We start from the raw sequence: 144,179 nt of genomic DNA on the forward strand, positions 1-144,179 counted from the left end.
GGCAAAGCTTTCTTTTCATGAATAGTCTGGCTGTCCTTCTCTACTCCTGTCTTTTCTCTGCCTTATATGTTCTTGGATCAAGTGCAGAAGCAGTTCCTCTTTCTCCCTACTGACCAGCTACAGCCATATGCTTTCCCCACCTGGAGCCAAATTCTTCACAGACAGCTGTTCAGAGCCCTCAATCAAGTCAGCTCCTGACATGCAAGGTATTGGTTCATCCTCCCCCAAGCTGATATCTGGAGAGGTATCTGTGGAATCATCCGAGGGAGTATCACAGTTCTTCACATAAGTTCTAAAACTAGACAAAGAAAACCCAATTAAACAAATGAGTCAAGACTTCCGGGGTGGAGTCACGCCGGTGTGGAGCAGAAGAACAGGGCTCTGTTCTTTCTGCCCTATTTTCTGTGCCAGGAGGCTTGCAAAGGCAGAGCTGGGTCTAGGAGGGACCAACGACAGAGAGGAGAAGCTTGGAGGATAACAGGGAGAGGTGTGATCCCCTGTTATAGTAGGAGAAACTTCTCAAATCCGGCGCGGGAGGGACTAGCCTTTATGGCCGGATCCGGAGGCGTGACAGCTCTTTAAATGGAGAAGGAAGCGAGAAGAGGGAAACAGCTGAAAGTATCGGTGGAGTTCGAGGAGTTATTGGTGTGACTCTCAGGAAGTATGAATCTATAGCTTGGAGGGTAAGTGAGTCTCCAAGGCAGAAAAAAAACGGCACTTGAGTGGTGGGAGCGGAACCTTGAGAAAACGGAGTTAATATTCAGAGAAGGAATGGAGGAAATGTACTGACAGCTTGAGCTTGCTGGAGAATTATCACAGGCAGAAGGACAATAAGGGAGAAGAAACTGATACAACAGTAAGAACAAGGAAAAAGAGCTTTCTAAGTGTCCGGAAATCTGTGCTATCTAAGTAACCTGATACAATTATATAAAATCCTGTATAGATATTATTTACTGTATAGCTGTTCGTTTAAAACTAGAATTGGAACTTTATATAGAATACCTTAAAGATCTTTATATTTTATACTTTCTGACATATATTCTCATAGATATTTATAGATAATACCCAGTGGACATATGCGTATGTGAAAACAAACATATTGACTTATATAGTATATGTTAGTATTTTATATAGTATATTTATATATCCCAGATATTTTTTATAATGTAATCAATTTAATAATCAAGTAAAAAACATTAGGGAAAACATTTTTCGTGGAACTAAATAAAGTAATTTTAAATTTTATTTGGCTGGGGGAAAAAGCTAGGATAAAATTAAAATTACTACAGGACTCTAGAATTAAAGGAGGATTTGACATCCCAGATTGGGAGCTTTACTACCAGGCAGCAGCAGTACCATGATTTACAGCTGGGCTGGCATGCTTTTATCTGGGAGGGAAAGAATAAAGCCCATAAATATTTCCAGAGGCATCAAGTAAGAGGGGCCTTACTAGAAATATGGGTGAAAATCAAAAGAAACTTCTACACAAAAATTCTTAGAGGGATATCAACCATGGAAGCAATTATCTACCCCAATGTAATAGATTTGAATAGGATATTGACATATAAGGAGTTATTGGATGGGCAAGGAAAACTTAAAACAAATCAGGAGTTAAAATTACAGGGAATTGAATTAGGCTGGTGGCCGTATCTACAAATTCAAACGAGATACTAAAAAGATTTAGTATAATACAGATTTCAAAACGAACAAGAATTGGACAAAATAGTAACAGGAACAGAAGAAAAAATGAATACAAAAATATACAGTTGTCTCTTAAAATTCAAAATGGCGGAGAAAACCGTGAAGGAAACAATTATAATTTGGGCTGAAATCTTCAGGTGTAATATTGAATTGGAGCACTGGGAAAAATTATGGGGAAAAAATTATAAATTGACAATGTCAGCATCCTATAAGGAAAACATCTACAAAATGTTTTATAGGTGGCATTTACCCCCGGTGAGATTGGACAAAATGTTCACAAATAGATCTCCAAACTGTTGGAAATGTAACCACCAACAGGGGACCTTCTATCATATGTGGTGGACATGTCCGAAAGCCAAAGAATTCTGGACAAAAATTCAAAAATGGTTAGAATAATTAAAAGAACAAAAAATTGACATGAACCATGAGCTGTTTCTTCTAGGAATAATTTAAAAAATATTAGTAAGGATATCCAATATATAATGCTTCATATAATTACTGCTGCCAGAATCCCATTTGCCCGAAGCTGGAAGCAAAAAACCATTCCCTCAAATGCAAAAATCATTAAAAAGGTGCTAGAATGCTCAGAAATAGGCAAACTAATGATGGAACTAAGATATAGAAGGAAACATAGTACTACAAGATATAGAACAGGTGGTATAAATGGCTCAAAAAGAAATGTAAAATCAATGCATAAGGAATACGTAGCAGACACAATGAAAAAAGATGGCATATACTTAGAAAGCAATAGAGATGGAAATATTGTACATACATGTATATATTGTAAAAATGAGAAAGTATGAAACAAAGAAGAATATGCATAAGATAATAAAATGGAAAATGGAAAACTCAAAATCAGAAAAAAGAAATACCGATAACAGAAAGCTGTAAAAGTGTAATTGTGATTTTAATGTTTGGAAAATGTCAAATAAAAAACACTTAAAAAATAAACAAACGAGTCAAAAACATTATCCAGATTCAGCCTCTGTGGTCCTGAGTCTCTGGCAAGTCTAGACACCAATCCCCTGCACGGGCTTGGCCCACATCGGCCTCCAAAGGTTCTGCTGTAGGCTTCCATGCCACCAAGTGGTCCTTAGACCTTACATCCAATGGTGCCTATCCTGCTGGCCCTGACAGCTTCCAGCACAGTTGTATCAGTTGCCACGGCAGAGTCCTCCAAGCCCCCAGCCTCCAACCCAAGCATTGTACCTTCAGCCATGGTGGGAGCTCGTCAGGTTCCAAAGAGTTGGTGTTCAACTGGTAGGCTCCCAAAACCCGCAAGCAGTTGCAGTTTTTTGGGGTTTGCCAATTTCTATCACCCATCCCTTGCCCAAGTGGCCCTTCCACTAACCGACCTCTTACACATAAAACATCTCACGACAAACCCTCGACCGACAACAGCGTGTCAGCAAGCTTTTGAGGATCTGAAGTCTTTATTTGCACACAAGCAAGTACTGAAACATCCAGAACCCACTAAGCCAGTTGTGGTTCAGGCAGACACTAGTGATGTGGCGGTGGCCGCAGTCCTCTTACAAAAGAACAATGAAGGAGTTCTGCAGCTGTGTGCCTACACCTAGAGGAAGTTGTCAGGGGCTGAACGCAAATGGCCCATTTGGGAGAAGGAGAATTTGCGGTCCGGTGGGCCTTGTTGAGATGGCTGCATTTACTAGAAGGGGAAGGAATACCCTTCGAGGTCTGGACGGACCACAAGAATTTGGAGGCCCTCCAGACCCCACAAAGATTGTCACCAAAACAATTTAGATGGGCTTTGTATTTTCGATGATTCAACTTCCAATTAAAATATACCGGGGGGCAAGAACTTCTTAGCCAATGCCCTCTCCCACAAACCACAGTATCATAATAAAATGGAGGATTTAGTGCAGGCTATCATCCCGCCCCACAGCCTAGGGTGCTAACCACTCAACAGGCTGCACCGGCACCAAACTTCTATGCCCAGGGGGAGGACTTCTCCAGAGCAATCAAAGCAGCACTCCCAATGGACCAGTGGTTTCAAGAAAATCAAATATTATTAACACAGCGAGAGGGCTTTGCCTGGAAGGGGTCAAGGTTATATGTATCAAGTGGGGTACGGGTGGCACAACGTTCTCTCGGCTTGAGGAATTTGGGTTCCTCAAGACTCTACATTTAGTAAATTGCCAGTTCTGATGGCCCCACATGAGAAGGGACATAGAGGAATATGTAAGGAGTTGTGTTGTTTGCACTACCATGAAGGCCCGGCCTGGCCAGCCTCCTGGACTTTTACAGGTGGCAGATCCAATTTGGCCATGGGAACAGTTAGCCATGGACTTCATCGTAGATTTACCGGACAGCCAAGGGACAAGGTCATTTGGACGATAATAGACCTGTTCTCCAAGTAGGCTCATTTTGTAGCATGTACTGGCCTTCCCATTACCAATGTATATAGACTCCATGGCATCCCCAAAAGGATAATTTCAGACAAGGGAGTGCAATTCACTGCCTGGTTCTGGGGTAGATTCGTGGCAATGGTGGGGTCTTCACAGGAGCTTAGTACAGCCTTTCACCCCGCGACAAATGGTGCTGCGGAGAGAGCAAACGCAATGGTGGAGTGCTACTTATCTCCAGTACCAACAGACTGATTGGGCTGAACTCCTTCCCTTTGCAGAGATTGCATATAACAATGCAGTGCACAAAAGTACGGGGTTTACCCCATTTCATGTGGCTACAGGGCAGGAGTTCATCCCAATTCCGGAGTATCCTCAGGTGCACCCAGATGTTACGACCTCGCAGGAGTGGATAGCCTGGATGCAAAAGGTTTGGAAAGTGGTGAGGGATGCGTTATGTCACTCTTTTGCCACATATAAAAAGAGTGCCAATAAAAGGAGGAAGGTGCAAGGACCTTTCCATCTAGGCCAGAGGGTATACCTCTCCACCAGTGTTCCCTCTAAGGTGCACGCCTTAGGAAACACCGCGCAGCAGTTTCCAAGTGCCGCGCATGATTTTCAATGTTACACTTCCTGTTAGATGAGAGGCCACTCTCCGCTCCCGGTGCTAACTTTTGCGCTCCTGGGCTTTCTTTGCATAATGGTTGGAGTCCCTGCCGATTCTGCTCCAAGCTGCGGAACATCCAAGCTGATTTATTTCACAGAAGTTACACCTCTCCACTCTCGGGGCGGAGGCAGGGAAAGTTTTGCTCTGTGGTTGGTTGTGCAGCCAGACTTAGGCGGCGGGGAGAGAAAGCGGGCATCTTCCGCCCTCTCTTGCTTACACTTGCCGGTTCCCAGGACAATCTAGAGCTAGCAGGGAACGAGCGATGGCTGTTGGCTCCCATTCGGATTGGATTGAGCCCACCCCCTCCTGGCAGAGGCTTCACTTCACTGAAGTGGGGAAGCTAATTAACCGGCCACTTTGGGGGGTTCCAGCTGGCTTTCGGGGCACAGTGGTATGGGGCACCGGGCAGAGAAGGAGCCTCTTTTCCTGTTCCTCTTGGTGTTGGTGGGTGAATCTTGGGGAGGGAGGAGGAAAAGTGGCTGCAGAAAGGGATAATGAACTGAGGCGGAGGGGGAGATTTTAGTGGGTGTGAGATCATGCTTTTTGCAAGACGGAGGGTGACGGTCTGGAGCCCTCAATAAAGTAGTAAACAATAAACACCCCCTGTCCCCTCCCTCCTTAGCAATGAATTAAAAACATTTATCTTGAGTTTTCACATTTCAGTAAAACGGTAAAAAAAATGGGTATTTGCAACGGCTCCTTTAAGAGGTGCATGTAATTATTGTGAACTTTCCAGTTGAAAGATTTTTAGGCGAGGGGGAGGGAATGTTATCTTTTTTGTTCCTGCTGTGTTTTGGGGAATGTCTCCCCCAGTATGGAATACTCAGTTTTTGCGCACAACATGCAAAATACTAATTACTATCAATTACTTAAATGTCTTTTAAAAGCATAATCACTTACTCTATTTATTTGCCAAATGCAAATAGTTGCAAGATATACTGAGTGTCAAGAAAAATATTGAAATTAGGAGATACAAGCAACAATAATAGTTTTAGAATAATTGGTCATCCTCTGCTAAACCTAGCAGATATAAATATGAACTGTTATTCATAAATACTAGGAAAATGTCCTTTCATGAAAAAATACTTTTTCAGTTAACTCTGCCTGGCATTAGTTGGGGGAACAGAAATATTAGTTGGCCAATTCTTAAAGAGAGCACCACAAAGAACTTAAAAGATTTTTAAGAGAGCTGGGTTTTTCATTTACATTATATGTATGAACAGAATTAACACAAATTGCAGATACCAATCAAAAATAAAGAAAAAAAGGATGAAATAATGCTCATTTTTAAAAACTCAATGAAAATAAAAACAATATACCAAGAAGGTGGCATACTGGTTGTGATTTGATCTCTTCAGGGGATCCCGGGGATTCCCTATACAAGTATTTTAATATTGCAGACTTGCAGTATTATAAGTCATACTGATATTATAGAACACTTTAATTAAGCGGGTCCCTTGAATAAACATAACTTTGAGTTTCAAATAACACTGATTTCGTTGTTGTCTTAGGTGACATCTGTGAAAAAAATTCAGGTGCTCAGGCATGAAAATGTACCGCTCAAACACTATACTTTTCCGCTCACACTGAAAAAAAATTAGAGGGAACATTGCTCTCCACTAAATATCTCAGGCTACCATTGCCATATAAAAATCTTGGGCCCAAATTTCTTGGGCCTTTCCCAATTGTGCAAGTTATTAACCCAGACACAGTGCAGCTAAGACTCCCTCCTCTACTGGGGAAAACACATCCAGTCTTCCACTGCAGCCTGCTCCGATCAGTTCAGGCATCTGATATCAGAGGAGACCCGCCAGCCCCGGTTACTGTAGATGGGGAACAGCACTATGTAATGCAAGATATACTAGATACCAGGTGGCACAGGGGACGGGTACAATACCTTGTGTTATGGAAAGGTTATCCCCTGTTGGAGGCAACATGGGTTCATAGCAAGGACTGCAGGGCACCCACCTGATAGCGAGATTCCACCGCAGACATCCCACAAAACCAGGGGGAAGGGGTCCTTCGACTCCTAACTGACTGTAATTTGTAGCTCCCCAAATGCTGTCTCCGTGATGGGGGGGCTGCATGTCAGCTCCGGCCAACCCAGAAGCCTGGAGCTGCCATTCAGGTGAAAAACCTGGGCCAGCTGCCAAGAGTCACCAGGCTTAACTCCTACACAAACAGCTGAGTAAATCTACAAAACTAGTGACAACAATCCATGATTAATTGCTGGGTGGTGTTTGTTTTGGGTTACGAGGGTATGGGTGTGTGCACACACGAGGTGCAGGTTATCCTAATTACTAAATAACAATAAAAGGTGGTGGGGAGCACCGGGTGGCAGCTCTGACAATTTATTCATTGCCTTAGTAATGTTCCTTGTTCCGAAGGAAGAATACAAACTGCATTTCAAACCATTCCTGTGTTTGGCTGTTTTCATTACCCTTTGGAACCTGACATATTTACTGACAAAAATTATTTAAAACTACCTATTTCTATGTGGCAAAAATATGTAAACCAATAGGATTATCAATTTGTTTAAAGGGGAAATTAAAAGGGATAGTAATCAAGCATGAGTGTGAAAGGTTCTTTTCCGATTGTGTGGAAAATAGATCACATTTTAGGTCATATTTATCCAGAAATATCAAAGATTCAAAAGGTTTCACAAACTTTTGAATGTGTCCTTTAATATTACTGTCAGAGAGAAAAAAGAACACATAAAAATGTTGTTTTTGGTTAAAGAACTGTATGTGTGTTATTTCTATTTCGCAATGTATGTATCACTATTACTGCTACTTTTGTGTTTTTTAATTAAAAAGCAACAAAAAATAAAAAGGATAAAAATAAATTCAAAATTTAAGAACTCACATTTTTTATCAATCTTAACCTCAATAGTAGAAAGTTTTTATTAGAAATAAATACTTTATAAAATAACTGAAATACTTAAAATACAGAATTTAGAAGGAATCAAAAGTATTTGCAGCTTGATAGTGTAAAAAATAAAAATTAAACAATTCAAAAACCAGAAATGCAACAATACATCTTTTTTAAGTACTGTGATAAGTACATGGTAACTTCCTTATTTGGAATATAATCTTTTCAATACTATACAGAATTTTAATCACAAATTTAAACTTTTAAAAGTTTTCTAATACAGGTAGTCCTCGACTTACAACAGTTATCTTAGTGACCATCCAAAGATACAAAGGCACTGAAAAAAATGACACGACCATTTTTCATACTTATGACTATTGCAGCATCCTCGTGATCATGTGATTTACATTTATAAGCTTGACAACTGACTCCCATTTATGATGGTTGCAGTGTTCCAGGATCATGTGATTACCTTTTGCAACCTTGTGACAAGCAAAGTCACTGGGGAAACCAGATTCAATTAACAATCTTATTATTAATTTAACAACTGCAGTGATTCATTTAAGAAATATTGCAGGAAAAGTAAAATGGGACAAAACTCACTTAACAAATTTCTTACCTAGCAACAGAAAAGTTAGGCTCAATTGTTGAGCCTAACATTTATGTTATAAATTGAGGACTATCTGTATAGCAAATATTTTGGCATTGTATTGCAATAAATAGTAAGATATTGTGTAGTGCTCCCTCTTCTACCAATTGTATCAAACATTCAAAAGGTTTCACAAATTTTCAAGTATCACTGTGTAAATGAGTCCTTAATATATTTAAACTCAAAAACAGGCAGAGCTGGGTAGTTGGAAGAATATCAAGATCTGTCAGTAAATACCACAGAAATGTATCTAGCAGTAGTAGATACTAGTTATCTGACCAAAGTGTATATCAAAGGGAGACGAAGGCTGCACAAGTGGCAGGCTGGCATGCACATGCTGTGCACAGCTCCTCACAAGAGAAGCCTGTGGGGTGATGTTTGTGCAAGTGGAGCTGCGCATGTGAATACACGCACTGGCCCTCCTCTCATGGCCCTTCCAAATAGGCCACAACCTGATAGCGGGCTGTGGCCCAGGGCTTGGGGGACTTCCGTGCTAAAACTTGATTGATTGATTGAGTCCCTTCTCACAAAATTCCTGAATGCTTTAACAAGCCTGTTTTGTAAATCCAATGCAGGAAAATTATTCACATCACTCTCTTGGTTTGTTATGTGTATATCCATTTTAATTATTAAGACTTCATCAACTTTCTTCATATTCTTCAATGAATCCAATATTAAACTATTTTGCTTCATCAGTTAATTGAATTGATTGAAGATTGGAAACAACTCACCCAGTGTTTTCAGACTTGTCCAAAGGTCAAGCATTTAAGAACCTCCAAAGGTTCTTATATAGCTAAAAAAACAGTTAACAAGCAATTTAGGAAAATGAATAGAAAAGGGAGTGTGTGAACACTGATCCACTAGTCTTAAAGCATTGACTGTGGTTTGAGCAAGATGGCTATTTCCTTATTCCCCCAGAGCTCTAAAATGTGGGCTGTTGTCTTATACTTTTCTCATGAGCAGCAACTGTCTGTGGGTGAGGCCAAGTCTCTGCTTGTCTAGAGAAATATTATAAAGAACCAGTTTACTAGCTGGCTCTTCATTCTGCTGCAGTTATCGGCTCCACTTTTAGCTGAGCCATTTTCAGTTCACCATTTCTTAACTGGAATTTTTATGAACATTTCCCTTATTATTTCTATGACAAAACTACAGCATTTTTGCACAAAACATGGATTGAAGAATTAGTTATGAAATCAGCTAGACAACAAAAGATAACAAAAGAATTGCTATGGCTTATAGTAAATTCTATGATAATAAGAGCTTTAAGAAATACATTTCTCTAGCTCTCCCTAAATTGTTTTTTTTTCCTGGAAACGTATTTTTAACTTCATTGAAAATCATTTTTTATTATGTTGATGCATTATTATTTGCAGCCTCCATTATTTGCAGCCTCAGAGATTATTCTCACTGCTGTTTAATTGATACATAAGTTAGCATGGTGACTCTGGTTTTAAGATGTTGGGCTTATGGACTGGGGAACCAGCAGTTCAAGTTCGAGATCCAAGCACAACATAATGAAGTGAGCTGCCATCCTCACCCCAGCTTCTGTTACCTAGAAGTTTGAAAGCGTGCAAATGCAAGTAGATAAATAGGCACCATTTTAGTGGGAAGATAACAGCACTTTGTTAATCATACTGGCCACATGACCCAGAAATGTCTTTGGACAATGCTAGTTCAATGGCCTTGAAACAGAGATGAGCACTCCCTGTAGTTGGCAATGACTAGTGGACTAAAAACCATAGTGATTCCTTTTTTTAATCTAAATGATGTGCACTTTAGAAAGTCATAGATTTTATAAATGTGAAATAATTTGCAGCAAGGATGTCAATTTATAAATTATTTCATTAGAATAATTTTGCATTTTCATCTTTTCCAATTTAGTTTGTTTCCTTTTTAACATTTTTTCAAGTTATGTAAGCATTAAATATAGAAATTATATAAGAAAAAACCCATATTTTGACCATGTCATTACGAAACTAATTTTTATTAGTTTTATTATTTACTTAATAGGAAATCTGCATTTTATCTTTACATTTTTGTCTCTGTCTGTCTCTCTCTCTCACGCTGTCTCTCTCTGTCTCTGTATGTGCGTGCCTGTGTGTGTCCACATACCTACTAAATACCTACTAATGTATCACACATGCTTATTACATGAGAATATAAATAAATAATTAAATACATCCCAAACGTTATATTTTAAAAGCTTTTATAAGAAAGGCAGGTTATAAATCTAACAAATAGATGAATAAAGGTTTACCAATAAATCTTTAAAGACTGATGTACCTGTAATAGAGCAGGTAATTAATTTGTTGGACTCACAAGTACAGCACTGTAGATTTTAGCGGCACCCATAAAAATGCAAAGGAGTATGGGGCCTATAATGGCTCCTTCTAATCCTAGGTAATATGTTCCACCAGCTATTGCAAGTCCTGTCAGATAAGGATGACCTCCTCTGCAATCAAATAATAAATGAAATTACTGCAATATCATTTAAAAACCATCAGTGGAAAGCTGATTTTATATGCTAATCATCAAAAGGCACAAAAAGCAGGAAGTTAATATCTTATCGCAAGCAAAGATATTTCTCTGCAGACACAAAAACATGTCTTGTACAGAAAAGAGAAAAATAGAGTTTGAAACATGGTAAAGGGTCTACATAAGTAATGTTGAAGAAAATCATGAATATTTAAGCCATTCTCTCCAGGGATATTCTTTCCACTCCACACATTAACTATCTATGCTGTCTTTTGTTGTGTAGAAGAACTTCGTACAGTTTATAAATTTTCTATTTCCTGAAAATAACCTAATCCATAACTACTGTATGATTTTGAAAATGATCACATCTTTAAGAGTGGCATCCATGCTTATTTTCTTTTAACATTATGAATAATAAAGATGCCAGTATTAATAATATAAACAATTCATCTAGATATTTCTGGACACTGATCTGTTATAGAACTTTTTTAGCACAGTAAACAAAAAAATTAAAATATTTACCCAGATATATCCAAATAGATTGCTGTATCTACAAAGTAAGTTGGCAATAGATGACAAATGAAGAGAAGCATAGCTTTATATTCTTTTCCTTGAACAAGCCAAAGATCTAGAACTGCAGGTGTAGATGCCCAGTATGTTCCCAAAAATGGAACTACTCCAAGTATAGCAGCTAAAGCTAAAAAGAGATGAATTTGGAGTTAGAAAGGAAATGTAACATTTGCAATTAATTATTTAGGAATTTAATTCCACAAGTACTTTGTAACTTTGTATTCATACCAATACTTAAATTCAAAGGGAACTTAAATAGAATATAAGAAAGCAAGATAAAAGAGTTTATAATTAATTTGCTTATAAAACAAAATAGCAGCTAGCACATCTTGAATTTCAATGCTACTGGATCAGGAATCAAGAATTAAGACATAATAACCTGGTACATTACATGAGAAATAGTTATAATGATAGAAGTAACAAAACACTACTACTGTGTTTCCCCCAAAATAAGACAGGGTCTTATTTTCTTTTGACCTCCAAAATAAGCACTTGGTCTTATTTTCGGGGAGGTCTTATTTTTGAGGTGCAGGAGGTGGCGAGCATGGTCACCTCATGACTGCTGCTATGTTGCAATATTTTTGGGGAGGGCTTATTTTTGGGGAAGGGCTTATTTTAACACATGCGCTCAAAAGCCCGTATGGGCTTATTAACTGGAGAGGTCTTATTTTTGAGGAAACAGGGTATAAGTTGAATTAGACTATCATAATTTGTATTCAAGGCAGCACCAGAACAAGAATTGTTATGATGAAAATCTCTTGCCCATTCTTCTCCTTTGCAAATCCTTGTGCTTTTGGGTGCTTTTTCAGTTAGAGCAGTAGTCTCCAAACTACAGCCCCTGGGCTACATCATTTTTCATTTTTTTTTTCATTTCATTTCCCTTTATTTGTATGCCGCCCTTTTCCCTGGGGGGACTCAGGGCGGGTCACAGTTCAAAAAAAGGGGGGGGGAGGACAAACAATTTCCAACATACAAACAATACAACATATTAAAAAACACAACAGCCACACAAATTCGAGTGGGGTTAGAGTCTTAACCCCAGGCCAGCCGGGACAGCCAGATCTTTAGGGCGGCGCGGAAGGACTGGAGGGTGGTGAGGGTCCGAATCTCCACAGGGAGTTCGTTCCAGAGGGTCGGAGCAGCCACCGAGAAGGCTCTCCTCCGGGTAGTTGCCAGTCTACACTGGCTAGATGATGGAATTCGGAGGAGGCCTAATCTATGCGATCGTATCGGTCTAGTGGAGGTAATTGGCAGTAGGCGGTCTCTCAAGTACCCAGGTCCAATACCATGAAGGGCTTTGTAGGTGATAAGTAGCACCTTGAATCGCACCCGGAGATCAACAGGTAGCCAGTGCAGCTCGCGGAGGATAGGTGTTACATGGGTGAACCGAGGTGCACCCACGGTCGCTCGCGCGGCCGCATTCTGGACCAGCTGAAGTCGCCGAATGCTCTTCAAGGGCAGCCCCATGTAGAGCACATTGCAGTATTCCAGCCTAGAGGTCACAAGGGCATGAGTGACTGTTGTGAGGGCCTTCCGGTTCAGGTAGGGACGCAACTGGTGCACCAGGCGAACCTGGGCAAATGCCCCCCCGGTCACAGCTGACAAATGATGTTCGAAAGTCAGCTGTGGGTCCAGGAGGACTCCCAAGTTGCGAACCCTGTCTGAGGGGCGTACAATTTGACCCCCCAGCCTGAGAGATGGAACACTTGGCCAATTCGCGGGAGGGAAACACAGCAGCCACTCGGTCTTTTCTGGATTGAGAAAAGGGGAACTCAACTGCCAGCTCGGCTATCGACTCGAGGAGCGAGGGGAGGGCTGCTGCAACGCAGTTAGGAGGCAGGTACGTTAGCAGCAGACCCACTTGACCCTTGAGGTCCAACTTCACCAGCAGGGACTCACACCCGACAAGCTCTGGAGCAGGGATCCTACGAGGTGCTAGAGACTCTCGGATAACAATGGCCACACCCCCACCCCTTCTCTGAGCTCTCGGCTGATGGAGCACCTGAAAACCCTCTGGGCACATCTCTACGAGGGGGACTCCTCCCTCCGGGCCCAGCCAGGTCTCAGTAATACATGCCAGGTCTGCCCTCTCGTCTAAAATTAAGTCCCGAACGAGAGGAGCTTTATGAACTACAGACCTGGCATTTAGCGACAGCAGCCTGAGGCCAGGGTCCTGATTACTCACACCACCTGGCCTTGGAGTGGGACTCATAGGGCCGGAAGGAGGGATCTCTGTGACGTAGCGAGCCCTCCTTCCCCGGTAATGGCCTGCCCTAAAGTCCCCGCCATAATCTAATCATCAAACCCTCTGGAAGGATCCTTCCTTTCACCAGTTCATCCCATGTACTATGCTCCAATCCTTTCCAAACAGCAGAGGAAAAGAAAGCAGGGTTGTATTCACTATTACTGTTTGGAAAGGAAGGTAGGAATTTTTCTATTTCTCTAATGCTGGGGTTGTGAGCCAACTGGATGGTTGCTGGATGAGGAAGGGGAAAGCACCATCCTCTTTAATATTTGCACCAATAGGGCAGATTCTCATTAAATGTAAATTTGTAAAATTTAGGTAAATAAAATTTATTGACAAAAAGAATAGCTCTCTTTTCTCATTTGCAATTATTAATTTATTATGAATGAAGGAAAGCTTGTAAGAGTAAACCTTGGGCCTGGTGACCTATCAAGATTGTATTAATTTATTATTTCTTCAGAGCATTTGCTAATGTTTGATATTTTTCTTGTATCATTTGTCTATGGCATCATATCTTCATAGTTGTCACTTTCTCTTTTGCTGCTGTTATGAATCATAGAACATTGAGAAAAATAAAACACATTCAATTACATTTTATTCGCTCAATTATAAATGATTTCCCCCCCCTCAAATATTTGCAAAATGTCCAATGTTGTCCTAAGACTGAAAAGTTTGGGAGCTCACCCAAGTTAAAAATCCTCAAAAAATTCTGAAATACGACTCAACTCTAGAAGGGTCAGCTAGCAACTATGACAGAAATAAGATATTTCCTCCATTTTAAAAGCTGATGAAATGTTTGGTCACATTTCATATATGAGATTGGACAGCCTTTTGTCTGGAATGTTATAGAATCACCTGCTTTATCAGGATGTTGGAGTAGAAGACCTCTAAGATCCCTTCAAACTCTGTTATTCTGTAATTCTATATTTTTCCACCCAGATGGTACAAATGCTGGCATTGAGTCTAGACTTTCTTAGTTGAACTTCCCTTCTACTAGTAAGATTTATTTTATGGCAACCTTGTATCACTGAGTTATCACATTCCTTTTGACATACATATCAAGGGGATAAAGAGGTTTAATTACATTGATAGATGCTAAACTATAATTAAATTAAAAAGGAGATAATCAGAAAATGGAAGAAATTGCTAGGAAATTCTACAAAATTAGAATTGCTATTACAATCCTTTACATTTAAAATTACAATTACAATTAAGAAACCTGAAGAGAGTGGATCAAACCAACATGATGAATTAGATCTCAATAAGTTTAGAGGTGTAGAACATTTCTTAGAAAAATAAACACGTTTCTGACATAAGCACTCTTGATTCTCTCCTAGTGAGGAAGCTTGCAAGGACCTAATGCTGGTGCTGCAGGCAATGAATTCAGTGCTAACCCTTTGCTGTGCTCTTCTCTGATGTTGTCTGTCTTGGGGAGACCTGACACTTGGCAGGGATGCTCCATGCCTGAAAAAGAGGATCTTCTCCCTTAGGATTTGAATATTACACTAAAGTTCAGATAAAATGTCAAAACCTACCAAAATGGAGCATGATCTTTAGATATTAACATAAACATAAACATTCAGCGCTTTTTTGTTCTTACCTGAGGGTATGAAGACAATGTTTATACCAAAGATGGTATGAGTCAGCCAGGTATATAGGCCATAAAATCCAGCCATTTTGAGAGATGCATCAAATACCCCTCTGAAAGAATGTAAAAGCCATGTAAATTCTATGTCAGGCTGCAATATTAATGTTTACTTAGATAATAAGTAAGATAAGAGCTGTGGTGGTGCAGTGACTAGAATGCAATACTGCAGGCTACTTCTGCTAACTACCAGCTGCCAGCAGTTCGGCAGTTCTAGTCTCACTGGCTCATCATTGGCTCAGCTTTCCATCCTTCCGAGGTCGGTAAAATGAGAACCCAGATTGTTGGGGCAAATATGTTGACTCTGTAAAACCGCTTAGAAAGAGCTGTAAACCACTGGTGATGTGGTTTATGTCTAAGTGCTAGTGCTATTGCTAATAAAAAAGTACTTATCAATTTCTTCCATTTAAAAGCTATTTGCTATAAATTTGCTTAAGAATAAAAATAAACCCACTGTGAGAGAAAAAGAGTTCTTGTTAAAGAACTTTTCATGTTTTTTTTTCTTTTTGACAATGCATGCATAAATATATCCTGGAAAAGATAATAAAAAAACAGATCTGTGAATATCTAGAAACAAATAAAGTTATAACTAGTAACCAGCATAGATTTGTTAAAAACAGGTCATGCCAAACCAATCTTATTTCATTGTTTGATAAAGTGACTAAATTAGTAGACCAGCGAAATGCTGTGAACATAGTTCACAGGCTATTAAAACCAGGCTATTAAAACCTGGCTATTCCGGCAGGCCTGGGGCTGTTGACCTCTCGACTGAGGTCCAGCCCCGATTAGACTGGGTGCATGATGTGTTTCTTTTAATCCACTCTTCTGTTTGTTTTTAACCCTTCTCTTAAAATTTTATTTTCTGTAAGCTGCCCGGAGTCTTTCGGGATTGAGCGGCCTATAAATTTAATAAATCCAATCCAATCCAATAGTATATTTAAGATTTTGGTAAGGCATTCAACGAAGTAGACCACAACCTACTTCTTGGTAAGCTGGACAAATGTAGAATAGACAACATCACCACAGATTTGTAGCTGGCTGACAAACTGTACTAAAAGAGTAGTTCTTAATAGTACTACATAAACATGGAGGGAAGTAAGCAGTGGAGCACCACAAGGTTTTATCTTAGATTCAGTATTCTTCAATATCTTAATAAATGATTTAGATGAGGAATAGAAGGGGAACTCATCAAATTTGCAGGTGACACTAAGATCGCAGGAATAGCCAACTTCTCACAAGACAAGCTCAGGATCCCAAAAAATCTTAACAGACTTGAACAATGAATTTTATTGTACAACAAAATGAATTTTAATGTGGAGAAAAGCAAAATTTTACATTTAGGTAGAAAAAACCAAAGGTATGAGTACAGATTAGGTGGGACCTGGCTCAAAAACAGTAACTATGATTGGGATCTTGGAGTCCTAGTGGATGATCACTTAAACATGTGGCAGCAGTATGTGGCAGCAGCCAAAAAAAACCTAATATAATCCTTGGTTATATAAACAGAGGCATAGAATCAAAATCACGTAAAATATTAGTATCACTTTATAAATCCTTAGGAAGACCACACCTGAAATACTGCATCCAGTTTGTCACCACAATACAAAAAAGATTTTGAGACTTTGGAAAAAATGCTAAGAACTAAGATGATTAAAGGCTTGAAGACTAAAACATATGAAGAACAGTTGCAGGATTTGGGTTTGGCTAGTCTAAAGAAAAGAAGGTCTAGGGGGAACACAATAGTAGTACTCCAGTTTTTGAGAGGTTACCCTAAGAGAAGAGAGTCAATTTATTTTCCAAAGCACCAGAAAGGAGGACAAGAAACAATTGATGGAAAGTAATCAAGGAAAGAAACAACTTGGAATTAAGGAGAAACTTTCTAACAGTGAGAACAATTAATCAGTGGAAAAGCTTGCCTTCAGAAATCATGGGGGCTTTATCACTGGAGGTTTTAAGAAGAGATTGGACAGTCACTTGTCTGAAATAGTATAGGGCAGTGATGGTGAACCTTTTTCTTACGGCGTGCCAAAAATGCTCGTGTGCGTGCTATTGTGCATGCAGACGTACCAATACCAATTAAATCTTCCCCGCCCACCTGTGCGTGCGACTCCGTGCCTGCACATGACTCCTCCCCAGACTCTGGAGGCTATTCTGAAGCTTGGGAGGGTGAAAATGCCCTCCCCTGCCCCCTCCCCCCCGAATCTGGAAATGGATCATTTCTGAACTTCCAGGCTCCAGGGAAGCCTCTGGAGACTGGAGAGGGGGAAAAACAGCCCCAATGGGCCAACCACAAGTTCATTCCCGAACTTCCAGTTTGGCCATTGGGGTGGTTTTTTGTTCTCCCCAGCCTCTGGAGGCTTCCCTGAAGCCTGGGGAGGGTGAAAAAAATGAAGGTTTTAAAGGTTTTTTTTAGGAAGAGACTGGACAGTCACTGGTCTGAAATGGTATAGGGCAGTGATGGCTAACCTTTTTCTAAATGTGTGCCAAAACTGTGCATTCATGCACTATCGTGTGCCCCAACTGCGCATAAACGTGTGACCGTCCCCTGCACATGCATGCCCCCCCCAACTTTATTCCCAAACTTTCAATTGACCCATTGGGCCTGTTTTTTGCCCTCTCCAGGCTCGGGAGGCTTTCCTGAAGCTTGGAGAGGGTAAAAACGGCCTCCCCCAGCCCTCCGGAAGGCCAAAAATTAGTTGGCCGGCGCGCGCATGCTCACTAGAGCTGAGGGCTACTGTGCCAGCAAATATGGCTCCACATGCCACCTGTAGCACGAATACCATAGGTTCGCCATCACAGGTATAGGGTCTCCTGCTTGAGCAGTTGGCTGGAGTAGAAGACCTTCAAGGTCCCTTCCAGCTGTATTCTGATTGATTGATTGATCTCACTATCCTCATGAGAAATTTATATATAGGACAAGAAACCACAGTTTAGATGTAACTTGCCTCCAAATTGGTAAAGAAGTAAGATTCTCTTCCTATTTATTAGATCTATATACTGAATATGCATGAGGGGGGCTACTTTGGAAATGCTTTTAAATTGGGAATTAATAATTAGTAACCCAAATTATGCACATGAACTTGAAGCTTTAGTAATGGAAGTCACACTGAAAAAAATGGGACTAAAATTAAATATAACAAATGCATTAATGATAACACGCAGCCATTAAATATAGACTATAATGTCAGTCTAAATATAAGAAAAAATATTCTAAGAAACTTTTTAGAATTTCTTCAGACAAAATGTAAAATGCCCACCTTTAGCTAATAGGAGAACAAGAGCTTCACTCTATTTTTGGTACTAATGAAAAATGTTTTAGCATTTTTATAAATAGGTAGGAAAAATTGTTGTAAACCATGCATATAATTCCATTAACTAATGTACCTTATGGCTTCCTCCACAGATTCACTGACTATGTTTGAAGATGCATCAGACTGCAACAAAGGGATCATATTGATCACCCACTTCACTGGCTTATAATATTCATCACTGGAACTTAAAAGGTAGAATAATGTGGTCAGGAATATAATCTGTAAAACAGAAGAAAACATGACTCAAAATTCAGAGTATAATGAAAGAAAAAAAATAAAGGAAAAGCATATCTACTGTACATCCAGTAAATAAATAATTTCTAAAATAGGGTCTGAAGCTCTTTTCGCCACATTGCCTCTCTTATTTCAATGCAATCTTGGTCAGGACAGTTCAGAGAGAACAATGATAGAATATTTCTTTCGACTTTGAAAATACCATCTTTCCAACTGATGTTTAACTCTCCATTAAGATCAGAGAAGAATACCGGTAATGTGAGCATCTTAAGTTCCTAAGCTCATATTTTATTTATTTTATATATTTAAAATATTTATATTTATTTATTTATTTTCAAAAGCTATTTGACATGTTCTGTGTAATCTATGTACAACTAAAGTTCTTATGCCTGTTTATTTACAACCTTTAATTGGGCAGAAAGTTGCACCAGAGAACAAGTTTTGAACCAAAGTATCTCAACTTAAAGGAATACATCTTAAATCCAGAACCCATTGCTCCTATGGAATGAAATTTGACAAAATTGTGTCTGCTACAGCACAACTGTGCCTTCAGCCTATTCTTCTCAAAAACCCACCCTCAGAAACCCACATGGCACAAAGAAAATGGATGGGGCATATTCACACCCTCTTTTCCACCTCTCTCTGGTCCCTGCATCCAATTGACCTGAGTTTTTAAACCTTTTAAGGATGGTGACCAGTGAGGGAAGTATGAGAAAGGATGGCTGCTGGTAAGATGGCTGCTGGAGGGCACTGGCAGGCAATGTGTAAGCCCACTTCCTCTCTGGAGGGAAAGAGCCCTGGAGACATGTTGGGATGGAGAACAGGAGTGCAATTTTCCTTACCATCTGTTTACCCTTCTCCCTAGCAAAGTGGCAGGCAGTTCCTCCAGTCAGCCAGGGATAATAATGAGTGATTTCCAAATTTCCTGCCTGCTTCCTACAAGCAAAGTCAATGGGGAAATCAGGAGAAAGTCAGAAGACATTCATTCTCCCTCTGCTTTTTTGCCTCCTGTGGTCATTCCTTTGTTCCTCTCCTCCCAGAAAAATGACACACAGTTCCATGGGTCAGCTGATTTCCAATGCTCTTTGCCAGCATTCCATAAATAAACTAGGGAAGCCTGCAAGAGGTTGGAAGTTGCTCACATTGCCATTGCTATTTTTTTTGCCACCAATGGTTATTCTCTGTTAAGATAAATGAAGTATCTTTAAAAGGATGACCCAATGTGTTACAGCTTGTCTAGTCAAACACCACAATAAGGATTAGAATGAATGTCTATCTATGTAGAGAAAAAGCAGATCTTCTACTACAGATTCATAGCATTTTGAGGTAACAATATTTATATTGCAGTGGAGGATTTTACATGAGCCTCAAATATTTTTTTGTCTGAGATAAATAACATAAGTTTTTTGCTATGCACTTTTGCATTCCAAGTACAGAAAATGAATGGAATAATAAAGGAATCATATGTGCCAGTCATTCTTTCTCAACCCAATACATCTTACAGGATTGTTGTGGGAAAATAGGATGAGAAAGGTCTATTGGATATGTTTGTTGTCTTGAGTTATTTGTAAAGATAATAAAAACAAAATACAAATAAATAAATAAATTTCTCAAAAGTCTGCAATGTATGAAACTACCCTATTTTTCTCATGTCTTGTCACTAATCCATAATTTTGCAAAAGGTCACAAGAGAATTTGTGCTGGATATCCAGGTCAAAGGTGCCCCCATATTCTGTTTACTGTAAATATCATATTAAGTGCATACAAATGATGTGGTCATACTTACCAGTGAAAGAACAAAATTAAGAACTGCAGTGCTACTGTGGAAAAGGACTGTTACCAAAGTTGTAACTGTGGTAAAAAGAAGGGTAACATTATGACTCATCAGTATCCAAAGTGATTCTAAGATCTACAAAAGATGCAGAATTAGATGCATTATCATAGAGCGCAGGTCATACATTTAACTTATAAGAAAACATAATTTGATTGACTCTAAGGGGGAAAACATTCTGGAAGATCGTTATTGAAATACTTTAACTTATGGTGCAAAAAATTAGATTCAGTATCTTAAGCAATCTTTCCAATGTTATGTATATACATATCTGCATAAATTACAATATGTTTTAAATATACAGACCTAATCATTATTCATTTAAATTTAAATTTTATCCCTGTATTTATTTTAAAGAAAGCCAATATTTTTTTTCTATAGTAATTTATCTTTGTCCTCAGGTTCAAGAGTGGGATCAACTTGGTTTTGCAGAATAAAAGCAGAATACATAATTTATAATAAGGATTCTCTCCTTCTCCTGACTTACTATATATGCTCACAATCTAGACATGTAAAGGAAATAGTCTACTCTTTTTCAGCTTTGCAAAAAGTGTTATGACTTACGGTACATATTATACTAAGTATATTACTGCCATCATAATTAACCTTCCCTTTATGCTATTTCCATACTGTTTTTATTCTTTTTCATTTTTGCTGCATCTGACTCAAAGGCAGATACTAGAATTATGTGTAGCTTTCATGTAGAAGAAAGTCAGTACAGAGATAGTTTAAAAAAGAATAATGATAATGATGGAAGAAATTTAGGGTAATTGGAGGCTAGGAATTCACAGGATTCAAGAAAAACAACAACTGGAGAAAAATAAGTACAGACAGGAAAACATATACTAAAAATTATAAGAACAATAAACCAGCACCTCAAAATTTTGATGAAGAGCCAAAAATGAATTTCAAATGCAGATTTTAATGAGGCCAATTTTTGAACACAATTCTATGCCTATCTGCTTTTATTTTTGTTAAAATGAATTAATTATAAATTAGTATATCCTGTAATATTTATTATAAAACCACATACCGAAACAAATGTTTCAATATTCTCATGAATAAAAGAAGCAACATCTTGCCAATCAAGCATGTCAGTTGTCCAACTATGCTCACGATTTAAATGCTTTTTGTGATTTTTTTGTTGGCCAGAATGAGTTGTATTCTATAAAACAAAAGCAAATATTACAAAACATTTCATGTATTGAATTTCACAGAATAAAAGGAACAAGGTATAAATTTATTTTTCAAATAAAAGCAAGATTAGCCTGGATTACAGATCTCTGTAGAAATTACGGTATTTTTCACACACACACCCAAAGTGAGTGGAAAGGTCTGTGCGTCTTATAGAGCAAATATTGCAGCAAGAGGGGGATTGGTGCTGGGGAACACTGGAGTCTTCGCTGCCAAGCAGCCTATTGGCAGTTGCATCAGCCTCCCAGAATACTGTGGATGAGCTGTTCTAGGCAACAAGGATTGCTGTCACCACCTATTGCCGCCCGTTTGCTGTCGCCAATCGATGGTTCACTGCCACCCGATCGCCATTACTTGTTCGCAACAAACAGGTGGTAGCGAGTGGTGGCGGCAAACAGTGGGAAGCGAATGGGTGGCAGCGGCAAGCAGGCAGTGAGGAATAACTGGTGATCACAGCGATCCCCGCAGACTAGAACAGCTGATAGGTGGTATTCCAGCAGGTAAATCCAATCACCAATCAGCTGCTTGACAGCAAAGGCTCCAGTGTTCCTCAGTTTAGTTGGCTGGTGGTGGGCGCAATGGAGTGCTGCCTTCATGAACCATGTGCTGGGGCTGCGATAACGTGCTGAAGCTGACCAGGATGTTTTCTGCAAGGACACTAGCCAGATGAATACCGGATGAATACTGGGAAGCAGAGGCAGATTTTTTTTTCTTGTCTTCCTCCTCTAAAGCTAATGTGTGTCTTATAGTTCAGAGCATCTTATAGTGTGAAAAATACGGCATATAACACTTTATAGCATAGTGTCTCAAAATGGTCACTATTGATCCCCTGGGTGGCAAGGAGTCACTGTTATTATTGATTATTTGCTGTACTATTAAAAAAGTATTCATTGAATTATTTTCATATAATAAATGCTTGGGTAGTTGATGAACAATTTAAAAATTCATGAAGATGTTTATGGGTTGGACTTCCTACCAAGATGGCTGTTTCACAGTAAGAACGTCTTTTTTCTCTTACCAATGATCTGTTGATTTTACTGCCAAAATTGGTTTTTTAGCAGTACTGCTCCCTAGTTTTGAACGGGAGCATTTAGGAATGACCCAAGAAGCCTTTTGGACAATTGTGGATGCAGTTGGGAAAGAGGGTCCTGAAGATTCCAATTCCCTCTGGAAGAAATCAAAGTCACTGGGCATATATTTCTTTCTGTCAGCAGTTTCATTTTCCTAAGCATATCTGGACATTAACTTCCACTTTTTGAACATTGTTTCATTTTTTTTTCTGATTTAAAATTGATTAGTGGTTGAATGTTATTTCAACTCTTTGCTAGGGGTTGAATTGTTTTTTTTTCTTTTCGATATATGTTGTTCTAATAACCTCTGTCCTTTTCATATAAAAACAAGGCAGGCATTGTTGGGAGGAAAGGGATGTAAAAGTTTTTAGATTCTCACCACAAGATTTCTATCGTTTTTGAACTGGCAAAATATCTGGAGTTTATATCTATTGACTTTTTAACCTGGGATTGAAACATAAAGAAACATATAGAAAACATCTCTTTTTTGTTCTTTGGTTCCTGATCAAGTTTTATAGACTAAGAAATGGCTGAACATTGGCTGAAACTAAGGAAGAAGGGTGGAGGACCTTTCTCTTTAAATAGTTTGATAAGACAATAACGAACCTGCAAAATATGTTGGGGCATAGAATTTGGGCTTTTTTTTAAAGTTACAGGAAAAGAAAAGGGAACATGGCTCTCTTTGCCTTGTTTTGCTGGCCACGCAAACCAAGATAAAGGTGTTTTTAAAATGGCTTATTTTAACAATTTCCTAACAGAATATAAAATTATGCCTCTGTTGATAAAAGACGTTTGACAGCTATATAAAAATTTCTCAATTTCCCTGCAGTATTCTTTCACCTTAAGTATACACAAAGACTTTAATACACATATATACCCAAAGACAGGGCAAAAATATCAGAGCTTTAGTTTTATACACTATGGTCATTCTCATCCTAGATCCTAGTTTGTTCAAAGGTATTTGTAAAGAAGGCTTAGCAATTCTGCAGTAAATTGTATAGGTAAGCCAACTTTTATTAACTTTCTTCTCAATAAGCACTTAAGAAGAGGAAAAAGATTGGTGTTATTATTTTTCCTTTTTTAAAAATACATTTGTTTAGCCAAATCCAACTATCTGCCTCATCTCTAAACTAGATCCATTCCCAAAGTTGCAAACTATACCTTCCCCCACCACTATTTGAATGCTGCTGGTTGCCGCTGAAATTGTTGATGCGCTCTGGGCCTCTTGCCAGTGGGCACACGCCAGAAGCATCAATTAATTGTCCTGCAGGAGGAATTAGCTGTAAAGATCTGTGTCGCAGTTGTTGACCCACAACTATGCAGAAGTAGAAGTGGCGGAGTTGTAATGGCAGCAGTATATCATTGATGCAGGCAAATCATGGATGAAGACCTGGAATGGGTCAGTTGGGCTGGAAAAGCCATGGGCATGTTTATGCGGTTGGGATGAATTGTCCTAGACCCATGAAAGTGAGAGCAAAACAGAACTGCAAAAATGTCAGGGAAAAGGGATATTATTTCAAAGTGAAGTCATCTCTATTCAAGAAGACCTGTCTGCAAATAACTGCCAGATGCTATTTTGTTTTTTGTCATATGAGGACCACTTTAGATGATTTTAGCAATTGTCCTGATCTGTAGTGACAAGTACAATATGTACAATAAGTTCTTTAGGAACTTACTTGTAAAAAGTAACTCAGCAACTTGGTCGCACATTCTATAACTTCCAGACCAAGCAAAAAGATAGATCTACACAGAATGCATTCAAATACAAGTATTCACATGGATTTATGCATATAGTATGTGATTCCTGTTGCTACACTGCCCCCAGGAAACAGAAAGAAATAGGTATATCCTGTCACCAACATCACTTGTTATAATATACATTGTCATATGTATTGGTAACTCAATGTAAATCAATAATTGTTAGGCACTCTTCAGATGTCAAGGTAGCCCATGCATATGCTCCCTTCATTGGAAGCACCCAGGTTCCTAAGAGAATCCTGCATCTTGAGATATTTACATAATTTATCTTTATAACTATTAACAAACTATTAATAAAATATTATGCTGCAATTTCTCTTGGAGTAATATACTGCCAATGTAAAGAAGATACTTACTTTTGCAAACCAAGAATGATATAGTCTGTCCCAAAGCTCCAGAACTTGTTTTTCAATCACAGCAGTATTATGTACTTTTTCTCCTAATATTTTATCAAGCTATAAAATATATTTTAAAAGTGTCAAAATATTTGAAAAGGAACATATTCATTGACCAATTATGTATTTTATATTTATTAAATATCCATTAAACTATTATGGATTAAAAAATGCTCATCCTATTTATTCATTCACTTGCTAGAAATATTGGAAATTTTGAAAAACTATATACATGCACACACACACACACACACACACACACACACACATGCATGCGCGGGCGGACACACACACACACACACACACACGGAAAGTAACAGAATTTAGATTATCAAATCCAGAACTACATTATGTTATTTCAGAACCAACTGTTGTTGTTTTGCTCAGTTAATACTGCTTAATAATGTACATTCTCCAAATATGCTTGTACAAGTCTTTTATTGGACTTAGAAGGTAAACAAATTGTTAAAATTTTATCTCATAATGATATTAGGAGGGATTAAAAAGCTTATTTAACATTTATCAATTATAGTTTAATAACAACTGCAAGTTTATGTTTTTAATTGAGATAATTTGAAATATCTATTTTTACATACTTTTTATAGTTTTATTTTTCAGACTGCTTTGAAATTTGATGAATAACAGCACAAAATGTATTTTTCATTAATATGTAGTTAAAGACAAACTATTTGCAAACAATATCAATATTAAATATAAATCAAAGGTTATTTCTGCAGTCATGAATCTTTTTGAAAAGAAAGTAAGAAATAGCAGAACATTAATCTCCAAAGAGGAATCTTATCATTACCTTATGTGTTATCCATTCTCGCCCATACTGATAAACATTATTAGCAGCTGAATTCAAAGCCTCCTGAATGACTTGAGCTTCAGGAAGCCAACTAATTAAGAAATACAAATTTAAAAAATGCATTTTAATTGCAAATATTCTAATTGCATGTATACTGTTTCAATAAATAAATGAAGATAGACAACTTGGTACTTTTAATAGGAATGATGTTTAAATGTAGTTTATCATGCCAAATAGCATACATTCAGATTTATAAGTTTTTCTGAAAGTTCAGCACATTGAACAGTAGCTATTGAAATGTCACTACAAAAAAATCCTTGATCTTGCTATTTATCTGAAATATATTCATTTACAAATATTTTCCAACAATGGCAGAATTATGTGGATTAAAGGAAAATACCAAATTTCCATAGGGATTTCTCAGGAATAGAGCCTATCTTTGTAAATATAATTTTTATTGAAAACATTTTAACAAGATAATACAAATGTTAAAAAATAAAATAATAGTAAATATCTAAGAAAATTAGAAAAAGAAATGAAAAAGGATTATAAAGAGCTTCTGATCTTTTTAACAGCAGTTATACATGCATTTATATTTTACCCTCTCTAAGTTTACATCATAATTTCCCTCTTTCTATAAGCTACTTTTCTAATATACAAACTCATAAATCATAAGCATATTTTTTCTTTTTTATAATAATTGTATTAAACATTACTATTGGGAAAAATAAAAACTAATACAAACTCTAAAATATAAAAAGAAAAATATAGAAGTGCAAAAAAAGAAAAAGAAAGAAGAAAAATATATTAAAAAGTAACTTCCCCCTTTATAACTTATCACCATTTCTTATGCTCTCTCTTCTTTCCATTTTTCTAAAAGCCTTATTATTCATTCCTAGTCAGCAAAAGTCTATTATGGGCTACCAAAATAACAATATATCTATTTTAATCTTCATCGAATAAGACAACTCTTTCTTTATAATACCTTGGGTTTTAATTCCTTCAAACAATGTCCAACGTTACTAGATTTCTTCCATTTTTTTGTCTCTTCTCTGTGCATTTTCAAACATTGAACAAATCTCTTTTGTAAATTCAATTTAAAAAGTTATCTAAATCACTCTTCTAGTTTGATATTTCTATGTCATTTTTAAATATTAAAACATCAATTAGGTTCATCTGTATATCCAGTGTATCATTTTATAAGGTTGAAATTGATATAAATATGCATTTAAACATGACAAGTTACAGGAATTATCATTCTGGTAAGTTACAAGAATGATAATTACAAGTTACAATAGTCATGAACACTACATATAGTAGTGTTTCAATATTTCAGGGGCTGCCACAAAGAAGAGGGGTTAACCTATTTTCCAAGGCACAGAAGGCAAGACATGAAACAATAGATGGAAACTAATCAAGAAGAGATCTGAAATTCATGTTTCTATGCAATATTGTTCTTTACAGCACTGGACTTTTCTTTTACCACCAGACATATCACCAGCTGACCATTCTTTCATGGGGTCCAGTACTGGCAGGTCTTTTTACACACATAATAACATCTGCAATATTCCGGCTGGGTGGAAGATGGCAATAGTTGTCCCCAGATACAAAAAAGGGAATAAAAAGGATCCTAGAATTATAGGGTGATCAGTCTGATTGACATTGTATATGTTAAGTTTTGACTAGAATTGAAACCTGGGTATAAAAATATCATATCCTCATAGAAAAACAAGATTTAAGATGAAGCCAATCTATCATCAATAACTGCTCTATTGTAAACCATCTAATTGCCAAATTTATCTATAAGAGACACATGTCCCTTGGCAAATTGCCAGTGGAGGGGCAGCTGAAGATGAATACCTGCGGTGGGTCGGCTGAAGTGGGGGAGTCAGAGTGACATGGCCATGGCCATGTGTTATGGCCAATTATCCTAGACTCTGCTAGCTTTGCTGGCATTTTCTCTTTTGGAAAAAGAGGTGAATTCTGGAGGAGAAAATGCCATTTCCTTTCCTACCACTAGCACAGGTTTGTCAGTTTCTTCATCCAAAAGCTCAATGGCTCATGAGCTTTTCCACTTCTATCATATTTGAGTAATATTTTATTATATGTCTTCAGTTTTGGCAATATACTCTCAAAATGTTTTTATATCTCTCTCTTTGAAATTCACTCTGTTTAAAATTCAATACAATATAATAGCAGAGTTGGAAGGGACCTTGGAGGTCTTTTAGTCCAACCTCCTGCCTAGGCAGAAAACCCTATACCGTTTCAGACAAATGGCTATCCAACATCTTCTTAAAGACTCCCAGTGTTGGGGCATTCACAACTTCTGGAGGCAAGCTGTTCAACTGATTAATTTTTCTGTCAGGAAATTTCTCCTCAGTTCTAAGTTGCTTCTCTCCTTGATTAGTTTCCACCCATTGCTTCTTGTTCTACCCTCAGGTGCCTTGGAAAATAGTTTGACTCCCTCTTCTTTGTGGCAACCCCTGAGATATTGGAACACTGCTATCATGTCTCCCCTAGTCCTTCTTCCTATTAAACTAGACATACCCAGTTCCTCCAACCATTCTTCATATGTTTTAGTCTCCAGTCCCCTAATCATCTTTGCTCTTCTCTGCACTCTTTCTAGAGTCTCCACATCTTTTCTACATCGTGATGATCAAAACTGGATGCAGTATTCCAAGTGTGGCCTTATCAAGGCATTATAAAGTGGTATTAACACTTCACGTGATCTTGATTCTATCCCTCTGTTTATGCAGGCTAGAACTGTGTTGGCTTTTTTGGCAGCTGCTGCACACTGCTGGCTCAAATTTAAATGGTTGTCCACTAGGACTCCAAGATCTCTTTCACAGTTACTACAGTTGAGCAAAGTACCACCTATACTGTATCTGTGCATTTCGTTTTTGTTGCCTAAATGTAGAACCTTACTCTTTTCACCATTGAATTTCATTTTATTCATTCATTCCTTTAAAAAAATTTAATTCAAGATTTTTTGTTTTATTTATTGGGACAAGTGTTCCACTTTCTAAACAATACTTTTATGTCCTTAATATCTTCCTTTACAATGTTAATACACCATGTTGGCCAGACTATGAAGTCATTTTCAATAATTTCAGGAATATATTGTGTTTACTCTTTACTATTACGACCTGTTGATAAAGCAACAGCTTTATGGAGGGAGTGCGACCTTTAATCATCACTTTAAGTTTCTTTTTACCAGTCTTTTCAACTTTGTGACTTAATATGTAGATTATTGCATCTCTAAATGTTGAATTTTATTGTATTATGGTCACTATTCCAAATCAAATTAACTACATACATTTCTCTCAATAAGTCCTGAATACTCCCTTGTTAGATCAATCATCAATTGCTCCAGTGTAGTGTAATTTATACTGTTTAAGAATTTTAGTTCTCTGTCATGGAAAATTTTAGAGTAGATGATATTCATCTTTAAGTACTTAGAAAAAAATGTTAAATCACTATTGATTTGTCTTTCCGAGGTGGCGCAGTGCAGTACTGCAGGCCACTTCAGCTGGCTGTTATCTGCAATTCAGTGGTTCTAATCTCACCGGCTCAACGTTGAGCCGGTCAGCCTTCCATCCTTCTGAGGTGGGTGAAATGAGGACCCAGACTGTGGGGACGATATGCTGACTCTGTAAACTGCTTAGAGAGGGCTGAAAGCCCTATGAAGCGGTATATAAGTCTAACTGCTACTGCTAACTGCTATTGCTATTTCCAGAATACTTTTATTCAATTTTGGATTGGTTAACTTTGTAATTGACTCTGGAAATAATATAAATGCTTTGATTTCAGTAAAACATTTGAAATAGCAATAATATTCTGATTAAGAAACCAATTAAGAATGGATTAATTATATTTAAGTAGAGGCTGGACCAGAATATTTTGAAAGACACCTCTTGGCTGAGAGCATCTCATTTGTTTCAGTTATTGCCTTTGTTAAATAATATTGTTTGTCCACATGCATCCTGAGTAATTGTGACAGACAGTTCTAGAAAAATATTGACTCAATATAAGGCAAAGATGAAATATGTTTGAGAACAATAAAAAATAGGAACTGAAAATATTGCAATGCTTAAATAAAATGAACAGTACAACTACAGTTAGAAATAGAGTATTTTCTATTAGTTCATTTCTATTGTACCCTTATATCTGGAGAAGGTTAAAATGTTTACTATAAAACAATTCAAATTTCCCAAAAATTAAATCACTTTAAAAAGTACAAAAAATGAACTAAAGTGATTTATATTGTCCAAATTATATGTAGCTGATTTGTATGCATCTCAAATTTGATACTGCAGAGGTGTCGAAGTACAGGAAAGGACAGTCAAAATGATAAAAAGTCTGAAACAATGTGGCTGTGAGAAAAGGTAGGACTTTTCAGTTCAGAAAATGAAATATAAAAATATGCAGCAAAACAGATTTAAGGAGAAAAAACTGGCTTGATCCATGTCTGAGTGCTGACATCAGGTCTGTTGGCATTTTCTTAACAAAATATTTGATTTAAGGAAGAGCAAACAGGCACCGTGTTCATGTTTAAGGTGTCCTGCAAATAAACCATACTACACATGGCGCAAAAAAGTGGATAAAATGCTGGAAAATGGTTTCTTCCAGTAAAGTATTTTCTTGATTTGAGTGCTAGATATACAGTATAAATAGAAAAATGCTATTGTAAAAATATCAGCTTGAAAGTATCCTATTGGCATATCACTGACTATGAGAACAGAATTCTTGATCAGATAGAATAATTATCTGACCTGAAATAATCCTTCTGTTTTAGGATTCAAGGAAGAATTCAAATAATTTAATTTATAGAAACTGAATTTCTTAACTTGACATGGTAAGATCATAACTTGATGTTGAGGCAGTATCAAAAGCTTCCAGAGTGATTTGGGAGTATTGGTGAGTTTTTACATATATTTCTCAATCCAGCCATATTCTTCTCATTAAAGCCAATATCTTATTAGTTTAAAATGTTTTCAAAATTCAACAATAGGTCAAAAATAAATTACATTTCTCATATTTTCCATCATAATGTAATATTTTCCATCAAAATATCAAAATGAAGAGAATATTCATATCCTATCGGTTATGGCATTACTTACTTGGCCCATTCTGGGTGTTTGGCTACTGTTTCATTAATCAACCTGCTTGTTACTTCAATCATATGTACACTTTCCTGATGAACCTAATGCAATACAGAGGGAAGAAAAAAATGAATGTATCACACCATTGAATATATACCTTACATTTCTTCTGTGATTAAGATTGATAGTTTAGTGTAACCCTTAGAAATGTGCCCACCAGCCAAGATCCCAGGAAATGAAAGAGAGATGGTTGCTATCATCTGTGAGTTGTTACAAGCTTTCAAGGACTCTGCTCTGCAGATAACTGGTATTCTAGATTAAGATAATAGTTGGAATTGCTGCTTGTATATCATTCTCTCCATTGCCCACTCCCTTGCAATCACTTCTGCATGCCACCACCACAGCCAATGGTGGGCATCTAAACATCCTAAATCCATGGGAGTGGTCTTGGAAATTCTGGTTAGGCTGTTTACTCTCAGCTTGTTTGGCAGTTCCTTGTTAAAATATTGTTTACTTCTTGATTGCTGCTCTGATGTTAATCTTGGAGTTAATCTATGCTCATCTGGGTGTCAATTATTAATGGCAGGATATGTTAGTCTTTTTGTTCCCCTCTTAGCTTATTGATTGCCTCTTTTGTCTAGTTTGTAGTATAGATATTACATCTTTAACTCTTTAATTTTGCAACATATGGAGAGACTTCATTATATGTTAACCAGACTTGAATGGGAAACTAGGTATCCTCGACTAAACCATGTCCATCAGCACTAGGGAATTTCTAAAAGCCTAATACTCTGATAAATTATCTATCAATAGACATAATAAAATTTAAAAGACATAATAAAAATTAAAGTGTTTTCATTTTTATAGACTGTACATATTTTAAATTTGTTTTCTTATAAGAAAATTATCTACAACCACAACCATATATGATGGTATATCTTTATTCCTTCCTTATTTCAAAGAAAAAAAGGAAAGAAAAATACATTTTATGCTTTGTCAATATTCACCTATCTATCTTTACATAAAAGAGAATGTTAATATAATGGATACATTGCAGGTGTCTCACAAATTTAAATAAATCACAATTTGAATAATCATCCTGATATATGAATAACCTGGTAGGAATGAGGTTCTTTTCCTACTTTGTGCATATCGCAGCTTTTTTTGCTGGAAAAACAAACTTATCTAATCTGAGGGAAACTAAAATAACTTGCTTTTCTTTTTCAACCATTGTTTAGTGTGGTTATTAGAATATACATTAATTATATCAATTTTGAAAAGAAATAAAACACTGACCATTAGTGAAATATGCAGATTAGAATGAATAAAGTTTCAGAAAAAATATTGTATTGTTTAATAGGGCACATACCTGTACTGTAAGGAGCAGCGCAAGCAACAGGGTGCCTATTACTAGCACAAATATAATGAATATGCTAATGATTTTATCTAGGATTTTTTCCAACCACACGATCAGCTGTGAAAAACAAGAAAATGTAATAAACTTCTTTCTAAAGTTCCCGCAAAGTGTTTCCAAAACTCTATGAATAGCTTCTCCAACCTTACAGAAATGATTTCAGGTAGTGAAAGATAGTAGATGAATATTGCTTCTGTCTCTTTCCTATTTAAGAATGCTTCATTCTTAATAACTCAAAATCCCAATTATTAACTATAATAAGACTCTCAAAACAACACTGGAAAAGTTGTGCTACTTACAATCTGAAACCCCACCAGTTTTTTTATTATTTTTAATAGAAAAATGTTATGACAAAGTGCAGGGTGCTTATTTCTTAAAAACTATTTGAACTAGAGCAATTTCACAAATAATTTTAAATACCTTGCTATCTAATATGAGAATAATTCTTCCAAGCCCCTTAACTGGTTGTGGTACAAGAACTTCTTGACGTTGTCTCACAAATTCTTGCAGAACATGCCAGTAGCTACTGCAGTAAGTCAGTGAGAATTGTACTACTCCAAAGTGGACCAACAGTTTTTTTAAAACCCACACTGCAAACATAAAAAAAGGAATGAAGTACTTTTCATACATAATACCTATACTTTTTGCTCATAAAGTTATTTTGTTTCAATAAGAATTAATAGCAATATAAATAGCACATACATACTGCCCAAAACACAGCACCCTCTTGGTGGTTTACAATGTCAATGTAATATGGGTCTTCTTTTTACTGATCTCAGAAAACGGGAATGCTGAATCAACCTTGAGCCCCATCAGGACAGAGCTCCAGGCTGTGGGCATGCATTCTACATTCTAACTACCACGGTAGGGCTATATTCACTTTAATTAAGCTCATATTCAAACTTTTCTGCCTGAATCAACAGCCCACAAAATATTTTTTGCCCTCCCCAGGCTCCAGAGGCTTTTGGATTATCAGTTAATGTTAAACATGTTAATTTTTTTTATATACATATGAAAACCACATCACTGGAATTTAGAATTAAAATAACACTATTGCAGACACTACTTCATATACAAGTTTTGCTTCAGAAGTTTCAAGATTGGATGTTTATTTTTTTCTTTTAAGCATACAAAACATTAAGAAGCATGATAAGTTATCAGTAAGCAAACATCTCAAAGTATGCAAAATGTGATTATTTTAAGACAACCTAGGACAGTGATGATGAACCTTTTTTGGCTTGCGTGCCATAAGCAAGGGGAGCGCAGGGGGGTCATGTGCAGGCGTGCTGCATCCATAATGCAATGTGTATGCACGCATGACAGGCGCAACCCATTTTTTGCATGATTTTTCGCTCTCCCCAGGCTCCAGAAGCTTTAAAGGAGCCTGGGGAGGGCGAAAACATCCTCCCCCTCCCCCCGGAGGCCCTCCAGAGGCTTCAGGAGCCTCCCTAAAGCCTCCAGAGTGCAAAAAACCAGCTCTATGGGCAAACCAGAAGTTCAGGAACAGACTTCTGGTTTACTCATAGGACCAATTTCAGCCCTCTGGAGTCTTCAGGGGCCTTCTGGAGGCTTCCCTGAAGGCTCTGGAGGACAAAAAATGATCCTTCGAGCAAACCGGAAGTCCGTTCCTGAACCTCCTGTTTGCCTGTAGGGCTGGGGTTTTTTGTGCTCCGCAGCCTTCAGGGAAGATCCTGAAGCCTCCGGAGGGCCTCTAGAGGGGGATGTTTTCGCCTTCTCCAGGCTCCAATAAAGCCTCTGGAGCCTGGGGAGGGCGAAAAATGGCTTTAAAAAAGGCTAAACTCAGTTGGCACTCCTCACGTGCCCTGATAAATGGCTCCACATAACATCTGTGGCCCGTGTGCCATAGGTTTGCCATCCCGGACCTCGGAGCAAAATACAGTAAGAGGTTTGTCCTTCAAACAGTGGTTTATCTACAAGGAATATATACATACACATACTACACAGACAGACAATCAATCATCAACTATAGCACGGAAGCACACAAGGACAGAGATATACGTCCCAACAAGGCCTCTCTAATAATAGTCTCTTAAAGTGGTAAAGAGTCAAATAACCCTGCTAACTCAATACTATCATTGCATCAGCATTATAATATTATAGCAGCTGCTCAGCTATTAAATCATCATTAACCTGACAAAACATGTGAGAAAGGTGCTTATGAATAATAAGCTGAAAATGGTTGCATGAACAGAAATCTGATTTCCAGATCATGAGTTGTAAGAGGTTCTAGATCAGTGATGGCGAACCTATGACACGCGTGTCAGTGCTGACACGCGTAGCCATTTGGGGTGACACGCACAGGATTTCATGCGATTCATCCTCGGCTCCTGCACGGCCGCCGAGGATGAAAGAATCTGTGCTGGAGGAATGGGGGGGGCGGGACGTGTGATCTCCCCCGCCCACACTCACTTACTGTATCGCCGCCGCCCCTTTCTGAGCGAGGGGCTGCTGGTAAGGCGTGCGTGCCGTGCGCACACACGTCATCAGCGCGGCGAGGGAGGACCCGCAGGAGAGGAGCGCGGGAACAGTGCGCGCCTCTCTCCAGTCAGGCCGGCACAGAGAGTCTACTACTGGGACTGTCGGTTATGACCGCACCACAGCAGGGAACAGCGGAGTGCCAACGGGAACTGTGAGCGCCATTAGCAGCAACTATTGGAGTGCCATGGACTTGTAATTGCCCACAATAACTGAGATAAGTGAGGGGGAGGTTGTGTTAGCTTGTTAGGCTAGTTAACCCCTAATTGGCTATCTATAATTTTATCTTCTGTCACTGGCCCACTGATGGAGCACCCAAAAAATAAAAAACAAAGGTTAAGTAAAGGGAGTGGTAGTGGCAGTGGCCGACCCTTTCAAGAGACATGGAGCGAGATGTATGGCATTATAGAAAAAAATGGCAGATCATTTTGCGTTCTATGTACTGAAACGGTAGTAAGCAGAACGTGGAATATAAATAGACATTTTGAAACTAATCATTCCCAGCTCTTGGAAAAAAGTGAGGATGAAAGGAGGGAATACATTTCCAGGAAGCTACACCTTTATAAGAGCCAATCTAACTCCATCCTTAAATTTATGAAAGGCTCTACAAATTTAAACTCTGCAAGTTTGAGCATTGCTCACTCCATAGCTCAGCATGCAAAAGCACTTAACAAAGAAGTTACTAATCAGGTATGTTAAATAATTTGTTTTTGGTTTATTAAATACAATTATATATTGCAATTATACATTTTTGTAGTTTAAACTATAAATTGCGCAAAATTATGTTTTTGTCGAAGTGACACACAATGCGAGTTATGCTCGATTTTTTGCCGATTTTTGACACACCACGCCAAAAAGGTTGCCCATCACTGTTCTAGATAGACAACACTTGGAAGTATTGGTAATCCACCAATACTTGACAACCTTAATGGGCATTATAATTGCCATCACTGTGCAACATCACATGATAGCCTTGTTTAATGACATTAATGATATTTCCACCACAACTCTGGGCTAGTCTTATCAGCTCCAAGGCTCAGTAAGTGTTGGGACTGCCTCTAATTGGTTTTTTAATTTTGTAATTTTAATAGATTTGTATGCCGCCCAATCCCGAAAGACTCCGGGCGGCTTACATAAAAGCAATTAAAAGATTAAAAAGATTAAAAACACCAAAACAATACAGTTTAAAATAGAAAAACACAACATGCACTCAGTTATAATGGGGCTGAAGTTCAGTCAAGCTCAACAGCCCCAGGCCTGCCGAAACAGCCAGGTCTTAACAGACTTACGGAAGGCCAGGAAAGTGGGGAGGGTCCAGATCTCGGGGGGTAGCTCGTTCCAAAGGCCGGGGCAGCAACAAAGAAGGCTCTCCCCCGGGAAGCCGCCAGACGGCATTGTGTGGCTGACGGTACCCGGAGAAGGCCCATCCTGTGCGATCTTATTGGACGCTGGGAGGTATGTTGCAGGAGGCGGTCACGGAAATATCCAGGTCCTAGGCCATGTAGGGCTTTATAGGTAATAACCAGCACTTTGAAGCATGTCTGGAGACCGATGGGAAGCCAGTGCAGCTCACGGAGGATAGGTGTAACATGGATGTACCTAGGTACACCCAGTATCGCTCGCACGGCTGCATTCTAGACCAATTGTAGTCTCCGAATACTCTTCAGGGGCAGCCCCATGTGGTTCTTATCTCCACCATTTCTCTGCTCGATTGCCTTCTCTGTATTTCCTGGCTCTCGGGTCATTTGCTACATCCCAGGAAGCAGCCCATCTCAACCCAGTCCCATCTGCACTCTCCCTCATTTTTCTGCATTCTGGGACTCTTTGCTGCGCCTCATCTGATCTTGCCATCTTCTTGCTCCAGCTGCTGCTGTGACATGCCTAGGTGGCTGCTGGAACAACCAGCCTGGGACTGAGCTTTGTGCTGTGTTGTGGCTCTGGGATTGCAAAAAATCACAGTGCAAAGGCCAGCACCAGTCTGGCCCAGCAATCCAAAGGGACTTGTTGGCACACAGTGACTCTGGGGCTCAAGAACTCCTGAGCCAAAGCAAAGCACGAAGATCAGCCCCAGCCTGGTCCAGCAGGACAATGCAAAGTCATAGCTGCCCCAACAAAGTCTTTATCATAATCACCCTCACCACCCTACATGCCAATGTCCCAATTGTCTTTAACTGTATTCTTGATTCCATTGCTAATATTTGTCAGACTGGCCCTTCATGAGGAACGCTGGTCACATGAGGCCATCTTCCCGAGTCTTGCAAGAAAATGTCAACCTGAAGAAGAAAAACTACGGCTGCCTCCTCCCAAAAGGTGAAGCAAGAAATGCTCCATGAGCAGCAGGAGCAAAAAGATTCTGAAGATGGTGCCACAGTGCTGTGTGTCTAGAGGCCAAAAGGGTAAGGGGGGGACATAGGCAGGTGGTGGCAGTTGAAATGCTCCTGCAGATCAGCTAATGGATTGCCAAGTGTCTAAACTTGATCATGTGACTGTGGGTGTGTTGCAACAGCGATAACTCTGGACACCAGTCATAAGTGCCTTTGCTGAGCACCTCAATAACTCTGAATCATTGCTGAACAAATGGTCATAAGTTCAAGACTACCTATTAGCTTTTTAAAAAGAAACCTGGAGCAGATTTACAAGGGAGCTTTCAGAATAAGAAATATGAAAACCAAACAGGGTGAGGATTTGTGGAAACTAGACAAATATAATTTGCAAAAAAGAAAATTGAGTGGAAATATGACAGTGGTTTGCAAATATCTAAAAAGCTGTTAAGTTCACAGAGACAGATGTATGCCTTTGAACACTGAACTTTGGTCTTAGAACCAAAGAGGTAAGGCAACCCAGATTTAATCATAACTGGTGAATATAATGAGGAGTAAATATTATTGAACTCCTAGGAAATAGAAAGCTACATTTAGTATCTAAGGTAAATTACCAGCTGAGTTGAAATTTTGCTATAAAAGGGTTATAAAAGGATAAAAAAGGTATGAGAAGGATTTGTACCATTAAGAGCAATATTTTGGTAATTGTTTCTATGCCAATGCTAGAAGTCTTTGAATCAAGATGGGTTACTAGTTGGTTTAAATGAAAATGAAGGTGTAGCAGATATTGATAAAAGCTTGGTGGAAGTGGCAGAATTAGTGTAATAACGGGCAACAAACTTTATAGAAAGGACAAGCAGGGAAGGTATTAGTCTTTAGAACAAAGAGAGTAAGGGAGGTTGTAATTTCATTTAGTAACTCTCTACATACAACATACTAGGTTCTGGTTACAATGTGATAAATAACACATCTAATTAAATTAATTAGCTATACTATTAATTATGCTTATAATAAATCAGAATAAGTAAAAATAGGATTTAGACTGAGCTTTTTTTCCCATTCCCATCCCTGCACTTTTCAAGAATTTAGCGTGGATCCAGATAACCGTATTGCCTCATTTTTTAAGGGTTTTGGAATTTATCTGAAAATATCATCTGAAGTATTGAAAATATCATCTGAAATATCATGCTGGAAGTATTTTGTAACTGTCTCCATACCAGTTGACACTGTAGGCATCATAGTATCTAGACAGAGAAAACATCTTATATGTTAATGCTCATTAAATATAGGATTATCTATTAAGCAAGTCAGGGCAGTATGTTTCTGCAAATTGGACTCCCTAATTGGCTCTGACTAGATTTTATGATTGTTTATTTTTTCTATTGCCATAATATATTCACAGTCCTTCAAAACTGCGCTGAGTTCTAAAGATAAATAAATATGCACAAAGTTGGATTGGAGTCACAATCTCAAAGACAGTATTTAGTTACCTGCCCAATCAAAATGTAAATCATAATATAAAAAATGAATAACCTGCAAAAGGCAAAGGGAGCAATTGAATTATCCAGAAATTAAACCAAATCTGGACTATCACAATGCTCCATACGAGCAGAACAAAGTATATGTCACTGGCTTTCTTCTTTTTAGGAAATGCTGCAATCTCAGGTCTCCGTCTGCTCTTCTCATTGGCTGATGCTGATAAGGGAACAATTTCTAGAAAAAAAATAATGACAACAATAAATATTTATTATTGGATTAGCAGGCTTAATTTAAAGAAGTTAAGCATATCACTGAATATAAAACTCTTCTATTGTTATAACAGAGAACAAGCTTAGTTATAGATAGTACTCAACTTATGACCAAATTAGACTGGAACATGATGTAATCATTAGTGGAGTCGTGCCCAATTTTGTGATCCTTTTTGCGGGGTCATTAAAGGAATCACACAATCATTAAGCAAATCTGGCTTTCCCATTGACTTTGCATATTGGAAGTCCCCTGGGAAAATCACAAATGGTGATCATATAATCTGAACCTGCCAGTTGCCAAGTGTTTTATTTTTTAGTCTCATGACCACAGCAATACTACAATGATCATAAGAATGAGGACCAGTTGTAAGCCCCTTTTTTCAACTTTGAATGGTCATAAATCAAGGACTACTTGTAGTAATTAAGGCAACAGAGTGGAAACCAGAAGGCAATGATTTCTAGTCCATATTACACACAAACTCAAGTTTGTATATAAAACAAGCCAAGGTTTGTATTGGGCAGAAAGACCAACTTCTGCCCTAGGAAGCAGGCAACGATAAGCTACTTGTGAAAACTTGCCAAGAAAACTGCTGGGGGAGACAGGAGTTTCTTTTCTTAGATCTTGTGTGAGGTAAAAGTTTTTCTAGTCATTTCACTCATATATATCAAAGACTGGGAAGAGGAAGAGTCATGAAATTCAGCAAGAAAATGTTTCCCTGAAAACAAGACCTATCCCGAAAATAAGTCCTAGCATGTTTTTACACCTTTGCCTAATATAAGCCCTATCCCCAAAATAAGCCTTACTTAAGACCCCAGCCATCCATCCCTTCTGGTTGTTGTAGTGCCACGGTCAAAAGGTGAGGATTGCCAAAAACTGCCAAAAAGACAGTTAAGAATCAATGTGAGGATTGTTTTCAACATTATTTAATACCTACAATGTCATAGTGAGAAATAGGCAGCTTTTTAGATATTGTTTTTGAATGCAGATAAGGCCTTTGACAACCTAAATTGGGTTTTTATGTTTAAAGTTTTTGGAAGATATGGATTTTGGGGAGAAATTTAGTCAAAGGATCAAAGCAGTTTATATGTCACAGCAATTAAAGATTATTATTAATGGAGATTTAACCAAACCAATTCAAAAGGGTACAAGGCAAGGATGCCCCTTACGTTCCCTGTTGTTTATATTGGTTTTGGAAGTTTTAAATAGGGATATTAGGCAAGATGATATTATTATTATTACAAAGCACTGCATGGCCAATTTCTGGAAAAAATAAAAGATAAAGTGGACAGTGAACAAACTTGGTTATGGTTAACAACAGGTACATTAAAGAAAGAAACAGAGTCACTAATCCTGGCTGCGCAAGAACAAGCTATCCGCACAAATGCCATTAAGGCCAAAATCGAAAAATCCTCTGATGATGCCAAATGCAGACTTTGCAAAGAAGCTGATGAAACTGTTGATCACATACTCAGCTGCTGTAAAAAAATCGCGCAGTGATTATAAATTGCGGCACAATTCAGTAGCACAAATAATCCATTGGAATTTGTGCAAAAATTATAATATTAAAACAGCAACAAACTGGTGGGAGCATCAGCCTGAAAAGTCACCGAAAATCAGATGGTCAAGATCTTGTGGGATTTCCGTATACAAACCGACAAAATACTGGTGCATAATACACCAGACATCACACTGGTTGAGAAAAATAAGGTCACAATCATAGACATCGCAATACCAGGTGATAGCAGGGTCGCCGAGAAGGAACATGAAAAAATCGCAAGATACCAGGACTTAAAAATCGAAATTCAACGACTATGGCACAAACCAGCAGTGATAATTCCAGTGGTAATTGGCACACTGGGTGCTATTCCAAAAGCACTGGAATTACATTTAAAACAGTTAAAAATTGACAAAATCACCATCAGTCAAATGCAAAAAGCCGCACTGCTTGGATCTGCACGCATATTACGAAAATACGTTACGACGTCCTAGGCCCCTGGGTGGGGCCCGACTAGTAACCAATGCCAAATCCGGCGAAACAACTGGCCGCTGTGATACAATTGTACAATAATAATAATAATAATAATGATGATGATGATGATGATGATGATGATGATGATGATGATGATGAATAAATATAAAAAAGAAAGTTTATAAATTGAAAGCATTTGTTGATCATTTAGTTATACTTTTGCAAGACATGAAAACTAATATAGAATATTTGATCAATGAGTTTAGAGGTTTAGCAGGCTTTAAAATGAATAAACAGAAGACAACAGAATATGTTAAGAATATGCCCTCTCAGGATTATGCAATATTGACTAAAAAGTCAGATTCTTCAGCCACTGAAGAGAAATATAAAAACCCAGACAATTTCCAGTGCTTTGTGTCTATTGAATCTTGGTCAATCTGATTATTGGTAGTTCAAAAAGATAAACAACTCTGCAACAAGTTGCCTCAACAGTCTCATGTGAAGTCTCTAAACCATGGGTGTCAAACTCAAGGCTCATGAGCCAGATCCGGCCTGCAGGATCAGGATAGCAAAGGACCAGCCCATGGTGCCTTGGGCAGCCAAAACAGGGCACAGGGGACCATGGCTCATTTTGGCCAGCAGAGTGCTGCAGGAGACGTCCATCCTATCTCCCTCCCCCACCCCAGCCAGTCCGCAGAAGAGAAGTATGACGCTGTTCCAGCTCTCAAAGAAATCCAGTTTGACACCCCTGCTCTAAGCTAAAGTGAGAATTATAGTGAGAAGGAGTAAGTGATTAAGTTACTGTTGCCTAATTGTAATGAGAATGACAGATATAAAAATGAGCAGGCAACTAATAATTTTTTGTAGATTAAGGCCAGACAAATTCCGAATTGAACAGTGTTCTGTAATCTACACTATACATTTCAGATTTTTAAACATTTTTAATGCTACTTTAATTTTTCTTAAGGCTTCGTCATTAGGGTTGATTTAAAAAGTGAATAAAATCCCTTCTGAAGCATATATATCTCCTAAATTAGTTTAATTTCAGCAACTATTTTAAATCCACCAACTTTTAGACTAAGAAAGAAAAATGTAGAAATCAAATTGCACAAGTCAATATAAGCAAATCTTACAAGGTAATTAATTAAAATATTTGAATATTTTTACAGAGTCATTGGAATAAAAGTCACCTGAAGTTTGTAATGGATGGTCTTCATTACTTGATTCATAACATGAATCTGAGATTACCGTCGTGACCGCAGATGCTGCAATGGAAATTACTTGACCAAGAACTTGTGCCTCTGGAATTAAATAAATATAACAAATGAAAAGGAAACATATGACACATTTTAATTTTATTTTAATATTTAATATTTACATTTCTTTACAGTAAATTTATAATCCAAATAATATAAAAATATTTATACGAAAAATTCAATAGTAGAATGGAGGTAGTCCTTGACTTACAACAGTTCATTTAGTGACTGCTCAAAGTTACAACAGCACGGAAAAAGTGACTTATGACCATTTCATGTGATCACCTTTTGCAACCTTCTGACAAGCAAAAACAATGGGGAAGCCAGATTCACTTAACAACTATGTTACCAAATTATCAACTACAATTATTCACTTAACAACTGGGGCCACAATCATCATAAAATGGGGCAAAAAATGTTTGTGTTAACAACAGAAATGTTGGGCTCAATTGTGGTCATAAGTCATTACATCACTCTGAAATGAGATTTTCTCTGAGATCTCAGAGCTCCCATTTCTAGTGTTTCAAGGGGCTTTGAAGATCTAGCTCTTCACCCAAGCTTTTTGCAAAGATGAGTGAAGGCTCCTTTGTATACATGGCTGTTTAGTGGTACCTTGGTACTCATCATTAATTGTGCAACAAGTACTTAAAATGACAAGTACCAAATAAAACGCCTGGCCCTTAGCCAGTTTTAGCCAGTAAGGACTTCCTGTCTGTCCCTTTTCTTATGTCAGTGACTTTCCCATCATGGTTGACTTCTCTTGATTACCCTTTGCAACCATTCCCCGCTTCCTTTTGCAGAGACCTTCCTGGCTTAAGCAATTTCCTCTCCATTCTACATGGCAATCCCTCTTTTCCAATAGCAGTTAGTAGCAGTTTGTTTCACCAAACAAACAAGTACCAGGACAATATTTTTTCATCAAAATGCGTTGTCAAATTCGATGAGTTTTGAAGCAGCTGAATACCAAGGCACACTGTATTTATTTTGTTCCCCATCAGTTATCATTTCTTCCATTTTCATTGTTTATTTCTAATAAACAATTTTTGTTCTATTCTATTTTTTCTAGTTTTTATTTTTTTAAAATCTGTAATCATCTAGAATCTTTAGGAATTTGGCATCACATAAATATAAGTAGGCTCACTATAGATAATAATTCTATTCCATTCTTTAAAAAAGTAATTATTTTTTACCTGCAGGCTCTTTTCCATTTGGTTGCTCATGAAATAAACCTACTGTCATTAAGACAATTATAAGTATAACAATTGGAATTCTCCAAGATCCTGCCGCAGAAGCTGGAAAAAAGGATGTAACTTTGAATTCAGCCACATTTTTTAGGTAGATATTGTCAATGATTATGATAATAATACTGTTAGCCAAGATATACACTAATAAAAATCACATAGGATGTTAACAACAATTTATGATAAAGCATTTTCCTGTGCTTTGAATTAATTTTGATACAATATGATATGCTATATTCAAAATTAATACAAAATGTAGGAAAATGCTACCTAACTTTCTATTTACTGCCAGTTTGGTCTTGTGGCCGAGGCACTAAGCTTGAAATTGGGAGATGGTGAGTCTTATAGGCACAAAGCCTGACGGATAACCTTGAATCAGTCACTTTATCTCAGCCCTAGAAAAGAATCAATATTAAAACACCTCTGAAAAACCTTGTCAAGAAAACTGCAGAAACTTTCCCAGGAAGGTGCTAGGAGTCAAAACTCTGACTAGATCGCAGGTACTGATTTCACAGTATATCACCCTCTTAAAACTGCAAAATTAGGGCCTAGTATTTCAGTCTTGCTCTCTCCACATACATCAAGTTTACCTAACTCCCAGGCAGCATACAAAGTTAAAGTTTAGCCTTGAGATTGAAAAAAGTTTATAAGGATATATATGTACAAGAAAGAAATATAATAATTATGTTCCCATATTACAATAGACCATTATTTGAATAAGCATCTGATTCATATATAATGCTGAGCCATAAATTATAGTTTCTAAACCCAATGGATAAAATGACATATAATGCTAGATCAAAAGTAAAAAATTATCTTAGCATGATATATGAACCCATATATTAAGCTTTAAAAATAATGAGGACTTTCAGATTTTAGAAATTACATTACAATTCTTACAATTACAATTCATATCTTCCTTTCATGCCAAAAATATATTGAAACATGTTAGATAATAATCATCTACTAGGGTTAGCATACAGCTAACTTTCCCATCTAACTTTCTAGTTTCTAAAATCTACAGAAAAAACTCATACTATGTGATGTATTCACTCACCCAAATGAAATAGCAGCACAATCCAGAGGGGAACTGAGATTGCTCTCAAGTAACGCTCCGTGCTCTGGTTCCATCTGAATAACACAGTCAACAGATAGCCTGCTATCAAGGTCCATATCTGAATATTTAAAAAGGAGGTGGAATTTGAGTATAAATCTCTAACAGAGTGTTACATTAAGTTCAATTTACCAGGACTGTGCACTAGAAACCCATAAACTGAATTCAGTCGGTGTATTCCTAGGAGTTATATAACTGTTTGATCTTTATATCTTTCCCTGGAAAAGAAAATGTTTTTTTCCATTTTAAATGACAGTTATTAATTAAATAAGTTTACGTGATTACAGTCTTGCTTTTGCAGTTTCTGAAGTATATGTTCAGTATTTAACATTTATAAATCATAAAGATTGAAAGAAAGAAATGCGAGGAGGAATTGGTAAAATTGGGGATGTACAATCATAGAATCATAGGCTAGAAAGGATCTTAGAGGTTTTCTAGTCAAACCCTCTGCCTAGGGCAGGAGACCTTATTCCATCCCAAACAAGTGGTTATTCAACCTCTTCTTGACCTCCCATGATGGTGTACCCACAACTGTCCCATTGATTAATTGTTCTCACTGTCAGGAAATTTCTCCTTAGTTCCAGGTTGGGTCTTCTTCTGATAAGCTTCCATCTGTTGCTTTTTGTCCTGCCTTCTGGTGCTTTTGGACAATACTGACTCTCACTCTTCCCCATGACAGCCTTCCAAGTATTGGAAGATGGCTATCATATCAATCCATAATCGAAAGATGTGAATTTTTGTATCTCCATAGAGTAAAGAATAAATATTGTAAAAATAAATATCTATCAACAATTTGTGTTTGAACAATAAGCAAATAGAAATGCTGTATATGTATATATACACTTTTGCTACCATCTCTCAACCCACATCTCCAATCTGTAACAGAATATGTTTATTTCAATCAGATTAGAGTTGGAAGGGACCTTGGGGATCTTCTAATCCAACTCCTGCTCAAACTTGACTGGATACAAGACAAGCTTTGGTACCAAAACAGCTTGCATACATTTTTCTAGTTCAAGGTCTACTACAATCCCAGAAATCTGTAAGAATGAAGTCTATTACTACAATATTCCTAAACACTGAATATCTAGTTTGAAAATATATTGTTATGAAAAGAGGGTGCATTAAAATTACATTAAAGAAAATATTAGAATTAGTAGTTAAAATAATAAATTAGAAACAGTATTGTTGCACATTTATATTTGATATCATGTTTTCAATCAAAAAGACCTATTGTAAATCCAGCTTTTAAAATCTTTTTAAAAAGAGCAACCTAAAATTTTTCTCTAACCAATTTCATTCCTTCTATGATCTGTTTCTTGCTTAATTTATTACATTTATAACAAGAAATTATTTAAATAAATCTCAATAATTATTTTCAACTTTCCTACAGAACTGCCGTGCAGCTCTCATTATTTTCAAGAAGCACTGTCATTTTAATGCCTTTCAGTTCAGTGATTCTGAAGTTGAGCAGATTAGGGGTAGCCTTAGCACAAATTGCACTCTGAGACAATTCAAGGTTTGAGGCTACTGGTTGAACTCATTAGTTCAAAAAACTTCACGCCTGCGTCCAACCTACGTATTTTCTCCGGAATTTACTCGTAATGCTAACTCACGTGCCCTGGACTTAACCAACAGGCTGGGCCAGGCGTGGTGGTTGGCTAATGTGCAACTCGCTGTAGTGAACAAATCCACCCGTGCCACCACTTCCAAGAGATTGAGTATAACTTACCCAACGGCTACTGAAATAGTCTAATCCTCGGCAAATGAAGCTGGCGGAATACTCAACAGCGACCTGGACCCCCGAGGAAGTACTGACGCAGTAGAGTCCATACAAAAACGGACACCCTGCACTCAGAAGGAGAAGAAGGCGACGGCGCCGCACGATCTCATTGCCCAAGGTTTCGGCGGCCTCATTAGCAAAAGACAGCGGCAATAGGAAAGTAGCCAAAAATATTGGTGTGTTGGAATGGCGGAGGCGACGCAGCCAGCGACGCCCAAATGCCGTGAGGGAATTCTTGAACGGGTGCAAAAAGGTGCCGCACAGGACAGCCCACAGAAGTGGGCGCAGAAATGCCTCGAGGATGAAATAAATGAGTACCCCCACCCCACAGCACAGCCCCACCAGAACCAGAGCCCCGGTGTTGTAGAAGGCCTGGCGCAGCGGTTTCTCCAGGCGTGGCAATTGCAGAGGAGGAGGAGGAGGCGGTGGATAACGCTGAGGATCTGGGTCCAGTTCAGGTTCTGATAGCGAACTTGAAGAACCATCACGCTTGTATTTAGCCATATCGTTCAGCCAAGGCGTTAATATTACTGCTGTTTCCTACATCTCCCCATACCCACTTAAAGAAAAACCACCGCGCCAATCGCAGAAAAGCAATGGTACCGCACTGAATCCTGGGGGATGGAGTTCCCTGTGACATCCAGTAGGCATTAATGTTCTGGGAACGCGGGAACGCTTGAACATTTGGCTCGAACATACAGAGCCTGAAATGTGGTAGTTACTACCTGTCATGTATTGTACGTTTTTCATATGCCTGCTTTATTTTTAAAAAAGCTAACGGCAGCATTATTTTTCTTTTTCTGCTGAAGGTTGACATAATTGTGATCATTTTTGTGGATATTTTATCCAATTGATTAAGCAGTTTTGTGCCATGAAATTTTATTTCATTTGATATTATTTGTTGTTATCATTTTTATCATTATCGTAAGTTGTTATTCAGGACATCCAGAGGCAAATATAAAATATGACGTGGTATATTCTTTTAATGTTGGTAATTTTCAACTAATGCATAGAAACTCAGAATCAGAATAGAGCTGAAAGGGACCTCAGAAATCCAGCCTTCTGCTCAAGCAGAAGATCCTATACCATTTCAAATAGGTGGTTGTCCAGTCTCTTCTTTAAAAGCTTCCAATGATCCCAAACCCTCTGCATGTCCATTTTTGCAAAGGGAGCAGAGTTTCGGTAGACAAAAAATTCTGTATTCAGTGTATAAGGTGCACCCAGATTTTCACTCTCTCTTGGGTGAAAAAGATACATCTTATACTCTGAAAAATACAGTACTTTACAAGCTGGCAGCAGAGCTGCTTTTCAAGTCAGAAGCAACCCCACCCCTACTTACCCACTGGTCCTGGATCATATGGTTGCACTGGCGAGATCACCACTCAGTCAGCTGGTCCTCCCTAGCACCCTTCAACCTTACCTTCAGCAACAGTGGTATGATCAGAAGTGCAGCTCAACCAGTGAAATAACTAACCAGAAGTGTAACTAGAGTGGATGCTCACTGGCAGATAAGGCCAACAGTGAGGGGCAGGGTGAGGAGTGGGACTGAATCCCACCACTCTGGGCTGGATACTTTGCATTGGCAAGGTGTAGTTTGAGAATCGGTGTCTAAAACCCTTATGGCTTGTGACTGAGCTACTTAAGAGGCCATCTCTCAGACATTTCTACCTGTCCAATTGGATCCAGCAGAAAGAAAGCTAAAACTCCCTAGTTTTTCCCAGAGTACATCTGTAGTTATGCCAATAGTTGATTTCGTCTGGCAAGATTTTGTCTGTAGGTGAATAAATATAAAGGAAGCTAGTCTTAAGTAACATCCTGTGCTATTCTTGGTTCTCGGGCCTACCATTTTATGAAGTACATCACCTTAGAGTTACTTATAGAAATAGTGAACTATAGAATTCAAATATACAAATAACAATCCATATTCATGTGTGTAGGGAGGACAAATATGCACATTTAATAAACAACACACATTTCTTTTATAACAATAGTCAACTTTTGTAGAACACAATTTTCCTTTATTGTATGGCAGGTTTCCAGGTTTAACAATTTCCAAATTAATAAGTATGTTTTTTATTTCTTTTTCTTAAGCACAATGCCCTTGAGAGCAAGCCATATGTGTGAAATACACTGGGCAATATAATGAAAAATACTAGCTAATCAAAGACATTTATCTTATTTTTGCACAGGTACATCTCAATTACTGAGATTAATGAATCTCAAAAAATGGTTTCACTGTTTATATTTTCACTTCTCAAAATATTTTTATAGCAAATATGGTAATTGATTCTAGATAATGAAAATGTTTAAATATACATTTTACATGTATATTAATGAAACACATAAAGGATATAATTTAAATTTATGGTTAATGTCACAAAATAAATAGAAAACAAAATAAAAATTAAACAGTTTTATTGTAGATTTGGGCATTTCAACCCCTTGTCCTATTTTAGCGTTGCTATGACCATGCTCATATGATTAAATTACATCAAAATTTTGATAATAATATAATCCTCTTGTTTTGAAAAAAACTTGTACTGTTTTCCTCTGATGGAATCTTCCCCCCCCATTTTGCACACACAGATATTAACAATGTTTAGACATGGTTAATATTTGTGTGTGCAAAATGGGGGGAAAAGATTCCATCAGAGAAAAACAATTATTAACAATGTCTAAAATCCTAATTAATAGGGACATGGTAGCTCAGTCGCTAAGACATTGAACTTGTCGATCAGAAAGATTGGTGGTTCGAATCCCTAGTGCCGCATAACAGAGTGAGCTCCCACTACTTGTCCCAGCTTCTGCTAACCTAGCAGTTCGAAAGCATGTAAAAATGCAAGTAGAAAAATAGGAACCAAGTTTGATGGGAAAGTAATAGCGTTCTGTGTGCCTTCGGCGTTTAGTCATGCCAGCCACATGACCATGGACACATCTTCTGACAGTGTTGACTCTTCGGCTGTGAAACGGAGATGAGCACCGCCCCTTAGAGTCACGACTATAACGTATGTGTGAGGGGAACCTTTACTTAAAATCCTAATTGTTACTTCACATGTGCTAATTTGGGTTGTATTAAACATGACCAACAAGCAATGTACAATTCATACTAAATCAAATGCTGCATTATTTGAATTCATACTACCAACCACCTGTGATTAGTCTTCTCCCATCCCAATTCATAGGTTGTCCTGAAGGTATTTACAAAGAATTAATAACCACACTACAGCAACTTTTTTTGATTCTTAAAAATAAAATAAACAAAATGAGTACCTTCAACAGATGTCACCATCATTTACATGAATTCGGGTATTTGATCTTTAAGAAGCCAAACCAATTAGAAGAATATTTAACACTGGACACAATGTTAAACATACCAATTTGCTCTCTTTGAATTTTTGAAAGTATTTGATAAAATAGGATAGAAATTTTAGAGTCATTTCTATAATTAACCAACTACTAAACCGTACTCGAGTTCTTAAATGCTTTGGATCTGAAGGCAAAATGTGCTTCACCAATATGCATGCAATACAAATGAATAACTTGTCAGGTTCTTAAGTTAACTATGTAATCATGGAAAAATCATGTTTGATTTAAGGAGTTTCAAATAGTATTTTTGTCTAGACACTTTGAAGCACCTTCCTCCCTTTGATCCAAAGAACTACTGGGTTGTATGCAATTTTTTTTCAAATAAATGAAAAGATCCATTTTTTTTCTACTCTGTTTAATCCCAGAGATATTACATATAACACATTAGAAGATGATTTCAGAATATTAAATAAAACGCATAAACATGACAGATGAAAATCCAAACAGCAATATAATTCTGATTTGGCACTTTAAAGTGCATTATGCATTAGCAAAGCTGGACATTTCTTTTGATAGGTTTAAGGTTTGTTATCGTTCAAGAAATACAAAGGTACATTCAGGAAATTAGTAATTTTATATATAATTACTAGATAGAAATGGCATCAGTTGAAGGAACTTAATTATGGCCCTTTGCTATGCAAGATCAAAATATAACATATATTTATTTATATAAATGGCTTGCTTTGTTTCCCCCACCAAGATTTATAGAAAGACGGTAGCTCCGACCATGCTTTAAGCCAAAAACACCAGCTTGAAGATGGCGAGTGAGACCTGACCGAAATGTTGCCAAGACAATCTCAATCTTACACGGGAAAAGATCTGAATACAACAAGACCAGAATACCTACACTTGTGAAAATCTATGAATGTGTGTGTGTGTGTGTGTGTGTGTGTGTGTGTGTGTGTGCGTGTCATGGCACCTTATTATTGTTTGATAGAATATTGACCATTCTTAAGATCCTAATTCCTGTTTTAAACACACCAAATTCCTTTGTAGATCACAGAGTGTTCAATGTCTGGAATGCGCTACTCTACTCTGGTTTCATCCCCAAACCCCCATAACTTTAACCTTAGACTGTCTACTGTTGACCTCACCCCATTCCTAAGAGGTCTGTAAGTGCATCAACATGCCTACCTTCCCTGTCCCACTGTCCCCATTTATTCGTATCCATTTCCTGTATTCATAATCATGTTTATACTGGTATCTGTTATCTTACACATGCTTGACAAAATGAATTAAATTTAAATTAAATTAAATTAATGGTGAACGTTTGCAGTGAAACCAGGAGCCAGCAAACAGATAGTGCTTCAAGATTCTTTTTTGGATAAAGGGGAGGAGACTATAAAACAAAGGTCTCTGGCAGATTTTAAATTCTAGGAGCCAATGAAAAGTCACTTTGCCCAAGCTGCAGCTTGGAGCCTTCAAGTAGACCCTTTCTTAATTATTTCTGGAAATAGCTTATTTAATTGCTTTTTGGATATTGAGAACCTTCAGAATGGCGCGTTTCATTCCACTGAAAATTTAGAAAAGCATTTAAAATTTATTCTGAAATAAACAGCAAAAAGAATAATTAGATCATTGATTTTGAAAAGTTATAAACACCCAAAAGGCTAGATGGATCAGAAATAAAAAATTAAAAGTAATTATAAGAATTCTTCCCATGGGTTGTTTAAAATTATGTTAAAACATATGAAGATTGTAAAGGCAAGGCTAAGAAATATTCATGTAGGAAAATGTGGAAAATGTAGAAAAACATACTATGAGGAGACTTGAAGGATGGACACTAGAAGCAACCAGAAAGAACTAAAGATATAATTAAGGGGCAAGAGACCCAGTAATACAGAATGGAGAAAGTGTGTTAACTTTGGAAGAATTCAGGATTATTTGGCAGCAGTGTACTGAGAAATTTATCTTAAGATCTACTATAAACATAAGTTTAAAAGAGGAGATGGAAGAGGATACAACTGAGAATCTGAATTGTGGTTATGGATTTAAAAAGACAAGATACAAGAAAGGTAATACAAATGAAACCAGCTAATTTCACAATAACTAAACAGACACACATAATAAATTAGATGAGTGACTTGGATAACTTACTTCCTTTGGATTAAAAAAAGATATATACTCATTAATTACTATCAAATATGCACAAAACTGTGTTTGGCTGTTTCTCATGGAATATAGACAAGTGTACTTCAATATCACTTTTAGCGTCCCATTTCTGTGCCTGCTATTCCCTTCCATGGAATCATGGTTTCAATCTCAAATATGTCTTCCTCTGCTGTTCATTTGGTTGCATTGCATTGATTTCAGTGATGTCCAATTATCTTGACTACCAATAAGTACATAGCCATAGCCATGTAGATACTCAAGTAATAATTAGGAAGTGTTTTGCAACAAAAAAGGTCATCCTTTGCAGCTGAAGCTTGGTTATGACAGTAAGATCTGATGCTAATACAGTAGTTCGGCTGAAGTCTTGCAAAGGGTGGAGTAGAAGAGCAGAAGAGGGGTGGCGACGCGCAAGAATCTATCAGGCTTAAGAACTGCCGCCATGGCCGCATTTGCAGCAATCTTGTCGTGGCTGCACTGGTGCAGCTTGTGGATGCTGCTTGTGGCCGCTTCCGCTGCTTCCTCTTGGGCCATCGCTGCGGACGAGAGCACCGGCAGGGAGACAAGATCTATACAAGGCCGCGAAACAGATGCAAAAGGGAATCAGCCCGATGAGAAGCATCAACCTCACGATTCCTCATATGGCACTTTCGCCAGCGAGTTTTACGATACGCGCTTCCTCTCCGACGAGGGTGAGAACCTATCCAAATTGCTCAGAGATCTAGAAGCACTTCAGAGGGAAGGCATAAGGGGAAAATTGAGTTATCTAATTTTACTGGACTCAACGTGTTACGTCTCTATTGCTGTTGAAAAGGGAATTGTGGCATTATCAGGTACCGGCTGCAGTGGGGGAAGGGCAGTCCGTATCATGATCAAAATTCTGACTTGCCTTTTGGAAATCCTTGACTGTTTTGGGGAGGGATGAGATAAAACGGGATAAATATGTTCGATTCAGCATGTAAGGGTATAATATATGGTAGCGAAGTTTCCTCCATTTGAGATAAATTGGTTTCCCGGAGCGAAGCAAAGAAAACGATTTTCTGACAATTTACCGTTTCCTCTACCCCATTCCTTTCCCCAGACTCTCAATTTCTAGTGGCTACCATGGAAACAGAGGCTGTTGGAATGCAGGCATGTTGTTATCCTAAGAATATTCTCTGATCTGAAAATCCAGGGTTGGTTAATAGAACCATCTTGTCAGAATAGCATACATCCTCTTAAAAATTTTAAAATATGAGATATATGCAGAGTATAAGTTATAAGCATTAGGTGAAACTAATCATATAGAGTGCCTGCTTTCTGTGCCTGCTTCAGTATGGTTCTGAAGAATTTAAGTTTGCTTGCTCTAAATAAAGGGAAAGCCAGTATGTTCAAATTATTGTAGTGTACATAGGGTGAATGGGGAGATTGTTCAATTCTTTTTGACCAATTAGATCTGGAATTCTTCTGTATTCATAAACTTAAGTCCAAAAGGGAAGTGATAAAATTGGGCCACCTTGCCAAATAGGAAAAACTTTTGCTATTTATTAGTTAAATCTGAGTAGACTCTAGCAGAGTGTGGCATAAGCATCAGTACAGCTAGTCCTTGTCTTGCCATCATAATTGAGCCTAAAATTTCTGTTGATAAGTGAGACATTAAGTGAATGTTGCCTCATAACTTTTCTTGCCACGATTATTATGTGAATCCCTGCAGTTGTTAAAATTAGTAACAAGGTTGTTAAGTGAATTTGGCTTCCCCGTTGACTTTGCTGGTCAGAATGTTATAAAAGGTGATCACATGACTCCAGGACATTGCTATCATTATAAATATGAGTATGAATCATTTGCCAAGAATCTGAATTTTGATCATGGGAATGCTGTGACGGTCATAAGTGTGAAAAACGGTCCTAAGCAATTTTTCAGTGCCATTATAACTTAGAATTGTCATTAAATAAACTGATGTAAGTCGAGGACTATGTGTATTCTGGCTCACAAGGTCTAAATTAAAGATTCTAGCTTGCATAGGATAAATATGAATATACTTGGGGTAAAACCTGGCTTCAGAATAACTTTTTTCATCCTGGCCCATATGTATTCTGAGGGCCACACAGATGCACTTTGAAATACTTGCAAAGTGATTTTTGTAGTACTATTGCACTTAAAACACGAGTTTTCTCTTATTTAAAATTTGATTTTTCAAATTTATTACTAATAATTTATCATAAGCCTTAATCTTCAGGAAAAGCCTCTTTTAGAGACTAGGACTGCCAGGAAAGCATTTGATACATTGTAGATAAAAGTTTCATGTTTGGCTATTCTCAATTCTCCAAGAACAAAGTAAATGACCATGCCCAACCTTGAAAAGCACTGAAAATATATCCTGATACCCAATCTGATGTTTTTTCCTTTGCAAAGACCCATGTATTTTACTTTTGTTCAGGATACAATATTCTTTTCTATTAATAAAAATGTAATATAATAGATATAACAGAGATATCTATTATGAATTAGTTCTGCAGGGTCATCCCTAAAGTTCCTTAGCTTTTCCTGAGTGATTCTTTTTCTAAAAGTTTTCATAAGATACAAAGTGATTTTCTTTAAAAATTATATAACATACAAGGTGATTTCATTCTGATCAATAGTAAAAAGCTGGTTGAACATGTAGAAGTAGTTGGAACCTTTGGCAGAAGCAATCATGTAATCTTGAATTTCAAGATACAACAGAAATTGACACTCTAGCATAGTCGTACGTGCATTTTTTAGAAGAGCCAGTTTCAACAACTATTGTTGGATTCCACAGACAAAAATTCCAGGGCAGAAAATTTAAACTTTTCAAAAAAAGGAAAACCCCACTTTGGTACCGTATCAGATTTTTTCCAATCCTCTGGTATTTTCCCTGTGCTATGTAGCTTTGTAATATTACATTCAGTGTCTCCAATATTACACCTGCCAGCTCCCTCAAAACCCTAGGATGTAAGCTATCTGGCCCAGCTGATTTGTATTCATCCAAGGTGAAGAGGTATTTTCTTACTAAATCCTTGTCCATTTTGCGTGTTTGTACCACCACCACCCCAAATACTTCACTTGGAAGTACCATTGGATTCTTCTCTTCATATTGACAAAGAACCTTTATAGAATATGGTTATTCAGCAGATGAAAATCATCTTGGAATAGGATCATTTATCTCACATTATTCAGTTTTATCAGGAATGTGGCTACAGTCAACTTTATCAAATGCCTTACTGAAATCTAAGTATATCCATAACATTCTTTTGATCTAGTAATCTAGTCATTTTGTAACAATGCAAAAGAAAACAATTTGCCTGCCACAATTTATTTTTAACAAATTCTTACTGGCTTCTAGTAATTACCATGTTCTGGCCAACAAATTGGATGGGTGGGTGGGTGGGTAGATAGATGGATGGATGAAAATCCAAATGCCTAGTGATCTTTTCTAGGATTTTTCTAGGTATTAATGAAAAGCTGATTGTTCTAGGTCAATTCCCCCCCATTTTTAAAGATAGTTAAAGTGTTAGCTTTTCTCCAATTTTCTGGAACTTCTCTGGCACTCAAGGAGTTTTTGAAGATTACAATCAGTGATTCTGAGATTGTATTTCAGTTTAATACACACGGATGTAATCTGGTCCTGGTGACTTGAAATCATTCAAAGCTACCCTCACCTATTTCCTTGCTTACTTCAAATGTAAAATAGGAATTAAGCTGTTCAGCCTTTACTCCCTGTTGTCCATAATCATCTCACCATCTTTCTTTAACTAATTGACCAACTGTTTTCTTGATTCTTCTCCAATTCTACAAATATCAAAAGAATCATTTTTTCAGTTTTTCGATATTCATTGCAAGGTTCAGATTATTCTGAACCAAAACTTTACTCACTTTATCGTTACAGGTTTGACCTATTCTCAAATGCTGTTGTTCTGCTATATGCTGTTCTTTCCATTTTTAACAATTGTCCCTTTTGTTTTTCAGTCTATTTTTTTTATGCAATCACACTGGTTTCATGAGATAGCCCCCATTTTTCTTCCTTTTTGGTACTATGTGTGTTTGGATGTTAATTATATCATTTTTCAGAATTTCCTCAATATTTTTCTGTTGCAAGGTTTTAATCTATGGAAACTTTTGTAGCTTTCTCTTAGCTCCCTTGAAATCTAGGACACAAATCTGATTGTCTTAACCTCTTCTGGCCAGTACTGTGTGGATTCAATTATCATTCTCTCCCAAGGTCACTTCAAGTTGTACTCCATCAACTATTTCTTCCTTATAGTCCATTAAATTCAATATAATTTAGCCCTTAATTCAACAGTGCCCAACCCCCAGGCCATGGCCCATTCAGAATCAGGCCACTCAAGCATTGTGTGAGCATGTATGTGCAGCTCCACTTGTGCAAGCTGCATGCATGCATGCCACTCACACGGAACTATACCCTCTCTACATACCCCCACCACTGGTCCACCAAGCCTTAATACATTGCTCCACTTTTGGATGATGAAATTTTCTGCAAGATATGCTAAAAGCCAACTGCCATCCCCCAGCCCCTATAAAGCTTGATTTCATTTTATGTCAGAATAGTTGAAATCCACCATTATCTTTAATATTTGTAATACAGAGATGAAATAGAGGTCAGATTCTACATTTTTGCTTTTGTATGAGCTACCAGCAATGCAATATGGCTGAGTTTGCATAAAACAGCACCATTTTTTTCATATTACTTGTTTCTGATCTGTGGTTATGTTTTTCCTGATACTATTCCCGCATTGTTGATGCCACAAGTAAGAACATCAGGCAGCATACAACATCTGATGTTCTGACTAATGTACAATACTTATACATTTTTATTTGTTATGTGTATTTCTGATTTCGGTTCTTTAATTGGTTTTTTTCTCCCTTAAAAACCATACTCTATATTAGCCTTGCTGCAAATATAGAAGCCATTCTTTCTGAAATTTGGTTAGACCTCTTTTGTGAATATATGCTGTTAATTCTCCAGATTTATGTCATCAATCTGATGTCATCAATAACTTACAGTACCTCTTTTCCAATTTTGTGCTAAATTTATTATCCTCATGACTATGAGCATGTATTTTAGTAAATTGTGATTTTTTAAAAAAATGTTTTTGAACAGGGATCCCCAACGTGTGGGCGTGGTCCACTGGTGGGCCTTGGGCGGGGGGAGTTGCAACTGGACCATGGGAACAGCCAACAAGCGGACAGTCACTTGTGCAAGCAGTGGGTGAGTGCACACACTCTCCATTTAAGTGAGTGGCAGGCTTGCGCAAATTGAGTTCCATGCACATGCACACACTTGCCGCTCATGTGGCAACCATCCCCTCTTCCCCTGTGCCAGTTGGCAAAGCCAGAAACATTGGGGAACTCTGTTTTAGAATTATTCCTGGTAAGAAGAATGGTTTTATTTTGAATTTGATTTCTAAAATTTTCTGAATAGTATTTTATATTTCTTTTCAGTATATCTGATTCTTTTACATCCACTACAAATGGTTAAATCATTCTCTTTCCTGGCATTTATAACTATTGAAATATGATTTGCCTATTGTGGCAATTATTGGTGAAGTCATACTATCTATAAAATATTTTTACACCAGTTTTCTCTTAAATTGTAACTTGGATTACATTCTATAGATTTATTCTATAATTTTCCAATTGAAATTTTGTGACTATTTCTTTACATTTTACCATCTATTCTATCATTGCTTTTTAAAATTTGTTATATTTGCTTGCATATTTGAGTTTGTCAAATATTTTTTGGTTGAAGCTGTCCCTCATTTTTGAGGTAAGGTTTCATTCTTCCAGCATTTGTAAATGCATCAACTATGGCATCTTCTGGACTTCACAAATTAATTCTTCCTGTGTCTTTAGTCATGTGATTGCCAAGTAAATCTGTGGGAAAGCTGAGGGGACAGGTGGCAAGTAACTTAGGAAAGTCTCTCTCACCTGTGCACTTACTTCCACTATATCCCTGCACAGTCCCTTTATTTATATTATTCTGTTTGCCTGCCATCTTGCTGCAATAAGTTTATGTGTGTGTGTGTATGTATGTAAGGTGTGTGTGTGTGTGTGTGTATGTGAGAGGGGAGGAGGGAAGGAGATGGAGAGAGAATAAAAATACAGGTTATGATTAAAAGATGGGACAGGAGGGAGCAGAATATACGGAGTGGGGGTGGGTGGGATTTATAATCACATTGCTTAGTGATGGAAATCCCAGTCCCAATTGCCATTGTAGTTCAAGGAGTATCTTGAATGTATTTAATTTTAATTTCTTACTATAGTAATATTTACATAAAAAGTCATTTTTGTAAAAAAAAAAAAATCTAGAATCTGAATTGGTACTTTTGAAAGTAGTTTTTAATACATTTGTCTTAATAATTACAATTTGTCCTAATCAAGAAAATGTTACATTTTTATTAATTGTCTTGATATATTTCTTAACTATTGTCTGTAAAATGCAAGCTCAGATATTTTACAGAATCTTTTTTAAAGCTTTTATTGAAATTTATTATACTATACAATGCAATGAAAATCAAGATTAAAATGACGGGGGAATGTAGGGTAAAGGGGGAAGAGGGGAAAAAGCATTAATTTCTGCCTATTTCCAAAATAACAGGGTAATATGGGCCACTATTACACTGTATTAAGTATATCTTCAGCCTCAACATTTTTCCTTACCTTTAGTTGTTGCAATCCATTTCTATAACACCATAACTATTAACTCTTCAAATTAAAATTTATATTCCATTTTTTTCTATTTGGAGCATAAAAAACAAATGATTTCCTAATAAAAGAGGACTAAGTACACCACTTTGTTTGCAATGATCTTGATATCTCAGTCAAATCAATTTTTCCCATTGTGACATATGGAACTTTTATTATACTTACCTATTAGATTTTCTGCAGTATCATCTATAATGACAAAATTCATAGCATTCTTTCAAGTTCTTTGACCAACTTTAAAGAAACTCTAAACGTATCTTTAAAACCATCTTTTTTGCAGTTACAACTAATTCTAGTATATCATTTAAAAAAGAAGGAATTTTTTTCTCATATTATAGTTCATTGTTAATTTTCCATTATTCAAATGTAATGGAAAACAAAAACTCAATCTTCTTTCTTTCCCTCTTCCTCTTAAACATAAATATTTTTAATCAATTTTGATAATATTTATACACTTTAAGACTAACTTATTTATCCATTTTCAAACCCACTTTTTAAAGTACAACACGATGAGTTAAATGTTTCTTTTAATTTTATAAATATTGAACCAATAAGATACCGGATACCAATTAATCTTTTGAATTTTAGTCACTCTCTCCAGCATGTGCTCATGAAATCTTTCTTCTTCAGAATGTCTATTGCATGAACATAAACTATTTTTCTCAATAGATTCTCAGATAAAGACTTTCAAATAGATATACCAGCATTGTCCATTTCAATTTTGAAGTAGAACACCAAAACATGTTCTCTTGTGGCTCGTAGTCTTAGTTGCAATTTTCTTTCAGCTGCACAGGGAGAGTTGTAATTAAACCATCTTCATAGTACATACTGTTACTGTCAGATCTATATTGATCTATATTGAAAAAACAATTGAGTCTCTTATGATATCAAATTCTTGTGTAATAACCTCAGTGATTTGATAACTTTCTACCCTTGATAGCATTTCTGGCTTATCAATATTTCTTCTAATTACTAGAGTATTTTATTCCTCTTTTGTAACATATTTAGAGTATAGGATGTCTGTAAAATGAATTATTTTGTCGAAGTATTCCTCCAAGATGTTTTAAGTTCTTTTGGCATTATTTGTCTCTGGTTTGATTATCACTAGTCTTTGGCTCCCTCTTGTGGAGGGAGCAATATATAGTATATCTGCAACAATATACTGTATGTAACACCACCAAACACCACATCTACCTTTCCCAAATTTTTGAGGACTTGATAGGTAGACAAAATGCCAAATGCAGCAAACCATAAGAGTTATAATAGGGATAATCCAAATTATATATATATATATGTTATATTTGTGCTGATAAATAAATCAAGGGAGACTAGTATAGATCTATTTCAAGCTATTTAGCTCTCATCAGCTAGCCAGTAAAAAATATTGGGTTTCTGTCTGGATGGTCTCTTGTGACGTGCCGAAGGACAGAGAATGGAAGTAGTGATCTTCCTTCCATATTTGGGCATACCAGGGGTTGTGAGATATATATATATATATATATATATATATATATATATATATATATATATATATATATATATATATATATATATATATATATATATATATACACATACACATACACATACACATACATACATACATATATACACATACACACACACACACACACACACATATATATATCACAAGAACAAGCTTGTTAAAGGAAGGATAAGAATTTTAAAAATGAAATGAAATAATTTGTATGAACAGCAGAAATGGTAAAAAAAAAAAAAAGCAAAGAAGATCAAGAATTGGTCAGCACCTGGTGAAGATGAATTGCATAGATTTTGGTTGAAATACCTGATTAGTGTATTCTACACCAAATATTTGCCAAACAGTTTAACAACATACTGCAAGAAGGTGAAATTGAGGAATGGCTAACATCTGGCAAAGTCTACCTGATCATGAAAGATAGCAAAGCAGATAGCACCAGGCATCTACTGGCCAATTACCTGATTACCAACAGTTTTTCTGCTGAAAAATGGGCTACAGGACGCATGCCTGTTGGCTGAGCAATTAGGGGCACCAGCTGTAGAGTTACTGGAAATAGCAATAGCACTTAGACCTACCATATTTTTGCACTATAAGATGCAATCCCCCCTCCCCAATGTGGGTAGAAATGGTGCGAATATTGCAGTGGGGTGGGAGATTGGAATGTTATTAGAACAAGCCAAAAAAAAAAAAAAAGCTAATGGCAGGTAATGCTGAATAGCCAATTTCCTTGTGTAAAGGGTCTCTTGCTAATAACCTGTCAAGATTGATATATGATTCATCCTGCTCTAGTTTGAAAGCTATGTCAAACACCTTCTGTGGGTCTGTAGCTCTAATTCTTAATAGTCCTGTTGTATAAAAAGCACGTTGGTATAGAAAATTCTTAATTCTGGCTTTCCAAAAAAAGATAATCTGACCGAGAAGAATGTGGTAGTCAGAAAATTGATGGAAAAATTATGTATAAGCAGAAATAGAGCAGGAAAGCCTTAGATTTGAGGGGAATATGAAATGGCTTATTAGTTGTGTGCAAACAGACACTGACTATATTTCATAAACATTTTAAGCAGAGGATTGGATGATGACTTAAAAGTCTTTTCCAATTATCATTCTATGTTTTTTTCATGTAGATTCTGAAGGAAATGAGAACACTTTTTATTTTAACATCTGACACTTTGCAGGGTGATTGCTGATCCCAGTAAGAAACAAAATGTGGGATACAAATTTGATGAATATATAAAATGCATATAAATTAACATTTAGTATAAAATGAAAATGCATTGTATTAAATAATTAATATTTTAATTCTGATTCTTAAAGGTTATCCTTTTCCTACTGCTCCTCCAGTAGATCCATTTGCAAAAATTCGAGCAGATGATTGTGGAAAAACAAAAGGATGCTTTAGGTCAGTATGATACAATGAAAATGTGTTAATTGTTTCTCTTTTAAGTAAAACCAATCTGACCTATGAACAAGGTCACTCTATAAATTGTTTCAATGAATATATCCTATTAGCAATACTTTATTGTAATTCTGAGTCTATGTGAAGTTTCCCAGTTGTGAAGTTCCTTTGTTTAGACAACTGAAATGTAGAGTTCTGCATAGATTTAAAAAAAACCTAAGAACAGAACACCTTTGCACTGTGTTTTGATACCATAAACCTTGAAATTTTGAATGTTTTTCCATAGGAAATCATAGGAACAAGATGCTTGCTACCTTGATGTATGTTCTAAATTCACAAAGATTGAGTAAATGTTTTAAAAATCTACATAAAAATAAACATTTTTGGTAACTTATCTATTTACAGAACTATAGCACTTAGCTCAGCAAAGAAGCAACAGCAGTGGGTTCATTTCAGTAGAACTACAAAATATCGGCAATGGTGGTTTGTTAAAGCTCTTCCCTGTTTCCATTTAGCAAACTGACTGTAAAGTTCAACCAACAAATAAAGTAACATTGTATTTGAACTGACAATCTGAAAACTCACCATCATAGGAATAGTATCTATAAAGCTCATGCACAGTTTATATTTTGACTTGTATAACCCGGCTTAAAAAGAATATTGCATCCATTTTGGTCACCATGATACAAAAAAGATGTTGAGACTCTAAAAAGAGTGAAGAGAAGGACAACAAAGATTATTAGGGGACTGAGCATATGATGATTGGTTGTAGGAACTGGATATACCTAATCTAACAAAGAGAAGGATTAACAGTGACATGATAGTAATATTCCAATATTTTGAGCGATTGTCACAGAGAAGAGGGGGTTATTCTCCAAAGCACCTGAGCACAAGACAAGAGGTAACTGATGGAAAATTATCAAAAAGAGATCCAACCTAGAATTAAGCAAAATTTCCTGACAAGAAGAACAATTAATCAGCTTGCCTCCAGAAACAGTGGGTGCTTCATCACTGGAGGTTAAAAAATATATCAAACAACCATTTGTCCAGAATGGTGTGGGGTTTTCTTTCTGCTTGGGCAGGGACTTGGACTAGAAGATCCTCAATTTTTTTCTTTTAAATTCTGTTATTCTGTATTCATCCGAAGACCTGGAGAATTCAGAGTTCCTGATAATTTATAATTTTAAAACAATGTCAATGAAGTAGAGATGGAACTGTTTCATGGATAAATGTATGGCTTAAAAATTAGAAAGGCACATATGAAATACAGAAAAACAACATGGAATAAAACTCCTGCTTTTGGCCCCATCTTGGAACTATGAATCTCTTTTATTATTCTCTGTTTTATTAAAACTATGCTCCTAATATATACAGGAACTTTAAATAGTCCTTGACCATTTAAGAGATTACATCAGGCAGTACGAGGCTATATAAACACGAGATATGTATAATATAAATCACATGGTATATACATATGTTATGCCAAATGGAGCTCACAAAAGGAAACTAATGACTGAGGAAACTATGGAGAAAAGTTTTCATAAAACAGTTTATCCTAATGGTATGCTTCAATACATTAATACATAGCTAATATTTCTGCCTGGAACCCTAACAATTACTTCACCTTGGAACTTCAGGCACCAACATCTGCTAGACTCCAACAACTGTGGGACAGTGGGATATGCCTCATGCAGGTAAGGAAGGGAATGGGTGGAAATATATGGTAATATGTAAGTGCTATGTTTACATTTTCATTTTCTTATTGTTGTGATCATTTTTGTCTAATACTCTTTTATTTCCTAATAATGTTCTCCATGCATTGGGGAGGAACTAACTTCTACAGGCAGGAAAACCCTAGTTGGAAAAACAAGTGGGTCTACATAATCTACTACACAATCTACTACACAATCTACTGCAAGCCAATATTCCTGAACATATTTCTTGGATCACAGGCTGAATGCGCACAGTGGAATCTATAGTTGTGGCACAGTATTTTACTACAGTCTTCAAGGAAGAAAGAGTATGTATATTGACAAGTACAATACTATTCTCCTTACTCTATAAAATAAAATCTTTCACTTTCCGACAAGCATTTGTGCAATTAAATTCCTGTTATTGCCTCTAGTTTGATACCTTATCAATATTTCCTTTTCTTTTCCAGGTGCCATTTTGCACAAGATTGATTCCATATCACATTCCATCAAGAATAGAAAAATGACCAGAAACTGTGACCAGGATGCTTCCAGCTATTTTTATTATTATTAATTATTTTGTTAAACTATTTGCTCCAGGGAAATTTGGGTACTTTGAAAACCTCATCACATTTATCCTGTAGTTAAACTATTTATACCATAGAACTTATGCTACAGAAGAAACATTGTGCTCTTTGTCAACCTGGTCATCCAGATTTAGTGAAATAACTGATTGATAAGTCAATTTGTGCCTTTCTGTTTCAGAATGTTTGCCATTTTGGATGCTGATCTCCAGAGACTCATGCTACTTTATTTATTGTGCTCAATAGAGTTTTGAATACTTCCAAATTGGAGCTTGATTCATCTGGACATAGGAAGGGTTTAGAAGGCAGAAATGGTTTGGGTTTACGGGGCTTTTGTGGGGGGATCAGTGTTGACTTCTGGAGATTGGTGGAGAGGTTCCTGTTTTTTTGGCATGATTTCAAAAGTGGCTTTCCCTTGACTGCTTCTTGGGATTAGAGAATGTCTGCCTCAAGATCATTCAGCTGGCTTCAGGCCTAATGTGGATTAGAATTAATCTTCTCCTGGTTTCTAGCCTATGTGTTAATTAACACATCAAGTTGGGTCTTTCAAAAGGTCAGGAATTCACTCTGTGTATAATTATAGTGGCTGCTATTGGTATATATGAAATAGTTTGATGAGGATGGATAGAAGGATCCTTGCTAAGATTCTGTAGGTATGATGGATTAACAAAAAAAGTTTTCTGTTGGTTTGTTATCTTTTCCATGTGAAAAGGCTAGAATAAATGGGTGGATGTTCCTTCTGAAAGGCTCAAATATGAATAGATTTGTGTTATTCCTATTTTACATAAAATAATCTTGCTGAGTTAAGCTAAATCCTACAGCCAGGTCTGATGGTTAAAATACCAGGCTAGGAAGTGAGAGATTATGAGTTCTAGTTTTGCCATAGACGTGAAAGACAGCTGGGGTGGCCATAGGCCAGTCATTCTTTCTCAGTCCAATTACCTCAAAGGTTTGTTGTGAGGAAAATAGGAGGAAGAAGATACATTTTCCACATTATTTGTGAGGTAGAATACAAACATATTAAAAAATAAAAAATTTAGATTAGCATTTTATTTCTCCCAGTGTACAACTAGATGTATCTGCAATGCTTTCAAACAGGAGACAGAGACATCACTTGACACTACTGTTCCTCCTCAGTTAGTTTTTGGGGTCAATGTTGTCAACGTACATTTATATTTATTAATTTTATTGGCCTCTCATTTTACCACAGGTTAACTCTGGGTGGCTTACATTATTAAAAAAATAAAGTTATACAAATTCTATACATAATACAAACAAACTCAACCCTACCTAAAAATGGAGAGGGAGTGAATAGGATGAACAGGAGGGGCAGTGAGATCTGTTATTAATCTGTCAACCATCTTCAATGTTAAGACCCCACCCCCACCCCCATTTGAACCTCAAGCCAACTGGTAGAGCCAGATCTTAAACTCTTGCGAAAGGACAGGAAGGTTAGAGCCAATCTCAACCGGGGGGGGGGATGTTCAAAGGGCAGGGGCAATGGCCGCAAAGGCTGTTCTGGACCCCACCTACTGGAATACCCTAGCCTAGCTAATAGGGCCCACAGCATGACTCCTCTGCCAGCATGGGTGGAGTGGCCAATCCCATTGGGATAAACAGACCCTCAAATAATTTGAAACCATGTCAAGAAGGGTTCACCGACAAAAGGGCGACCGACAAAACCGCGGTGACAAAACCACGAGTTCTAAATCGCGCTGACGAATGAGCGCTGAAGCGCGCCGACAACAGCGTGCCAACAGAAGCACGCTCTAAACCTAACCCTGACCCTCACCCTGACCCTAACCCTTACCTTAACATAAATCGCACTTCTGTCAGCAAGCTGTTGTCGGCGCGCTGTTATCGGCGCGTTGATGTTGCGGTTTTAGCGCCACAGTTTTGTCAGCACGCTTTTGTTGGGTCACGGTCAAGAAGGCCTTTAAAGAAGATTACCAACATCTTGAATAGCACCCAGAAGCAAACTGGCAGCCAGTGCAGTTCGTGCAGCAGTGGTATCACATGGGTCATTCTTGGCACTCCAAAAACTCTGCATTAGCTGTAACTTCTGAATGCTCTTCAAGAGTAGCCCCATTTAGAACATGTTTCAATAATCCAAATGCAAGATGACTAGGGCTGGCATTAACTGAAAATGCCAGGTTTACAATTTATAGAACTTAGAAGTAGGCACATTTGCATGAAACCTAAAGTGCTTTATTACAGCTGAAAGTTATAGACCGCACAATTTTTGTACAGATGTCAGTGGTGAAATCTAAAAAAAATTCCTATCGGTTCTGTAGGCATGACTTGGTGGGGGATCATGTGATTGGGTGGGCATGGCTATGTAGTCATGTGACTGGGGGAGTCAAAAGAGAGAAACTCACTTTAGCAATTTCCTGCTGGAGGAGGGGTTGGACTAGATGAGCTTCAGGTCCCTTCTAGCTGTAGATTGCTGTGCTCTTTCAAGGTATCCTCTGAAGCTACGTCTAATACCAGGTTTGTGGTCCTCCCTCTCTCTCCTTTTTCCCTCCCTCCCTTTTTTTCTTTCTTTTTTTCTTTCGCAGCACCACCCCCCCCATTTTTGGCCTAGCAGGCCTCATGAAAGCCTCCTGGCAGCAAAAATGGACCCCAAATACTAAAAGGAAGTTTTTTAAAAGTTCCTACCATCGTGCAGCACAGCTGATTGTCGGAAGTTTTTTTTAATTTTGATAAGCATTTTTTGACTACTGGTTTGAGTGAACGGTGGCATTTTTTACTACTGGTTTGAGTGAATCGGCTCGAACTGATAGCATTTCACCACCGGATAACATCGTCATACGTGAATGACTCTTTATTATGGACCATGACAAAATAATTACAAATACAAATGTGTGTCAAAAGTAGACAACCAAATAACATGTTCATTACATATATAACATTATATCTCATAACAGAAGATAGCAATAGAAGTGAGAGACATGGATGTGTAAAATAGCATGCTATCTAGTTGCTGTTGCAAATGTCACATTTATTTAACATTAACTTAACATTGGTCAAACCTGTGAGTCAATGTTTGTATAAATGATGTTGACATGCCACAAATGTTGCAATGCTGAAAATAATAGCGTCATATCTGCCAAAAATAAGGCAGTATAAAATTTATCTGTGATATTGATTAAAAAGAGGGCAACAAAGACAAAGTAGATGTCACAACAGAATGTCACATAAGACACAACATACTTTTCTGACTTCTCTTACTCCACCCCCTTCCAGGTGGACAAAATCTTCCATATACAAACATACCTACCGCTTATTCAGTGACCATACAATGTTGCAACAGGGTTGGCCAGTACTTATGACTGGTCTTCAAAGTTCCAGCCATTGCAATACTCCTATGGTCACATGATGATGATTCAGATGTTTGGCAACTGGCTCGCACTTGCAATAGTTGCAGCATTCGATGGTCACATGATTGTAATTTGCAACCTTCCCTTGGCCTTCTTGCACTTTCCCAGTCCCATCCTCATTTTCTCTCAGTTTAGTCTTCTTATACTGATCTGCAACCTCCTTCCCTCACCCTTCCTGTGCTTGCACTAACCCACATCCTCCTTCTTTTGATCTCCCTGTGTTTGCACAGCACTGCAGAACCCCTCCCCGCAACTCACATACTGTCTGCCAGGCCTCCAAGGGCCTTCCTTAGCCTCCTTTCCTGGAACTCCCACTGCTTCTCACTTAAATCATGTCTCTTGAAGTTACGCCAGCAACTAGATCTGCCTGGATTGCTGTCGCTAAGCAATGCAACGGCATGACATCATGCTTTATGACTGCATCATTTACCAATTGCAATCCCAGTCCCAATTGCTGTTGTTATCTAAGGAGAATACGGCAAATGTGAATGCTCTGTATTAGGTCATAGTTGTAAGTTTTCTCAGGTAATTGATGGGCTTGAAAAGATTGTGAAACTTTTCCTCAGTTAATATTAAGAATGAACTCAAACACAATTGTTATTCATTCATATTACTCAAAGTAAAAAAAAAATTGGGGAAAACCATAATACTTAATTTTCTCTTTTAAAAACCTGTGGAAAACAAATGTTAACTTTTCTGTTAAAGCAGAAAATAGGTGGCCAATACTGTTGCAGAAGCCTCCACCCACAAATCCAACAACCAAAAATTTATTTTTTTAAAAAAAGGCTAGCTCTTACCTCAGTATTAATTATATTTCTTTTCTTGTATTGTGTTGCTTTAGGCTTACATTACATTACACACTAGGGCTATGTACAAAACAGAAAATGTGCTTTGAAGCTGAAACAAACCATTGATTCTAGGAAGTTCTCTTGAAACATTTTAGATGTAGATCAGCAAAAATTTCAGATGAAACAAAATTTGAAGATGCTTTAGGGCAATGATAGTAGCAATTATGTCAGCATTCATCAACACCCAATTAATCTTGAAAACACACTCTATTCCTATGTGATTTTTGAAGACTGCAGAGGCCATATGAGAATAGAGTGTGTGGCCTCCAGACCCCCTGAAGCTGTCCATGAGATCATGTTCTTGCCTAGCCTTCAGAATCTCTAAAAAATGTGTGAGCACAGGTATGTCTTCACACAATTTTTGGAGGCTCCAGAAGCCGCATGAGAATGGGATGCATTCTTGTATGATCTCTAAAGCCTCCAAAAATTGCACAGCAGCAGGGAGGCTGCAGAGGCTGGAAAAGAGCATTCCTCAAAGCTGCTTCAAGAACAAAGACCTTGTACAATCTGGAGCTGTATATAAGGGTCTCTTAATAGAAAAAGAAAACAGCATGAAGGTAAGTGGTGCTTCTGTTTAGATACATAAAAGTCTTTTTAGTATATAAAAACTAAAATTCAAATTTCCAAACAAGATACGGGGACTAAAACGTACAAATATTTTCCTTGACTAAAAAATATATTTTGAGGTAAGGTTGAATGTGCAAAATGAAATGGAACCCTTGCATGTAAAGTATCAGCCCATTTTAAACTCGATAAGTGATCAGTTTGGTTGAAGATTTGATCAATTCAGACATTTATAACTGACTATTAAAATAATCCAAAAATCCAGATGTAGTCATATAGAACTCTCTGACAAACTGAGAGAAAAAAGGACAAGTGTAAACAATGGAAAGAGAAATATATAACTAAGGCAGAATACCAGCATAACAAAAAAAAAGGTTTCTTTTAATGTGTGAGGAACAAGAAGAAAGTCAGGGAAATGATTGGTCAACTAATGGGAGAAGGTAGTAAGGAGATGACAGGCAGCAGAAAGAAAGTGAACTGTTTAATTCCTTCTTTGTACCTGTCTTCATGCAAAAAGGAAAAAAATAGTCCAATTTATCAAAAAAGCAATTCTGTGGGGAAACAGAACAGTTATGCAGGTCAAAATAGGCAAGGAATTGGTAAGAAAACACCTATCCATTCTAGACAGATCAACTCTCCAGGACCAGATGGTTTATACTCCATGATTCAGAAAGACCAGGCAGATGTGATTTCAGAACCACTTAACAAAATCTTTCAGAGCTCCTGGAGCACAGAAGAGCTACCGGAAGACTGGAAAAGAGCTGACATGGTTTCAATCTTCAAAAAGGTGGATCCAAGAAACTACAGACCAAACAACCTGACTGACATCAATACCTGGGAAAATCCTAAAGCAATAATCAAGCAGCAGATTCATGAGCACCTAAAAACGAAGAAGGCAATTACTAGAAGACAGCATGGGTTTGCTAAAAACAAACCTTATTGCATTCTTTGACAAACTGCCTAGTGAATCAGGGAAATGATGTGGATATAATATATCTGGATTTTAGTAAGTCATTTGACAAAGTAAATCACAGCCTACTTCTTGGTAAGGTAGAATAATGTCTAGACAGTACCACCATCAGATAGATTTACAGTTGCCTAACCAGGTACATCCAGCATGTAGTCTTCAATGGAGCTGCATCTACATAGAGGAAAGCATACATTGGGATACCTTAGGTTTCTGTCGTGGGCCACTGCTCTTCAACTTCTTCATAAAGGAGATGAGGGAATAAAAGGGGAACTCATCAAATTTGACATAAAGTTAGGGGAGAATTGCAAACACTTTGGAAGACAGATTCAAGATTCAGAAGGATCTTGACAAACTTGACCTTATCCAATAAGATGAAGTTCAGTGATAAGAAAAGGTTTTACACATAGTGTAAGGTTCTGCATTTAGGTGGGGAAAAACAAATACATAGGTATAGAATAGGCAGTACCTGGCTTAACGATAGTAACAGTGGGGTCTAGGTGTCTTGGCCCACCATTTAAGTATGAACCAGCAGTATGCTGCATCTACCCAAAAAAAAAAAAAAAGCCAATGCACTCCGAAGACTGCATTAAGAGAGGGCTAACATTAAGATCACGAGAAGTGATTGTACCACTTTATATTTGAGCATTGGGTCCTATCCAACAAATTGCAATTCAGTGATGAGAAAAGGTTTTAAAGTTGTACTAGAAGGTCCGTTCCAGCCCTATGATTCTATGATTGTTCAATTGTCAAATATGTATACAAAGTACTGACAAATGCTGAGTTCAATCATCTCAACTCATAGTCTAGTAGAAAGAAAAAAAGGCAAGGCTGCCTGTAACAGTACGGTTCTCAGCAATGGGAGACTTTTTCAAAACATTCAAAGCAAAGAAATATACTTTGATATCTACTGTTGCCCAAATTTCCAGAAAAAAGAGAAGATGAAAATGAAATATATTCCAACCTGCAGTATTCCATGAAAGTATTTGGTACAGTGCTTTGAGTTGCCTATTGTAATGTCAAGATGAGGAATCAGAAATTGATACTCCCCTAATGAAACAATAAAGTTGTTTCAAACAAATTAACACATGCTTAAGGACTCATTGCCTTAAATACATCACGAGTCATCAAATTCATCAACATGGAAAATAGTTGTCTTATGTGTTCTAGCACCAGGCTTTAAATTAATGGTTTATTAGATAATCTATTGGGAGTTGCATTTTGTGTGTGTGTGTGTGTATAAGGAGAAAAATATCCTGACATCTCATGAAACCATAATTAGGGTTCACAGCAAGGAGCAAAGAAAAGGCTCTGGAAAAATCAGGATTGGGTCATTATGATTAAGTAATTTCCTTATTGTTATTTGGTGTGCAACCCTTAAAGTTTTCAAGGATTGCATATCAAGTAACAGCAATAAGGATTCAGCCTTCGGAGTATTTTTGTGTAACAACTTCAAAATGATATTTTAGCAAGTCAATATTTTTACTTAGTGCTGCTAGTTAAAAAGGCACTGTTCATAATGTAAATGAAGTGAGTCTCTGGGGTCTTCCAAATGATATTTGAGAAGTAATCATTACCTTTATTGGAACAACTGACAAGAATGTAGAAACAGAAGACAATTTGTTGTATAGGGTTTTAGTTTTATAGCTCTGATTCCAGCACAAATTGTGATTCCAACACCATATTCAAATAGAATTTAATATGCCCACTATGCTTTATGTTTTCTTATCAGAGTTTGTAGAAATCATATAGACTGAGCACATTTTGTCACATTTTTATTTTCTTCACATACTTTGGGATGGGGATTCATTCATAAGCTAATAAATCAAGAACTGGTACTGAATGTAAATTAGGAAAAATAAAAAACCTAAAAACTATAACAATTCAATAAACCCTTAAATAAATGGGGAGAAAGTTAGCAGTACACTAACCTTGAAATAACTGACAATGTAATATTGTTTAGCTGCAAATACAGATATAGTTCAAGAGGAAGGTTCTTTGAATTGTTTCCATTTCCTTTATCACATGTAGATACGGTAAACCTGGATGCACTGCAGATACATGTGACTATTTTCTCAGTTACCGCAGAATAGGAGCTGACATAGAATTTGAACTGAGTGCTGAAGCTGATGGCTGGGTAGCTGTAGGATTTTCCTCAGATAAAAAAATGGTAAGAATGTTTTATTTGCTGAAATAATTACTGCTTTTTCTGGAGAAAAATATTTAAATTATTATTTGAATAAAAATAACGACAACATGTAGCAATTTGATACATGTAGCATTTTGCACGATTCTAATGATGGGGCAGAATGACAGAAATGTGATAACCAATTAAGGATAATAAACAATTTTAAGTAAATATTTTTCCTTTTACCTCCGTCCCAAAAAACAACCCATCCCCTCTCTCCAATGGTGGTTCTAGCAGCATAGAGATCAATTCTATCATTCCCCAAGTCTCTGGTAGTCTCTGTGCTTGTTGGTATCACCATCCAATTCCAAGTCAGCTCTTCAATCCTATCCCCCACCAGCCTTTTTATTCATTGTCTTACAGCCGTATGGCCATTGTGGTCCTTGCCATTTTAAACCTCTATTTTCCTGACCAAAATAGGACCATGTTTTGCTGCTTCACTATATTTTGCCAGCATTTTGGCTTGTTTCAGCATCGCATGTCTTCAAATTTCACCCTTAGAAAATGTTTTGGTGTTGCTGCCTCTGTTGATACAAATGCAAAAGTAAATGCCACTGGCTTGGCTCAGCATCTCTGACCTCTGAATTACAGGTGGAAGACTCAGCATGCCCTTGCTTTTCCTTTCTCCTTTCCCCCAGCTCTGGGCCTCAGCTCCATGATTCCAGCCCCAGCTCCAATCTCTAGCTGGTGGCCAGCCCTTGCCAAGCTTTCTTACTCGTTTTGGTGTCATCCAGCATCAGGCTACAGTTTCAGCCACCAGCCTCACCATCGGGCAGATAAACAAAGTGGATAGAGGCAAGGGATAAAGATAAAGGGGTAGGAATGGAATATGGAGTGCAGTGAATCAATAGGGGTCCTTCTCCCTCCCTCCCTCCTTCCCTCCACCCCTTCCTAAATGAGACTAATAAACTTTATCCATAAGGAGAGTATGATCAGTAATGTTTTGGTCAATGTTTAACAACCATATCTGCTGGCTCCATATCCATCCATACACTTGCTTCCATAGAGCTGATCAGTGCACTAAGTGTTTTTGTTTAGCTCTGTTCTCAGCTGGCTCACAAAACTACAGAAAATTTAATAACTATCTCTTGTTAGCCAGTATAAGCCTGTTCCAGCCCCCTTCCCTTCCATAAAATGTTGCGCCTTTATCCCACTAGTTGAGGAAATAAATTGTGCCTATGAATAGCAATTTGATTTGTTCTTATACTGTATACATCGTTAGATTCATGAAACTCAGAAAAAACAGGGCTTGACATTCCAGAAAAAAGAAGAAAAAGGTGGGTGAAAAATGCTAATTATCATATGTTCTCAAAGTTACAGCCGTTGCAGTAACCCATATTATATGATCAAAATTCAGGCAGCTTATCCCCATTTTCAATCACAACATGCACTTTAATTTCTCTCACCTGCCTATCTCCTCCCATCTCTGCCCTTCTGGCTGCCCTGCATCCTGCTGCCACCTATCCCTGCCATCTACGCTTTGCTATCTTCTTGCTCCTGCCAATCAGGTATATCCAACTAAGGCAGCTGTTGACCCTTTGTGAAGCCTTTGCAAAACTTTCACGACGTTGACCCTCAAGTCTTTTGGCACTCCACTGCCAACACCATCTTTTCTGCTATTCCCCATTGCTCTCAACTGAACTTTGCCATCGCCTTTCACCCTTGAAAGGACCAACAGCTGCCTTGCCCAGATGCACCCCAGCAGTAGCATGAGGAACAAGACAGTCAGGATCAGCTGTGGGCAGCAGAGGGAGGCAGTGCCACAAGGCAGCTGAAAGGCAGAGATGGGAGAGAAAGTAGGTAGGTTGGAGGACTTGTATGAAGGCCAGGAGAAGCACGATATTCTCTCAGACCATCATAATATCTCAGCATTGACCCTTATCTCATTCACCATAAAGATCACTTTATGCCAAGATTATCTATCTTCATATTTCATTGAAATTTTTACTTCATTTTTCAATTTAGGGTGGAGACGATGTTATGGCCTGTGTTCATGATGATAATGGAAGAGTCAGAATACATCACTTCTACAATGTTGGTCAATGGGCAAAAGAGATCCAAAGAAACCCTGCCAGAGATGAAGAAGGTGTTTTTGAAAATAACCGTGTCACATGTCGATTTAAGCGCCCAGTGAAGGTTCCCAGAGATGAAACTATCGTAGATCTCCATCTAAGTTGGTACTATTTATTTGCTTGGGGCCCAGCAATTCAGGGTAAGTTCATTTTTTGTTTGTTTGATTATCCTCCGCCTAGAAAAAATAAATGTGGTCTTTAAACGTCAACAATAATTGATAGCAATAGCACTTAGACTTATATACCACTTCACAGTGCTTTTACAGCCTTCTCTAAGTGGTTTACAGAGCCAGCATATTGTCTCCAACAATCTGGCTCCTCATTTTACCAACCTCAGAAGGATAAAAGGCTGTGTCAACCTTGAGCCACTCAGAATCAAACTCCTGGAGCGAGCTGGGAGCTAGCCTTCAGTACTGCATCCTCACCACTGCACCACCATGGCTGTTTTTATTTGATGGTCATTCAAACCAATCAATTGATTCTTAGTTTACTGTATTATTCTAAAACTCACAGTGGAGATTAAATTAAACTATATGGGGGACTTGCATGGTTAAAGTTTGGCATGATTACCATATTTTTGGAGTATAAGATGCCCTTTTTCCCTCAAAAAAGAGACTGAAAATCTGGGTGCGTCTTATACACTGAATATAGCATTTTCTGCCTCCCGAAACTCTGCTCCTTCACCAAAATGGCCGTGCATAGCTTTTAGAAGACTTTCATAGAGCTCCTGGGGCCTGGGAGGGCAGAAATGAGTGAAAAACAGCTCATTTTTTGTGCCCGCCAGCCCCCAGCAGCACTCTAAAGACTCCTAAGGGCTATTCGTGCCCTTTTTTAAAAATGGGCCCGTTTCTGGGAGGTTTGCAGAGTGCAAAAACTTTTTTAAAAAATTTTCCTCTTCAAAACCTTGCTGCGTCTTATACTCCCAAAAATATGGGTATATATGTGTTATATCTTATGAGAGGGAAACACCTGAATAAGGTTGCTGGTATATAGTCATAGTAAAACAATCAAAAAAATCTGATCTAAGGCTGGATATACAAGTTGTGCCAAGCTAAAGTGTAACTTTCTTGCTTTTGGCATATAATTGTCTTATAATATCATACTGTGCTATGCTATGCTATGCTGTGCTGTGCTGTGCTGTGCTGTGCTGTGCTGTGCTGTGCTGTGCTGTGCTGTGCTATGCTATGCTACAGTAATGGTATCCTCTTTTCTTCACTACCGGTTCAGTAGTGGGAGTGCACAGGAAATTCAGTACTCCAAGTAGTACAGTTTAGTTTTGTGGAACTTGCACTTAGACAACTTGGCATAGATTTGTGCTATGCATAGTTTTCCATGGATTGTCCTTATCAGCTTAACATGCTCGTCCATGGTCTTGGTGTAAATCAGAATGCTATTCAGGTAAACTAGGATGCCTTTTATAAGTGCTCATGTAGCGCTTCATTAATTAGTTGCATGAACATGGGAGAGTTCCCTGTAAGCCAAGTGGGAAGACTTAAAATTGGAAGTATCCCAGCAGGCAGTTGAAAGTGGTTCTCCATTCATCCTCCTCCCTGATGCGAATTCTATAATAGTTTGGGGAAGATTTTCCTTTTGCCAAATAGTTCAACATGTCTTTCATCAATGACAAGGGACACACTTTTCCCATGTAAATCGCATTAAGCCTCTGGTAATCCATGCACATTCTAGGAGACTCATCTTCCACATTTCAACACCACCCATCTCATTTAACAGACTTTGAGAGGCTTACAATTTAAAAGTGAGAAAAAAGATTTTAGTTTTCTTTGTCTTGTCAATATCAGACCCATGATAAGCCAATTGCATGATACCACTGGTCAGTCATTTACCCCCCAAAAAATGTATATTTTAGATAAATTCAAAGCAGTGAAAAGATGATATTCTTTCACTAAGGAATAATTCAAATGACTAAGTACTTTGCTTTGTCAGTCAGTGAGTCCATGTTTTGAAGTCTATCTCTTTTAGGCAATTATATTTTCCCATCATTTATGTATTAAATTTATTTATGTATTAAATTTATTTATGTATTAAATTAAATTCCTATTTCACTATCGTGACTTTGGGCAGTTTAATATAATATGATATACAGAAAAATGGTTAGTTCCTGAATTGTTATTGTGTGTATTCATACTACCCTGCTGTTCCCTGCATGATAACTATATAGGTAGTCCTCAACTTATGACCACTTGTTAGTGACCATTCAAAGTTACCACATCACCAAAAATGCGATTTATGACCATTTTTCACATCTATGACTATTGCAGCATTCCCATGGTCTCATGATCAAACTTCAGACATTTGTCAATTGGCATGTATTTATAACAGCTGCAACTTTCTGATAAGCAAAGTCAATGGGGGAAGCCAGATTCACTTAACAAATGTGTTACTAACTTAATAATCACAATGATTCACTGTGATAAGAAAGGTTGTAAAATGGGCAAGCCTCACAACAACTATCTTGCTTAGTAACAGAATTTTGGGCTCAATTATGGTTGTAAATTGACAACTACCTGTATTGCCATATTGATTTTAATGAAAAACCAAGGCAGTTTAAGTGGACACAGGTATTTAGCAGATAGAAGGTGGAGTTCCAATCACTTAAGTGTTCAACAAGATAATAAGTGCAGATGCAATTTCCCTGCTCAGTGCATACATGATCAATTTACATGCATAAATGAAAAAAACCACAATTTCAACTAAGTAGTCGTAGTTAACAGCTTCTACTATTTTTTCTTTTAAAAAAATACATTTTTAGAATTATGAAATTCAAAAGAAAAATGGCCTACATTGGATAGCTAAATATAAACAAGACTTAAATACATTCTCAGAAAACATTCTCCCCTTCCCTTCCATTTACTTCCTTAACCACTAACCACAACTTAAGATACTTAAATTTTACATTATATATTAAAGATTATTGTTAGTATCAATTTAAATCCTTTCATTCATTATTCTTATTAGTTCCATAACTTTGTTCCTAAAAACATATTACAAATATTCTAAATTTGCTGTGCAATACAATATATAGTTTACTACTTAATGGCTGAGAAACTTAAATACTCTGAAAAAGGCGGATAGAAGAAGGGTGGATCCCTTTGAATTGTGATGCTGGAGAGTATTATGCATTCCATGAACTGCAAAAATAACAAATTAATTCTAGACCATGGGTGTCAAAGTGGTGGCCCATGCCCAGATGCATCACACTTAGGCCACAGCCAACTTGGCTCCGCAAAAGCAAAAATTGTCACAATGTTATGTGATGTCGCATGATGCGATCGACTTTGACACTTGTGTTCTAGACCAGTGACCCCCAATTTTCTGGCTCTACGGACCAGCGGCGGGGGTAGCAGAGGGCCAGAGGGGATGGTTTCGCGCAAGTGTTTGCCACTTGTGCACTTATGCGTTGTGCACTTGCGGGCTCACCCCTCACTTGCATGGACTGCTACTAGGTCACAGAGTGGAGGTTGGACACCCCTGTCTAGGAATAGGAATAGGAATAAGTTTATTTATAGGCCGCCCTTTTCCCTAAGGGGACTCAGGGCGGCTAACAACTTATAGGGAGGGGATACAAACAGTGACATATAACATAACACATAGTTAAAAAGTAAACAACATTCATTCAACATTCGGGTGGGGGTGGATCAAATCTTTACCCCCAGGCCTGGCGGGATAGCCAGCTCTTGAGGGCTACGCGGAAGGTCTGAAGGGTGGTGAGGGTACGAATCTCCACGGGAGGATCGTTCCAGAGGGTCGGAGCTGCCACTGTCACCCAAAAAATGTCACCCAAAATTTCACTTGAAGTCAAGATCACCGAACAGAGGCTGTCATATTTTGGTCACATCATGGGAGCCGACTCATTCAAAAAGTCAATCATACTGGGAGTAATCAAGGGAAAAAAAGAGAAGAGTCTGCCCTAGTACCCACTGGCTGAACACTATAAAGGATGACACTGGGATGACCATGGCAGATCTAAAGGAGGCAAGGTGAGACTAAGGGGCATGGAGAGTACTGATCCATAGAGTAGCTGGGGGTTGGGGGATGACTGAATGGCTGATAAGGACAACAATATATAGTAAAGATAGGAACCATTCTTGCTTAAATTTGGCTAGATTTATATTATGGATCTGTCAATCTTTTCATTGCTGCATATTCAATTTTAGTATCCCAATATTGTATTGTCAGCAAAGTTCCTCCTTTCCAATGTTGTGCCAAATTTATTTTTGCAGCTGTTAGCATATCTTTTAATAAATTGTGATATTTTTCATTTATACTTCCTTGAATTATACCTATTTGTAGTTCCAGTTCAAAATTTCTTTTTTTATGATTTTCTTAATATTTTGAAGAATTTCTTTCTAACTCAAAGGGTTTTTTTCTCTCTATATATAAAATAACTACATGTGGTAAAAAGTTTCCTTCTTTTTTATGGCATTTCCAATATTTATTGTTAATATGATTTCTCTTGTATTTTCTTTTGTTTAACCTATTTTAGGTTCTATAACTCGGCATGATATAGATTCTCCACCGGTTTCGGAGCATGTGGTCAGTATTTACAAGTATGAAGATATTTTTATGCCTTCAGCTGCCTATCAGACTTTTTCTTCTCCTTTTTGTTTGTTACTTATTGTTGCCTTGACATTCTATTTATTGATGGGAACTCCATGACATTGTGTATAGTATTATGACAGATTGAAATTATTTGTCAGACAGTGTTGTTTAAAATTCTACTCTTTTCTATTGGAGTTTATATTAGAGAACAATTTAATCATTCAGATGGTGACCAATAAACCTGAGCCATAAATTTGTGCCAAATAATTCCAAAATTTGTAAATCAATATAGCAAGTGTTTGTACCTTACTGGATACTTCTGATATGTATTTAGCCTATATTTCCAAATATATTTCTGGAAATATATACTAAATATATATTAGAAGTATTGCAAACACAAGCTGTATTGATTTTCAAATCTTGAAATTATTTTATGTTGTTTAATTGATGTTACTTAGACATTTATGAATGTGTAAGTAGCACATAGAATAAACAACATAAAACAAAGTAGGGTCGCCTGTAATATAATACATTTGCTGTTTGAAAAAACTACAGTATGATAATGTCATATTATGAAAAATATATACAATTAAATTTTCTAATGTTTAATTAGCTTTCATCCAAGGAAATATAAATAAGATGTTGGTGAAATTAGATATCATATGTTATGTTATAAGTTAGATTTTTGCTTTGAAAGCCATAGTGACTGCATTATATTTTACTTTTCCAGGTAAAATAATATTTAGGCTTAAATCAAGAAGCTTTTTAGTCAATGTTCTGTTTGCTGATGTTTAAGAAATAAACAATGACTTATATTTTGGTAGCTGAACTGAATGGTGTATGTACTTGCTCTGATCTGCATCTGATATAAGGATCGACTGGTATTGCCTACTGTTGGCGTCTGAGCTCTTAGTTGCTTGAGGGACTTCCTTTGGAGCTCTTGGGAAGGGAACTAGCAAACTTTCCTGGTTTCTGCTTTGAAATGTGCTGGGCATTTAGTTGATTTACAAATTCTACATTTTATTGCTATGTCGAATGCTTTAGTTTTCATCAGGCAAAATCAGGCAAAATCTAGCTATGTACCTAAGGGACTCACAGTTCTGATCTCTTCTTCTTTGCTTCTCTGCTGGTGACAGAGGTCTTGGTTGCTCCAATTTTTAGGGGCTTTCCCCCATTAGATTCCATAGAAGTAATTAGAGGGGGCACTGAGGAAGAAAGACTATAACTTTGTTTCCCCTTACCATTTTCCCTCTGCCTCAATTCTTTATTCTGTCTATAAAGTGTTGATACAACTCTTCAAGCTGTTTGAGGTGTTTTGCTTCACCAGCTCATCTTTCAAATCTTTTTCCAGTTTTCTCTGAACTGATCAATTAAAATTAATTTGTTCCATCCTATATCACCAGCAAAAATATGAATTATTACCTTCAAGATGTTTGAGGTGTTTTGCTTCACCAGCTCATTTTTCATATCTTTGTCCAGTTTTCTCTGAAATGATCAATTTAAGTTAATTTGTTCCATCCTATATCACCAGCAAAAATATGAATTATAGCATTCCCCCCCAACAAGATTAATGGCCTCTCTGTCTTTTCTTATGTAACATATATATGAAGCTACTGGGCATCTGATGGTTTGTGGTAAGGTATTATCCATATCCTGATGATATTTAGATTTATATCTCCATCCCAGGTTGAATGATATGGTCCTCCAGTATCTGCAGAGTGTGGGACCCAAATGAGATGCAACTAGGCTTCAGCTCAACACAGCAAGGCTGAGTGACATTGAGTGTATGGACTTCCTGGTATGGGGGTTTTCCATTTTTGGTTTCAGGTTTTGGGGTTGTGCCTCAGACAGGCCCAATACAATGTAGGGGGGTTCTCCTGCACTTGCAGTTCCCTCTTGAAGACTTGATGACAGAAGGGTCTTTGCAACTTCTGATTGTGCAAAGGTTGAGCTCATTCTTGTACCAGGAGATCTCACTCATGGTTGCTTATGTCCTTATCTGGACTACTGTCCAGTCTATTGGAATTTATATTAGAGGACAATTGTTCAGATTGTGAATAATAAATCTGAGCCATAAATAAGTGCCAAATAATTATATAATTAGTATGCAGTAGCAAGACACTCTAATGAGTCTTTCCTTAAAGAGCATGTAGCAACAACAGGTGCAGAATGAGAAAGCATGGTAATGGGATGTTATTTGGCATATATAACATCACAATATTTTGAGTTGCATTGGCTACCAGAGAGCTTCTGGGTGCAATTCTTATATAAGAATATAAGAAAAAAAAAACTATACCTCTACAGAAATGCAACAAAACAATGATGAAAACCTTTTTTCATGAATTTGGATTAATATAAAAAGCGGGGAAAGGGGGAAAAAGAATGACATTGCCCAACAAAATAGAGGAAATAAATGAACTTTTTTTTGCTAATCATTTAGCTTAGGTATATATAGAAAGCACGCCACAATAATAATGGGGGACACTCTGGCGGACAGAAAGTGCTCTAGCTGGACAGACGTGGGAGATGTGGGCTCTTAAGAGTCTCACATGAACCCTGTCTGACAAACCATCTCCGAAGATTCTTTTGAATCTGAACCCCCACTGGAGGCAGGGGCGAGAAAGGGTAGTGTCTCATCAGACCCCGAGAGAAGCAACAACTCTCTTGTGGGTTAGAGATTTGCCTATGAATCAGAGTCGGGGCGGCAGCCTTCATGGCTGACAAGATGCTGGTCTTTTTGTCAAAATAAGTTTTGGAACAGGTGGAGACTGGGAGAGATAAAAGATTTGGTAAGAGAATTTATCTAACCCACAACTATAAATTAAAACTGGAAAAGGCAAAGAAATTTTGAGAACATAAAAAATACTGATGGCCAGATCAGGACTTTTTTTTCCTTAAAAGAAAAGCAATAAGGGAAGGTGGAGGGTTGTAATACCAGCCCCCCCCGAAGTTCTTTGTCTGCGCTTTCAAACAGAAGAACACAAAGCAGAACAGCTACAAACCCATATAATTATAAACGGTAAATTTGGTTTTGGATCTTAAACAGAAATCAATATTTTTACTTCATTTGAATTCCTTCCCTCTAAAATAATCAAGAAAAAAAACACTTCTTCTTCTAAATCCACTCAAAATAAACTCTAATTTGGATATCAAATAGAAACCAAATATTTTGATCTTTTTTTTTCTTCTGATAACGGATAACCTAACCTTAAATGTGTGAGAAGTTTCAACTAATCAACTACCATAAATCAGAAGTTACAAGAGCAGGAGGCAAAAGAGACACGTACCCAAATCTAGTTCTTTATAAGTTTGTTCTAATTGATATGTTTTAAGTAGCTGTGGCTGATCGGAGACGGAAGGTGACAGCGGGAAGAATTATTACAGAGATAAGAACTGGAAAATGCTAAGGTTTTTTTCCTTCTCTCTTTTTTTTCTTCCCTCCTTCTTCTTTTTATTCTACTGCAAAGATTAAGATGACCCCGGCTTCACTTCCAATCCCACAGTAGCTAAAACTTAAGGTGAACCAGAGCCTCAAAATAAGACTTTGTATAACTAACTGCAATCTTGGAACTGGATATTAAGGACTAAATTGGCTGCCATCGTTCTCCCCTACAGCAGTAGAAGTGGACAAATTTAAGGTGGACCAGAACTTCGAACTGTATAGCTAATTCTAACTTTGGAACTGGACATCATGGAAAGCTGGGAATTTGAAGAATTATGTGAAATTATTAAAAATATGCCTAAATCATTAAAATTAAGCATAAATAGAATTTTGAACCCAGAGAAGCAGATATCTAAAAAAGAATTCAAAGAAGAAGGGGGGCAAGATAATGAAGGAGTAGAAACTGAGGGAAACAAAAGGCAGACAAAAGAGGTTGAGGCTGTTGGTGGCATAAGGGAAATTAAAGGGGGAGACTTCACCCTAACAAACAGAAATAAAAAACAACAACATCCTTTTGGTGGTGGCCTAGGGAAAGTTGGGGAGAGTGGATGTGCCAAAGCAAAGAGAAGGGAGAGGGCAGGAGCAGAGAAGTGGGACAAAAGACTTTCTAGGAAAAAGTTAGATAACCAGGATTTTTTATCTGGGAGAATATAAAACTAAGATAAGGGTTTTATTTCTAAATATGACAACAAAATGGAGTTGTTAATTGATTGAATGTAATAATGGAAAGATAATTAAGCAAAGGTTGAAATATATGGAATGTGGATAAATATGAAACTGACATGGGAAGGTTGTAAAGCCAGAGGTTTGCCATTCACTTTTATACATGATAATTAAACTGAGTGGCAAATTGACTGGAAACAACAACAGAAGGACAATTAAGCATGGGTTAAAATATATGAAACATGGGTACACATAGAACTTTTTAAGATGATGAAATAAAGCAAGATGTTTGCCATTTGCTAAAGTATACAATATATTAAGGGAACTGAAATGAATATTGAACAGTGAGATTTGCCATTCACAGACAACCAAAGGTAACCTAATCCAAGACATGGAAAAATTGGAGAGGAAATATGGAATACACTTATAATGGGAAACTATTGAGACTTAAAGGCAGAATCACAAACTAGGAGCATGTAAGGATCTATAATTATATAAAGATAATGATGAGAATAGCTGGAAACTGTAACCAGATCTATATCTCAACCAAAATTAGGCTGGGGGGAGGGTGTTTAAAAGTACAGTGACTATATATGTATATTTCTTTGTTCTATTTTTACTTTATATGTTTAAAATTAAATATCTATATTGAAAAGGAATTATAAATACCATCAACATAAAATGGAGCTTGCTCAGAAGCTGAAATACACCAAGCAAATGAGATGAAGAGTGGGAAGAAAAGGAGAGAGGTAAGGGAAGGAGAGAGGGATAGGAGTGAGGGTAGGAGGGGGAAGAGGAGGAGAGAAATGAGGAGTGGAAAGGGGAGAGAGGAGTAGGAGAGAGGAAGGGGAAGTAGAGAAGGGAAGGAGGGCAGAGAGAAGAAAGGAGGTAGGGAAGGGGATGAGAGAGAGAAGAAAGTAAATGTACAAATATAGTGTATGGAGATCAGAAGAGCCAATAACTCTTTTTTTCCTTTTTCTTTTGGGGAGTTGATGGTAAGATGAATTGATATAAACATTTAATAATACAATACGATGTTGGCTATGTAATAGTATACATGCGATTATATGTTACGAAAATGAAAAATAAAAAACTTTATGATAAAAAATAAAAAATAAAAGTCTAGTAAAAATAATAATAATGGGGGACACTCTTACATCAACTATGAGACGAAGTCTGCACCTAAAGAAAAATAAAGAAGTTTCTTGATGTTCCTAGCAGGCAACTTTGCCTCTCAGAAGGTAGAGAAAAGAATTAGAGGGGCAGTTTGGACTTAATTTTCCATAACAGAGATGAAATGATAGAAGGGGCTAAGGGAACTTTGGGAAAAAGTGAGCATGCAAAATTGGAATTCAGTATAATGCAAACACAAGTAACAAAACAAAGTCAAATTAGTGTCTTGGATTTCAGAGAACTAATTTCAATAAATTTAGAGAAGCATTAATGGGAAAGATTCCGTGGATGGAAATCCTCAAGGGGAAAACAACCTAAGAAGCTTGCAAAACTGAAAAATGAGATCATAAAAGCATAGCCTAGCAAAATACTATTGAAAAATTAAAATAAGAGATCCTGTATAAAGAATTCTCTGTTAAACTAAAAGACAAAACGGACAAGTATAAAAAGTGGAAAGAGGGGCACATAACTAAGGCAGAATATCAGCAAATAACCTGAATCTGCAAAAATGAAGTCACGAAATCTAAGGCTCAGAATGAATTTAAGCTTGCAACAAATGTCAAAAATAATAAAATAAAGTTTCTTTTGACATGTAAAGAAAAAAAGAGTAAAGTCAAGGAAATGATTGGCTCACAAATGGGAGAAGATGGCAAGAAGGTGATGAGCAGCAGGGAAAAAGTGGAATTGCTTAATTCCTTTTTTATCTGTCTTTACACAAAAGAAAAAACAATCAACCTATCAAAAATAGTACTGTAAAACACAGAGTAGGAAGACAAGTCAAAATACGAAAGAAAATGCTAACAGAACCCCTACCCACTCTGGATAAGTTCAAATCACCAGGACCAGATAGATTACATCCCAGAGTTGTAGCTGAGAGATGTGATCTCAGAACCACATCTTTTGAAAGAAATATGGACAGGAGAACTATCAGAGGATTGGTTCCTTGAAAAAAGGTAAAAAATGGATCCAGGAAACTACAGAGCAATCAACCTGCAATCAATACCTGAGAGGAAAAAATATTTAAGCAATGAATCTGCAAACACCAAGAAGCAAACAAAGATATCTAGAAGCCAACATGGCTTTGTGAAAAACAGATGATTCCAGACATAACTTTTTGCATTCTTGGACAAAGTGACTATATTAGTGGACCAGTGAAATGCTATGGCTATAATACTTGGACTTGACAAAGTAAACCACAATCTACTAGTTCAGGGGTGTCAAACTCGCATTGTTACATTGTCATCACGTGACACATTGTGACTTTCCCCCCTTCGCTAAACCAGGCATGGGTGTGGCCTACGAATGACGCATTCGGGCTGTGGGCCATGAGTTTGACAGCCCTTTACTAGTTGATAAGATAAATGTGGGTTAGACAGCATCACCACCAGATGGATTTGTAACTGGTTGACCACCAACCATATGTAGTTCACAATGGAACTATATCTACATAGAGTGGGTACCCTGAGCTTCCATCTTAGGCCTGGTAGGCCTCAACATCTTCATAAATGATTTACATAGGATGGAACTTGCAGATAACACTGGGAGAAAGGGCCAACACTTTTAAGAACAAAAAGTGTTCAAGAACAAAAAGAATCTCAACACTGGGTTGGATCCAACAAAATGCCCTTAAATATGAGTTGGCAGTGTGCTGCAACTAGCAAAAAATCCAAACACAATCCCAGGCTGCATCAACAGAGGGATAGAATCAAGATAATGTGAAATGTTAGTATTGCTTTGTGATACTTCGATAAGACCACACTTGGAATACTGCATTCAGGAACTGACTATAACTAGTCTAACAAAGAGAAAGATTAGAGGTGTTTATCAAGGAGATATCCACCTCAAAGGAGAAATTTTCAAAAACAACCTCGCCTTATGCCTGAAAAGTTTTTGATCATTGTGTGCTACCTGTTCTAACATATGCTGGTGAAACATGGGCACTAACCTCGCAATTGATACAAAAGCTACAAGTGGCGTAAAGGGCCATGGAAAGATACATGCTCGGCATTATAAGACAAAATAGAAAGACCTGCACATGGATTAGAGAACAAACAAAAGTATAGGATATCATCAAGAAAGTAAATGAATTGAAATGGAAATGGGCTGGTCACATAACAAGAACTGATGGCAGGTGGACCAAGACCGTCATAGAATGGATCTCACTTGATAAAAAGCATTCACAAAGAGATCTGTACTCATCTATCTGGCTCCAGAATGAGTTGCAATTGACCCTTTCATGACCTTGTTCCTTATGTCAATGCTCTAGAAATTACACCTAATTTACACCAATTTTATTTAATTTAAATGTTTTCACTCATAAAACACATATTGAGGATGCTACTAGCCCTTATTAATGCCAGCAGGAAGAATTTACCAATAAGCAAAGTAGCCTCTCAACTGAGTTGCAGATAATACAACAGTCATTGGTCTCATTTGAGATGGTGATGAATCTGCATACAGATGGAAAGTTGGACAACTAGCCCTGTAGTGCAGCCAGAACAATCTAGAACTAAATGCACTTAAAACTGTAGAAATGATCAAAGATTTTAGGACAAACCCTCCTATTCCACCACCCCTTACAACAATAGGCAACATATTATCAACAGTAGAGATCTTCAACTTTCTGGGTTTTATAATCTCCCAAGACTTGAAATGGGCACGTAACATTAGAACCATTGCTGAAAAGCCACAATGAAGAATGGTCTTCCTGTATCAGAAAGTTCAGACTGCTCAAGGAGCTGCTGATACAGTTATAAAAAGGAATTATTTAGTCTGTCATTTGTACTTCTATAACTTTCTGATTTGATACAGAAATTAAACAGGATAGGTAGACTTCAACAGATAGTTAAGACTGCAGTAAAACAATTGCAACAGCCTGCCTTCCATTGAAGAGCCAGAAAGAGAGCTGAAAAAATATCTATAGACCCCTCTAGACATAAATTGTTTCAACTTCTCCCCTCAGGACACCGTAGAGCATGGCAAGCCAAAACAACTAGACACAAAGACAGCTTTTTCCCACATGCCATCACTCTGCTGAATACCTATTTCCCACAGCACTGACATGTTGAAGGTTATTTACCCAGGTAATAGGGCTGTATTACTATTATCAATCTCATCTTTCCTATTATCTTCTACTATGGTATCTTGGAATGATATTACTTTGTTGTTTGTTGTCTGTATGTGCACTGGAAGTTTATGCATCAGGGACAAATTTCTTGTGTGTCCAATCACACTTGGCCAATAAAAAATATTCTACTCTATTCGATTCTAAATTGTAGAAAATATTGGAAGTCTCCTTGATTGACTGATATTTGTTTTATTTAATAAGTATGCTTCATGAAGGAGCCTCACTGAAAGTAAGATATAATCCCCAGGGCAGAGGTGGGTTTCTGCCAGTTTGCCCCAGATCACGTGAACCAGTACTGGCGCTAGCAGGAGGCTCTGCCCACCTGCCCGGATGCTTCTGTGCATGCGCAAAAGCATTATGTGAGCGTGCAAGCGTGAACCGGTAGTAAAATAAATTGAAACCCACCACTTCCCCAAGGTCACCTCATCAGGGCCATTATAACTAAAAAGGGAGTTAAGCAAGGATGCACATTGGCCCCACATATTCAATTTTATATCAATTCCATAGTGGACCATATTAATGCAAACTTTTAGTCCCACAAACTTGCAGGATAGCAGATCTGTTTTAATGTATGCAGGTGATGCAGCAGTATATTCAAAAACATCTATTGGTATTCTTAAACATCTTAAAACAGCTTTTAAAACATTAGCACAGTATTGAATATTGTAGTCTAGTTGAGTATTGCAAGCACTCAACTATCAAAAACCAAAATCATATCATTTGTCAAGAGGCCCAAGAGACATGCTTGGAAGATGGATTGAGGAGGACTGAGCAGGTCTTCTGTTTCAGATACCTGGGAATCATTCATTCTGCTAACAGTAGGAAACTCCATGGAGATGTTGCTGAAGATGTAGAACTCAACTGCCATTCTCAAATTGTCAAGACTAGAGGTAGCCATTATATAGCTGGAACACTCAAACTATTCAAAGCCAAATCAATAGTACAACTACTTTATTGTGCCCAATTGGGGCATTTTTCCAATTTTGCAATCATTAGAATTTGTTCAATCCAAAATTTTAAGGTCAACTCTTCAAGTCCCAAAATGTGTTTCTAATACCACCCTGAAGTTGAAAAAAGCCCCATGAAAACTGAGGCCAGAGTTTGGATGATCACATTCTACTATTGTCTAAACAATCCTTTTCCCCCTTGGCCTCACTCCTATAACCATGAGGGATGACTTTCAACAAAAGGAATAAAGCAAGGGCAATTCAAATCTAATTGTTGGGCTTCTCTCCAAGAATCCACATTCCATATGATCAGGCCAAAGGTCTTATTAAATAGCATATATAAGGCAGCTAGCTCCAACTGAACCTAGCCAGATCTGCAACTTTTATTGGCAATGAATCCAACAAGTATTCTGCTTTGTCCATTATAGACTGAATAAATATTCAGTCTTGAAGTAGCTAGCCATCAGAGGGCCTTCATTCATTTTTCTGAGCTGTTCTTGAAGGCAGATACAAGAAAATTTTCCACCTGAAGGGGCAATACCCCTGTGACTCTAGACATATAGAAATAACAGAGCATGTGCTCATACAGGGCTTACACTATAGGCATTTGTACTAGCCGTATCTCAATATAGTGTTGCTAGGTTTTGTACAGCAGTGATCAAAATTTGTCAAATGATGGTCTATGCCTCAAACCTGATTTGTTAGTTGAGTATTTTGTTATTATATTAATTTTTATCTCCCTATATAATTTTTTTTTAGATTTCTGGTTTTACATATACATTATAGTTTTTTTTTAATTTTGTGTATTTTGTATTTTTTTAACTTTTCAAATTCTTACCTATTTGTATTCTGCCCTTCCTTTGCTGGTTTACAATCATAAGATTTGTTTGCGTTCTATTGTAATATCAGTTACTAAATGATTGGCCATAGGTTGAGAACTATTGACACATTACAATTTTGGGACCTTTTAATTAATTTTTGTTATAGTAAGAGTTGTGATGTAGAAAGTTGAATTTTATACATGTTAATGTTAAAGTCCTAAGAGTTTTGTATTTCTTGCTGATAACTAGATTGAACTGGATTGAATACTTATTTGAGTTGCTTATTTTTAATAGATGAGTTATGGGATGAAAAAATATATTTATTAGCTAAGAAGAGATTATGCAATGGCTAAGGCTTGCCATGATGAGGGAAAATAGCTTTCTTAAGGAAGGAGAAATTATACTATTTTCCTTGTTTCTTTGCATTTTTCTCTTTTTCTTTTCTTCCAGTTTGTATATCTTATATTGTTCTATTAAATTGTTTTATTATATAAAATTATAAAAATAAAATTATAAAAAAATAATAGATGTAATTATTTCTAGTAATCATTAACTAGCACAATTTCAATAATGCAGCTTCTTCAATCCTGATTTAGTAGAGCTTCTTACCTTCCTCGTAAGTATCCACAGGCATCCTGATATCATCTGTTGTTGCTTTCATTTGTTTTCATTCCTGCTGTATATTGGTTGGGATGGCTCTGGAAAGAGCAGAACTGGGCAAAGTATACCAAAGCATAGAGGATGGCTCTCATTAGGAAATTAAGAAGCTCTACTAAATTCAGGATCCAAGAAGCTGCAATGCTATCTATTACAAAAGAACCTGCTCTTATTGGAAATGCTGATGTGAGGGAAGAACAGTTGTTGTTAAGCAACCAATTTCACATTTTATACCATACTGCATATTAAATAATATGCATATAAGAATTACATAAATATATACATAATCATATAAATAGTTGCAAGAAAAATGGGATTTTATTAGATTTAACACAAAATTGCTCACGAATAATCATAGCATTTTACCAATACTAAGGATTGAAATTCCACAACAAATGTGAATTCTCTGCAAAACAGATACATTTGCTGCTTAGACTGACTTATTCTCTTCATTTGAGGCTGAAGACGTAGTGTTCTTTGATACAAGTATCTCAGATCCTACTGACAAGGTATTAGAAAGGGAGATTTGTGTCTCAGAGTGATTTGCCAGGTATATTCCAAAATTAGTCTGAAAAAAAGGAAATAGTACATTTGTCAGCTTATAAAATGAAATCAAGACTTCCAAAACTAGACTGCAAAAATCAGGACAATCATTAAATGGAAACAAATCGTTCCAGATTATTGTAATCTACTTATAGTAGTCATAATGAAGTAGATTATGCAATATCAATTTACAGTTCTCTTGGATAAATAAAATCCAGGAACTAAGACAAAGATACTAAGCAGTTGAAAAAAGGAGAGCCACATTTTAGATGATACTTACAACCATTCTTATTTTAAGTTTTCTAAATTTATGCTGATTTTCTAAGTGAACATTATAATATTTGTAACAAGTGGTTTATCAATGGAAACAATTACTCAAAGACATAATGTCTCCCTTTGTATACATACTCTAGTTGAGTTTAATCATACATGCATTCAATTTGATTTCTATACTCCTGCACTCATCAGAAGTTATTGATGAATAATGGGTCCTTCCTATTCCTTATTTCTATTATTCTCTGATTTTGCCAGAAACTACTTTTCTGACCAAAAATGGTATCATCTCCAGAGGTTAATCTGTAGAATTTATAAAATAGCCCAGAATTTTCCTCAATATGTTTTATTAGATGTATTCCATAGTTGAAGTTGGTGATATTCAAACTGAATGTTTCGGGGGAGGTTGGTGTGTGTGTGTGTGAAGGGAAAGAGTTTTACACAGAGAACTTAACTATGAGGGAGAGAGGCCATTAAGAAATAGTATGTATAAATAAATGTGGAAGATAAACAAACACATAAATAAATAACTGGTCACTTCATACATATAGCTCCTTTCTCTAGTTGCATCAGGTGTATTTATTCATGAAAATTATATGTCACCCATTTCACCTACAGGTATGTGTCTTACAATAAGTTAAACAACAAAATAAAATATTTATAACAATAAATAAATTGCAAATGAGTTAAAATTAACAATGATGGTAAAGAAGGGAGTAGGATGCATATGGGCAGGAGGTGGGTTAGTCCATTAACATCTCCAGAATGACATTGTGTTGTCAGGCTAGGACAGGCAATCAATCAATCAGTCACCTCTTCCTGCTTTGTTTGTACTTCCATGTCATTAGATAAAATGATATTCCTTTTATAATTCTTCCACTTTATTACCAGTCACCTTTGCTTTAAATATTAGTTTAAACACTGTATATATTAAATAATGATCAAAAATTGAAGATAATATTTTTACAGTAAAGAAAAAAGCAGTGAAAGAAGAGGATCGGAAGACTGGATCATTAAAGCACCAGTGCTTGTACACTGACCTTTCTGTCCCTAATGGACGACAACCCTTGCAAAAACTCCTTGTTTCGCTGTCCAGTTTGTTGATTAATGCAGATAACCAGGCATCTGTGACATGGTCCTAAAACCTGAAATTTACATAGAAAAATACTGAAATATTAGGCAGCTAGAATTCTGGGCAAATGTAGCCGGAAGTGTCTAGTAATTATTTTTACTAGGATCGTGATAAAGATAATCTAAACTCTTTTGGGGCTGAAGCAGCTCAGAAAGTGGCCAAATATGCCTTGATTCAAGACAAATGCTAACTTTTCCTAACTCGGTCATATAATGGGGAATTAAAAGGTAAATGTTTCTCTTTGTGCCCATTGAGTAAAATGGATTTGGCTCAATTCTGATGAAAATGTACCTGTAAATGATTAATGTTTGAATGAATTACCACAGCATGAGGTGACAGCTACTAATGTAATTGGTTTTGAAGGAGATTTAGATAATTTTATGAAAAACAAAGCTGATCTTGAACATTCAATATTACCCCTGAGTTGAGAATCACATGCTGTTAAATACCAGCTGAAAACAGCAAGATATATTTGCAGTTTCTGTTTGTTTGATCCAAAAAGGTTAGTTTGGTTGTAGTCTATAAAGAAGCTAAAACAAGCTGCTTTTTAAACCTATATAGGTAGCCAATATTATTTTCTAGGATCACTTTTGGTTTCCTGCATCTTGTCTTTTCTCATTAGGCTTTGCAATTACAACAGAGAGCTACAGCCATTCCATACCCTGAAATGCAGAGGGCCAATGGCAATCTGATCCCACGAGTCTTCTTCAAATGGCTCATTCGTTCTGATAACAATGTTGGCCCGAAATCGATAAATTAATTCCTGAGGAAGAAATGATTCACCAAGGCTGTTTTATAGAGACAAAGAATAAAATAATAATTTAACTGGAATGAGACATAACTTTAGTTTAGTTAATTTAGTAAAATTATAGCTTATTATTTAAAATGTAGTAGCGACTAAGGTATACAGATCTAACTGTAAAAGTGAAATATAGTAATCCTGGGAACAATAGCAAATTATAGGTAGAGTTACAATAAAAATCCACAAAAACAAAAATAGAAAATTTTAAATTGTCTAATGCAAATGCTATTACAGGTAACCCTCAACCTATGACAGCCTGCCCAAGTGGTGACAACCATGAGACAAGGCAGATAAGCAGCAAAGCCAAAAAACAGCCCAGCAGAGTAGAAGAACGTAGCTAGATTAAGGGCCAATGCCATATTCCAATACTGGAGAGGCTTTCAAACATCAGGAGACTGCAAGCGTCTCCTGGTACTTTCTAGCAGGGGTGGGTTTCAGGGGACACGCCTTGGTATGTGAGTACCCGTTCATCAAATTTAACGTATCTTCTGGTACCCGTTCTTCCGGAGGCTGCGTGGAACACTCCCTCCCATGGCCTGTTCACTCTCCCGCTCGCCCAGTCGCCACTCGCTGGCCGTGCATGTCCGCCCCAGGCTTGCCCCACCAACAGCCGCCTCATTACCAATAAGGGGTGGGAAATCCATGCAGAGGGAGGAAAACGCATGCATTCCCCACACCCTCCATTGGAAACGAGGCAGCTGTCAGAGAGAAGAGGGCAGCACACGCCGTGTGGGCTTGTTCAGCAGCCAAAGAAGGAACAGGAGAGGATTCGGCTGTTGCACAAGCCCACAGGTATGCGCTGCCCTCTTCTCTCTGACAGCCGCCTGGTTAAAAAGCCAACCCCGTGGCGTTTTTCCCTGGGGGGCTCCACAGAACATCCCAAAACCGATACCACCACATCTGCCCTCTTCAGGAACAGTCCCTCTTTAGAAGGACAAGGCCCCACTGGTCCCCTCGTGTTCTTTGTCTTCCGGCCACATCCCCACGCAGTGGAAAGCACAGGCGCATGCACGCCCCACACAATTACAGCAGGACCAAAGCCCCTCTCCCAACTGGCTTTCCTCCCTCAGAGGGCTTAGGAGGTAAGCTTCTGCAGAAGCCTGGACGAGTTAAAACAAGTTCCTGCCATTTCAAAATGTCCGAGGCTGTAATTGTAAAGGGTGCGCACGCCTATGTTTTCCATGATGTGGAGCCACAGCAAGGCTCTAAGCGGCCGGCGATGACTCCGGAGCCCATCCAGGAGACAAGAAATACGAGGGGGACCCTGCCCTTCACACATGGGCTTTGGAGTCATTGCTGGCCACAGAGAGCCTCGCTGTGGCTCCATGCCATGGAAAACATAGGCACGTGCGCACACACGGCACAATTACAGCCTCAGAGACTTCATAACAGTGGGAACTTGTTCTCACTCACCTGGGCTTCTGCAGAAGCTTTCCTCTGAAGCCCTCCAAGGGAAGAAGGGCCAGTTTGGTCCTGCTCTGTGCTGTAAGCTTCCCTTTGAAGTCTTGGGATGTTCTGTGGAGTCCCCCAGGGAAAAATGCCACTGCCAGGTACTTTTAACCATATATTTTGGTCTTATGACTGCAGAATGCTACAAAAAACCATAAATGCAGGACAGTTGTTGAGTGTTTCAAATGTGATTGGAACACTCAACAAGGTGACCACAGTAGGTGTGTGTGTGTGAGTGAGTGAAAGAGAGAGACAGACAGTCAGTGAGAGGCACAAGAGACAGAGAGAGAGAGAGAGAGACAGCGAGGGAGGGAGGGAAGAAGGGAGGGAGACAGAGAGAGATAGACACACACACACAGAGTGAGTGATTAAGTGACGGAGAGACAGAAAGACACACACACATACATGCACAGAGTGACAGACAGAAAGGTAGGCAGGGGAGAGAGACAGACAGACAGAGAGAGAGACAGACAGACACAGACACACATACACACACTCAGAGTGACAGAGATGGGGGGAGGGAAGAGAGACAGAGACAGAGAGATACAGAGAGAGAGAGAGGGAGAGAGGAAGGGAGAGAGACAGAGAGAGACAAAGAGCCACACAGAGCCAGACATTCAGACAGACACAGAGAGAGAGAGGCAGAGAGAGAAAGAGAAAGAAAGAAAGAAAGAAAGAAAGAAAGAGTGGGAGAGATGAAAGAAAGAAAGAAAGAAAGAAAGAAAGAAAGAAAGAAAGAAAGAAAGAAAGAAAGAAAAAAAAGAGAGAGAACTTATGACCACAATTAAGCCCAAAATCTTGGTTGCTAAGCAAGAGCGTCGTTAAGTGAGTTTCACATTTTCCAAGTTGGCCATGCCCACCCAGTCACATGACCACCGAGCCACGCCTACAAACAGGCCACATCTACAGAATAGGTTCTAAAAAAATTTGAAACTCACCACTGCTTTCTAGCCTTTAAGGAAGCCAGTAATCTGCATGCAAAGATGAAAACTTCAGGACAAGGAAAGAAGGAAGGAAGGAAGGAAGGAAGGAAGGAAGGAAGGAAGGAAGGAAGGAAGGAAGGAAGGAAGGAAGGAAGGAAGGAAGGAAGGAAGGAGGGTGGCCAGGCAGGCAGGCATACAAAAGTAAAAGTGCAATAAGAGACTTACGACAATTGGGACTGGAATTTGTCATTGTTGTTAAGCAGTTGTTGAGACACCTATAGCATATATGAATACTTTGCTCAATAATCGCAATCCCAACATTCCCAGTTATAGTCATTAACTCCAGATTTTTAAGCGAACAGAGCAAACATTATCTGCTGGATTTGAGAGCAAAAGGAATACCTGATGGAGGGTTCCTTGTACTGCTAAAATCTGCCTCAAATATAGTCCTTTTGCTCTCAAATGTTACCACAGCTTGCCACGGGATTTCCCTTTTCTGCAATTGATGGAAGGATTTCAGCTCCCTTCCACATCCTCCACGTGCAAAATTTCCTGTTGGATTTCTAATTAAGTTTCTGGGGGAGCTGGCAGAGAAGATTATAGATGGCAATCACATTATCATGGGATACTTGGCAATCAGTCATAAATATGAGCCAGTTGCCAACTATTCTAAATGCAGTCACATTATAGCAGGGAATGTGTACAGTATGTATGTGTGTAACATTTTATGATGGTTGGAAATGCTTTATGGGTGTTGTAACTTTGAACGATTGTTAAATGGCTGATCATAAGTCAAGGACTACTTATAGAAGAAAACAGAAAAAGAGCTAGGTATAGAAAAAGATATAAAGACAAAAAATGGCTTCCAATATTTTTCATAATGGTTATTTAAGTACAATTATATTTTATTTCCTCTCTCTAAAGTTTCTTCATGACTATCTTTTTTCTATAATCTCTCTTGTCTATTATCCAATGACAGTTCATATTTTCTTCTTTATGCAAAATATAATTGAAGTTTCAGTCACTAATATGTGAAGATGTTGTCTCTAATCACCAATGCCAACCATTTGTGAAAAATCCTGCCAAGAAAGCTATACAGACTCATCTGGTTAATCACCAGGAGTCAAGACTGACTTGAAGGTGCATGTAGTCATTCCCACACACAAAGGAGTATTTAGTAGGTAGGAATGGGGGTAGAGAGGAAAAGGCTTGGGAGATAGGGGATGCCATCAGAGTGTTGATGGAAGGAGTTGGCGAGTGAACTGCTATTTGGGAATGAGGTTAAAAAATGTAACATTCACTTACCTCTTGCAACCTTCCAGTTTTTTGTTGATTTTCTAATACTTTAAAATTGAGAGGTTAAAAACAAGAAGCCAATGACTCAAGCCCTCAAGCATCCTTCTGTATTCCCTAACACTGATTGGAATCATCCACAGAGAAAGGAAAGGAACAACTGCAAAAAGTGACCCCCAATCGCAACCCCCACAGCTGAGACCTCCAGAGGTCATCCACAAAGATGACCAATGTTGTCTCAGTACTGTACCATGGCTTGAACCTAAATTTAAGTCCAAGGATGATCTCTTGAGAAGGAAATGCCACCACCTCTTTCAAGGCAATTCAAGGCAGGCAGGACCACCCTTTCCCACACAGAGGTATTCATCACTGCTTGGATCCAACCAACTTCCAGGAAGCCTTCATCAGTCATAAGAGGCATAGATACAGGACACAGACAAGCTGACAGCCAAGAGGAACTGGCCATTTTATCAGGATCAACTGATTCAAATTTCTATCAGGTAATAGCTCATACATGTTTTAGTCACTTCCAAACGATTTGCTCAGAATGCAACTCTGAGTGAAGTCAAGCAGTTTTGTTTTGAGAAATTCTGAGATGATTTGTCACAACAGCCGTACAAGAATTCCCACACTGCCTCCTTACCCAGGAGGTCCCTCATTACTCATAAAGGACCCAGTCACACAAAATGTGGCTGCTAATTTATAAAGATGTTGTATAGCACTGCAGGGAAGTCTGGGGCATCCACTCCCTTTGCAGAACCAATTATGAGCAATTTTCAGATGCAGATGTTCAGCTAGTTGTAAATATAATGGGCTGAACTTTCTAGCCTATATATATATATATATATATATATATATATATATATGTGTGTGTGTGTGTGTGTGTGTGTGTGTGTGTGTGTGTGTGTGTGTGTGTATGTATGTATGTATGTATGTATGTATGTATGTATGTATGTATTTATTTAGTGTCACAACCCCTGGTATGCCCAAATATGGGAGGAAGCTTACTGCTTCCATTCTCTGTCTATCGGCTCGTCACAAGAGACCATCCAGACAGAAACCCAGTATTTTTACTGTTGCCTTTTTACATTTGTGTTGTATTTGTGCTGATAAAATATATGTGTGTGTGTGTGTGTGTGTGTGTGTGTGTGTGTGTGTGTGTGTTTGTTTTCTGAGGTTTTCGCGGGTGTTAGTATGTAGGTCTTTGGTTATTCGGGTTTTCTCCCATGTAAAATTGGAGGTGTCTTGGCGACGTTTCAACGAATGAAGATGACGAATGAGACTTCGTCGAAACGTCGCCAAGACACCTCCAATTTTACGCGGGAGAAAACCCGAGAATAACCAAAGACAGACAGACAGACAGACAGACACACACACACACACACACATATATATATATATGTTTTCTGAGATTTTTGCGGGTGTTAGTATGTAGGTCTTTGGTTATTCGGGTTCGACACTTCCAATTTTACGCAGGAAAAAACCCGAATAACCAAAGACCTACATATATATATATCTTTAAATAATTTGGGGAATAGCATAATCAATCATACTATAGCAGTTTTGGATTAACAAGTGTAACATTCAAATCTGATTAATCCACTGCACAGGGTTATTGTGAAGAAAATAGGAGGGAAGAATTTAGGTATGATTATCACCTCCAGTTATGTTATAGAAAGGTGGGAGAAGCAGAGAAAATTACAATCTTACAAAATTACAAGACCTTCAAATAGAAATAGAATGACTATGGCAAAAAAAGTAAACATAGTAACACAAGCATCTTGGGTGAAATCCCAAAACCTCTGGAGCATTACTTGAATTGGCATTGACAAAAATCACCATCACTCAATTGGAAAAGACAGTTTACTTGGAAAAGTTTACATCTTGCAACAATACCCTCAAACCTCTTCAAACAACATCTACCTATACTTTAGGAAGGACTTGATACAGAGGTGGGTTCCTACCAGTTCGCACCTATTCGGTAGAACCGGTTCGTCAAATCTACCGAACCGGTTAGAAGAGGTTCCACCAGTGGACCCGGAAAGCAGGCCACACCTACAGAAGAGGTTCCAAAAATTTTTGAAACCCACCACTGGTCCTTGGATATGATTATTCTACACTATCATGCTCATATTTATAAAACTCAGTGCCTCTGTGAAAGGTAAGGATGACTACTGCGTTTGTGATGCAATCAGAACATTGCGTGTGTTGAAGTTGTTTTAACGCAAACCAAAGATGCCTTTTAAAAAACATGTTTACATCATATTCTTATGCATGCCAGTGCTGTGTGTGAGGTAATTTAAGGTGGTTCTGACAAATGTCATCGGCATCTTCATATCCGGTCACATAGGCGGCAAGCCACTCCCATCTGGTCACATGGGCAGCAAGCCACTCCCACAAAGGAGGCTATACCCACAGAGTAGGTTCGAACAATTTTTGAAACCCACCACTGACTTGATAGGTAAATAAAAATGGCAAATTCACTCTACACATCTGGATAATTACATTTGTGTCTTGCTACAACAACTTCAAGCAGAGTTAAACAGTTAATTTAGATTCCTGCATTGAACGGAATTAAACCTGATAGTTTAAATGTCTCTGTCCAACTCTATGATTCTATTAGCAATAGCAAAACCTGTTGTTCATATTCCAGCCCTCCAACCCTATGGGTCTATGAAAACAAGTTATAACGCAGGAATGTCAAGCTGCCTACAGGATAATAAATGATGAAAGCATTGTAACAGTATGGTAAAGCAAATTCCTCCCTTTTTCTATTTGCCATATGCAAAAGGGGCATCATTGTGATACAGGCTGTTTTTATCATGTTAACAAAAATTTCAGATCCTGCGGACTCTGCATGATTGAATTAAGCATCTTGGCCTGAAATATCTTAAAGTGGCATAAAAATGTCCAAAGCAAAGAATTTTTTTAAAACTACCTACCTTGCAGTAACCTGTTCTCTCAGTTGTAAAATACTTGTCATATTTATCAGGAGATACTGTGCTTCATTTACTAAAGAAAGTGAAGGAAATACAGCTGGGGTCTCTCCTAAAATACAAAGATTGTAAAGTGATAATAGAAATAGTGAAAACAAAAAATCCATTTTCTACTACAGAGTTTTTATTTACTGAACATAAAGTAAAACACAAGTATTGCTTCTAGTTAAATATTCTCTATTTGAAGCCATCTATTAAAGGCATCTTTTACCTTAGGTACATCAATGGTCAGCTCCATCACACATAACACCACAACTGAGTCACAATTTGCAAATTGCACAGCCTTTAACAGGCTTAATGAATTGGAAGCATTTTGATTATATAATACACTAATACTGGGGCAAACTATAAACATTAAAGTAAATTGCTCTTAAGTATATTTTAGAAATCCTAAAATGTTTATATATTATGGTGATTTATAACTCTTATGTCTTTAATATTTGCAATATTATTTATTCTCTAATAAAGATACAAAATATTTACCTTTTTTATTCTCCTTAGAAGAATTTCTTTTGAAGTCTGAACTCTGCCGAATCAGGCGACACTGCCGACCGAGAAACTTAGTAAACCAATCAGCTAGCCTTTCCCCACAATCATATGTCTGTACTCTTTAATGAACAAAAGTAAAAAATAAAGAGAATTCAAAGTCTATTTTGACTGCAAAACTGGTCTAATTATAATATATAATTTAATATCCATTTATTGTCACTCTAATTTTTGCTATAACTGTTATAGCTACATTCTGCATTCAGATGCAAAAATTCTTTCAGATCTATAGTTTTCTCCTTTCTTTGAGAGTCCGCTCCTGGTGACTGCCTGGACTATTCCCTGCAAGATTCCAGAAGTGGTTTGTCCTGGTCTCAGTTCCAAGGATGAGAGAGAATGACAAGCCCCAAATCACTATGTTTATACCATGGGGGAACTGGTCTCCCACTAGTCAGACACTTTCTAGTCTGATACTCTAAGTATTACGCCAAACTGACTCAGCTACTTTTATTGAGATTGAATATAATAACCGAATCTTGTGAGTTACCATATTTTTCGGAGTATAAGACACACCAGAGTATAAGATGCACCAAGATTTTGAAGAGGCAAATTTTTTAAAAAAGTTTTTGCACTTTGCAGACCTCCCCAAAACGCCCTGTTTTTTTGTCAAAAAAGGGCCTGCATAGCCTTTAGGCGGCTTATAAAGAGCTCCTGGGGGCTGGGAAAAATGAGCAAAAAATGGCCCATTTTTTGCTCATTTCTGCCCTCCTCAGCCCCCAGGAGCACTCTGGAAACCTCCTAAAGGCTATGCATGGCCATTTTTGCAAAAGGGCGGTGTTTCGGGGGGGGGGCAAAAATGCTGTATTCTATGTATAAGATGCACCTACATTTTCACCCTCTTGAGGGAAAAAGGTGTGTCTTATACTCCAAAAAATATTCCCTTGCTACGTATAATTCAGTGAATAAACAATCTATCTAAGCATTTCAAATATTATCTGTCTTTTGTGGATTTAAAATGTTTTTTAATCCCTGGTCACCTTAGCAATGCATCTTGCATTTCTCTGAAAAGGTTATCTTCCTTGTTCTCTACAGTCTTTTAGGTGCTGCAATTATTTTCCTTTAATTCTTGTTTGTTTAGTTCAATCTGCATCTTAGAACAGTATTTCTCAAATTATGACCAGAATTGAGCCCAAAATTTCCATTGCTAAGCAAGACAGTTTTAAGTGGATTTTGTCCTATTTTAAGGCCTTTCTTGTCAGAGTTGAATCACTGCAGTTGTTAGTTAATAAAATGATTTCCTCGTTGACTTTTCTTGTAAAGAAAATCACCTGGAAATTAGTACAGGTAATCTTTGACTTATGACCACAATTCAGATGAGAATTTCTGCTGCTAATCAAGGTAATTGTTAAGAGAATTGTACCTGATATAAGCTTTTTTTGCCATGGTTGTTAGGTGAATCACTGCCATTATGTGAATCACTCAGACATTAAGTAAATCCCCCACTGACTTTACTTGTTGGAAGCCAGCTGCAAAGATTGCAAATGGCAATCACATGATACCTGGGACACAGCAACTGTTATTAATTCAGCCCACTTGCCATGCATCTGGATTTTGATCACATGACACTAGGGGTGCTGCAATAGTTATTAAATATTGAAAAACAATCATGTGTCACTTTTTTCAGTGCTATTGTAGCTTCGAATGGTCATCAAATGACTGGTTGTATTCTGCATTTCATGTACAGATAAATTACAACAGCACTGAAAAAAGTAATGTCCTTGCACTTATGACAGTTGCAGCATCCCCTCAGTCAAAATTTGGGAGCATGGCAACTAGTATGTATTTATGATGATTGCAATATTCCAAGGCCATTTGCAATCTTCCCTCCAACAAGTAAAGTCAATGGGGGAAGCTAGATTTGCTTAATGATTGAATCATTCACTTAATGGCAGTGATTTATCTAACAACCATGCCCCCCCCCCAAAAAAAAGATAATAGCAGGTGCAATTAATAACTGCCTTGTTTAGCAGCAGAAAGTCTGATTACAATTGTGGTCATAAGTCAAGTACTAGTTTTCAGGCATTCAGAAGTTACCATATATTTTCGGTGTATAAGATGCACTTTCCCCCACCAAAAGTTGGTGGAAATGTTTGTGCGTCTTATAGAGCAAATGTTGCCGAAGCACCGCACACCTGCCAGCCCCCATCCTTAGGCTTCTGCCTCCCAAGAATTTGCCTCCTTACAATAAATAGCAAGGAGGCAAATTGCTGAGAGGCAGAGGCAGATTTGTTTTCTTTTTTTCCTCCCCAAAAGCTAGTTGCGTCTTATAGTCCTGAGTGTCTTATAATCTGAAAAATATGGTAGGCCTTTTCCTCAGAATCAATCTATTGATGCCCCTGTATCTTTCATATCTTTTGTAGGGTTAACTACACAATTTGTTTCTGCTTAGCAGCATGCAGTTCCTTTCTATCTTAGCTTTACTGTAACTATCCATTGTTTGAAAGTTAGAGATAATAAAATAAAATATAAATATGTATATACATACATACATACATACATACATACATACATACATACATACATACATATATACACACACACACACACACATACATATATAAAAGATCTGAAAAGGAAAAAGATCTTACAGTTCTGAGTTTAAAGCAATAAATATTTGACACAATTATACATTTTCTTTTTTTTCTTCCAATTTTCAATGTAAAAATAGTATTTGATTTAAAGGACTTCCCAAGTTTAAAAAAACCTCATTCACTCAAGGCTTCACATTTGTGTTCAAACTTGTTCTCCATAACAAGTTACTCTATCCTACTATTTGCATACACACACAGGGAAGTGTATGTATGAGGAATGCATGACTCTACAGCCAATTCACATAAGTGAGAATAGTGAGAAATTGTAGTGAAATAATTTCACTAATGTTATACCCAAAGGTAGTCACTATTCTCCTTTCCATTATAAGATGTATAGACATTTTCACTACTTGCACCTGTCCTACCTACCTATGGGAACAAACTTTACTTTGACAGATTTCTGTTACATGTTCTTCTAAGGATACAGAAATGGGATTCATTCCTATGAAAAGAGCAGAGGAAAAAATCATTACCAAATAAATATATTTGAAATGTTGGCTTATTTGAAAGAGTGATACTTAGACCAAAATTTGTAATACTTACTTCTTCATGGATTTAGTATTGCGTTCAATATTTGATCATATAAAACCATTAATAACCCATTTGGGAATGATGTTTTCATTTTCAATGAATACAAGTGGCAAATCCTTGTACATGTACTTTAATTCTATTAATTATTCATACTAGTTCATTTTTTGTAATTATGATTTTTTTGAAGGACCAGTTTTAACTTTTATTAAGGAGTACTATATGCAAGAGGTGTATCTTGAGAGTTGCTGATTCTCCTGTGTGAATGACTGCCTCCTGCTGACTAAATATTCTGTAGCAGGAACACAAGACAGCCATTTTCTATTGAGTGAGTTCCTTCAATGTATGAACAGGAAGAAAAAACAAGGTTGTTAATGAAGTTTGGTAGATGTTCCTGTTAGACCGGTGTGTATGTGGGTGGGTTACTTCAATAGGTCTCTCCCATTGGGGCCTCTTCATACATCATGCAGGACTGCCAAAGAATCTTTTCAGTGTCCTTATCCATTGCACTGATCGCAGCCTTAGGGTTTTTTCCTAAGTCTGTATGCTATTTCTGCCCCCCCCCTCCGTACAAAGGTCATGACTTGTTTCCTTAAAGGGCAGCTGCTGCTGGATTGTCCTTTCGTTTCTCACTGAGGCTTTTCCTGGTCTTTATATTACTTAATCTCTTACTTCATTATTTTATTTCTTACTGGGCATCTGCACTTAGTCCCCCAGCAGCTGTGGATATGGTGGACAGGAACGAAGGATGGCAGCAGAGCTCCAATAGCCTTTTCCCTGAATAACTCAAGAATGCTGTGAGGACTCCTGTTCCCCCTCCTCTTCCCCTCTCCCTTCTGCCTGCCTACGAAACTGGGCAGGCTAGGAATACCCACCTTATTTGCTGGACAGCAAAGAGCTGTGGCTACTGTGTTTTGCTCAGCTGCTTGGTGGAGTAAGAATTGGCAGAAAATTAACATATATGAAGCTCAAGCTTCTGAGCTTGGCTTGGGGCATTGGCCACTTTGTGAGCGGGTGCAGATAGCAGAGGCAAGAGTTAGGCTGCATAGATTGTGACTGATGCAAGACTGGGAGCAGGATCAAACTCAGAATGTCAGTTAGTCCTAGAAACACCAGATGTCTGGACTGCAGCCATGACCCCCACAGAATGCCATTAACTATTTGTGTGGAGCTAATTTTCCCCCTGCAGTGCACAAAGGATAGCACAAATGTGTGAACTAAATGAATTAGCAATTTCAGGCAGCGAAACTAATTTGTGATTATACTATAAACCTCTTGGCTCCCAAACACAGGCATATGAATCACAATGATTGGAAACATAATTAATATACGCCAACTAATGCTGAAGGACTCAATAGATCAAAGAGCCAATTTATTTCCATGTTCCTGTTAGAAAATCACATTGACATGACCATTTCCCAAGAAACATATACTGAAAATGAAAAAGGAGTAAATCCAATGATGCAACTTACTGCATGCTGTTTACCATCACAGTTATGGTATGCCAACCTACATCAGGGATAACATTGAGAATGCATCACTAATAGTGACATCCACAACTAAATTTCAAAAAATCCAGTGGGAGGGCATGGAGCCTGTTGTAAAAAACAGGTGGTGCTAGTCACCCAGCACAATAGACACCTTAGATAAGCATTGACAAGTAGTTGCCTTCTGAATTGTCTCCCTCTTCAAAGCCCCAAGAAACAAGGAACATACCACTTACATCAAGAGAGAATGCTCAGGATACTACAAGCAACACGCAAAGCATATACTGACTATTCATACCCTTTTACTACAGATGAAGTAAATACTGTTATCAAAACCATCAAATGCAGTAAAGCAGCAGGATTTAATGCCATCCACCTGGAATTCCAGAAAACTATGGGCAACACACATGTCAATCAATCAATTATGTCTAACTAACATATTGTCTCCAGCAGCTGCTTATCAACACATTTTAATAAGGCAAAAATGATATCAACTTTAAGACTTGATAAACCAAAAGACAATAGCTACTCCCCAATAGCCCTTTTAAGCTCTTGCTACAAACTCTTAGAAAGACTATTCTTAACAGGATCAGCCCTACAACTGAAGATCATCTCCCTGTGGAACAAATAAGATTTCAACAAAATTGCTGAGCCTACCAAGTTATATTGAAGCAGGATTCCAACGAGGTGTTAAAACCAAAATAGTTTTTGTAGACCTGATTGCAATATATGGCAGAGTCTAGAAAAAAGATTTATTTATACAAATTAAAACTGATCATCATCCCATGTCAAAAGACTATCCATCTTGTCAGTAATATGCTGAGCAACAGGACTTTCCAAATAATAATGGGGGGGGGGAGTGAGAAGATTAAATAATAGCCTACCATGGGCTATGTGATGGCTCCCACATTGTTCAACTTATGTATATCTAGGATGCTTGATAGCAAAGGATGGAAATTTGCTTACGCAGATGACCAGGTCCTAGCAGCCCAAAAGAAACATATGGAGGATATGACAATTCCCTCACAGAAAATTAGAAAATGTTACCACCTTAACAAGCAAAAAAAAATCCCGATGATATACTTCAATAGTAGCCTGCTGCCTTACCATCCCTTTTGAAAATTCCTTGGTGTAATGCTGGACCGAACTTTCATTTACAAGAAATACTACAGCAAAAATTAATAGAAATAGCATATTTCAGGCAACCTCTGCTTCTATTCTCAGAACATCAGCATTGGGATTGGTATATTAAACAGCTGGATACTGAGTCTATCTGGATGAACAGCTGCCATATAAATAAACTGGAAGCCAGAGTATATGATACAATGTGAACAACAACAACAACAACAATACTTGAAAAGAAAAAAGCTTGGTTCATTGACATTGCAATACCAATATTGACATAAGTTTGGAATTGACAAATGTGCAACAATGGCAATCAAAGCAGGCAAGGTCATAGAAGTTGATGGAATAGAACTTGAGAATAAAGCAATGATAAAGGCAGTAAAACCAGAAGAAGATTACAAGTACTTGGGTATTTTAGCAGTCTCTGACTTAATCCATAATAAAGTCAAGGAATCAACTTCAGCCAAGTACATTCAACGAATTCGCAAAATATTAAAGTCCAAATTGAGTGGAGGAAACATCATAAAAGCAATAAATACCTGGGCTATACCTGTGATCCAATACTCTGCAGGAATAATTGACTGGACCCAGATGGAGTTGGACAATTTGGACAGAAAAACAAAGAAGCTTATTTGATTTGATTTGATTTGATTTTACTTTATTTGTATGCCGCCCTTTTCCCTGGGGGGACTCAGGGCGGCTCACAATGTAAGGGAAGGGGAAAAACAGACAAGTTACAAACATGAAAACAATACACCGTTAAAAAAAAGCACAACAGTCATACCATTCGAGTGGGGTTGAAGTCTTTAGCCCCAGGCCTGTCGGAACAAGCTTATGACAATGAATCATGCTTTGCACCCTAAAAGTGATGTTGACCTATTATATCTACCAAGAGCAGAGGGTGGTCGAGGACTCCTACAAGTAAAGTAGACTGTGGAAAGACACAGCTTGAATGATTACATCCAGAAAAGTGAAGAACCAATGATTAATTAAGTAAGTAAAGGAGGCCTTCCTTTTGAAGACAACTACCGTAAGTCAAAAGCTGAATATAAGAAAGAAGTAATTGAGAAGCGAGCTGAAAATTGGAAAAGCAAAGTTATGCATGGCCAATACTTGAAAAGTATTGAAGGCAAAGCTGACCAAAAACTAACTTGGAACTGGTTAAGATCAGGAGTACTGAAAAAAGAAACAGAAGGCTTTATTTTGGCAGCTCAAGAACAAGCCTTAGCCACAAACTGCATGAAGGCAAAAATTCAACATGTTACCACCAATAGCAAATGTCGCCTCTGTAATGAGAAAGATTAGACAGTCTACCATTTGATCAGCGGGAGCAGCAAAATTTCACAAACTGACTACCTACAACGCCATGACAAAGTTGCTAAGATCATTCACTGGAAATTGTGCTAGAAGTTTGGATTTGACTACAGCAAAAACCACTGGGAACATCAGGTTGGGAAGGTTCTGGAGAATTAAAAAGTCAAGATCTTGTGGGATTTCAGAATTCGGACTGACACTTGGGCTACAACACACCTGACATAACAATAGTTGAAAAGAAAAAACTATGGTTCATTGATATAGCAAGGTGAAGATAAACAGCAAGAAAAAATCACAAAGTACGGGAATTGCAAATTGAAATTGAGCGACTGTAGAAAAAGAAATCGTGTGTTGTCCCAATTGTAATTGGAGCCCTTGGAGCAATACCTAAAGGGCTACTTCGCTATTTGAAAATTCTAAATTTACCTGACTTCAACATTCTGATTCTACAAAAAAAACACCCTACTTGGAACAACATATATCCTCTGACTTTACCTTAACAGCTCCTAGGTCCTTGGTTAGGACTCGAGCTGTTGAGTTACCAACCAGCCCCAAAGGCTGTGAATCTCACCAAAGATTAACCACATGATGATGATGATGATGATGATGATGATGATGATGATGATGATAAAAAATGCAGACTTTGCAAAGAAGCTGATGAAACTGTTGATCACATACTCAGCTGCTGTAAAAAAATCGTGCAGACTGATTATAAATTGCGGCACAATTCAGTAGCACAAATGATCCATTGGAATTTGTGCAAAAATTATAATATTAAAACAGCAACAAACTGGTGGGAACATCAACCTGAAAAAGTCACTGAAAATCAGATGGTCAAGATCTTGTGGGATTTTCGCATACAAACGGACAAAATACTGGCGCATAATACACCAGACATCACACTGGTTGAGAAAAATAAGGTCACAATCATAGACATCGCAATACCAGGTGATAGCAGGGTCGCTGAGAAGGAACATGAAAAAATCGCAAAATATCAGGACTTAAAAATTGAAATGCAATGACTATGGCACAAACCAGCAGTGGTAATTCCAGTGGTAATTGGCACACTGGGTGCTATTCCCAAAGCACTGGAATTACATTTAAAGCAGTTAAAAATTGACAAAATCACCATCAGTCAAATGCAAAAAGCCGCACTGCTTGGATCTGCACGCATATTACGAAAATACGTTACGACGTCCTAGACCCCTGGGTGGGGCCTGACTAGTAACCAATGCCAAATCCGGCGAAACAACTGGCCGCTGTGATACAATTGTATAATAATAACAATAATAAATGTATCAAGATCACACCTACTGAAAAGTAAACTGGATTATTGAATGTCCAGAAAAAAATCTGACCCAACACAAAAATTAGCAGCTTTCAATCCTATCCACCAGTGCTTGAAAACTCTGAATAGGATTCATACCTCACATAGCATTTGTTGAGATTCTCTGTTTAAATGGGCTAGAGAGCCCACTTAAATGTGACTGTGGTGCTCCTGTAAACATATGACTAGCTGCCATTTGAGAGCTTAGACAAAAGCAAAACCATAATTTTTCTTCCAACTAACAAATATAGTATTTAATTGGATAAATGGCATAAATATTAATAGATAAAAAAGTAATTCCCTTTTAGGAAGCAACATATTTCAAAATGTAAACTATAATTTATATATAGCTTATTGAATTCCTCATGCCTTACAAAATTGACTAGTATTATGTCTTCTTTTATATATTTTTACTACTGCTCGGGCCCTGTATAATTAGGATCTGGCTTGAATAGATGCCAGCTTCTCAACAGCATGAGAAAAATGCCTGAAGGTAAGCAGCATGCAGCAGACCATTGGAATTGCTGGGGAATGGGGACAATTGCTCCTTGAAGAATGGTGCAACACAAGCCCCTAATTTATATTGAGAGCCCCACATGACCTATTCAATGCTTTAGAAGGTTTCCAAAGCTGTATTAGAACTGGATATGACGCAGCGTCCAGAAAGTAAAACTAGAAGCTATATTGGATAGGTACAGCCCTCCTAACAGCAGGAGAAAAATGTCTAAAGATAAGCAGCATGTATCAGATCCTCAAGAGTGCTGGATGATGGATCAATTAGGCTGTTCCCCATGGCTCACATGCCTTGAGGAATGGTGCAAGGAAGCATTTCTGCATGGCAGCAGCAACGCTAGGGCTGCTGATTGGAGATGTAGCAGTTGGCTGACATTCAAGTTGAAGCTCAGTCTTGGCACTGCAGCCAAAGCCACTGTGTAGGATGGCCTTGGAAAAAAGATAGGCAGGAGGCTTCTCCTCAAGATGGCTACTGAATAGTAGAAAAAAATCTTTTTCCTGCTGACAATCTGCTGATTTTGCTGCCAAAGCTGGTTCATCTGGCAGTGCTGCTTCTTGAATGGGAGCACTTAGGAATGACCCAAGATGGCTTTTGGATGGTTGTGGACCCACCTGGAAAGGCCAATCTTGAAGATTCCCAGGAGTACCATATATACTCGAGTATAGGACGACCCGAATATAAGCCGAGGCACCTAATTTTACCACCAAAAAAACTGGAAAAGTTATTGACTCGAGTATAAGCCTAGGGTGGGAAATGCAGCAGCTACCGGTAAATTTCAAAAATAAAAATAGATACCAATAATGTTTTTGAATATTTATTTCAAAGAAAAACAGTAAACTAGCGGTGTATTCAATGAAATACTTCACTCACCTCATGATGATGATGTCCCGCTGTGATGATGATGTCCCGTGCAGCCGCGGGAGCGATGTCCCGCCTCCTATGACACACGGCACAGTGATTCCTATCATTGGATCACTGTACCAGAGGAGGTGGGACATCGCTATGTGGCTGCTTGCCATAACAAGGAGGAGGTGGGACATCGTTGCAGAGCGGCAGGAGGGGGAGGAAGGGGAATCGTAAGACAGCCCTGCATTACATTAGAACGTGAGGAGGGGGGATGGTGCGGTGCGCGCTGCGCGGCAAACTGACACAGAGGGAGGGGAAACTCACAGGGGCACTGGGCCATTCACGAGTGTCACCCAGCGGCATGGCCCCGCCCCTTTTTCTCCTCCATTTCGGGCAAATTTTTCACTGACTCGAGTATAAGCCGAGGCGGCTTTTTTCAGCCCAAAAAGTGGGCTGAAAAACTAGGCTTATACTCGAGTATATACAGTAATCAGAAAGTCACTGGTCATCCATCTTCCACCTTAGCAGTTTGTTATCTTAAGCATGCCTGAATTTTAACTTCAATTTTTGAATTTTTTGTTTCACTTTGCTTTTTATTTTTAAAAGTTCACTGGCTGGCTGAATGCTGTTTTATTTTATCCCCCTGCTGGACTTTATCTTTCTCCCTTTATGTTGTTGTTTTGAATAAGTTTTATTTTTCTGTAAGGAAACAAGGCATGTTATTTTATTACATTTATTTCTATGTTAAATCTCTCAGCCAAGAGTTTTTGCATTTTATTAATTTTCAAAATATTTGGAGCTTTTTTTTTAAATTTTCCTCTTAACTTTGGATAAAAATATTCAAAAAATATCTTCCCTTTTATCTATTTCTTTGCTTTGCTTCTGTGTTGTTTATTCTTTGTGTTCTCTTATTTATTGTTGCCAAGTTACACAGAGCAATAATGTATCAGATTACAGTCAAGCAAATATGGCTGATATATGAAAAAAGACCATTTGGTAACATGCAATTCTTAGTTGAAAGCTTTTTTAAAAAGTTTGATGAAATTATAATGGCTCTGGAAATATTCAGATGCATTTAGCTCTGGATATATTAGGTTCAAAAAAGAAATGTGATTTGAAAGAGAAGATCCCTTGGAAAGAAATATGTAGAACAAACTTAGACTTAGAACAAACACAGTTGATTTCTGAAATTCAAGCTTGCACTTTTTTTACAACAGCAGCAACCTAAATGAATGGAGAAGTGATAAACTGGTTTTCCCTAGGACTGAAAGACTTATCACATTTAACTGGCAAATAATTTCATCTGGATTTTTTGGGTCAGAAGATAGGCCAACTTTGGAGATTTTTAAATTATATTTAACCAAACAGCAATTGATCAGATACTGTACTAAGAAACAAATCTGAATATTTGATCCAGGACGAATTACTTTTAAGTCTTGGAATGACTTGGGATAGATAAGATGCTATGCTAAATTTCTGTGAGTTGATTACAACAATTTGTTAACAGAGTTTTGAAACTTGACTCTCACCTTTTTATTATGATTGTTCTTGTTAACTATGCTGTCATTAATATAACATATGGATGACAGGTTAATAATTTGTGAATATATTTAATAATTCAAACATTTTTGGGCCTGTTTTGCAAGGGGTGGGAAACTAATAGTGTACTAATGTATTAATTAGTATTCAGCTAAAGGAGTAATATGTGTATATATGTTAGTGTTCTTAATGTCATTTGTTTTGTTTATTTTATTTTTTGTAGTTCTGTATTTTAGCTTTCTTTGAATAAAATAAAAATGGAACCAAAAAGAAAAAGAAAAAAAAGATAGGAAGGCTTGCGGAGTCAGGCAACATTCTTTAGTTACATCGGCAGGGCTAGGGGTGAAATCAAGACCTGAGGCTTTCAGCTGGCTAGGCCCGGTGCTTCTTCCGATGAGTGATGCATTGCAGCAGTACTAGGTTGTGGCGACTGTAGCTTTGCATTATACTCCAACAATCTAACAGCTCATGCATGACCTGTGCTGGGCTTTCCAGGACATCCCTCACCTCACTCTGCTTAAATAACTTGTTGCATTTGTTGAATGATGCAATCCCAATCTCACTTAACCACTGCAATGATTTATAATTGAAATTCCAGTCTCAGTTGTGTTGTATTAAGACTACCTATGCACAAATATCAAAGTTACTTATTATGGCTTGAGTCACTTCGCAGCAAGATGGGCAACAAAGAAATTTAATAAATAAAAATAAATAAGATAATGTTTCAAAAATAAAAAGGGTAGAAACATTCCCTGACTGGGAAAGGAGGTAGTTAAGAAGAAACTTAGGCTAGCTCTTCCCTGACTCAGTGAGGTTTAAAAGGGAGGTGAGGAAAATACAATCAGACTGGCAAGATTTTCTTAATTTAGCAGATATTAAAAATATTTTTGTGGAGTTTGTTTCCCAGTCTGGACAGCTTTGAAGGGCTGGCACTCATATAATTGTTCTGAGATATCTCTGGATTTTCTTTCAGGTGAAACCAGAAATTTCAAAGGAGTCTAGGTTTGGTTCTTGCAAACCAGAGACAATCTGGGCTTCTAGAATGAATGTCCTCCACCGAGGAAGCCTTCTTAGTGTTTAATATACAGAACAATTAATTCCCTCAATAAGGACAAATTTTTAAATGAATGCTTAGATATGAGGTGGAACTATAATCCCTTAATTTATATTTCCTTGACTCCTGGCAACTATATGGACAAGTTTACATAGTGTTTTAGGCACCATTTGTTGAAATAGTTTGCCACTGACTTTTTCTAGAGCTGATACTGGCCCAAAGTTACCCATCTGGTTTCTTATGCTTGAGGCAAGACTAGAAGTTGTATCTGCCCACTCCTATTTCAATGCCTCAATCACTCACTTGTTATAATTACCTATGTACATTTTTTGAAAAGTTTAATACCCTTTTTAAAAAATATAAAATACAGACAGCAACAAACTTTAAGATAAAAATTCCTTTCTTCCATGTTATAGAACAATCTTCCTGAAGTCTGATTTTGTGAAACTTGATTCCCAGGGAGTATCTCTTAAGAGACAACAATAAAAACAGTGTTCCAGAACAATTCTGGTTGCCACCTATAGTTAACAACATGTAACAACAACACTCTGAACTGAGGAGCATCAATTTGGGAAAAGTTAGAATGCAAGTGAAGAAAAACTGGTGCTGAATATGATCAAATAAAACTTGGAGCCCATGACCACTCCTTGCCCAACAGAGCTTTTCCAAGTGGTAAGGGGCCTGTTGTAATTTGGTCTAAATAAAGCTATAGTTGTACAGCATTGATAGTATGTTTTTGAGAAATCTGTGATAAGGTTGCTTGCATTTGAATAACTGTCTGCAGGTAATGCATTTATAGAAGTGGCACTACAGTCTTACTGGATGAGTTTCTGTTTTTAAGGACTGAGGAGGTGGACGAGGTACTTGGATATATTTTGTCTACCATCTGTGTGCTTTATTATAATTTTCTCTTGGCTTATAAAATCTAGTAGGAAAGGGTTTCAGGTTGGGTCCAGCATGACATAAGAGAGAGAGGGAGGGAGGGAGGGCAATTGCAGCTTTTTTAAGCACAATGATCTAAAATTAAATCTGGATCCAGACCAGTGGCCAATATTCCCTTCCTAGCATCTTATTTACTCTAGATTTTCTTAGATGAAATTAATTTTCTAGATTTATTTCAGTCTGATTTCAGACCTCAGTATGGAATAGTATTTTGGCTATCTTACAGAATACTGTCTGCCAAGAAAACAGGGAAGAGCAACCCTGTTGATCCTTCTGGACCTCTCCAGTACCATCAACGAAAATATTCTCCTAAACAGGTTGTTAATATGAGAAAGCACTATACTATGCTCCTCCCACTCCTATTTGGATAGGATACATTAGGTTTATGGGCTCCATTTTATCATATATGCCTTTTTACCTTTAGCTTAAATAATTGGGAAAAGTCATCCAGGTATGTGAGCCAGCAATATGCAGATAGTGTCCAGCACTACCAACAAGTGCAGGAAATCAGTTCAAATGAATATAGGTTTATTGCATGCTATTGCTTTCAAAAATCTGAATTTCTAATGGTCAAACAAATTGGTGATAGTTAAGAGTCAATGGAATTCGAGGTGGGCTGGACTTCAATCTCTTGTGTGTGCAAAGGGACTTGACACACTTGACTCCTGCCTCAGGCTCTACTTGCTCAACTCCTACTCCTCTCCTTTTCATTTAATATGGGTGAAACAGTTGGTGTTCTGAACTAAGCTTGGACAGGGTAATGGATTAGACTAAAACTCAATACAGACAAAACAAGATAAATATTGTTTGTTGGTAAGTATGTATCAGCGGTGGGTTTCTCGCCCCGTTCCAACCGGTTCGGTTGGAACGGGGCCGGCAGCGTCCTCGTGCACACGTGCAGTGCACGCATGCGTACTAGCGTCTGTGCGATGCTCCAGCTGCTCCTGGAGGATCGTGCAGGCGCTGTACACGTCCTGCGCATGCGTGGAAGCGCAGAACTCATCAAAACCGGGTAAGGAGCACGGGCGGGCGGGCCCTTCGCCGATCCCGGAAGTTACTTACTTCCGGGTTCGCCGACCAACCGGTTCACGGGGACCGCCGCGAACCGGTTGAAACCCACCCCTGGTATGTATATAACTGAGTGGTGCCCTGCCTGTTCCAGAGAGGTCTGCACTCAACATAAAGGAGAAGATCTACAGTTTGGGAATGCTCCTAATCCATTCTTGTCACTATAAACCTAAGTCACAAGGTGCCTTTCACTAATTGTGATCAGACATTACAAGGTAGACCAAGAAGCAGATGCCAGTTTTTCTCTTTTTCTTCATATTTAATGTCTGTTTGAATGTTTTCAGATCCATAATCTATCTGGGTTTTTGCAATGTTTATCTGCCTATTGCCTAATAACAGATCTTCCCTCTCTCCATCAAGGTCATCTTCTTTATTCTCTACACTTGGACAGAGACAACCTTGCAACAGTTTATTCATGCTCCAATAATTTTCTGGTCAATTTATTGCAATATGCTTTATGTGGAGCAACCTTTGAAAATGGTCTGGAAACTTCAGTTAATTCAAAACAGAGGCAGCTAGATTACTCACTGGAACTGACCAATATACCAATATATTATGCTGGTACTTTGTCATCTGCATTGTGTGCCAGTCAGTTTCTGTATCCAATTCAAAGTGTTAGTTTAACAAATTTAATATTTCTCAAGAATATCTTGAACGGAGAGTAATGATTTTAATTTGCTATGCCTCAATATTTTTTTCAAGAAGTCTAAACACAAATATAGAACCACTATCTCCTGATTTATAAAATGATAATCTTATGGATGAATATTTTGATAACCCTCTCACAGTAGTAGAAGAAATAATAATCTGTGTATACCAACCTTCTGCCTTGATGATCATCACATTTTGCTCCAGGTCAATTAAAGGTTGTATAAGACACAGTCGTGGCTCCTGCTTCTGAGTAATACAAACTCCATTCTGATTTGTAACCATCCAGTTACGATCATACAGCAAGCCTTGGTTTCCAATAGGCCACTGCATAGCCTGAAGAAGGTAAAGGAAAATAGAACTGTTATTTACTCAACGGACATTTAATAACATTTTTTAATTTTAATTAACATTTAGAGCCGAGGTGGCGCAGTGGTTAGAGTGCAGTACTGCAGGCCACTTCAGCTGACTGCTATCTGCAGTTCGGCTGTTCAAATCTCACCGGCTCAGGGTTGACTCAGCCTTCCATCCTTCCGAGGTGGGTAAAATGAGGACCCGGATTGTTGTTGGGGGCAATATGCTGACTCTGTAAACTGCTTAGAGAGGGCTGAAAGCCCTATGAAGCGGTATATAAGTCTAACTGCTATTGCTATTGCTATTTAAAAACTGGCATATGTGTGTATTTGTTTTCAGCTCATTACAACAGTAAGAGATGTATATTGTCTTATATACATGGTACACTTTAAGGCAATTTAACTTCTTTGTGCAGTTACAGGCTTCTTTCTGAGTGCTTAGTCAAATTTCAACTTTCTGCCATTTAGAGATTAGAAACAAAACTATATAGCAAATTTAAAAGATTTGCTAAATTATTTAATCTTTTAAAAGTTTTTTTTTTTAAAAAGCATTTCTATTCCAAAAACTAGTCTTTATATTAATGCTATAATCTCATCATGTCAATTCAAGTTTAAAGTTCTTGGAAGATACTATTAAGCTTGGTTTGATGGCGAATAAAAAAAACTGCATTCTAGTGCTTTAGCAATCTAAAACAAGTTCTGGTTTAATTTTAAAGCAGCTATCCCTTATTGGAATATGTAAAAAACAAAACAGAATTCCTATTTGCAAGAGTTCCTAAACTATTCGTCCCATTTTTTACTGTTGAGCCTCTGCTTACTGTAATGCATTCCTAATGGTTTCATCTTTTTAAAAGGTTGAATAAAGAAGTCATAGGCTATTCATACATTCCAGGGAGAAAAAAAAGCAAGTTTTCTAATACTATAACTAGAGTTTCAACAGTGAGGCATGGGTAAGGCTCCAATGCGATAAACACAAAGGGGTATTTTTTTTCTTTGTAACAATGAATGTCTTAGTATAATTTTAATTATATTTGAGTTATTTATTTCAATGTATACATTAACATAATTTTGAAATAAACTTTCTCTTGAACTAATTTCTCTTGGCCTAATTTAAATAAATTGCAGAAATTACATTTTAAACAAAATCTTATGTATTTTGCTATCTATTACATCACATTTTTATGTAACCACTCCAAGACTATACTCTGGAATCTATACATAGTTAAAAAAAACTATTCTGGAAAAATTATTATTGCCAAGGGTTCCACCACAAAAGCGCGTAGGACAAAATCGCGCTCGACAAAAGCGCGCTGTGACGTCATCACAGCGCGACGAAAAAGATCGAAAAAATGTAAAAATAAAGCTAAAACCTTCCCCTAACCCCCCCAAACCTAACCCTAAACCTAACCCTAACCCTAACTCTTAACCTAACCCTAAACCTAACCCTAAACCTAACCGTTAAAGTAACGAAAAACGTAACGCTAACCCTTATCCTAACCCTAACGCTAACGCTAACGCTCTAAAGCTAACCCTAACCCTTACCCTTACCCTAACCCTAACCCTAACCCTAACCCTTACCTTTATGTGAATCGGCTTGCTTTAATTTAATTTTTATTAATTTTTATTTGAATTTTTCGATCTTTTTCGTCGCGCTGTGATGACGTCAAAGGCGCGATTTTGTCGATCGCGCTTTTGTCGTCCGCGCTTTTGACGGGTCACGATTGCCAAGAAGGCAAAAATAAACAATTTCTATATTGAATATTTTTAATCAGCAGTATAAAACTTAATTTCATAAATTAAATCTTAATTTAATCTTTGTTACTTATTATTTATTAAAGATTCTAATCCAATAAATATCTGAGTGTAAATATTTTTATTTAATTGGGCAATCTCTAAAAACTTGTATAGCATTGAATTGGTTATATCATTAGCCATTTGAATCTTCTTTTTCAATTTTTATGTCTCTGAATTACTAAAAAAAATTGTATAGGAAAATACTTTAAATGAAGGTGAATTGTTGTTTTATTTTTATTAACTTTTAAATTACAGATGCCTTTAAGCATCAGGTTGATATAAATATATCTTCTAAAGTGTAAAAAGTCTGGATTTTTACAACATCTCCTTGGAATTGGAATTGTTTGCCTAAGGTACTGAGAAAAGTTTAGCATTAGGTCATGACTTAAACCAGAATAAATAGATATATGGAATACTTGTTTAGTTTTACAAGTAGTCCTTGACTTATGAACATAATTGGGACCAGAATTTTGGTCACTAAGTCATGCATCATAAAGCAATACATAAAAAGATTAGATCCATTTTTATGACAAATTTTCACTACACAAATCATGTTGTTGATATGGGAATCTGGCTACCTCAATTGAAATTGCTTATCAGAAACTGGCTGGAAAGGTCACAAATCATGATCACATGACACTACAACTTGGTTGTAAATGTGAACCAGTTGCCAAGCAGCTGAATTGTGATCATGTGACCATCAGATAATGTGAGAGTCATAACTTTGAGGATAAGGGTATAAATCACTTTTTCCAAAATTGACGAGAAATAAGAAAAAATAAAATATACAGAACATCAACAGATTTCTCAAAATAACATATTTCAGGGCTAAGAGCCACACTTACCCTTTGCTGAAGTATTGTATATGGAAAAAGGAGGTGGAGGTAAAAATAAACATAACATAAAATAAATTATTTTCCATATATTTCATTAATTACCCCTTTCTTCTATTCAAATTATAATTTAATTCTTACTTTCAAATTTACTTTCAGAGGATCCATACCTCTTGATTTTTAAGAGTATCAAGCAGCTTTTTATGTATTTACTTATTTTTGTAATTTGTTATAGCATCTCTAAAAAATCTCTCTGGTTTTCATATTGCACATGACCATAAAATATTACCGAAATCATTTACCTCAAATGCAGCACATGATTTGATTGGGTAGAGGTAAATATTGGTGATTGTAATCATCTTTTTACCATTTGGCACTTCTACTGAATTAGTAAAAACTTTAGGTATGTTGATTTCTGCCCAACTTTTAGTCAAATGCACATTTCCTTCTGGTATCACTGATGCATAGTGGTGACTTAGCTGTAAATTCTTGATTATCCTTTCCAAATGCTCTTCGGTTGCATTCTTCTCATCATGACTGTTGCTATTCCATCTGGGAAATGATGTAATCTTTGGAACAATCTCTGTCTGGAGTGGACACTTTACTAAATTGAAAGTAGATAATCTAATACTTATAATGAATTTCAGAAAGGCTTGGACATCTTCAAATGTAGACATATAGCCAAATGAAATTCTCACAGACCCAGTGGGATGTCCATCAATTACATCTATGTCATCTCCACAGACATGACCAGCCTATTTAGAAATAAAATAAAAAATATTTTGTTATTTTACTAAAGTTACAGCAGAAAGATTCTCTATAAATATAGTCAAAATGCTTTAATGGCATAGCTGATTTTGTGATCTCTCTTCCAGAATAAAAATCATCTTTCTTTACCTAATTTTCTATGGAATTGCATTTCTGATTATTCATTATCTGTGACATAACCTTCACAGAGTCAGGAAATTATAGAAGTTTGGACAGTTGTGGATATATGTTCTTAATGATAGAAAAAGACAGAAGAGGATCAGCTATCTTTAACTGTACAGATCAATATGGAAAACTCATTTCTGGAAGTAGCAGGAACTTTGGAATTAATTGACTATTAAATACTGGTGTTCTTAATCTTAAGGAGAATTGAAGCTGAATCTAGAAAAATGCATATGTAAGATTTCAGAAAAGGAAATTTTAATAATCTCAGAACAATGACAAAATAGATTTATGTAGTGATAACATATATCAGTGATAATATAGAATAGGTTTACAATTCCATGTCAGGACAAATTAATGAGAAACATACTGGGTCAACAATAATTCCAGCCAATATACACTGATGGTTTTACTTACTTTTACTGAAGCAAAATGTTTTATCATAAACCTTGCTTAACATCAAAATCAGTCTTGGTACCTATATTTCTCAATATTTTTATTAATCATTTAAATGAGATTGTAGAGGATACAAATATTAAGTGGAATAGTTAATAATGTAGAAAAAGTAACATTACACAAGCTTGATATCTTAAAAAGAAACGAATTAAAATAATTTGAGAAGCAAAACTTAAACACAGAAGTATAGGCTATAGCATAGCTGGCCACTTTAAAAATCATTATAACTATAAGCCATTTGAAAGAGAAACCAATTTGCTAGAGACATTATGGTTCCTTAACCTTGGATAAAATTCCAACTAAACAGCTAGGGTGCTTTTGGTTTCCTGACCTGATTTGAAGGCTAGCCTAGATGTTCTCTTATACTATTTCTTCTACTTACACTTCTGTGGATTTTTGTTATATTTTTGAGATGTAAAAAAAAAATCAGACCAAGATAAATCATTTCAGAATTCTTTCCACCTTTAATGTTTAATCTGTACAATTCAATCGAAAAACAATGTAATCTTTTAGGGGATTTTGTTTTCCTATAAAAGATTTCAATTTTTAATTGAATTGCACATCATATATAATACATTAAAATGGAAATAATTCTGAATTGATTTATTTTTATATTATTTTTTTGACATCTCAAAAAGTTACATCAGAGGAAAATGATCTGGTTCTCAAAAGTTTCAATTAAACACATGAAGTTTAAGATTAATCTGGTTCAGAAGTGTGTATATATATATATATATATATATATATATATATATATATATATATATATATATATATATATATATATATATACACATACATACATACATACATACATACATACATACATACATATATAATGTATTATATAATATATATATATATATATATATATATATATATATATATATATATATATATATATATTGTTTACAATACAAATTTAGTTGTGCAAATGAGAAAGTAAATTTAAGAGGTTTTGTCATAGTTAATTTAAACATAATTATAGTCTATTACATTAAATAGAATGACTTTGCATAAAAATTTTGCATTGCCCATAAACTAGCAAATGATATTTCCTTTTCTGTAAATGAAGTTTTTATATTATGGGACATTGTTTGGAATACTTGCTTAGAAGCAGTGGGAAAATTAATGGAACAGATGTAACATGATTCTATTTATTTTAGCTGCTAGAACTGCTACATTGACCATATACATATACAGACCTGTAGGTTCTTTTTGATGTCATCATGGTTTATCCCCAAGTGCTGCTGACAAGCTCCAGTATTACAGAAACAGCCTGTGCGCACATGAATATTGTAGAGCCCAGCCAGTTTGTCCACCTTGTTTCAAGAGATTCCATCCGACCCCGGAAAAAAAAGATTCTTAACATAGTAACAAATCATTTATGAATAGAATAACAGAGTTGGAAGGGACCTTGGAGGTCTTCTAGTCCAACCCCCTGCCTAGGGAGGAAACGCTATACCATGTCAGACAAATGGTTATCCAACATCTTCTTAAAAACTTCCAGTGTTGGGGCATTTACAACTTCTGGAGGCAAGCTGTTCCACTGATTAATTGTTCTAACTGTCAAGAAATTTCTCCTCAGTTCTAAGTTGCCCCCCTCCAAATAAAGATTTCTTTTTCTACCATTAGAATATTCATGAAATATGTTAAGATCTTATTATTTATTTCCAAAATTGCATTGAAACATGTAATAATATAAAACCAAAATAAAGCTATAACTATATCACAGAAAAATAAAACAACAACCTCCAGATGAATCAGCAAGGTTATATAAAGAGCTCTCTGACACACTGAGGAACAAAATAGATAATTATAAAAATTAGACGCAATGAATAGCCTAAATATGCATGGATCGACTCAAGAAGGCTAAGGCTCAGAATGAATTAAGACTTGCAACAAATGCCAAACCTAAGAAACACCTCCCTGCCTTCTTTAAACATGTAAGGAACAAGAAGAAAGTCATGGAAACAGATAGGTCACTAATGAGAGAAGATGGCAAGAAGGTGATTTCTGAAATTGTACAGAAAGAAGATCAAACAATCAGAAAGATGCATAACAGTAAAGATACTTGGAGACAACAAAAAATAAATGAAATGTACCTGTGAATACCCAATTATATCTCCATTTTCATCCAACACATTAAAATTAATTATGGGACCTTGGATATCTGAATTGCTGAAGTCAGTATCAGTATAAATGCGTACAAGAGGTGCACCATTAGCATATTTTAAGGTAGAAAGAACTGAATAGGTATGGTGAGCCAAAGCAAATGTATGCTGTTTTATGTTTTCCATTCCACCTAAGAAAGACAAAGACAAACAATTACCAACAATGGTCAACTGATTTGGTTATAAATAAGTTTCACTACATATAACTCTATTTTTATATATTTTTATAAAGCAAATGAAGTAATAAATATAACAAAAGGATCATTTTTCAGAAAAAAAAGTAACAATATATTACCTGGCCAAAAACTCCAGAATATGTGAGGCTTTCCATAGATTCCACGCCCAACACAAAACCATTGGAATGTCTTGTATAATCTCAATAACAATTCCATTCAGTAATCAGCTAATATATAGATTCCAGAATGAATTGTTTAATTATTACAGTTAAATTACAACAAAGATCTTTCAGAACTAAAATATCTTGTTTTTCTATAAAAGAAAACAATGATTTAATAACATTAAGCTGCTTAGACTCATATAAGTAGAGGAAGCTTTCGACTTACAATCATAATTGAGTCCAAAGTTTATGTTGCTAAATGAGATATTTGTTAAATGAGTCTTGCTCCATTTTATAACTTTTCTTGCCACAGTTAAGTGAACCATTGCAGTTGTTAAGTTAATAATGCGGTTGTTACTGTATTTTTCATAGTATAAGACACACCTATTTCCCTCAAAAAAGAGGCCGAAAATCTGGGTGCGTCTTATACACTGAATACAGAATTTTTTTGCCGCCCCCCCCCCGAAACCCACCCCCTCACCAAAATGGCGGTGCATAGCCTTTAGGAGGCTTTCAGAGTGCTCCTAAGTCCTGGGGAGAGCAGAAATGAGCAAAAAATGGGGCATTTTTTGCTCAATTTTGCCCCGCCTAGCCCCCAGGAGCACTCTATAAATCTCCTAAAGGCTATGAATACCCCCCCTTTTTTGACAAAAAACAGGCCCATTTTCATAAAAAGCAGGCTGTTTGTGGGAGGCCTGCAGAGTGCAAAAACTTTTTTTTAAAATTTGCCTCTTCAAAATCCTGGTGCGTCTTATACTCTGAAAAATATGGTAAGTGAATCTGGCTTTCACATTGACTTTGCTTGCCAGAATGATACAAAAGGGGTTCACATGAGCTTTGGTGCTGCCTTTCCCGCTCTGTGCGTGCTGCCCAGACCAGACCTCTCTTCCTTCCGTGGAGTCCGTTCGTGAATCAATGGGATTCGCCGCGGAAGGAAGAGAGGTCGTGGCAGCGGCAGACGCCAGCAGAGAACGTCCCCTCGCTTCTGGGCCTCCCCGCTGCTGTCCCGACCTCTCTTCCTTCCGTGGAGTCCGTTCGTGAATCAATGGGATTCGCCGCGGAAGGAAGAGATATCGGGGGAGCGGCGGACGCCAGCAGAGAACGTCCTCTGGCTTCTGGGCCTCCCTGCTGCTGTCCCGATCTCTCTTCCTTCCGTGGAGTCCATTCGTGAATCCATGGGATTCGCCGCGGAAGGAAGAGATGTCGGGGGAGCGGCGCCGCCAGCAGAGAACATCCCCTCGCTTCTGGGCCTCCCCGCTGCTGTCCTGATCTCTCTTCCTTCCGTGGAGTCCGTTCGTGAATCCATGGGATTCGCCGCGGAAGGAAGAGATATCGGGGGAGCGGCGCCGCCAGCAGAGAACGTCCCCTTGCTTCTGGGCCTCCCCGCTGCTGTCCCGATCTCTCTTCCTTCCGTGGAGTCCGTTCGTGAATCCATGGGATTCGCCGCGGAAGGAAGAGATGTCGGGGGAGCGGCGCCGCCAGCAGAGAACGTCCCCTCGCTTCTGGGCCTCCCCGCTGCTGTCCCGATCTCTCTTCCTTCCGTGGAGTCCGTTCGTGAATCCATGGGATTCGCCGCGGAAGCAAGAGATATCGGGGGAGCGGCGCCGCCAGCAGAGAACGTCCTCTGGCTTCTGGGCCTCCCCGCTGCTGTCCCGATCTCTCTTCCTTCCGTGGAGTCCGTTCGTGAATCCATGGGATTTGCCGCGGAAGGAAGAGATGTCCGGGGAACGGCGCCGCCAGCAGAGAACGTCCCCTCGCTTCTGGGCCTCCCCGCTGCTGTCCCGATCTCTCTTCCTTCCGTGGAGTCCGTTTGTGAATCCATGGGATTCGCCGCGGAAGGAAGAGATGTCGGGGGAGCGGCGCCGCCAGCAGAGAACGTCCCCTCGCTTCTGGGCCTCCCCGCTGCTGTCCCGATCTCTCTTCCTTCCGTGGAGTCCGTTCGTGAATCCATGGGATTTGCCGCGGAAGGAAGAGATATCGGGGGAGCGGCGCCGCCAGCAGAGAACGTCCCCTCGCTTCTGGGCCTCCCCGCTGCTGTCCCGATCTCTCTTCCTTCCGTGGAGTCAGTTCGTGAATCCATGGGATTCGCCGCGGAAGGAAGAGATGTCGGGGGAGCGGCGCCGCCAGCAGAGAACGTCCTCTGGCTTCTGGGCCTCCCCGCTGCTGTCCCGATCTCTCTTCCTTCCGTGGAGTCCGTTCGTGAATCAATGGGATTCGCCGCGGAAGGAAGAGATGTCGGGGGAGCGGCGCCGCCAGCAGAGAACGTCCTCTGGCTTCTGGGCCTCCCCGCTGCTGTCCCGATCTCTCTTCCTTCCGTGGAGTCCGTTTGTGAATCAATGGGATTCGCCGTGGAAGGAAGAGATGTCGGGGGAGCGGCGCCGCCAGCAGAGAACGTCCCCTCGCTTCTGGGCCTCCCCGCTGCTGTCCCGATCTCTCTTCCTTCCGTGGAGTCCGTTCGTGAATCCATGGGATTCGCCGCGGAAGGAAGAGATGTCGGGGGAGCGGCGGACGCCAGCAGAGAACGTCCCCTCGCTTCTGGGCCTCCCCGCTGCTGTCCCGATCTCCCTTCCTTCCGTGGAGTCCGTTCGTGAATCCATGGGATTCGCCGCGGAAGGAAGAGATGTCGGGGGAGCGCCGCCGCCAGCAGAGAACGTCCCCTCGCTTCTGGGCCTCCCCGCTGCTGTCCCGATCTCTCTTCCGTGGAGTCCGTTCGTGAATCCATGGGATTCGCCGCGGAAGGAAGAGATATCGGGGGAGCGGCGCCGCCAGCAGAGAACGTCCCCTCGCTTCTGGGCCTCCCCGCTGCTGTCCCGATCTCTCTTCCTTCCGTGGAGTCCGTTCGTGAATCCATGGAATTCGCCGCGGAAGGAAGAGATATCGGGGGGAGCGGCGCCGCCAGCAGAGAACGTCCTCTGGCTTCTGGGGCTCCCCGCTGCTGTCTGTGGATCAATGGGATTCTGTTAAGGTTACAATTGGATGTGTTGGACGAATCTTAAAAGATGAAACTTTTATTAAAACGTTTGACTTAACTAATAAACAAACTAATCCAACCTAAATGTAGAGGAGGAGAAGAAGGGGGGGGATTTAAAAAGAGCAGAGGAAAAAGAAAAGAAAGCATGAAGAAAACATAAAGAAAGGGATGGGAGGGAGGGAAGGAAGGAAGGCAGTTTATGTTGAAACAGAAAATATTATATAAGGAAGAAAATGGAAATAACTTAGGAAGGAAGGAAGGAAGGAAGGAAGGAAGGAAGGAAGGAAGGAAGGAAGGAAGGAAGGAAGGAATTGCACTTAATATTGAAGGAAAAGAGAATGAAGGAAAAAGTATTGGAAGGATTGAAAGAAGGAAGGAGGAACAAAGAATTACACTTAATATTGAAATGGAAAAGAAAATATAATGAATGAAAGAAGAAGTATAGGAAGGAAGGAAGGAAGGAAGAAACAAAGACTGTTGAAACAGAAAAGATAATATAAGGAAGAAAATGGAAAGACGTATAGGAAGGAAGGAAGGAAAAAAGGAAGACAATGTTGAAATGGAAAAGAATATAAGGAAGAAAATGGAAAAAATTATAGGAAGAAAGGAAGAAATGTACTTAATATTGAAACAGACAAGGGAATGAAGGAAAAAAATATTGGAAGGATTGAAAGAACAAGGTTTTCCTTGTATGGGATTGATAGTGTCATTCTTAAATTTATTGCCCAAAATTTTTCCCATTTGTCTAGTTCAATGTTATAGCCAAAGTTCTGTGCCCATTTTATCATTGGTTCTTTTACAGTTTCCAATTTCCTCTTCCATTTGATACTTCAAGAGGAATTTGTATATTTTCCCTATCATCTTTCTGTCCAGACTTTGAATAATTTTATTCAATTTGTGTGGTTCTGTTTCAATACCATATATTTTAGTGTCTTTATTGTATTTAGTTTTAATTTGGAGGTAGGTTAGCCAGTCACCTTTCATATTCTGATCTGCCAATTCTTCAATTGTTTTTAAATTTCCCTGTCTGTCAATTAGATCTCTGTATCTTAGAATTTTGTTCCAATCTGTAAAATTTGGGTGTGTCGTTCTTTCTGTTGGTGATAGCCAATTTGGGGTTTTCACATAGTGGATTTTTTTGATTTTGAGCCATTGTTGCAGTAAAGTTCTAATTAAATGATTTTGAAAGTATTTGTGCGTTTTATGTTTGTCATTCATTCCATAAGAAATTATGCCAGCCTGCCTGCAGGTCATGGCCTTCTAAGATCAGAATTCTTTTATTCTTTAACTCAATCCAATCCTTCATCATTGTCATTGTTACTGCAGTTGCGTATATATAGGCTCCCTGTGTGCTTCCATCCATCCCTACGAAGATCTGCTGACTCTGCCTGCCTGCTGGTAAGTGAGCTGGGTTTTTTCTTTTATTTTTTTAATGTATTTTAAAATAATATTTTATTTATTGTGCATATGATTTTTAAAAATAGTGTTATTCTGTGTTGATTCTTTTTTTAAATTGTCTTAAACTATTTAAAAAAAGATTCTATCCAAAATAAATTGAAACAAGCCATTTTTAAAATTTCTATGCACAATACTTTGAAATGGACTCAGGAGTCATGATTGACACTGAGTGAATTTGCACTTTTAATAATCAGGAAGATACAATGGCATTGAAAAAAGTGACTGATGACCATTTTTCACACTTAGCGACCGTTGCGACCATTTTTCACACTTAGCGACCGTTGCAGCATCCTCATGGTCACGTGATCAAAATTTTGTTTGGCAACAGATTCATATTTATGCTGGTTTCAGTGTCCTGGGGTGACCTTTTGACAAAAAAATTTTTTTTTAATCAACCCCCCCCCCCGGTCAAGGGCGTCCCTCTTTTCCAATCTGAAAATCTGGTCACCTTAGTCTTGGGTGACCCTGCACAGCATAGCTCATAGCTTCATAGAGCTACATAAGCCCCTTCACCATGACAAGCCACAAAGTGGCTATCTAATGAGAAGGAAGGATTCACTGGAGAAGCGCCTAATGGTGGGAATGATTGAGGGTAAAATAAGGGGATGACAGAGAATGAGGTGGCTGGATGAGTCACCAAAGCAGTAGGCATGAGCTTAAATGGACTCCAAAGGATGGTAAAGGACAGGAAGGCCTGGAGGAACATTGTCTACGGCAGTGATGCTGAACCTTTTTTGGCTCATGTGCCAAAAGCGGGGGGAGTGCAGGGGGGTCGTGCATGGGCGCGCCACACCCATAATGCAATGCACGACCCCCAGCGTGCATGCACGCATGACAGGCGCAACCCATTTTTTGCATGCTTTTTTTGCCCTCCCCAGGCTCCAGAGGCTTTAGAGGAGCCTGGGGAGGGCAAAATCAGCCTCCCCCCCCCAGAAGGCATCAGGGAAACCCAGTCCTATGGGCAGGAAAACCGGAAGTTTGGGAACAGACTTCCGGTTTGCTCATAGGGCCGGTTTTAGTCCTCCAGAGCCTTCAGGGACCTTCCGGAGGCTTCCCTGAACGCTCCAGAGGATGAAAAAGGACCTTATGAGCAAACCAGAAGTCACTGTAGTTGGACACTGATGAACTGGTCAAGTGGGGAGAGTCAGGGAAAGGAGAAAAACAGAACCTTTGTGCAGGAATATGCAGATCTAGCCTTTTTTTCTGCAACCACTTAACCTTAATTTTTAAAAAAAACCTTTCACTTCAACCAAATATAGTCAAGGGTATTTCTTTTCTAAGTATCTGATCTGGGACAGACCAGACAAGTATATAGATGACAAGTTAATCTGCAAATAGATCTGATCGTTTAAAATCTTTTGGACCTGTTTTGCAAGGAATGAAAATTAATTTTGTATTAATGTATTAATCAATATTCAAATAGGGGAGACAATGCATAGATATTAAGGTTTTTTCTTTTTAATGTACTTTTTAAATGTTTTGTTTGTTTGTTTTTAAATTTTGGAGTCTTATATTTTAAGTTTTCCAATAAAAATTGAATTCAAAAAAGAAAGAGAAAGAATAGAAGTTTCCCAGAGTCACATTGTGATGAGAATACAAATTAAATAAACAAAAAAGAAAAGAAAAAAATTAGTGCTGATGATGAATTCTCAAGAAGAAGATGCCTCTAGATTTGAGAATTCTTTATATTCAGCTGGAAAAAATCTGATTCAATCTCTAAAGATTTCATGGGGCAGGCTGATATAAGTGGGGAAAGGTTGATTCTCCGAAGCATAGGTCAACGCCATGAAAGGCTTTAAAAGTTAAAACCACACCTTGAATTAGACCCAGAAAAAACTGTCAACCAATGCAACTTTGGAGCAAAAGGTTCTCAGAGCATACATAACTGCCTATAGCCCTGCTTTCTGTACTAGTTGAAGTTTCCATCCTGGTGAACCCCCACTTAAGTATGACTCAGAAGTACGCTAGGCTACCAAAAAGCCAACACAGTCTTAGGCTGCATCAACAGAGGAAAAATGTCACACCCAGATTTTCAGCCTCTTTTTTGGAGGAGGAGCCAATGTTGCGACCAGACAATGTGCGATCCCAATGCTCTGAGATCACCATTGATACTTTTGCCGCTGGGTGGTCCAAACCGACCTAAACCGTCCCGCAGAGACGGTGAACAGAAAGAATACGTCTTGCTGACCTCAGGGACATTGCAAAGTCTCTGATCGATGCAAGAGAAATTCTTCAAGCTGGTGACAAAAAATCCAGCCAAGGATGATGAAGTCGGGGCAGCTCTAAAATGGAAGGATACAGAAAGATAATGTGTTTCCAGCTGGAGAGGAATTTTTACCATTTTAAAAAGAGACTGTCTATAAAAAACTTAAAATTAATTTAAATTGGAGAAAAGAAGAAATAAGCAGCAGAATTAAATTTGGAATGGTTTTGGACAGTGGGTTATTTTACTTTTTAAATGCTATCTTTATGGATGGAAGTTATGCAAGTCTTTTAAAATGAATGGATTAAGTTTTCTTCTACTTTTTTTTCTTTTATTATTTTCTGTAACCTATGGACTAAAATTTTCCTCTTTCATTACTGTGGGTGTTCTCCTAACTCATTCAAAAATTGGACTTTTTTAAAAACTTGAAATACCAAAAAGATACAAAAAGAAACAAGGAAATTTGCAACAATAACACTGCTACTCGGAAGCTAGAAGGTTTGTGTATTGGAAACGAAACACTTATTTTTCTCATTGATTATTTTGGCTTGGCACTACAAGGTCTCACTGCTTGGTTATAGAGAGTGATAAGAAGGAAAGCATACAGATGTCCCTTTGAAGTATATCTTTAACCAGATAAAAGTGAAAACAAAACGTTATTGTGAATCTATGTTTAATCTTATTAACCTTCCAAGCTAGAGCAGCTGTGTTTGTTACATGGAGATAATGGCACAATTTCAACAGCAGAAAGAAACCTTAAGCTTGCAAAAGATATTCTCAGAAATACAGAAATTATCAAATACATATGAGAGGATAGAGAAGAAGACTTAGAGCATCTAACAGCAAAACATGATGAAGAAGTTGAGGATGTTTATCAAATGGAAAATGTGGTGGTTAAAACCCAAAAAATCAAAGTGGAAAATGAATATAAAGAAATTAAAGAAATTAAATTTGCTGATATTTATGGTGATTGGTTTGTCTCTGAAAATGGAAAGAGTGAAATCCTGAAAGAGGAATTAAATGAGGGGAAATTTATCCCAGATGGCAAGATACAGAAGAAGAAAAAACAAAAGAATTTATGATTTAGAGAGAGAAAATTTATTAGCAATATCATCGATAATACTACCGGCAATCAAAGATAAGCTGACTAAGGAAACAGAAGAAGGGCATAAAGATTACATGAGAGATCTTATAAGCAAGGAGTTGCTAAGAGGAGTTCATACAAAGTTGATCAAGGAGATGATTAGAGGACTGACACTACAAATGACAGAAGATATGAGACTGTTTTGCCATTGGAAAGATACAGGTTGATAGATGGAAGAGTATAATTTAAAACTGGTTAAACTTAGTGAAATTTATTGACAATAGATATAGTTACTAATGTATATGATGTGTAATGTTATGATGAGTATAATTGGATATGAATATTGAATTGTATCCATGAAAGGAAGATTAGAAATCCCTTTGGATTATATATAAAGGTTAATAAATAAAGAACTAAGTTAGATACAGTTTAAAGTTTTGATAATTAGGGGGAAAATGTTATGATACAGTATATAATTAAATAAAGTAGGGATAAGGATAACAACATATATATAGATATGGGTATAACATAAGGAAACTGGATGTAAATTCTAAACAGTGATTAGGAAAGGCGTATTAGAATCTTTTATTATTAAATATTATGGATGTTTAACTAGAATAGGACATAAGGATTCAGTGTTAATGGAGGATTTTAGAAATAGTAAATGAAAGGCCAGTATGTAGTTATGTATTAAATCTTTATATATTTTATGGTGAAAGACGTTTAAACAATTATAGTCAAATGAAAATGGAGATATGATGATGGTAACATGTATAAATATTTGAATTAAAATACTTGAGTTAATATGAATTATGTTTGTTGACTGTGGAAGAGATGTACAAAAGTCTTTTTGTAACCAACTGATACACTTTCTACAGCATGTAAAGAAGGATGTGTTTGTTTTGAAAAATAAAAATAAATATTAAAAAAAAACCAGAGGGAAAATGTCAAGATCAAAGGAAGTAATAGTATCGTTTTATATTGAACTGGTAAGGCCACATTTGCAACACTGCATCCAATTCTGGTCACTACAATCCAAAAAAGATGTTGAGGACCTAGAAAAAGTGCAGAGGAGAGCAACCAAGATAAGAGGTGTTACATTCTAGGAAGAAGCCTAAATCAACTAGGGATATTTACCTTAACAAAGATTTTTAAAAAGTCAAAGACATAGCTTCAACTTTTTTTGTGAGAAGTCTATCAAATTTCATTAATACTTTTTTTTCAAATCACATTATTTGAGCTAGTTGAAAATTATAATCAGAGGTATCAATAGAAGCAGAAAGGAACAGAGGTGTTAAACCTTTGGCAATTAAAGGCATGTTCATTTCTCCCAATGGTAGTAAAGTATCTCATTAGTAAGTGATCTAAAAACTGGTGTGTTCAAGAATTTCATTACCAGATCTTAAATTAGTGTTGGCTATGAGAAGGCATTGATTGGCCTGCAATTAGTCTGCATGCTGTAGAGTACATTTCTACTGAGAAGCACAATCCTACCTGTTATTTTTTCCAAAACATCAAATCCGTGCTTCACTGCAATAATATCAAGAAATGAAATTGTCCCATCCTCAAACCTGCATAAAGTACAAACAAGCAAAATATTAAACTACACTCAATTTGTTTCCATCTCTTGTATTTATTAAGAAATATAATCTAAAAATAGATAAATATTAAATGAAACTGTCTATTAATTCTGTCCATCTCACTAGATCTCAGAGAGGCTTTATGCATGCTGTGATTCTTTTTTTTTTAATTAAACAATGTGGTCTGAAGGGACTCAAAAAGTGTGCCTTCTCTATCAACCCTAACCTGTGGAGTAGCATAAATCCCAAAAACCAGATAGCTCTGATTCTGCTATCAGTTCAAAAATAATGAAGCCCTGGTAGATGTTTGGCCAATTATCTGAAGGAGTCCAATTCTGAGATGTTTTTAAGAAATAGAGGAATTGTCCTAGCTGCTAATTAAAACATGAATTATTTCATGTTTTATCTGGTTTTCAAGTTATTGTAAGCAGCCCAGAGTTGTTTTAAATCAGACAACCTTATTCATTGAAAAATAAGCTAATTTGTCAAATTCATAAAAAAGAATTAATGAAAAACACATTGAAGCATTATTACACATATAAACATATATATATGATTTACCAATTCATTTTGTTAAAAATGGAGTTCATATCATCTCTGCAAGACTTGCCAAACAGATTATCATTAAGATCATTTCCAACTGTGCATTCTATAATTCTAATATTTAATAAATAGACAGGTGTCTTCTTTGTTCTTTTGATTATGACTTGGATCAGATTTGGTATCTAAATTGAGCCAGTCACTAGAAACCTAATTAATATAAAAACATTTAAAGATTTATACAAGATAGTCCTTGTTTCACAATTCAGCCCAAAAGTTATGTTGCTAAAAGAGAGGTTAAGTAAATTTTGCATCATTTAATGACCTTTCTTGCCACAGTTGTTAAATGAATCACTGTTAAGTTAGTAACACAGCTGTTAAATGAACCTAGTTTCCCCTGCTTGTCAAAAAGTTGAACATGACCTTGGAACACTGCAATTGTCATAAATATGAGTCCGTTGCCAAACATCTGAATTTTGATCATGTGACCATGGGGATGCTACAATGGTTGTGTGAAAAATGGTCATAACTTACTTTTAAACTTCATATGGGTACTAAATCAGAGGTGGGCTACTGGGGGTTCACACAGCTCAGTTCAGTGAACCCTCAAGTTCCACCCCTGCTGGCCACGGCCACACCCACCCCTCCCGTCTCAGGAATCTCCATGCAGCATGTTCAGCATGCCAAGTAAGTGCAGGGCCCGTGTAGAGGCTCAGGGAGGGGGGAAACCGAGCCTACTGGAGGTTCCAGAAATCCAGAGGGGCCTCCAGAGCCCAGGGAAGCAGTTTTCGCCCTCCCAGAGGCTCAAGGAAAGCCTGGGGAGGGTGAAAAACATGCAGGAGGCTGACTAGGCCACCCACCATGGCCACATCCACCCAGCAAGGGGGCAATGAACCCGTTGCTGCAATTTTTGAAGCCCACCCCTGTACTAAATGAATTGTTGTAAGTCAAGGACTACCTTTATTTTATAACATTACCTTTCAGCCACTGATTGTCTTGGTGAATAAAAATCCTCTTCTGCCAAATAGGCAGCAGCAGTTCCTCCTCCAAAAAAAGTTTTCCTCAAGCAAGAAGCAATTTCATTTTTTACTAGCAATGCACCAATACCAGTGGGGAATCCAAATATCTTATAGAATGATATAGGAATAAAGTCTGCTTGATGAATGCTTAAATCTAAGGGAGAAGTGCTGGCATAAGATGCTGCATCCAAAAGCACAAACCACTTCCCTTTGATCTGAATGGGACTAAGTTTTCCACACTGTATCTCTTCTATCCATGCAAGCGGGTATTTGACTCCTGAAAAATTACTCTGAGCAGGATAACAGAAGAGATGTGGTGTACTGCAATTATTGTCTTTCCTTTCCATAATATTTTCTTCTGATAACATATCCTTTGGTTTTACTGGAACAAATGGAACATTTTTTGCAGTAGTGATCACTCTCATGCCCACCACAGATGTATGGTTATCAGTAAGGTAGCAAAATCGGCTGCCAGATTCCCCCACGTTTTCAGGCATCCAAGGAAAAGCTTCTGCAATGAGTTTGAATGAAGCAGTGCTTCCTGAAGTAAAAATGACGGTATAGTCTTCTATAGTTGTATTAAAGTGCTGTAGTATCCTGTAAAATAAACACAGGACCACAGACATATTGAATACTTGCGTTTCCAACATATTATTCTATTAAAATATTTTCCTGACTACTCCTATTTAACTTATATAGGCATCTAAAATCAAATCAAATTGGGCAAGATATATAGCTACAAAAATTGTTAATTACTGCAATGTAAGAATATGCTCTGTTTTGTTCAGTTATTGATAGGCCAAAAGTAAAAATAATGGGAGACAATTACCTTAACATGGGAGACAAAGTAGATCAACTGTGCTTTTCCAGGAAATTATCAATTTGTGTTTTTTGAGATCATAAATTTCCCTGACTTGATGAAAGTAATACTGAAGGTCTAGAGCTCTTCCTCACTGCCATATTATTTTCTTCAGCACTTGAGATGGTAGAAATGCTGCCTCAAACCCTATACCAGGCACCCAACACACACAGCTTGTAAAACTGCAAAGCAGCAACGGTTAGTGGCAACTAGGTTTTTCACAATGGTACTGGCATGAGTCGTGATGATATTTGGAAATAAGTTGAGTTTTTTCAGTGGTGCGCTGGAGTCTGCTGTGCAGAGCACAAAAGAGAGGAAGAACTCCTGCACTGGGCTGGAGATTTTAAAAAAAACGTTTACCATAAAGATCTACACTTCTTTTCTCCAGGCCAGCTCTTCTATATACCCTTCTCTACCAGCTATTTTGCTTTGTTTGCTTATCGATCACAATGGAGACAGCAGAGATGGCAGACAGCCACAAGGGCATCTTAACATCTTTAGCCAAAGGTCAATTGTGGTTGTAAATCAACAAGCATATACTCCCCAACTCCCAACAACTCTGAGCCTGTCCTGTGGAGAGCAACATGATGGAGAGGGCTCAGGACATTTAGGCACTCACCATTGGCCACGCCTCTTTCGCTCCTAGCCACCTGCCTCAGGTGATTCACAGCTAACTTTCCTCCTCTGCTGCTCCTCCACCAGCAATTCTCAATGGCCAATCATCCCCTGGCCCCTCGGCCTTCATCCCTGCCCATTCGCTTGGACACCATTTGACCCAAGCTTTTGGCTACATCGGACAAGAAACTACCAGCCAATGGGAGCAGGCAGCAATGAGCAATTGGTAGCAGATAGGGAGGCAGCATGCCATTGCAGGGCCATCAGGGGTGCACCAGGCAACTGACAGCAGTGGTGTGCAGAAGCAATCATGGGTTGAGGGGGCACCACAACTGGCATCAGTGGTGGTAGTGTATAGAAGTGATCGCAGAGTGGCACCAGGCAAGCAGGGGCTTTTGAGCAATAACTACAGGTTGGAAGCTTTATTTTCACCTCTGCCCTTGTCTTCTGGAGACAAAACTTAATTAGGATAGCTTTCCTACCATTAAAATGTTATTTAGTCAATAACAGATCAGGGGGAGTAAAGAAAATATCACTAATACATAATGTTTACCCTCACTTCCACATAATAATATTTTGGTTCCTGTTTCTAGCATATAAGAAATATAGGTACAAAAAGGACCCAAAAGCAAATGTGAAACAAAACATCTAGCATATAAAATAAGAATTACATTACCTGAATCTAACATGTTCAATAGTGTCATATGTGAGTTTGCTGCTGATATTCTGGCTATGAGGATTTCCTAGATTAAAAAAAACAATGATTCATGAAACACATTTCATTCTTTGTGAAATTACAGTCTAAATTTTAATTCCTGTATTTTTACACTTAATTAATTTTTATATTTCTCCTGCTACCTTCTCCCTCCTCTGGTTCTTCCTCAGAACAAACCTATATGATGTGCTTGTCCAGCCCAAAGCCAGAGACTGCTGAGGGTAGACTGGAACCTGATTCTTTTTCTTATTAAAATATAATAAAATCTTGAGACAATAAATTATATTATCCAATTGAAACTGTTAATTTCTTTCATTATATCAATATTAGTATGACCTTCTAAAACACTGAATTCTAACTCTTTCCAAATATTAGAAAATGCTTTAAGGTTAAAGCAGAAGCTGTCCCTTTCCTTCCAATGTGAAATATGATTGTAGTGCTTTTCAAAATCAGAAACTCCTAATGATATGAAATTCCGCAAGAGTACTATGCCAGAACATCATTATTTCACCTGTTGTTTAACAAATTATTATGGCCCAGAGTATAGCTGTTGAACTTTTTGTTTTCCCATTTCCTCTTCACAACTGCAGATCTTACTACAGACACTATTCATATAAATTACTACTATAATGCATGCACACATACAAACATATTGGGGAGAGAGATGGGGAGAGAAAAAGAGAGGTGGGGAGGGAGATAGAGACAGAGAGAGGGAGAGGGGAGACAGAGAGAGTGAGAGAGGAGAGTGGGGAGAGAGGGAAGGAGGGAGAGGAGGAGGGAGAGAGAAATGTAGGAACAAAGAGCAACTTAACATCTGATTTTGTGGTTTTTCTTTTTTCTTTCCTTTTTATCTTTCTATTTTGTTTAATTAAATAAATAAGCATCTTTTAAAAAACAATCTGGAAAACCATTAGATAGCAACACAGGTCTGTTAAGACTTATTTATTTTATTTATAAATAAACGAACAAATCCTAATTTAGACTAAAACCTTGAAATGCCTTGGATTTTTTTCATTGTAAGGAAGGATAAAAATTACCATATTTGTTGGCATATAAGATGCACTTCTACCCCCCTCCCTCCCAAAGTGGGTGGAAATGTCTGTGCATCTTATAGAGTGAATGTTGTCAAAGCCCATCCCATCTGCCAGTTCCCTCCCTTCAGCCTCTGTCTCCCAACAATTTGCCTCCTTGCAGCAAACAGCCTGGTCAACTCCAGCACAGCCTGATTTAGCACGAGCAGCTGATTGGTGGTTGGATCTGCCTCCCGGAATCCCGCCTATCAACCGTTCCAGGCTGAAGAGATTGCCGCTGCCCATTGCTGCTGTTGCCTATCATCGCCTCAGCCTGTCCCATTTTCAGCCTCTACACATCCCATTTTCGCCTCTGCACACCCAATTTTTGCCCCGTTCCAGGCAACAAGAATAGACAGAGGCAGCAGCAATCCCCACTGCCTGAAATGGGCCGAAAACGGGATGTGCAGAGGCCAAAAATGGGGCACACGGAAGCTGAAAACAAGACGTGTGGAGGCCAAAAATGGGGTGCGTGGAGACGACAATCCCCAGAGTCTGGAACAGCTGATAGATAGTATTCCAGGAGGCCAAGCCAATCAGCTGCTCATGCTAAATGAGGCTGTGCTGAAGCTGATCAGACTGTTAGCTGTTTCCTGCAAAGAGGCAAATTGCTGGGAGGCAGAGGCAGATTTCCACCCCAAAAGCTAGGCGTGTCTTATAGTCCGGAATGTTTTATAATCTGAAAAATATGGTATATTGTTTAATTTCATATTACCATAGACATTTCTTTTGAGATCATCAGTGAAGGCCTTTAGCAAGCTTTCTGGATAGAGAGTGGCACCTGCATGGTCAAGATAAGTAATTTCTACAACAGAAAAGATGAAAATATATTATAGCTACCAATTATTCCCTTCAATTAATTTCAATCTAAGTAATTTTTCCCAAATTGCTTTACAGGAAATAAATAGGATTTAAAATATATACTTTTGAACATATTTTATTATTCAATAGAAAATAACACAATTGCAATAAAATAAAATCAAACGAATTTTAGAATCATAGTGAAAATATGCAATTTATTATCCGTATTGTAGTGAAAATATTCAATTTATTATCCTTTCTAAAAAGATAACTTTAAAGACTCTAAAAATCTAAATTGACTGTCATAATCTGAGAAACATAGAGCAATGGTGACTTTCTTGTACATTGATATATGAACTTCTGCAAGGAGTACTGTTGCAGAAAATTAAGAGACTCAGACTTCGGAATCAAAAGAAGTAGTTTTTATTTGCGCAAAGGTTCAGAGCAAGATAGCCAAAGTAGACATCTTAAACATCTGAACACCAACTTGTAGAAAAGAGAGTTCTTATATATCTTTCAAAAGCAGCAGAACATGGGAATGTAACATGTTAGCATTGATGGATTCATAGCTCCTGTTACCAAATATCTTGCCTAAATTTTCCAGAAACTTTTTGTGGCTAGCTGTATTCTTGACTCATATGTGTGAACTTTAATTGAACTTGCGATTTAGCTTTTTGACATTTCCTGTTCTTGTACACGTCTCAAAAGCAAGTTTTCATTCCTTCTTTCTGTCATGTCTCACTTTTATATCCTGATTCATTTTATGTCCTGCCTCAGTACAATCATAGGTTTCAATATCCAACTAAGCTAAATCATTTAGACTAATTATTAGACATATTAATGGCCATAAATAGATAAGGGGATAGAAGGGTAACTCATCAAAGTTGCAGATGGCAGCAAGCTACAGGGAATAGTTAACACACAAGATGCAACAAAATGCAATTAAATGGTGAGAAAAATTAAGATCATATACATAAGCAAGAAAAACCAAATCCACAGAATAGATGGTACCTGGCTCAACAGTAATAACTGTGAGAAGGATCTAGGTATCCTAACAAGTATGATCTAGCAATGTGCTGCACCTGCCAAAAAAGCTAACACTTTGGTGCATATGTTCTCAGTACACATAAAGAGAATAAAATACATTCATAAAGAAGCAAAAAATACAACATTTATGTGATAGTTAAGGTTATGCTGACTCTAACACAGAATAATCCCATTATTTATTCTTAACAATTAACAAATAATATCTATAATATTGTACCCTGTTACAGCTCATCTTCTTTCCCATAAAATAAGGTACAAAGTTGGATTGTAAATATCTCTCAGCTTACTAGTCGGATGCATTTTTCTAAAAAATTAGCATGATTGTTGGCTCTTAAAAATGTATGCCCTACCAACTTCAGATTCTTCGTCAAACCTCAGACCACGTTAAGTACCTCTGCTGTTTTCTCTAATATCAAAACAACATATATATGGAGAAAGAAAGAAAAAAGAAATATATGTCATTATACACAGTTTAAGTAACTCGTAGTATTTGTGCATGATAGATGAGCTTCTCCAGGAAATTTAAAACTGAACTTGGTTTGGGCAGCATAAAGAAAGAGCAAAATATATGTAAAAAGGCAACATGTCTTGCAGAATGCAAATAATTAGCAATCAGAAAAGCATGTAATGTAACATGATAGAAAAAGGAGGGGCATTTCTAACAAATCACGAAGTTTCTCTTGGGAACCTCCTACTGTGCTTCAGTTTCCTAATCAGATCTGCAAAATGTTGTATTGCAACATTTTCCTCTACTTAATAGTTTTGTGCTACAGCAAAAGGATAGGAGATAACTGTTGATAACATTTTGGAAAGTTACTTCTAGGTACCACCATATACAACTAATGAATGAGGGAGAACAGTTTTATTGTGAGTATAATCTGTAAATAGTAATCTCTTTACTCAGATACTGCAATATATGCTGGAAAAGGAACAGAGGAATTCCCCTTGCCTACAAATATATTTGCCCAAAGTTTCCTGAGGCTGGTGATTGGAGCTGCTGGCTACAAAGGGGGAGTCAGAGAGACAAAGTGGGCTACCGTGTTTCCCTGAAAATACGACAGGGTCTTATTTTCTTTTGCCATGAAATATGGCCTTGGGCTTATTATCAGGGAGGGCTTATTGTTTTGGGGTTGCTGGACAGCTGCTCCCTTGCGAGCAGACTCCCAAAGAGCTGGGCACAGCCTCAGGGGCGAAGCAGCCATGAGGTGACCACACTCACGAGCAACCGCCCAGCAAATCCCCTCTCCAGCTGGGTAGAATGCCATTCACTGACCTAGGGGTTATCACTAAGGTGCCAAGCCACGCTCCGAGCATAACTTCCAAACTCCAAAACTCGGCTGCCGAGTCTTCCAACACTCTAGGAGTGCTCTCTATGGTGGGCCGGCTGCCAGACAGAGAGTCTTCTGGACAGAGAGCCTTCCAGCAGCCGGCCCACCATAGAGAGCACTCCTAGAGCAACCGATGCTGGAAGACTCAGCAGCTGAGTTTTGGAGTTTGGAAGTTATGCTTGGAGCGTGGTGGCGGCAGGCGGTGGCGTGGTGCCCTGGGAGAGCTGCGCAAGGGCTTGGTGATGCTGGGAGGCATGCTGGCTGGGGGCGGAACAGGCGCTTGCGCAACCCCCCTCTCCAGCCAGGCAGAGCTCCATGCACTGACCTAGGGAGAAAACCCGAATATGCCAAGCCGTGGGAGCTGGAGGGGTAGGCAGAGTGCCATGTGACTTGGTGCCTTAGTGATACCCGCTTGGTCAGTGAATGGCATTCTGCCCAGCTGGGGAGGGTGCTGCTCATGAGTGTGATTACCTCAGGGCTGCTTTGCCCCTGAGGCTGCACCCAGCTCTTCGGAAGCCCGCTCACAAGGGAGCAACTGCCCGGCAACTCTCCCCTCCAGCCAGGTAGAACGCCACTCCCCAACCTAGCGGTATCCTGAAGGTGGCAAGCAACGTGAGCGCCTTTCCCCGCTCCCGGCTCTCACGGCTCGGCATCTTCGGGATACTGCTAGGTCGGTGAGCGGTGCTCTACCTGGCCGGAGGGGGGGTGTTCAGGGGGTTTATTTTTGGGGGTGGGCTTATATTTTTGCCCACACAAAAATGTGGCAAGGTGTTAGTTTTGGGATAGGTTGTATTTTCAGGAAAACATGGTAGGTAGAAGCCATTGTGCCTAACGGAGCGCGAATCAGATATCTATAAACCAAAATAGCAATAATACATTCTGGATTAGTGCGCTTGAGATTGTGATTTTATTTTATTTCAAAATGACCAGCTTAGTTCAATGTAATAGCTGTTTTACACCCGTCTTTCACAGTACTTTTTTCAAATTTGGATACTGTCCCCTTTGTAAACAAATTATTAGTCTACATAGACAGATTACCTATCTAGAATCTCTAATCTGTGCTCTCCAAGCAGAAATCAACCCCCTCTACTGCAAAGATCCTGCAGGAGAAGAGCAGTCTGGACAACCGTGGGATCTTGCAAGGTGAGAGCTGTGAACCATAAACACAAAGCTTTTGCTGTGACCCAGCATAACAGATATAGAGTCCTTGCTGACCTTAATGGGAACACTAAAGAGATAGGTCAAGGTAGTTGTGATAATGATGACTCAAATAAGCAGGGGATCATGGTCCAAAATGAAGAACTTTCTTTGGAAAGGCTAAATGGGGATCCAGGTATCACACATCAGTCACACAAGATCAAGGTATGGAAAAAGAGAAGTCACCTTCTGGTTGTTGATTCAATCGTAAGGGATGTAAATTTAGGAAAGGATATGGAGGTTTTAAAAGAGGTCAGGTGTCTGCCAGGTGCTACTGCCAGCAGAGACAAGAGGCATATTCTTAAGATAGTCAAGAATGCAAGTAAGGACAGTGACGTTGATGCTATTATACATCTTGGCACAAATGATTTGTCCCAAAAAGATGTACTTTCTGTGAAGAATGATTTCCAGAGCTTGGGGTATGAACTTAGTAGTGTAGGTTGTCGGCTTATCTTTTCAGAGGTTTTACCAGTATATAAGGAACAAAAAGGGAAGGGACAGTGTGTAGCAGAGTTTAATGTGGGAAGGCTTTGGTTTTATTAGTCATGATGCCTGCAGCTGGCCCAATGAAAAACTGTACAAAACAGATGGTTTGCACCCATCGAAGAAAGGGACTGAGTTACTTGGCATTAAATTCACAGATTTTCTGGATAAACATTTAAACTGAACAGTGGGGACAGAGAATTAATTGAAACAGAACATTTCTGTCCCCAGCAATTTAAAATTCATAGGTTTATCAGTGCATGTAACATAGATGTTTGTGCGGGTAAGATTATCACTCCTGCTGTCAAGCAAAACTAAGCATTTAATAGTGAGTGCCATACCATGTGCATGAATCATACAAGTGGCAAGAAAATAGGGGCAGTCAGGCATAACACAGGTTATGTAGACAGTAAACACAGTGTCAATCAAAATGGACACAAATGTGTTAGATATCCCCCCCCCCCGCTGACAGACTGACAGAGGTTTCCACCAAGGTCCTCTGTTCTGGCGGGAACAGAGGTTGAATCCCATTGGTCAAGAGGTCTGACAGATCCTTTTAAAAGGATAAATAAATAAAAGAAGAGGTGGAGTTGCACTGTATATAAGAAATAACTACATCTCTACAGAAATAGAGCACAGCAATGATGAGAACTATCTTAAATGCATTTGGGTCAATATTAAAGGTTGTGGAGGGGGGATGACATTGCCATAGGTCTATACTACAGGCCACCCAACCAGCCATTTGTCAAGGATGCATCCATTTAGATTATCCTGGTAGACCTTAGACCAGTGTTTCTCAACCTTGGGCACTTGAAGATGTCTGGACTTCAAGTCCCAGAATTCCCCAGCCAGCGAATGCTTGAAGTTGAAGTCCAGACATCTTCAAGTGCCCAACATTGAGAAACGCTGCCTTAGACCCAGTGATGTAAATGTATTCTTTCAATTCATTTCCTCTTAGTCTTACTATCCATGAAAATGAGCAAGAAATAGGAGGCAAATCAACTGCTAACCTTACTATCCCAGACTAACAAAACTCAAAAGGTGAACATTATTTTGACTGAACAGTCCCTTTCTTTTCAGACTCAAGTGTAAGAAGGGCAGATTGAAATTTACTGTTTGATCACCTTTTCTCATTCACTTTTTTTCCCTTTAAAATAAATGTGGAACTATATTTCCTTCTTCAGAACTTATGTAGCCATAGGTACTTAGCAGGGTAACTGCTCCCACAGGAACAATCGCAGACTCTGTTTCCTCTTCCCTTTCCCATTTTTTCCCCTTCCCATCAACCGTCCTGCTGCCACCTCCACCACATGTCAGATTACCTCCTAGTCTGGGGAACTCCCTCTGCCACAACCTTTGTAGATCCTGTCCACCGTAACCATAAGCAGCACCCGAAGGGAGCTTGCTTTGGAAAGATTGGAAAGACAAAAGTTTTTCCCACGGATCCTCAGCCATTGCAGTTAAAAACCTTTCCCGAAACAAGAGACGAGCATTAACTGTTTACGACAGAAAGCAACTCAATTAAAGATCAACTTACAGGAGAGGCGGGAGTCCGGGCTCCTCCCACTGACAATCTCCCACAGAGGTAGCAGCAATTCACTCCTTGCATAATCTGCTTTTTCTCGCCAGATCAGCAAATTAAATATATCTGATTGCAGTCTTTACGGACAGAACAGAGAGTATCGCTGAGTTCGTGGAATTTGAGAAGGGGAGAACGGGAAGCTATTGCCTTAGAACCGAATTTCCAAAAATGAAAGCACAATATAAACAAACAAACAAAAATATCAACCAGCGCCTTTCAATTATTTCATTGTTATCCCTTTGTAGAAATTCTGTTTGCAACACAAGCTGCATAATGAGGGTTTTTGTCTTGCTGCCGAAGCAGGATGTGGAGACTCCTTTAGCCCTTTTACTGCTGAGCTGTATCTTCTTCTAGACCGTCCTTTGTAAAGTACGCATAGTTTGAAAGAGGGCATGGAGACGGCATTTCAGTGTGTGTTTGGCATAAGCAGCATTAAGTAGGAGGCACAGACAAGATAATGTGCTGGTGTTAGTTACTCTTTATCATATTTCATTGTTACATGGTCTCAATGACTTGTAGTTGCTTCCACTATGTTCTAGGTACGGTAAATTACATAAGTCTACCATTAATTATTAACTTTTGATTTAGGCGCCCTAACAAGATTTTTTTTTTAAAAAATGGTTAACAGACATGTATGAAAAAAAATCTCATATTAATTTTTGAAGGTTATTTACAGAATATTATTTACAAAGATCAGCAAAGTAATATGAATGAAAAAATTCTCTCTGATTAACAAGCTCTGATATTTTATAATTAAAACAATGTCCAAATCATGAGAGAAGAAAGACTAGCCATATTTTGAGATCAAGGCTGGATTTATTTGTCATCTCAAGATTAGTCACTACTAGCTTTACATATCAAACTAGATATTATGTCTTTACAACATATTATAAAACAAAAGCTAGTGGAGTGTTACCTACAAACTCAGATGAGGATTTGGGAAATGACAGAAAATAGGTATCAGTTTCCACTGATAACATTTTACATAAAAGCCCGAAGAAACATTTAGAGAAAAAGTAAAATAATTCTAATTGATCATTGGTATTCAGTGAGATACTAGGATGTATATAATGATCTAAAAAGGAAACAGAATTCAAATATAAGATGCAATAGAAGAATTAAATTTAGGAAAGAAATGCTTCCTGTGGAGAAGAAAGGAATCACAGCATTCAGGACACCAAGCAACATTCTCCTTTATACGGGAATCCTAATTGAAAGACACAAGGCACCTAACTCTCAAAATTGCTAGAAAATTTGACTCAACATCCAGTCAGAATCTGTCTTACTATTATTTAAATCCATCCTTTTATGTCCTGCTCTTTAAAATGATAGACAATGAATCCTAGTTTTTTCTGTGTGCCATCTTTTCAATATAGTTGGTTATTTTCAACTATAAGAGTACCATTAATTATAAATATCCCCTTGATACTTGACTCTAAATTTAACCACAGACATCCAGAACATCTAAGCCTAACTATAACTTTACCTTAAATATTTAGAATCCTAGATTAACAGATACCTTAGTGCAATGTTTCTCAACCTTGGCGACTTTAAGTCCTGGGGACTTCAACTCCCAGAATCCTCCAGCCAGCTGGCTGGGGAATTCTGGGAGTTGAAGTCCCCAGGACTTAAAGTCGCCAAGGTTGAGAAACATTGCCTTAGTGGTTATCTATTCCAGCCTCCTATGGGTAGGGAACTGGCTAAAGTACAGGAAGTCCTTGACTTACAACCACAATTGCCTTTGCCAACTCATTACCACTAAGTCATCACAAGAGCAATTCAACACAGCCAATTCACTAGGGGGATAACTCATCCTGGGCTGCTGGTGGGATAGCTGGGTAGGTGGGCAAGTGAGTGGCTGTGAAGAGCACAGAGCGGCAGCAGCCAGGGACTTCCTACTGGAGAAAAAGCCTGGTGGGTAAGCAGGGTGCAGAATAGCAGAAGCAGTGCCCGGGGATTCCCATCTTCACACCCTGTGCCACCACCACCACTGCTGCTGTGCCAAGCTTTGGGATGTTCATAGTTTGACATATTTGGTGGCAGTGATGTTTGGGCTATTTGGGGTGGGACTAGTGGGTGGCACAGTGGCAGGCTGGTGTGAAAAATGGAATGCATCTGGCTGCTACTGGCTGCCCCCCCCCACCTCATTCACTGTCACCACTCCCAAATAGTTCGAACACTGCCACTGCTGGCGAATAGCCATAACAGATTGATCTTTGAACATTCTGGAGCTCAGCATGATGACACGGTGAAGGGAAAATTAGAATGGGAAGTTCCTAGCAACCACACCGTCACTCTGCCCTCTGTTCACTTATCCACCTACCCAGTTTTCCTTCCAGTGGGAAGCTCCCAGACAACACTGGCATTTTGTGGTCTGCCTACCCGTTCCCTCACCCATATGCCTGCCCGACTCTCCCTCTGGCTGCTTGCGGAGAGTTGTCCCCATAGAAAATAGGCCATGTTCAGGTGTCCTGCGATAACTTGTGGGCCATGAGTTGGCAGAAGCAACTTGGTGGTGGAAATTGTCCTAGGCCAGTAACCTGAGTATACTTCTCTGTCATTTCAACCTATTAGCTTTCATTCTTTATTGCAGAGTAACAAAGTAAAAATTTATTCTCTCCTTTGTATATCAAAACTTTAGATATCTGAAGAGATATCTACTTTTTTTTTTCAATATTTCAGCAAGGTCAAGAATTTGTGCTGCAGCACCAGATATTGGAGGTTTAGAATGTAGAAATGAATTGAAGAGGGTAGTAAACAAGAACTGGTCCCTGTGAGAATCCCATGTTTTTTCAAGTT

At 37.9% G+C, this 144,179-nt stretch overlaps 3 protein-coding genes across 4 annotated transcripts; 1 reads left to right on the forward strand and 2 right to left on the reverse strand.

The window, feature by feature from the left end:
• Nucleotides 1-8,819: 8,819 nt before the first annotated feature.
• TMEM245 (transmembrane protein 245) lies at nucleotides 8,820-46,777 on the reverse strand. 2 transcript variants are annotated; one of them, XM_014071064.2, is made up of 17 exons: nucleotides 46,182-46,777; nucleotides 44,393-44,510; nucleotides 43,285-43,386; nucleotides 42,029-42,139; nucleotides 38,654-38,833; nucleotides 32,724-32,893; nucleotides 32,259-32,363; nucleotides 30,908-30,990; nucleotides 25,788-25,878; nucleotides 24,941-25,039; nucleotides 21,596-21,727; nucleotides 20,518-20,640; nucleotides 18,571-18,716; nucleotides 15,142-15,242; nucleotides 11,249-11,423; nucleotides 10,535-10,703; nucleotides 8,820-9,044 (listed from the first exon to the last, which is right to left on the reverse strand). In XM_014071064.2, exons 1-16 carry the CDS (start codon nucleotides 46,734-46,736, stop codon nucleotides 10,553-10,555), a joined length of 2,442 nt encoding a protein of 813 aa, XP_013926539.2. In that variant the 5' UTR covers nucleotides 46,737-46,777; the 3' UTR covers nucleotides 8,820-9,044; nucleotides 10,535-10,552. The 2 variants fall into 2 exon arrangements, with proteins under 2 accessions (XP_013926539.2, XP_013926538.2); XM_014071063.2 differs by having other exon boundaries at nucleotides 8,820-10,703.
• Nucleotides 46,778-52,080: 5,303 nt separating this feature from the next.
• FRRS1L (ferric chelate reductase 1 like) lies at nucleotides 52,081-79,010 on the forward strand. The gene is made up of 5 exons (XM_087713192.1): nucleotides 52,081-52,399; nucleotides 61,246-61,330; nucleotides 71,393-71,531; nucleotides 73,515-73,761; nucleotides 78,126-79,010. The coding sequence occupies exons 1-5, from the start codon at nucleotides 52,150-52,152 to the stop codon at nucleotides 78,296-78,298; spliced, it is 894 nt and encodes a 297-aa protein (XP_087569318.1). The 5' UTR covers nucleotides 52,081-52,149; the 3' UTR covers nucleotides 78,299-79,010.
• Nucleotides 79,011-89,323: 10,313 nt separating this feature from the next.
• Nucleotides 89,324-141,296, reverse strand: MOCOS (molybdenum cofactor sulfurase). The gene is made up of 15 exons (XM_014052275.2): nucleotides 141,121-141,296; nucleotides 135,658-135,747; nucleotides 133,834-133,900; nucleotides 131,642-132,280; nucleotides 130,039-130,115; nucleotides 120,423-120,622; nucleotides 119,523-119,639; nucleotides 117,234-117,686; nucleotides 114,125-114,287; nucleotides 101,929-102,001; nucleotides 98,906-99,030; nucleotides 98,369-98,474; nucleotides 91,621-91,747; nucleotides 90,868-90,972; nucleotides 89,324-89,579 (listed from the first exon to the last, which is right to left on the reverse strand). Exons 1-15 carry the CDS (start codon nucleotides 141,251-141,253, stop codon nucleotides 89,442-89,444), a joined length of 2,613 nt encoding a protein of 870 aa, XP_013907750.2. The 5' UTR covers nucleotides 141,254-141,296; the 3' UTR covers nucleotides 89,324-89,441.
• Between the last annotated feature and the right edge of the window lie 2,883 nt (nucleotides 141,297-144,179).

Source organism: Thamnophis sirtalis, unplaced genomic scaffold, assembly GCF_051295495.1.
Source record: "Thamnophis sirtalis isolate CommonGarterSnake01/CBP01778 unplaced genomic scaffold, rThaSir2_p1.2 scaffold_4, whole genome shotgun sequence".
NCBI classification, from domain to species: Eukaryota; Metazoa; Chordata; class Lepidosauria; order Squamata; family Natricidae; genus Thamnophis; species Thamnophis sirtalis.

Coding starts and splice junctions, on each gene's coding strand:
- TMEM245 (XM_014071064.2), bottom strand. CDS start 46,736: ATGGCTAAATACAAGCGTGATGGTTCTTCAAGTTCGCTATCAGAACCT. Junction 43,387..44,392: donor TGTGCTGCTATTTCATTTGG/GTGAGTGAATAC, acceptor CCTTTTTTCCAG/CTTCTGCGGCAGGATCTTGG. Junction 42,140..43,284: donor AAATGGAAAAGAGCCTGCAG/GTAAAAAATAAT, acceptor ATTTAATTCCAG/AGGCACAAGTTCTTGGTCAA.
- FRRS1L (XM_087713192.1), top strand. CDS start 52,150: ATGGCCGCATTTGCAGCAATCTTGTCGTGGCTGCACTGGTGCAGCTTG. Junction 52,400..61,245: donor GCGCTTCCTCTCCGACGAGG/GTGAGAACCTAT, acceptor TGATTCTTAAAG/GTTATCCTTTTCCTACTGCT. Junction 73,762..78,125: donor TTGGGGCCCAGCAATTCAGG/GTAAGTTCATTT, acceptor AACCTATTTTAG/GTTCTATAACTCGGCATGAT.
- MOCOS (XM_014052275.2), bottom strand. CDS start 141,253: ATGGCTGAGGATCCGTGGGAAAAACTTTTGTCTTTCCAATCTTTCCAA. Junction 132,281..133,833: donor ATTGAACATGTTAGATTCAG/GTAATGTAATTC, acceptor TTTATTTTACAG/GATACTACAGCACTTTAATA. Junction 130,116..131,641: donor AGACAATCAGTGGCTGAAAG/GTAATGTTATAA, acceptor TACTTTATGCAG/GTTTGAGGATGGGACAATTT.